This window comes from Acipenser ruthenus, chromosome 1 (genome assembly GCF_902713425.1).
Source record: "Acipenser ruthenus chromosome 1, fAciRut3.2 maternal haplotype, whole genome shotgun sequence".
NCBI lineage: Eukaryota > Metazoa > Chordata > Actinopteri > Acipenseriformes > Acipenseridae > Acipenser > Acipenser ruthenus.
The window spans coordinates 13,881,190-14,004,885 of NC_081189.1; the positions used below are offsets into that span (position 1 = coordinate 13,881,190).

The window sequence follows — 123,696 nt, forward strand, 5'->3', positions numbered from 1 at the left end:
AATTTCATCACTTTTCAGGAGGAATGAAGCATTATTTCAATTAGCTGTAAGGGTACCAACAAATTTCAGCACGTCTGTATATGATTAGAAAATACATAAATATAAATATATGATTCGAAAATGCAGCGAAAAATCTTTTCAGTACATATCGATTGCTGAAATTAATTATCTATCAATTAATTTCATGGGACAAGTTCAGCATGGAAGAGGCGGTCTTGGTCACAGTTCAGCTCCTCTTACATGGCACAATGCAGCCCCAGCTCAACGGAGGAAGCTGGTAGTCAACGAGGTGCAAAAGCAGGAGGAGAGGATGAGGTGCGTAAAGGCAGTTTTCCAGGCCATGCAATGAGAATGGATGAGATGAGAGAGTGTGGAACAACACAAGATCGGCTGGCAAGACCTATGGACAATGGAACAGAGCAGGATCAGTTTCCTCATCAGGTCAACATATGATGTTCTCCCATCACCATAGAACCTAAACCTCTGGCCCCTTTATCTAATCTCCATTTGTGACCCCTGGTCCTTGTTTCTTTCAGGTCGAAAAAGTCCCCTGGGTCGACATTGTCAATACCTTTTAGAATTTTGAATGCTTGAATCAGATCACCGCTTGGTCTGATTCAATCATTGAAAATTCTAAAAGGCATACAGGCAAGCTTTTTTATAACATTTGTTCAGTTTTCTTAATTCAAATTGTTGTTCTGCTCATAATTTTCCACAATAGTATTTCTACTAGTTGTATATTCTGTAAAACACAGTACAATTATTACAATATACGTGTCAGTTAGTACTGAACTTCTCTCATTTTTAACTGTAATATGTTCTTTCAACAATAATAATTTTATTTGTATAACTGTTTAACTTTAAATGATTTTATAACATGTATTTCTAATTCAGGTACTTAAATATAGCAGTCTCTTTGATAAATTGTAATTTTATTTTACTTCACTGATATACACAGAAGGCAAGAGGTTAATTTTTAATTAGGCTCCTGCTTGGCAGCAAATGCAACCCTGAATATTAAAACTTAGGACTGCCATACTTTAATACAGACTAACAGCTTCATGCATTTACTAAAGTTATTATATTAAGTTTCTATTTAAATACTTTTGTTTTTTCTTACTATAGTAGAAACACAAACCTATTCTAGTTCAATTGTTCCTAGCATATTATCTGTGCTCCAACTGTTCTCACTGGATTAAAATGTTTGAGGCTCTGAGTCTAATTAAAAAAGATGCTTTTGCCTGATAAGGGAGGTTTGGTACATTCAGCAGGTCGGCCTGACCTTACACATTCACTAATCATATTGTTCTACTGTTATACTAGAATAAACAGGAATATGGAATCCTACAGTATTCTCATAGACTAATACATACAGAGTACTTTAAAAGCCTGATACCTGCAAAAACTTAAGTCTTGTTAACAGGGCTTCCATCTCTACATTCCCATTCCCATCATCAGTGGGAAGACTTCAAATAAAGTAAACTGTTTCTATCAAAGGGATATCTATCTCTGCCGCATACACCTTTCACTCAAAAAAGGTGATTGCACCTTGTACAAAGGAAGACAGGTTTTAGATTCATTCGTAACAGCGTTATAGTCCAATGCTTGGAAATTTGTGAGGCGACATTCCTTATTATTTATTTATTAGCAGACACCCTTATCCAGGGCGACTTACAATTGTTACAAGATATCACATTATTTTTTTACATACAATTACCCATTTAAGCAGTTGGGTTTTTACTGGAGCAATCTAGGTAAAGTACCTTGCTCAAAGGTACAGCAACAGTGTCCCCCACCGGGGACTGAACCCACAACCCTCTGGTCAAGAGTCCAGAGCCCCGAACCACTACTCCACACTGCTGCTTATAATCATTTTTTTTGGTGGAGGTGGCACATTTTTGTGAATACCAGATACATTTAACATTATGACCTTCAGGGTAATAATTCACGTAATAAATACAGCCACTGAACAAAGACTATTTTTCTTTTATCAGCAAATGAGCTACAATCGCGATGGGACTATTGACTTTCATGCAACAGTATTCTCCGAGTAGACAGTAGATTCTGTACTGACAGTTTTTTTGTATTCGTCTTGAAAAGCAATTTGAATTATGTATATTTTTGAAATGCGTGTTTAATCCCATTAAATTATTCAGAATGAAATAGATAAAATAGGGAAGAATAGGTCTAGTTCATTACACTTTAAAGTGGGTATATCTATTTAATTTCGCTAGAATAACCTCAGCATATGAATCGTAATTATGAGTTTGGTTTATAGTAAAATAGCTCTGGAAATCACATGACGGAGGTGTCTTTTGAGAAATAATAGGCTTTGTGAAAACCCTGACGTGTCAACAATACAGTATATAACTGTGGGCAAAAGTAAGATAATTCTATACACAGTATATTTTATGTTACTAAATGTCCAAATGCATTGCCATTTTGTAAAACAAAAATCATCATAAGTTTCAGCATGCTTTACACTGCACAGGTTTTTGAGAAATTGCACGTTTGTATAGATGTTTGCTGACCCTAAACTTGTAGCATGACTTGTGTGATGACAAGGATAAGCTTACAGAAATGCACGAATGGGTTGTGAAACATGGCTTGAAGGAGGACGTTAAGAAAGGCTACACTATTTCCAGAGCTATGATTTTGATATCTGTCTCAGTAAATTTGGAGTGAAAAAAGATGTATACAAGAACTGCCCAAGGAACCTAGAGGAACTTTTCTGAAGCAAGTTTTCCAAAGTTATTGGAAAGTCTATACTTTGCTGCCAGCTAGAAGCAAGAAAGGCAACCAGTTTTATTAAACATAAGCAATACAGCATTATAAGACATGACTTTGGTCATGAAATACATTTGTCATGTTTTAAGGTCTTTTTATATGTGACATTTATATCTAAACAGCCCTCTAGCCACCATCACTAATAGCATAAGGTGAAGTGAGGTACATCAAACTGTACATAGCTATATACCACAGAGATTTTATAATTAGTATACATGCAGCATGTGAACAACATTAAATAAAAAATAAACACATGTTATAGCATTCGCTTGAACCTCACTGCATTCCTGAAAATCCTTACTCAGTAGTTGACAAGAAATGGTTTAGTAACATCTATTAGCAGATTCTACCCGATGGTGAAAAGCAGGGGAAGGGGTTAGTTGTGTCGATCACTGTTGAAGATTTAATTAACTACAGTTAAACAGTTCAGACATATCTCACTACTAAATGATGAGAAGGAACCCTGATTCTCTTGGTAGCTGGAATATTCTTGCAGTAGTCATGCTATTTCCAGGATCTAAAAATACATTGTTTAACTGATTATGTCTGTTTTTTTTTTTAAATTGCTAATACATGGCAACAACTTATCACTGGGGATTTTAATTGCAGCCTGTGACAGGACAGCGTCATTGGTACGGCAGTTGTTTACCAAGACTGAGACTGAGATACAGAAGGTACAGTGAAGCGCTAATGCACACTTTAATAATAATAAATAAATAAATAAATAAACAAAACACGAAAAACACACAAACAAAAACACATTAACAAAATAACAGGCATAAGGGCCAAAACAAAAGGTCTATACAAAACTCTCACAGGCATAAATAACACAGGACGGGGCAGCACGGGGCAGCACGGAACACGGAACAAGGAACACGGAATACGCATCTCTAACTCCTCTAACACCAACATCAATCCCAATCAACCTACTAACACTCGTGATCACCCTATTTATACACCATTCCCAAGTGTTTTTGCAGGGAGGATTTTAACGAAAGAGAAAGAGCTGAGCTGTGACTGAGTTTAAATAGGGAGTCAATGATGATAGACAAGTGAAATTAGGAAGTAGTGAAGCCCTGGTTCACCCCCCCCCCCCCCCCCACCCCCAATTTCACCAAAATTAACATAGATTGTTCATTAACCAATGTAAATTACCCAGGTATAATGAAGATCAGCAGAACGTAGTGGAGTATCCTCCAATGGTAATGACATCTCTGATCAAATGGTTTGTAAGAATGAAGTAAAACAGAAATGTCTTTATTGCATGGCATGAAAAATCAAAAGTGTCAGAGAGACTCATAGAAACTGTGAAGTCATTATCTGAAAGCAGTGGTCTGTATCATTCATGAGATTTCCATGCAAGTTTTTTGTTTTTAACTGAAGACATTTACACAAGAAAAATGTCTCGTGTAAAATGCTTTTTTGGGTTTCCGTTCGCTCAGTTTATTTTACGAGTAAACCAGGCTTTTCATCCGACGTCATGCAAATGAATGGGAAAGGTGGGGGTTGATAGGTAAATTAGCTATGTGTAAAGAACTCGTGCTGTTTTTGAAGATTACTAGTGAATTTTTGTGAAAATGTGGTTTCCGTGCACAGAGAACTGGTACACGAGTGAATATAAGCTGCTGTAATAAAGCAAAATACCTCATGCCTGGTTGGTTAATAATGTGTTTTACGGCTATATTAGTGTGGTGTCATATCATTAGTAGTGAATACTTTTCAACTAATTTATCTTACGACTCATTAAATTTAAAAATGAACTCGGAGTATAAAATGAAACTGACCAACAGGTATTGCAGATCACCATGGCTGAAAACCAATCCTTTCATTCAAGCAATACAGCATATAGGGGATCAGGTGATGCTCTGTATACTACCCTAGCTTAGAAACCCTACTCGTCCGGACGGCTGGCAGCTGCTGAGGAAGCATTCAATGCCACGCTTGGGCAAATATGGCTAATGGTACTTGAAAGCGAGGTGGCAGATACTGATGAAATGGACTGAAGTGCATTAGTTTGTTCCCAAAATTGCCACTGCCTGCTGTATCCTGCACAAACTCTTAACAAAATGAGGTGTTCAGGAATCAGGCTCCCTGTGAGACACATGGGGAAGGTTACCAGTTACCAAGACTCATGAGACAAAAAAGAGCCACTGCCTTTCTAAACAAGCACAACCTATGTTACTATGGGTGGTTATGCAAAATCCAACCAGCGACTCTCAAAAACAAGCCCAGTCCCGCTTATTATAACATGCCAAACTGGGAGTGGATTTTCCCGTGTGTTTCGTCATTTACACGAGTAAATGAGATTTATTCTATCCCTCTCTTTGGCCATTTTTTACGGCCACAAACCTGATTTCATGTGTAAATTGACCTGCATGGAAACCCCATTATTGATATGGCCAGCGGAACAGTAGCATTGAAAAGGTTATAGACCGTTAGGTTATATACAATAACCCTGGTTCCCTGAAATAGAAATGTTATCCATTACAGATTTGGGATATACCAAAGTAGTATAGTTCAGCATGCACAGTAAATCCAAAATGGATTTAGGTTAAAACCGATAAATAATATCCATTTAGATTTTGTTCTGTTTAAATCAAAAAATGCATTTTTGTCTGGCAGTGTTTGGACAGTGAATGTTTTTGGTTATTACAGTAAATTATGTTTACAAATATTATAAAAAGGTGACAGTGGCACTGACTCATGTGTTATCCAGCCCACCAACATTTTAGACAGTGCTCTGGCCAGTGACAGGAGAAGTAAATTAGTTCACAATACCATGGGAAGAGGTTCTGGACAAGTCCCATTAATCTGGTGCTAGAATATTGGACAGGACTGTAGAGGTGCACTGAACTAAAGTTAAAACCTCACACAAAAGAGACACCTTTGAAGTTTTGTTAAAATTTTATTGCTATGTGCTCCCCAATACAACAAACAGCATCAGTAGTGTACACTTAAAACAGAAAAAAATGACTTGGTACAAAAGGAGCAAAACAGTAAAAAATAATAAAAAGAATCTCTGCATTCATATTTTTACATTTGGGGAGTACTGGGGATACATACATAATATATCCTATATCTGTTCGAGGCTCAGGGATTGTCAATATAAAATCTATAAAATACTAGCTTCTCTTTGACCATAGAAAGCCTTGCATAAAAGTAGCAGCAATTCTTTAGAGGCAACGAGTCAAGGGGTTACATTACAAGCAAGACAACAAAAAGACTTCCATAGTGTAGCACTATGTGCTTCAATACTGTTAGTTGCCGACTACACTTACTGTATATATTTTTCTTCAACTACCCCAAATTATCATGGAGATAATTTCACAATCATGTCCTCAAATAATTTTGCCGATTTTGTTTTTAAAAAATAAACAACAATAATAATAAAAAAAAGAATATTAATGTTTCTTTAGTTCTACATTTGCTGTGATAAAAAAAACAGCTTTGTCTGGGGAAACTTTACAAATATTATAATTGCACGTCAATTTTTTTAGTAAACTATGAAATCCTAAAATGCTTGTCAAAACCGTTGTCATATCTTTGTTAATTTAAAAATGGTCCTTAGAGTTAAACTTTTTTTTTTTATTTAGTTTTGTCAGTCATGGTCGTTGTTACATGCATTTGACATGTACCATATGTAGTTAGCATCATTTTTCCTTCTATGATATGTTGGCAAATAGTTATTCACTGCTTTTTTATCATATTTATTACTACATAAAATGCTGTAAGAACATCAATATTTAATAAATATTTTAGGTTCTCATCCTATATACAAGTACTATACAGCAACACACAGGAGAGTATGACTGTCTGAACTGTGAAAAAATGACTGATAAAACTGATATAAATTACTCATATTGCTATTGCAGTCAGGTGCGTTGTGCAAGTGAGGTGATACCTGTTGAAATAAATAGCTCTCATCCATGTATTTACTTCTTTTAATTACAGATTAGCTTAAAGGCAACATGTGTACTGTATAAATGGTATTTAAAAGGTCCCCTACAAAAAAAATGACCTTGAAAGCGTGTCTGCCTTTTGGAACGTACAATGAGTATGAATGGCATCTGTAAATGAAAACGTTCTTTTGCATTACTCACCTATCAATCCATCAGTTCTATTATTTTGTAAGGACACAGTACCTAGAATACAGATTTTTTTTTTTACAAATTACAGCACTGTAATTTCAAGCCAGCACCATTCAAACTATTAAAAGAAAAATGAAGTGGTATAGAGTGTATCTTTTGACATAGAAGCAGAGCATGCTTTTATTTTTGAGTTTTTTTTTGCCTATGCTATATATATTTTTAGAAACAAACTGAAACTGAAATTTGATCACATGAACCTATTGTCTTTCAGCTCATTTACAATGAATTGTTACACTGTATTTCTATAAACATTAAGTTAAGGAATGGCAGGCACCCAATGTCCAGGTAACATATGTAAAAAAGAATGAATCAGTACAACTTGCCTTCTTTAAAAATAATACTGATGTTTTGCATAATACATTATTTACACAACAGCTGCAATTGCTTATAAATATCTAATATTTAACAAAAACAGGCAAATTAGTAAAAACAACAAATTTGCTGGAGTCCGGTATATTCTATATAACTTATCTTTTTTTTATTTTTTATATTTTATAGCTTCAGCTGAAGTGCAAAACTTCCTTGACTTTTATTAGAGGAACAGCCAAAGTAATCCACCCTTTTTGAGCATATCTTTGGTGTGTTTCCAGTCACTACAGACAAATTACTGATTTACTGGTAGAGGAAGCCAATAACACACAAGTGAACCAGCACTTTTACTATTTTTTGATCTCTATAAATGTTGAGGATTTGAAAAGGATTTTTTTGCAGGATGCACCATTATGTCCACATTGGTTTTACAAATAGTTCTTGTTATCCTGGTGCCCACCTTCATCTCTTCACAGCAGAAGACCTGGTGGGCCACCTCCTGTCCACATGTCTCTCAGTCTTCCTTGTAAATGCCTCTGGTGACAGAGGGACTGATGAACTGCTGTTACTTTCAGGTGGTGGATTATTGACTACCAATGCAGAGGAATTACTGGCGGTTTTGCTTGAATGAGGCTGGTATTGCATTGCTACCAACCTGTAAGTCTTACTGCCTGCATATTTTGACTTCTCGTCAGCTGCAGAAACAACCTGATCACCTTCTGTGGCTGGTCTACGGCTTTGAGGGCCTTTTCTGTTGGAAACAGAGACTGAAGGATATTGTGTGGAGGTTGGTATGGTTACGAGTCCAGGAATCTGAACAGATTCAAAACTGATTTCTTCTTCGGTGTTAGCTGCTTCAGACAGGAATGAAGGAGGGAGAGTGCTATTGTGCTTGCTGCAGGACTCGCAACAAAGCTTACTGTAACCTGGGATAGAGCAGTATCTTGCGAGCGCCTCCATCTGACAAAATATGGACTTGTCTCCTGTACATGGTTCATCTGCAAAAAAAAAAAAAAAAGATTATGCTTAGAACATTGAAAAGCTAGTTCATTGAAAAGTAAAAAAAAAAAAAATTTTAAAGGCCACACTATTCTTGCAGCGTTTCAGAACCCACGTGCGTCCTTAATTTTAGATTTAATCTTCCCCATTTAATCTATGTCATTATAGTCTTTAGGGTATAGAATTAAATATGAAGACAATTGATCAGAAAATAGCAGGTACGATTTTAGACCGGAGTCTTTCCTTTCTACAGTTTGTCTAATTAAGCTCAATTGTGAACAATTAGGCTTAGAGTAAAACTTGGAATGAGATTAATTAACAGGCGGGCAGCTTCATTTAAAAACAAATCATTGCCTTTATCAGTCTCACCACAACAAGCATCTAACAGTACAACAGAGAAGAAATAACAAATTCAGAACAAAGACATGGACATTCAGAACTGAATCTGAATGAGGTTCAGACAAATTATACAACTATTTGTGTATTATTATTATTATTATTATTATTATTATTATTTTTTTTTTTTATTTTTATTTTTTTTTTAAAGAGCAAGAAAATGAAAATACAGAATTTGGAAGTACTTCTGGTCTAGTGTTCATAGGAAGCACAACATTGCCACTTAGTGCTTCTGTTTTTAAAGCCTGGTAAAACACGAACCTCCTGTGGAACTTTGTTTAAATAAAAAAAGTTAGTAATGTAGTAGTATCATTGTTTTAATCAACAGTCCAAAGCCTTTTCACACTGGCTTGCTCTACCCGGGTCGCGACCTGGTGGCATGCGGGTCGGCTGTGTGATTTCACACTGATTTTTTTCGACCTGGGTGACAGAAGCAAGTACACAATGTGTGTATGCAATGCCCAGGAAGCAGCAACGTTCACATGACCACCCTTTCATCTGTTCAGGCTTTCAAGATGGCGCGCTTGTTACGGATGCTTCCCTCCAAACTTCTCTGGATTAAATCGTTGTCCCAAATGTTGATTAGAGCAAATGTTTCTTCATCTCTGCTGCAATCTGGCTCAGGGTGTGTCTCAACGAACAGAAATGTGGCTAAACAGAATAACATGAAGTGGCTCGCAAGTTCCTTGCAGAAGTGAAACCTTCACGCAGGCGTGGCTCTGATAATGATAATATAGACTTTAAAAAATTCAGTAATTAATTAAGTGCCAAATACAAAACTATCATGTAAAAATGTACTTCAGTAAAAATGAAACACACAACAGCATGTCTGATTACACAGTGCCAAGATGTATGGATGCTTTGTGAAGTCTGTGCATCTCAGCATAATCTGAAACTGTCCGGATGAGCCGAGATACCCGGAAAGCATACACATCTTTTGATTCAATCAAATTCTGTTTAAATACGAACATTTACATACCATTGCAAGGAGCAAGCTTGCATATTCTGGCAGATTCTGGTTTCTCTCCATCACAGTGATCCCCAGTGCGACATGTGACAGATCTGCGCTCAGTTCCTTCTCCACATGTTACAGAGCACTGTAAGCATAAACAGAGGGAAATAACCACAGTCATTTCTCATTAATATGAATTTCTAGGGACCAGCAAAAAAAGGTCTTATCAGAAATTCTAATTAACAATGAAAAGTATTATACATTTAAAAGTACTGTGTGTTTAAATACTCTCAAAAAGTATACATTGCAAAAGAACTGCACTTAAAACCGGCATGTTCCATTCTGATCGTAACATTTTTAAACCACAAAAGCATGGCGTCCTCAAAGTCAGGGTAAATCAGAAACATAAGCCTGTACTGTGTAGCTCGTTTTTTTACAATGGTTGACAAAGTGCTCATGGGAATGTTGAAATCTGTAACATCTTTCTGTTTCTTGTACGCAAGGATAGTGCATGTTTTTGCGTGAGAAAGTAATGCATCATAGGCTCTGTAGTCCCCAGACAGCACTAAAATACAGTGAAGAAGCACTAATCTGGATGCAAGTTAATACACTTCCCAATATCCTTTACACTCAGCTGTTCAAACTAGGGTGCTTAGTTTTATTTATATTTTTCTTCCCTGGGAGGGCTCCAAAATAATTCGTACTAACAGGACATTCGTGTTAAGTGAATTTGTATTATAAGAAGTAATTTACAATAAGCAACTGCTAAATTTAGCCGAGACCTTGTAGAAAATTCTTACTATCAGGAAATCCGTCTAATCTGAGTTTGTTTTAACGAGAATTGACTGTATACAATTAACTGCACCTACACATTAACGTTACAGAATGCAGCCTGCTAGCCTGGGTCTTTAAAAGTATTTCACTTTACTGCAGATACCAGCTTTGTCATCTCAAGTCTTTAACATATAATCATATTTAGATATTCCTTTGTCATTACACAAAACTGTGTTATCACCATAAATAAACTGAAAATATTCTTAATATGCAGATGAATACCAAAGCCCAAGAAAAAAAACAAAACAAAGTCTGAACACTATTATTCACAAGCATATTAGAGAAGTACAATCCTAAACATATTGATGGGAAATTATTTCTAAAAGAGCTTGTGACGGGGGACTGCCCCGTCTTTATGAACATGGTTGGGACTGGCAGGGAGGGGGTTAAAATTCCTCCCTGCCAGGGAAACATGTGAGAATGTGGCTGGAGCCCTAATTGAATAATTAGCAATTATTGATTAATTGGGCTCCAGCCACAGGGGATAAAAGCGAGGGGAGAGCCCTGGCTGGAGGAGAGTTCTGGAAGAAGAGAAGGAGTGTTTTGTTTGTGCTGCGTTTTCTGTTTTTGGTAATCCAGTGAAGGCAACGCCCAGCCTGGAAAGCTTATTTTGTAAGTTTTGCTTTGTGTTTATTTTATGTTTAAAACCTTTTTGTTTGGCCCTTGTGCCTATTTATTTGGTATTTTTGTTTATTAAAAAGCTTTATTTTGAACTTTAAAACTGTCTCCGAGTCTCAAACCTCGGCCAATCCTGTCACAGAGCTATGTCAGTATTACAATTAAATCATTGATTAAATCATGTGGGTAATTCTTGTATTGTTTCACGATGATAAATGCAGGAGGAGAATAGCTGTCCACCTGGCAGCGTACAAATGAGATATAGCAATGGCAAGCTCATTTATCAAGCCATAGCCTACGGTTTCTAAGTTTAATGTTCATGGATCTGTATGGCCCACATTGCAGCATTCTGTCAATGTCTCTATTTCCATGCTGTGATTTATGCACGGTTTGTTTAAAAGCAGATAATGTGTAAAGTATTTAAAGTATGTTATATTCCTGAAGTAATACAGCAACTGTATGTGTACCTATACAATTGATCTGCAGTCTAAGCCGTGGTATTTGGCAAGAGTGAAAAATGATTTTGAAAATGTTTAACTACATGTATTGATTCCTGATTGAATATAGAAAGTTTAAAAACATTTGTGATACATTAGGTCATTTTATAATGTTTACAAAGGGAGGTTCATTGTGAAAGACATAGGTACATATACGACACAAAGACACTGATGGTCTGCAGGTTTGGAGTGAAGATGGCGAGATGTTGCTCCCACATGGCTTCTGTCCCGTGGTAGTTGGTATTTGGGGTATATGTCAAGTCTGGTTACCTGTGCTGAAGCACATGGAGACCCTGTTCTTGGTGCTGGCCATGATGCTGGTGGGACTAAGATGATCAGCCAGATCAAGATGGTTGTAACCCACCTGCTAGTTGTGCTCCTCAGTCCACAGCATCATGGTTAGGAACATTCATCGTCTTGGACTGGTTCACAGGTGAGGTAATTCATTTTATTTTCCTTCAGAGTGCACGTGACTCTGTATGTCTGCAAAGTTTCCTTGATATCGGGAATGTGCAAGAAACGCCTTAACGCCATGTTTTCTCTATTAGATATGAATGCAACATGACCTTAATTTGTTTGACCAAATTCCAACATTTTTCTCTATTATGGAACACTGGCAGTTAAGATTTTACTAGAGAGGTTTCTTTTAGGTGGAAGATTTTAATTATTTTGTCATTTTATGATTAAAGCAAAGATACATCCCTTAAGCCAGTGGTTTCTGAAAACGTGTCCTGTCCTGGGGAGAATGAAATTATGAGCCATACAATAATGTATTATTTTTGTTGCATAAATTTCAGTATAATCTGTATGCTTTTTCATGTGATAAAAATTAAGTGGTGGTACAGCCTACCGTGATACATTGTATTTATTTTTTAAATCTGTTCTTAAATTCAAAGAAATAATAAACAAGCTGTACTTCAAAAAAAAAAGTTGCTCTATAATCCTTTATAATTAACAGAGCCCTTTTCAGAACCAACAGTGGCAGTATGTTTTATCTAGTAAGCTTAAAGGCTAAATAATAGAATGAAAAGATGAACACTACCCATAAAGAGACTTATCCTCAGTAATTATTCATTTTTCATTATTCTAAAAAAAAAAAAAAAGTTTGCTACCGGTCTTATCGAGGAAACCATGGTTGGTAGACCACTGTTCATGTTGGACTTTGTTTTATTGGGCCCATGGGATTCTGATTAGAACTCATACATATGTAACAGAGATCTGATCTCCCCATGCATGCAGAGGCTGCCCATAAAATCTGGTAGCAGTTTGCACAGTTCACTCATTAAATTGTCAACATTTCTTATCTGGCTCAATGTTTATAGTTGACAAACTGGCATTCTGTCATTCAAAGGCAAGCTCATTAAGGTTTATCGTTGATTAGCCCAGGCAATATTGATTTTTGGCCTTTGGTTCTTTGCTTATATTTAATACGTTATTGTGGACTATAGAGATATTTCAAAGACAATGTTATATTAAATTGGGTTCTGCATATTGGTTCTAAATACTAAGTACTGTAGTTCAGTTTTACTTCAGCTGTTGAGCTGTAAAAGCTCTGTATTTGAAAACATTGTGTATCCAAAATAAAAGTACAAAAACAACCAATGAATCCAGAGATCTTTATCACCAAATGCGGGGGGGAACAAAAAATAAAAAGAGGTAAGAAATGTGATTTGGCGCTGATAAACATACAGTATATTCCAGTATAAACTCCTGTGAGCTATTGATTATACAGTGAATGGGATTTAACAATCTTCCTTTAACAACAAACAGTCTATACCAACCTCTGACCACGATCCAGTTTTCCACTGTGCAGGACATGGAGCTCGATTGCAGGACCTTCGACTTTCAGGCTTTTCCCCACTACAGTATTTACTGTGAACTGAGCGGTTTGTTCCATCATTAAGGACTTGCATGCAACGCACTGTACGAATTTGATACCCAGAACTTCCACAGGTTTTAGTGCAGTGTTCCCACTCGTCCGTGATCCAACTAAGAAGGAAACGATGACATTAAAATCCTCAAAGCAACAGACAATGAACCAAAACATATCCCTTTAAGCATCAGTTGTGATGATAAAGTGCATATTTTTGGAAACAATCCTTCAGTTGAAACTTATTTATTTATTAAAACATTACAGCTATGGCCACATTTTTGCATCACCTACAATTTTAGGATTGAGACATTAAAAAAATAAAAAAACTATATAAAATAATTTATTTTCCTTAAATCATGTAATCGTATAAAACTACAACATTATATTGCAAAAGTCTACCGGAAGCCATAATAGTGGTACAGCATTTCATGTTAGATATTGAAATGTCACATTTTTTAATTTGTGTTAGTTTTTCGTTAAGTACATGGGAAAACTACAAAGCAGTATGTAATTCGATATGTTAACGCAACATTCAGCAGGTTTCGTTTGACTTTATGAAGCAAAACTAGTTGATTCTTTTGGGTGATTAATTATTCATATCTTGCCATGGCTTAGTGACCACATTTCTGTATTATCCCCAGCCAGTTCTCTCTTAAATTAATGCTTCATCTAATAGTGTTTGATTTGATGGTTTAACAAGTTTTGTTGTTGTTAAAGGTTTTCATGTTTTTTGTGTAAATCACTACCATACGGGACACAATTATATTTTTATAGAAATGGAGACTGTCACGAGTGAACCTAAAACTCGTCTTCCCTTGTACTTTTTGAGTGAAAGGTGATCTTTGGGATACAAATTGAACATTTGTGAAAATGCAACAAATATTGGAATGACTGTAATGTATTTTAAAAGAATATAGTCAGCAGAGATATTAAACACATTGTTAAAAAACACTATTCAGAAAAAGAATGTTATAATGTACTATGTATTAGTCTATGAGAATATTGTAGGATTCCATATTCCTGTTTATTCTAGTATAACAGTAGAAAACTATTATTAGTGAATGTGTAAGGTCAGGCCGACCTGCTGAATGTACCAACCCTCCCTTATCAGGCAAAAGCAAAAGACCACAGTGTTGCATTTATTTAAGTTTTACTGTAGTAATAAACAAATGCATTTATTTACAGGGAAACTATAGTTTAAAAGTGAAAGAATTAAAAGTTTGTCTCAGACACACAGTATAATTCTGGAACGGCACCGCAAAGCAGGATTCGGTGTTTGCCAACTTTGAATGATAACCAAAGGAAGGTGCTTTAAGAAATACAGGAATATGTACCTCATTATTATTATTATAAGAAAATAATGAGAGCTTAGTTATAAAAAATTAGGATGTAAGCATTTTTCTTATCCTAAAAGATACTGGTTTGAGGCTTTCTTGAATCCGGCCAAAAATGACTTCATGCGGTGAATTTGGAAAAGCGCTTGCAGTAGAGTTTCATATTAATTAAAAAACTAGCCTTGCTGTAAACAGGGTGTCTGAAAGCTGCTTGCGCAGGGGATTCTTAGAAACGGAGAGAGGTCAGGCTTGGTCCAAGCATGGTACAGTTAGACTATTATGTTTAACGTGCTCATTATAGCCTGAATTTAAATGAAAATAACTGAACTGGCTCCTTTATGCTTAGCGGTTTTATTCAAAGGCTTATGATAAACCCCTACAGTCTTTGTCCAATAATTTGTTAACACACATTTGTATATGAAGTTAAAGTGGCCCACTGAGGACACACTGAAAAGGTAACATAGTATGCTGTTAAGAGGGACATATATTTTTGACCCAGGTTAATATAATTAAATAGAGCTGGTGTTACATATAACATCTCTCTCATATATACACATATACTTGTATTGTACCTGGTAGCAAGGACCCTGTGAACTCCAGTTCACCTAAATTTTAGGGAAAGGAGGGGTGGAAGATAGTGAAAAATGAGCTCATATTCAATTGATTTTGAAAAGGGTGTTACCAGTATTTTTTTGATATATTGTTCACTTAAAGATAGGATCTGTCAAAACAGAGCAAATAATTAGATTTAATTGGGTCTTCTGACGTATTAAATGGAGAACAAACTCTATAAAACCCGAGGTAAAACTCCAGTCAAGTGTCACTCAACTTGATCTTACAAGTTGCGTGGCTGACGATCTCTGAAAAAGCTGTTTGTTGTTTGGTCATATTCAGAAGTCTGCCTTTAAAGACAACTCTTATTTTTATGTTGTATTCTACAACTACACTTTCATATAGTGGAAGGGAAGAACAATTTTGAATTTATATTGATGCATTGCTATAAGGTATAGGATTTACATTTTAGCTTTGGAGAGTGATATAGTGGATGTTTTAGGATTTAGCGGTGGGCACTTTAGTGGTTTGCATGTCTAGCCTAAGGGCTGGGTATGTGATAACCATACCTGTATTACTGTGTTGAAGTATTAATGCTGTTAAACCTGTAAAGGCACTGGAATCACCCAGGCCTATTAGCAAGATTCCAAAGTGGCTTGCAAGCACTCGATCCTTTATTAAGCATTTAATAAACAGAAGGAGCACTATTACTGCTCTGATTCATTAAAACTTCAAATTAAATGAGTCTGTGTGATTTTCTTGATTATAAAAAGCTGTCTGGATATGTTCCAAGCCCAGTGCACAAACACTCTACTACAGGAGTCCTCCTTAAAACGAGTTTAAGTGTGTGCTCAGGGAAATATAAGAAGAACGTGCGAAATCTGACAAAACTCCCTAACTTAACATTTTTGAAAGAACATGTTAATGAACAAAAACAATAAAGTCTTATTAGTTCCATAAATTCAGATATATCTAGAGAAAATAAATGAGGTAACACTGGCTGAGGAAGATGAGACGGAGTGTGAGGGTCAGTGATTCTGTTCTCATTTAATTATATCTTGTTATCAGCACACAAAACATACTAAATATTTATTATTTAGTCAGTCATTCATAATAAATGAAGGATTTTGTTTATAAATCGTAATACATTCTACACTTACATAGGCTGAGTGCACTCCTGAAGGTTACACATCCTGCGAATGGGCTTTGGCTTTTTGCTTGCATCACAATAACTGCGATGAACCATCTTGTTGTCACTCTTTCTCCGGCATCCATATTTAGTGTACTGTAAACCTATGAATGAAAAGCAGAGCCACGTCTATCTTCGACTATAATATGAAAGGGCTGTCAAGCTTATCGATTGGTCAAAAAAGGTCAGCTGCTTTCTTTTCAGGTCCACTGTGCTTCATTTTTTAAATGTAAGAAACCACACAGGACTTACATATTACTCCCTTCAAGCAGAGTTACACAGTTCTCCCTTCATTAGTTAAAAGCTTGTATGAAGCTACTTCAAATTCCTCACAACAAAAGAATGATTCCTTCAGTAGCATATTGAATGATTTCCCTTCTGCATATGTAATATTTATTAAGAGGCACATCATAATCTACAAAATCTTACAGTTACCCTTTCCTCCTCATAGAAGACTATCCACAGACTGTTGCAAGAATTTGTCTAATCTAATAATACTTTCTCACAACATGGTAAGAATCTTATCTTTTATTCAGTGGCAACAGCAAAGTTTACGACTATTCATGTTTAAATGACACTGGTAATTAATGAAATGAAAAAGCATACAAACATGCTTTTATAAACACAATTTCTGACACTCACATCCAGCTTTATATTCTGCTATTAGATTTGAATTTGTAGGACTTTGCAATATAATAAACGTAACAGTAAATCATGGAAATGAAGAGAGTGTTACCTCCTGCACAAGGTTTTGAGCACTGTGACCAGCTCTTCAATGCCCACTCAAATAAGTCTGCGTTTTCCTGTAGTACATTGTTGTTACCCGTACTAATTGTGGGTACGGAGTCCTCATGAATGATATATTTGTATGTCAAACTTGATCTTGTGTCATTGTCTTGAGGTATAATCTGAAAAAAAGTAAATGACAAACAGTGGTAGAGTTTTCTTGTTAAACATTTAGTTCAATTCCTACAAACATTTGCAAGACATTATTTTTAATAGATTTATCCATCAAAATCTACACTCTACAGTTCTTCTATAAAGGAGTAACATGAGATCTATGGATGGACTGTAATGCCTTACTAAATTATGTTCAGTGGCAAAGCATTACTTCTGTGCTCTTGGCAACAGGAGCAGCTAAAGCAGTTAAAATAAGCTATTGGTGGAATGGTACACAGTGGTAATTTTCTATATTTTGACCTGCCAATTTATTACAATAGTATAAAGCAATACCCAGTGAAAATCCATGGCATTACCATGGTACCATCTCTGTAGCAATGTGTTACCATATCAGGATCTATTCCAAATCTACAGCGTTGCCATATTATTATAATGAAAATGATGCGGTCTACGAGACAGGTATCGACTCAATCACATTGTTTTACATGTTGGAGGAGGTTAATAAATCAATAATGAAGAAAAGGCTGGTCACATTTTGTTTTATTTCTTATGAACAAATTTAAAAAAAGCAAAAACCCTACAACCAGCTAGCAGTGTCCTTCATACTAACTGCATTTGTATCTCTGCATGGAATACAGTAACCACTGCATGGCTGATGAAAGGGCCAATCACCATCTACTGACTTCTCTGATATGACTGAGGAATTTACAAATTGGCTATTAATAGGCTTGTTTGAGCATCATTAAATAAGTAAGCACTAAGGGACAGTCTGGACTATGTGAAAAGTGTTGAATTTAAACCAAGGGAAGTAATGTTAAAACTTTACAATGTATTAGTAAAACCTCATCTAGAATATTGTGTTCCGTTCTGGTCACCTTGCTACAAAAAGGATATTGCTGCTCTAGAAAGAGTGCAAAGAAGAGCGACCAGAATTATCCCGGGTATAAAAAGGCATGTCATATGCAGACAGGCTAAAAAAAATGGAATTTTTCAGTCTTGAACAAAGAAGACCACGTGGCAATCTGATTCAAGCATTCAAAATTCTAAAAGGTAATGTCGACCCAGGGGACCTTTTTGACCTCAAAAAAGTAACAAGGACCAGGGGTCACAAATGGAGATTAGATAAAGGGGCATTCAGAACAGAACATAGGAGGCACTTTTTTACACAGAGAATTGTGGGAGTCTGGAACCAACTCCCCAGTAATGTTGTTGAAGCTGACACCCTGGGATCCTTCAAGAGGCTGCTTAATGAGATTCTGGGATCAATAAGCTGCTAACGACCAAACGAGCAAGATGGGCCGAATGGCCTCCTCTCGTTTGTAAACTTTCTTATGTTCTTATGTATGTTATGTCTAGAGCAGAGATACTTAAATAATGAAGACATGGCTTGTCACAGTGGGAGAAACCAATTCATTGGGTTATTTAGCAGTGGCGTGTGCTCTTGTCAATAAAAAAAATTGAACTGCAGTCACTACATAGTTGTAACGCACCAACGATGGCATGCACAGACAGTGAAAACCCCTGACCAGGATAAGCATATCCGTCTCCATTATCTGAGATATTCAATTCGTCCCTATTCTATATGATGGTGCCTGCAGACCATTGTTCTAGGAATTCATCCAAGCAAGAACTTTTGTATCACTTTGGTGCAAACTATAACATTCATCATAGGCGGGCTGTTTTTACAAAAGTCAGGTCAGTGCTATCAAAGAGTGTCAAATCAATTTCTGCAACACTTCGGTAATGGACTGTGGATGTAGCAGAACAACACACTGTCTGGATTCTCAGCCTGGCATTGTTAAACTGTACTATGAAAGTGACCTTCTACTTTCACATTTCCTGCACATTAACACTGTTTTGTAGGATGGCACGGAGAACAGGACATCTGCCCTGTTCTTGACTGCTGAGTGGCATGTCATTTTGAGTTGATGTGATCGAGCATTTGTAGCAGAGCGTTAAAAAGGAAGTTCACCAAAATTTTACGTTCTTACTTTATGACCGTGGGGTGTTATTCTTGGGAACAGGTTGATTATTACCACAGAGAGACGTTATATATTATTTTTCCAGTTTTGCATCTTGGGAGGCACTAAACCTGAAGAAAGTGTTTTAGAAGTCTGTATCTTGTGTTTGTTTGTTGTTTTTTTCCCTACTGCTAAAATGTAAAATGTCTGATTATTTGAAAATGTTGGTGAATTCAAGAGGGGGTGAATGTAGCAGAGTGTTAATTTAAGCTTACTAAAGTTTACTAAAATGTTAAGGTCTTGCATTATGACTGTGGGATGCTATTCTTGGGAAAAGAGAGACCCCTAGTGGCTGAAACTGACAACTCAGCATCAGCAGGGTACACTTTTTCAACATCAAAATTCCATACTTTTTCCAGACTTCCATTTGTTTTTCCCATACTTGTGTTTTAGTTAGTTCCTACTAGTTTTTCGATAGTTATCCACATAGGCGGGCAGCCGCAGAGCATTATAGCTTTTTGATCCAGAGCAGAAGTTGCACCTGGTTTTCTAAAAGTATTTGTCAGAATCTGGAGGTGCATATCTAGCAAGAGACAATGCAGGTGTGCAAAAGAGAAGTAAGATACAACCCAAGAAATGTCCAATATTTGAGAACTATGTTGCATTATTTACAAAGAGAATATAAAAAGTTGTATACTGCAAGTATACGTGTGCCAAAATAGGATAGTATAATGGTACCAATAGTATACTAAAACCAGACAATTTTGGCACAAGTATACTTGCAGTATATTACTTTTTTGTAAGGGATGATATTGAATTCTGATCCAAACTTCTTTATACCCTCTGTTAAATGTTGAACACTATGGGAGGTGAAAATTAACAAAAATGAAACAAATGTGCACGCATTATATATTAAAATGGGCAAGTGTCGTATATTAAACATACAAGTCAAATACAAAATACAGTACACCCTGTTTGGGTCCAAAGCCTTTTGTTCGCTATAGTAAAAGGACAATCCAAAACGAACAATATAAGCTGCTGGAGTAAGTTAAGGAAGTCACCTTGGATAAAGGCATGAGCTATATTATTAATAATATTAGTAGTTTTTATTCTTTGATTTTCTTTATTATTACAGTATTTGTCACTACTACCACTAATTGTGAATAAAAGTAGAATTACAAGTACAGTACCTATTTGAGGCGCAATTTGAGGCGCGCTGCATCCAGTATTCTGGCTATATCCTAGTCGTTCAAGAACACAGTACAACCACATTCACATTAAAGAAATGACAAGGCGATGTTAACATGCTACGTTATACACACCATAGGGTCTATAGAAAGCTTTTTTTTTTTTTTTTTAATCCGAATGATAATAACTATCGTATTTTTTTTATTGGTTGGGAAATCACGTTAACGATTTAATAAAGGTAACAACAAGATAACAAAATGTGAATCTTGGTGAGCAGAGTACAGTATTTTGTAATTCCAGTCTGTAACTTTGTTTGAAAAATCATAGCCTTCAATATAAATGTATTTTGTCGTTTCCATTTTACCCTTCGTTTCACTGGAGCAGACAGAGTCATGTGACATATACCAGTGCGCTGACTGGATAGAATTGCTTGCGTTGTCAGGACGTTGTCAGGGGTGTTACACGAGGCAATCCTTGCAGGATTTGGTCACAATATAGTTGCTACTAGTAAATTGCTTAGACAGTTGCCACTAGAACTACTGACCTGCTTTCGAAATGAATTATTAATAATAAAAAATAATCGCAGAATTATTTTCATTCTCTTATGATACTAGTAAAATTCCAGACTTTTTCAAGACTTCATAATGGAGACCTGGTTTTTCAAGCATTTTCAAGCCCTGGAAATCAGTTTGGCATTTTTCCATACTTTTCCCAGACTTCCAGACTAGCGTACGAACCCTGATCAGTGAGTGTGTAGCTTGCTTTACGGCTTCAAAGCTTGCTCCTGCCGTAGAAGGTGGGTTAATTTTTCTACGCTCCGAAAATACTGTTCGTAATATCTCAAAACCAGTCACTAGAATAGTTTGTGCAATGTTATTTTCTTATTCAGAAAATAACCCAAAACTACACGCTCACACAATACTGTGCTGGAGCATGGCTAGTACTCGGTAATGTATCTCGATGTGTTAGTTAGAAGCTTGCTACACCTGTAGAAGGAGAGAGAGAATACTGCTGTGTGAACCTGCCTGTTCCAACCGCAGTCTTGTTTATTTGTCAGGAATAAATAAGCTGCACAAACCTCCCTACCTCCTGATTCCTTCGAGGATAGCAAGGCAGAGTGCTGAACAGCTAACAGGATTGCATAGGTCACACAAGCAATTCAAATGTGACAACTGCACGCTAAGGGGAGATGACAGCATCGCTAACTGAATACTTGGAAACTTCAGAAATATACAGGCTAATATACAGCATACAAGTGTTTTCAATATTAGACCAAATGCAGAAAGTGCAGCAACTTGTCCTTGTTATGTCTGTTCAGGGTGGAGACACATTTCAGTTCTATATGTATAAAAATGATGACATAGAACAAAAAAAAATAAACAAATCTGACAATACATACTGTACATATGTTTGATAAAGTGAGATGCTGAATGTTAAAATTCTGTTCTGTTCAGTTTTTGTGTCTATTGTACGTTCGTTGGTATAGGCCTGAAATAGCAAGAGAAACATGTTGGTTTTTTTTTTGTTTGTTTGTTTGTTTTAATTAAAGTGCAAAACTTACCAAGACAACAACTGCATCATGTAACGGTCCAGTGGTGTGAAGGGTCTCTATGTCTTCCTCGATGATGTAATCCCACTCCACTCCCAGGTCAATAAAGTTCCGAGATTTTGCTTCCTCTCCTTTGCCATTGAGAATATAATGTCCTGTGGCTTGATTCTTGATGGCTGAAGTTAAGTTTCAGGGTACGTGAAAAATAAAAACCAATCACCATTCCATTGAAAAACATCCGAAACACAAGAGAGAGTAATTCTACTGTACTTAATGATTTAAACACCACACGACATGTTACTATTTTACAGCATTACAAATACAATTTACACAAGCATTTAAACAAATCTTATATAAACAAAGCGGTTTTCAAAAGTGAAAGTTGTTGCTTATAAAGGATTCTCATTACTCATATCATATGGTACAGACGTTGCTTACTGCTAAAAACATGTTCTAAAATCAATACTCACATGAAGATCGAAACTGTAGTTACACTTAAAAAACAACAACACATGGCTGATATTTAAACCACAGTTTAGGAAAAGAGCATATCTAAAAGACATATCTACATTGTTAAACATAAGAAGCTACTAGAATGTCAGGAGCATACAAAAGAAGCAGCACTATGTTGTTTACAGACAGAAGGGATTAACTGGGTCTGCTCTCATGGACAACACCAAACAGAAGTTTGACACTGTGTGATTTAGCTGTTGGATTAACTTCCTCTTCTACTTTAGACTGTCAAAGGGATACGGTGCCCTCTACATCCAGTTTGCTAAAGAATTTATTTTAGGAATTAGACAAAATGTAATCTTGTTTTTTTTTGTAACACTTACTGTAAAGTAATAAGTATCTATGTAAAAATGTCTAAATGTGATGAAAGCATTTCTGTTTAGGTCATATTCTGCAAATTAGGTTTCATACTGCTATTATTATTATTATTATTATTATTATTATTATTATTATTATTATTATTATTATTATTATTATTTATTACTACTTGTAGTTTTTAAGAACTTATGAATTAGTTGGCATCATTTATACACAGATGATAGTGATTTAGACACAGTTCTGTAAGGTATGACACATACAGTAGTTGTGCATGGTATAACTTGCAATATGAAAAGCTGATGGGATTAAGACTGTAGATAGCAGGTATACTTCACTACAATTGCAGAGTGTAACAATCCAGTTGAACAGCTGTTTAAATTAGCTTATAGTGCAATTGGCTTTGTAATATTTAATTGCAGCTACAGTGTAGTTATAGAGCAGCTAAATTGCAATTAATCTACTGTTTCTCCACTGTGCAATTATATGTCATTTTGTGCTTTTAATGCAGCCAAGAGTCTGCTTTTTATAGTCCTGTATAACTCAAGGACACTGAAGAAAAGTATGACACCAATACTGTCACTTACTGGTGAATGCTATACAACAAGTATGGATTTAGTTATCCAATCCTCAACAGGGAACAGTTTAGATAATAGCTAGGGGATGACTCAGCATTAAAATGTAAAATTATTTCACACTGATAGAGAAGTGACAAACGTGGGACTGGGAGTTTGGGAGTTTCTTGGTCCCAAAGTACAGAAGTACACAGTTACACTTAAAATAAAACAATGACTACATAGAAGATACTTTATTATTCTGCCTCAATGTCATAGACATGGAAAATACGGTGAGTGCTGAAGGGGACATCAGTAGGGGACACAATGCCTCTGGTCCGGAGCATAAGAAATGCACCAGCATGGTGTTAGGAGGCACTGTGCTCTACAGGGTGTCGTTATCATGCCACTCTTAACACTACAGGTTAAAGAGTAATTACTTTCAAATGACAAAACACTCAGTTTGTTTGTGCTGTTGTGACAGAAATACAATGATTCTTGGTTGTAAATCTCCCTCCCGACTTGTGAGGGCGCTAAGCAGCGAGAACAGAGTTCCTTGGACGGACTGGCCTGACAGTTCTTTCCCAGGGTCCAAGGGGAGTTGGCCAGCGAGAAAGGGGGCAGCTACTCAGAGAGGTTCTAATTTCAAACAAATAAGGAGTCTGTCTGAAGGTGGTGATTTTGAGTTCAAGAGCTGCTCTTTGGTTTTAGTTGCCTGCCACTGACCTATGTAATGTAGGCTTGATCAGCCAAAGTGTCTTTATATATTAGTAAGCACCAGCACCATCACCATCTAGTACAGTGTATTGCCAGCAAAACAAAGATTCATAAAGACACTTTAAATAATCTAATCTCTGTTACACTATAAACATACTGTACACAGCCATCCTATACATCCTACACTTATTATACCATAATTACAGGTAACAGATTAGGAACATTTTAGTAAACTTCAACCACTACTTAATAAAACACAAAAAAAGCTAAATACGCAATTTCTAGTATTTAAAAAAAAAAAATGTATTCGTTCCATTCATGACAAAAGTATTGGCACCCGCTTTAGTATTTCATGTGTCGTCCTTTTGCTTTTATTACGGTATTTAGACATTTATGATCATTCTTGTTGGTGAAATCTGGGCCCATTCTGTTTTGCACATTTCCTTCAGCTCAGACTGATTGGATAAACTTGGCTACATATTTTTTCAGATCAGTCCAAAGCATTTATATTGGATTGACATCTGGTAATAAACTGTCTGCCAATCAGCCTACGAGCAGATGGTATTATTGTACTTTGCAGAATGTTTTGATACGTGGCTGCATTAATTCGATCTTCAATGACATGTCTCCAGTCCCTGAACTGCTAAAACCTCCCATATCGTGATCAAACCATCTCCATGTTTAACTGTAGGTACTTCATTGAAGACTTTCCCTTTTTTCCCTCCAAACATGCAGTGGTCCCTTTTTGGGAAAAACATATATTTTAGTCTCAGTGGACCAGAGCATTTTGTTCAATAACACTATGTAACACAATTTTTGTTCCTGGGTAGTGTTATTTCCTAATTGCTTATGCCTCAAAAGTATAGAAAATGGCTATTATTCCCCACAAACTTTGCTTTTGTGACCAGGACAGTGATATTTTGAAATTTACCTATTTCCAATGAGAAAACGGGCGAATTTGTGTCTTTTCATTCACATAAAGTCAGAAAAAAACAACATATGAATCCAAATTAACATGTATTTATACTAAAGTAATACATAAATGACTACAAAAGATTTAGAAGTGAGTAGTTTTTCGAGATTTACGATTATACTGTAAATCACTTTCACGAATCTCCCATCATGTTCTCGTTATACTGTCCTTGGTAGCGGCGTTCAAAGTCCAGTATATCCTGGTGGAAGCGCTCGTCTTGCTCCTCCGAGTACGCTCCCATGTTCTCCTTGAATTTATCAAGATGAACATCAAGGACATGGACTTTGAGGGACATCCTACAGCCCATTGTGCCGTAGTTCTTCACCAGAGTCTCAACCAGCTCCACATAGTTTTCGGCCTTGTGATTGCCCAGGAAGCCCCGAACCACTGCGACAAAGCTGTTCCAAGCCGCTTTCTCCTTACTAGTGAGCTTCTTGGGGAATTCATTGCACTCCAGGATCTTCTTCATCTGTGGTCCGACGAAGACACCGGCTTTGACCTTTGCCTCAGACAGCTTAGGGAAGAAGTCTTGAAGGTACTTGAAGGCTGCCGACTCCTTATCTAGAGCTCTGACAAATTGTTTCATAAGGCCCAATTTGATGTGCAGTGGTGGCATCAGCACCTTCCGGGGGTCCACCAGTGGCTTCCATTTGACGTTGTTCCTCCCCACAGAGAACTCGGTCCGCTGTGGCCAGTCCCGCCTGTGGTAGTGCGCCTTGGTGTCCCTGCTGTCCCAAAGGCAAAGATAGCAGGGAAACTTGGTAAAACCGCCTTGGAGACCCATCAGGAATGCCACCATTTTGAAGTCTCCTATGACCTCCCAGCCGTACTCATCATACTTCAAGGCGTCCAGCAAGGTCTTGATGCTGTTGTAATCCTCTTTGAGGTGCACCGAGTGAGCCAGGGGAAGAGACGGGTACTTGTTACCATTATGGAGCAGCACGGCTTTGAGGCTCCTGGATGAGCTGTCAATGAAGAGGCGCCACTCATTCTGGTTACAGGCGATTCTGATTGCCTCGAACAGACTGGTCACATTGTGGCAGAAGCAGAGCCCATCTTGACGGGTGAAGAAGCTGGAAAAAGGTCGGTGACGCTTCCTCTGATCTGCGACTTGCACACTTTCATCCAACAAGTTCCACTGCTTGAGCCTAGATGTCAAAAGCTCGGCATTGGACTTGGTGAGACCAAGATCTCTAATCAAGTCGTTGAGGTCTTTTTGGTTGGGGTAATATGGGTTTCTCTCCTCAGCTCCACCTCTGAAATTGTCATCTGGATCTACAACGTCTTCCTCGCTCTCTAACTTGCTGCTCTCTTCTAAAGACGGTTGCTCTCTCTCCGGAGGAGTGGGTACGGGGGCGATGGATGAAGGAAGGTGCGGATACGTGATGGCAGGTGCATTCTTGCCAGTCCGACGTTTGGAAGGGTCCACCATGCAGAAGTAGCAGTTGCTTGAGTGGTCAGTGGGTTCCCGCCAAATTCTTGGGATAGCGAACTTCATGGCTCTCTTTTCCCCTCTGTACCATCCTACAAAAATACATTTATTTCACCCATGACTAATGTGTAAGAGATTCTCGCAACATTTTTCATATATATTTTTTCAATAACATTGAAAATTGTAAAACATTTTGAAATTAAAAACTTTTACAATTTTAAAAATTTTAACAAATTTTATAACATAAAATTCCGAGCAACAATTGTCCATCTTACCTTCCAGAGTTTTTTTGCAATGCTCGCAGGTGAAATGAGGTGCCCAGGGTTTGTCTTGATCCCCGACAGGCATGCCGAAATATGCCTTGTAGGCCTCACACATCTTAGCAGATGCTTCCACGGAGTACTTTTTCGCTCTTGTCTTGATAAATTGGCCGCAGACATAGCAAAATGCGTCTGCCGGATGCTTGCAGCCTCTTGATGCCATTTCAGAAAAATGCAGATATGTATCCACTTAGGCAGCTGGAACTAAACTGAACTGGTGGGCTTAAGGCCCCTGTATTTATACTACTATTTATATTACTGGAAAGTTCTAGAAGTTACTCCAAGTTTACTCAGCACTGAATCTATCTGGAATGTTCTGGAAAATAGGTAAATTTCAAAATATCACTGTCCTGGTCACAAAAGCAAAGTTTGTGGGGAATAATAGCCATTTTCTATACTTTTGAGGCATAAGCAATTAGGAAATAACACTTACTACCCAGGAACAAAAAAAAAAAAAAAAAAATTGTTACACGGTGTAATGCTTCAGATTCCTGTTCATATTTCTTGGCAAATATTAATTTTCTTTAAAAGTGATTTGCAGTCAGATCTATGCGCATACAGATCAGCTGTGTTCAGCTGACTGTCTGATGTTTGTAAATCTTTCTTTAAAGTCCTTGGCTGTTAATCTTGGATTTTAATTTAGTTGCTCAGACGATTCTCTGATGTAAATGATACTGATCTGTAGCCATTGCACGAGTGTTTTTCTCAAACATGAATCCAGCTGCTTTGTCTTGACCATCATCTGCTGGGTTGCAAAAAGGTTCTTCTTCAACAGATGTTGGAAATAATGACCTCTTTGTCTGGCAATTGACTTTATAATGCAGCTAACTTACTGTGCAATGGTTTGTAAATGGGGGTTGGATATTTCATCTACCGAGCAGAAATTAAAAATAACTAAATCTGTATTATTATTGAATTACACATACATTTGAAATGTTCCCATCAGTTCTGAAGTTTATTCCCGCAGCATTAATCCTCCACAAAAAAGTAATCCCATTTTTTTTTTTCCTGACAGGTAATCACGAGAGTAAAGAACTGTACACAGTATTATCATTTAAATGAAATCGTTTTAAAACTGTGCCATCAGAAGTTTTAAATGTAGAAACTAATATTTTGCTTAAAAAAAATTGATGTTATGTCCACGAGGTTGCATCCAGCTAATGTTTCTTTTCGACCAAGCTACTGTATTTTAGGTGTATAAGGAGTTTTGATGTTGTCAATCCATATAGTGGGTAAAATGCACTCAATTTAGACATAAACTGCAAACACCTTTTAAATCTGCAGGACTGCACATTCTAATGTTAGAAGCCACTTACCAAGAATGTGAGGAGAAGCCTCGTCTTCTTGGATGAACACATGTCTGGCACCAGGTGGGATGTCAAACATCTTAAGGTAACCTTTGCATGTGTTTTGATCAGTGATGAAAGAAAATATTAAAAAAGACAAAGCAGTGGTTAGTAGAGCTATGAACGCTAACTTTTCTTGCAGAAGCGGACATCCCATTACTATGAAGGCAGTTTACACTAAATGCTACTGGTTGAAGACACACTACTATACCTTATGCAATGTTATGCAAGCCTGAAAAAAAGATTTCAGCTATGCTCTTTGGGCAAAAGATTCACTGTCTTATTTTAACTTAGAGGGTCCTATTTTGAAGCAAGTGAAAAAACACACTTTCAGAGAGAAATACAATTATTTTACTAGTATAGAACTAGCAAGACACCACCAGAATAATAACGTAACTACTCCTGCAAATGATTGGTTTCTTGCTAGTTGTATACAATTAGAATAGTGTTATCCCTATGCCTTTGTACTTTAATATAAGCACCAGACTATAGAAATGCTGGTGATATATTTCTAATTAAAACAAACTTTAGTAGTTAACGGTAACGTTACAAACCTGGCAACAGTGGGATATTAGTTGAAAAAGAAGTAAATGAAACCCCTAGGGCTTCCTCTCAGCTTTTTGATCTCTGTGTGTTTTTTTTTTTTTTGCTGCTACTTCTTTATTATTATTTGGCTTTGATTTACTATCTGAATAACTTTTAAATACAGCATCTGTTGAATATATAAATCCTTAAAAAAAAAAAAATTAAAACATACAGATTGTACAAAAAAGCTTTTGCCAATAAGCCAGTAAACGTGTGTATTTCAGTACACAGATCACAAATTGGATTGAAATAAACAGTGAATCTTTTGCCCAGTTTGTAAAGCTGATAAGTAAACTCTACATTGCTGCAAAATAGCCTTCTCTACACTAAGGATGCCCTTTCTTCTGCAAATTGATATGACTTACCAAGTGTATTTTTAGAATCCTTTGTTTCAATGAGATGCACATTGCGTGCTCCTTTAGGTAATAAGAATGCGCCTCTCGTCTTCCCTTAAATTAAAATTGGTTTGTTAGTTTTGGATAATGAATTCTTTTTCATTGACTATTAAATTGTTGTTTTATATATATATTTATATACAGTGGTTTGCAGAAGTATTCACCCTCTACCAATAATGTCACATTTTGTTGAATTATAAATAATGTATGCACAGTTTTTCTGTTATATGAGGAGGAGGTTAAATGTCAGCAAAACTTGCAAAGAAAATGTACAAAATTAAATTTACTGGTTGCATAAGTATTCAGCCCCTTAAGTCAGCACTTGGTAGAAGCACCTTTTGCAGAAATTACTGTTTTGAGTCTTTTTGGCTAGGTCTCTACTAGCTTTGCACAGTAGGATGGTGAAACTTTTGCCCATTCTTCACGGGAAAATTGCTCCAGTTCTGATAAGTTTGTTGGGGATTGTCGATGGACTGCAATCTTCAAGTCTCGCCATTCATTTTTGATTGGATTCAAGTCAGGACTTTGACTGGACCACTCAAGAACTAATTCTCTTCTTGTTCAACCACTCCTGTATGGCTTTGGCTTTGTGCTTCGGGTCATTGTCCTGCTGAAATGTGAATTTCCTCCTCAGTTTCAGAGTCTTGGCTGACTCAAACAGGTTTTCCTCAAGGATTTGCCTGTACTTTGCACCATCCATTCCACCCTCTGACAAGCTTACCAGCCCCTGCTGAAGAGAAGCATCCCCATAACATGATGCTGCCACCACAATGCTTGACAGTTGGGACGGTGTTGACTGGGTGATGTGCAGTGTTGGGCTTACGCCAAACGTAACGCTTGGAATTTAGACCAAAAAGTTCAATTTTTGTCTCGTGATGAGGCTTTTTGAGTAATGGCTTCTTTCTTGCCAGACGTCCGTACAGGCCAGCTTTGTGTAGGGACTGGCTTATTGTTGATGTGTGAACACTGACTCCCATCTCAGACACAAAACTTTGCAAGTCCATTGTTGGCTTCAGAGTGACACCCCGAACCAGTTCCCTGCTTGCCCGGCTGCTCAGTTTGGGAGGGCAACCTGATCTGGGTAGTGTCTGGGTGGTATGATGCGTCTTCCACTTCTTAATGATGGACTTCACTGTGCTGAGAGGGATAATCAGCACCTTTGAAATTTTCTTGTACCCTTCTCATGCTCTGTGCCTCTCTACCACTTTATCCCTGACTTGTTTCGAAAGCTCCTTGGTCATCATGGTTGCTTTGTTGGATCACTATGTGAGTTGCAGCTTGAAAGTTTTTATATACCTGTGGGAAATTATCTACAAGTTAAATCACTTTGAGTATACACAGGCTGAAACCATTTCACAAATTTTGTGACCTTTCAAACAAATCATTTTCACCTGAGCTGATTTAGGGCTGCAGTAGCAAATGGGTTGAACACTTATGCAACTGAGATTAATCTATTTTTCTCTTTAGATCTTTCTTATTTTTAACTATCAATGTGGAGTAGTTTGTGTAGATTCTACACGTAAAGTCTAATTTGAAAGCGTCTTGGAGTATGCTCAGGTGCCAAAAAAAGGTGAAAACTTTGCAGAGGGGTGAATACTTCTGCAAACCACTGTGTGTGTGTGTGTGTGTGTGTATATATATATATATATATATATATATATATATATATATTCGCTTAATTTCTTTTGCTTTTTACATCACAGAAAAGTAAAATATTCAAGTTATGTTGCAATTGAGTTAAAAAAAATATGTGCCTTATTCACAAAAAGAAATTAATTAAGAAAATAGCATTTGCATACTGGTATATAAACAACTAAATTAAATCTCCTGCCATGGCTGTTAATATAAAATGAGAGGAAGTATTTTTAAAATAAGTTATGTCATTATCTATTTAAATATTTTTCCCTTTTGTGACAGGGTGAGGTCTGTGCTGGCTGTCTGGCGCATGCATGATTTTGTAGGAAGAGGGCAGCAGCCCTGGAGGATCTGCCTGTCAATAATGGCAGTGGCATGGGGAGGCTGGGAGAGGGTGTGTTGTCTCTCCCTCTCTCTGAGTAGTTGGGATGCGGGTCTTGGAGGGGTCAGTTGGCCTATAAAAATAACACTCTGTTGATCCCTCGCCCACCCATCTAGGAAGAACGACAGCGGGAGCGATGTTTGAAAACTTGGATGGCAGACCATAACAAGAACGTCAGCGTCTGGAGAAAGAGAGAGGGGCAAGCAAGCCCGGCTGTGAAAGACAGCCGATACTTATTATTTTATTACATACCCGATTGGGGCTTGGTCAGTTTAGCTGGGGAATATTGGGCAACCCGAGTGTTAGTGAGGGATCAACAGAGTATCTCTGAAACCCGAGCCGTACCGGAGAGCGGAGGTTGTGGGACGCTGCAAGGAGCAGTACCTTTTATTTGTAGTTTTGTTACTGTGTTTTATTTTCCCTTTTTGTTTTCGCCTTCTGGTTTTGGGTTATTATTTTCAGCACCTGCGAGTGCAATCGGGACTGTGAAACACAATATACTATTGCTGGTAATCACTGCGTGCCACCCCATTTACCGTTGTCGGTATTTGGGACCGCAGCATAACAGCGCCATCTACTGTACCAAATAAATCAATGCACCTCAGCTGTGTTTCAAAAGAATTTCTGTCTCCTGTGTCAGTAAATTTTCCCACCCTTCCACACCTGTACATTTGTGAATTTGCTTTGTGTTTGCAATACATTTTTACATATCCTATGAAACAATATGTCATCTGATTACAATGACTAAGCAAATCTGGACAAACTTGCAAAAGTATTAACATGATGTATAGTCAATGAAAAAGAATGTCATTTTAATTGGGAACAAAAGTTGGTTAGATAATACTGGATACTTGCAGGTTTTGTTTTCCAACAAATGGATTTCTTTTTGGCATCTCTTGCTTAATTGCTTTCCTGTTAAAAAGAGGATTCATTAATATTTATATATATATATATTTTTAAAGAAAATAAACAGCCAAAAAAAGATAATTGCAGACATATTACTAAAGTAAGTGTATTTGTCCTGCAAGTTGTAACTTTCTGACTATAATAGATTCTGTAACTTCTACATTTACAATTGATTTATAACCCCATTCAACACCCAAGGGAGGGGTGAAGACCACCTTCCTTATGCATACACAACTGACACACAAGACACAAACAGAAGTCACCTCATTTACATAAAATTGGTTTATTTAAACTGCAGTCCTCATCTCCTGGGACTTTTACTGTATCCTGGCCTTAAATATCCTTTAACAGATATATCTGCTTGGATCTTGCACTAATTTGTAAACCCACATTGATGCAGTAATCTCATCAAGAGCATACCTATAGACAAAATGCTCTCATTGTCTTGACAGCGTTGCTTGAATCATGTCTTAAAAATACCTGGGCCTATATTTATCATTCGTGCGTGAATAAATGATTTGTTTGTATGTATGAAGTTTGGAATTGTCACACACATAATTAAATCCACATTTCTAAGTAATAGGTATTCATAAATCTCAATATCACGAAAGTTGTATGTATTTGCATTTAAAACACATAGCCATACATGGTAAATGTAGCTGTCTGTCAGTGCTCTGTTTTCTAGGCGAGTGCCCACACTGCTGTTTTGAAGAATAAATGAATTGTGGGTTCCACCTGGTCATTTAGTCACAACATTTAGTAGACAGAGACGGGCATCAGATATAGGAGACGGGCATCAGATATAACCTGTACATTAATTGAATGGTAATGTCTTCAGTAATTACCAGTGCGCAACTGAAACAAGGGAGTCGCAAAACATTACCTTCTGCTTAGTAAGTAATAATCATGGTGGTGGTAACAAAACATGTATGTCATATTAGTATTAATAACAGCATATTTGGTATATAACGGCAATAATTTATAAAATAATTATATGTGACAAACATTTCAGCAATACTTGCATCAATAACTAAAACTGAATGAGAAAGTTATTATTTTACATATTGCACTGATAACGGATCTTTAGCCGATTTAATCGGAGTTTGATCTTGTGTTCCAGTGCTGTTATTTTCATTTTTAAACATTGAAATCCAAAGCATCAGAGAAGGTGATTTGCTTGATAGGTTGTTTGTACTCCTGCTTTGTTTATATTTCATGTGTGTTTCTGAGAGAACTTGATTCAAAAGGTTTTACAGATTTTTAGATATTGTGGGCTTTTTTTTGCTTTGGAGGATTGTTCACATATATATCAGTTTTCGCTGCCAGTTATCTTGTATGAATAATGACAATGAACTAAAAATGGTTTCCATTCAGAGCAGTGAATAGCAGTTAACATCCTTACCAGGTTTCTTTGGCGTTCTGGTAAAAGTTCCTTTAACAGTTCTGCAGTGCGAGTTATCCCCTCCACAAACTCCACACTTATCTTCAACTTTGTTTGACCCAATCTCTCTGTCACAACCTACTTTCTGTGGAACGAGAACAGAAGGATACAACAGGGATTTGCAGTCTAGGAGAAATAAGCTCACTATGGTCTGTATGCACATTTGGGAACAACTTCTTCAGGGCGGAGATGTATTCAATCTATACATGTACAAAGGATCTTTAAAACTTCTCATTTAGACAAGCACACCATCTAAGGTACAGTTATTCTAGCAACATACATGTTAATGCCTTTATTGCAAGGTTTACATTCGCCTTCTTAATTCTTAAATTACAGCCTCTTTAAACAAGTTCCTCTTCAATATGATTGCTTCAGTGATCATTTATTCGGTTTGAAAAGGTGAAAATGTAAAAACATTACAAGATTGCTTTTAGGCAATATTATACAAATATGGACTGGAGTTGAGGGAATATATTGGCAAAGGCTGAAGGCTTCTGAAATGCTCAATAACTTGTGCTAAGTTGTACCAAGTTTCATTACAATTGTATAGAATGTTCTCTAGATATATGTAAAACTGTAAGACAGACAAAAGGACAAATAAAAGGCCAACTCCATAGCCCCAGATTCTAATACTTTCAATAACTTGTGCTAGAATATCTTTGGCAAACCTAATTGGAAAAGCAGTTCAAGATATATATACACATTTATAAATTAAGACGTAAACAGCCTCCCTGTGGATACAGTAGAGAGGTGGAGAGCATAATAGACTGGAGCTCAACAAGAAGGAATTGGAGAAAGCAAACTGCCAGTGATTTAGGGTTTCAAATAAAGCAAGAGGACAGTGTTTCATTTTAATGCATTTCAAATCGTAATTGGCAGTTTTATAAATTTGTCTTTCATTCTAAAGTTTGCGCGGCTAACCTGCAGGTCTCCATACCGACAACATGTCAGGCTGCAAGTTTCCACTGACTCATCTCTACATTTTTTTTTTCTTTTTATTCTGATGTTATTACTTTTCACAGCAGCAGTTCTGTCTGTTTAATACATTTTACAATTACATCTAGGATATGTCTTAACATTTAAGTAGAAAACAATGACATTCTTTTTTTAAGTACGCATTGATAAGTATTGTCTGTAACAGTGTCAATTTGAGTAGTAGCATTTTCAGTATTGTTTTTTCAGCTTGTGAAATTGTTAATGTGAGCTTGTTCACTCACCACGCATTCACCACGCACACAGATGCTGTAGGGATCCTTGTAAGAACAACGTGTTCCATCATGGACTAACTGTTTCATATAGGCCACATCTCCTGTTTCCTTTGATTGGCAGTAAAGATGGCACCTTTTAATGGCTGTGAAAGACAAAACGGGTTCAGTTGAGACACCAAAAACTACTCCAATCATTTTTGTTTTGTTATCAAACTCTCCTGAAACCACAGAGCTTAGCAGTGGCTGTTTAACGAGATATTCTGTAAATACAGATCTTACTCCATATGGTTAACAATAATGTACATGTGTTTTAAGAGCAGTTGAACATACCTGTATATATCTAAAAAATAGGTTATTAAAGATATAACACATCTGGGAAAGTGTTAAGATACTGCAACTGGTCCTCAGTAGTAACCCTGTGGTACACCCTTTACACCTTATAACTAAGCTGTATTGCTGAAGATAATGTAATTTAAATGCTTTTAAATAGTATTACAAAATATGTTTTACATCAAATCACATGCAAGAAAAGAGATGGGTCCAAACACGAAATGCGGTAAAGGATAAATATGAGCTCCATCTCTCTACATCGTTTTAGCTATAAACAGGGTGTTATATATCTAAAAATTGAATATTGTAGGTTATATTCAAAATAAAAACATGTATTGTAAAAGGCGGTTCTAGTGTTAATGAAATATAACTTTTAGATGTTCCACAAACACACAGACAAATATAAATTCTAAGTAGTAAAACTTGTAGAAAATATATTTTATATCATTTGGTGTGTGCGTGCGTCCGTGTGTGTGTGTGTTTGTGTGTGTGTTGGAAAGATAACCAGACAAACAAGTAGCTAATGCGTGGTGTAATTCAGAATGTGCCCGGCAACACGTGAATTCATTTTTCTTGTTAAATGTTTTTATCTTCATGGCAACGCATGAAGCTCTCCTCACGATATTCAGAGTCATTCTTTTTCTACTTAATAAGCAGACACAGACATTTACATATCCCCTCCCCTAAATGACTATGAACGGAGTAATCTGCATTGGCGCGGCCGATTTTTTTTTCCTAAATCAGAACTGCATAGCAACGCGTTTCCTGAAAAAGTACGGCAAACAGGTCGTGAGGAAAACTGTCATGACTTGTGCATGAAAACGCCGTCAATGAGTCACCAATGAAAGCAAAGCTGCACACATTCAAAAATGCAAAAGATTCTACCCTTACTGTACATGTAATAATAATTAAAAAGTAACATATTTTGACTTACAGTCTGGATGTTCATGGGGGAGCCAATGATGCTTTGCACTCTGGAACTCGAAGTACGAATTGCGCTGCTGACACTGCTGTGCTCTGAAGTCTTCAAACTGCTTTGGACATTCATCTGTGTTACACAGCTGGTATTCATAGTTTATACCAGGGCAATCCTGACCTCCATTTGAAGGCCTGGCATGTAAAAGAATTGAGTTTATTATTTTGCAATGGACGAAACATTTGTGTTGTTGCACACTACTACACATTAAAGCTCATTTTATATAGCCGTACCAAAATTATCCTGAAACACTAGGCTTATACATTGTATTCAAGTTTTTTGTATCTACAATACCCACTTAAAACAAATTGCAAGTTAGGCAGTCCCTGGAGACAGACAGCATGGTTTTTCAACAGCAGAATGACAAAGAGTGGACATAACAGGTAGTCGAGAACTTAATATGAGTTTGTTTGAAAAAGCTGCATGGCACAGGTGCTTTTTAGTCATTCACAGTTCAAATGTACTGATATGGGGAACATATCAGTACATTTGAAGCACTAAAAAAGCGACACTGGATCAAGCATGTAAATGTGTATATAAATGGCTTTCAGAGCTGTCAACTTACGTGGGGTTGTTGCACTGACGAGTTCTAAACCGAACACCAGTTCCACAGGTTCGTGAACAGGAACCAAACTTTGCCCAGGATCCCCAGCTACCGTCCTGTTTCAGCTGGTTGGCGTTCTTCCACATGCAGTGACCCTTATAGCACCACTGTGTATTAAAAACACAGCAGTCAATACAGCAGGCATTTGTTTTGATGAGTGGTATGTATATACAGTACTTGTGGAGGGAGTCCCAGTGAATATAAAACTTACTTTTCCTGGTGCACACTCTGTTCCATCTAGTGGGGGCCCCTTCTTGGTTTTGCAGAAGTAAGGGTTGTCAGGGTGGCTACACCAAAGTTGCTTGCATGGGTCAAACGTCCGAAACTAAAACATAACATTTTTTATTTATATATATATATATATATATATATATATATATATATATATATATATATATATATATATATATATATATATATTTTAACCCTGTAACACAATATTTCAGTCAAGTTAAATTCCCCATTAAGTCTAAGGCCAAGAATACATGTCACTATGACAAACTGCACCCTCTTTCATCACTTGATCTATTAAAAATTTAAAAAGGCTAACGTGGGACATTCCAGGTGATATTGATTAGTTATTCTTTAATTATTTAAGAAAATCAGTAAGAAATATTCATGAACCAAGAAAAATGTTTTGTGTTGTTAGGTTTGGCTGATTGGAACTGAAGTGACGTATCATGGATGAATAAAGAATGCTAACGAATGAGTCTGTTCAGTTTGTCCCCAAGCTTAATGCACCATGCCAATTTAAACAGTATTGTGATTTGTAATGAAACTTCAGACATAAAATGCAGCTCTGTGCAGCATGTATAACGAAAAATGTAAATTGTGCACTTTTGTAACGAGAAGACACTGCCTAGCTTCAATTTTAATAACCAGAGCATATTGTTATATTCCGTTGGGTGGGCAACATGTTATGCTATATAATGTAGGTCTATATATTATATAAACTCGTATATTCTTGATAAATAAATACATAAACAAACAAACAAACAAACAAACAAACATACTGCTGTGCACATCTTGTATCCAACTCCAAAGTCAAAACGACATTGTTCATCCATTGAATAATTAATTCCTGGCAGTTCTGGAAGTTTGGGCCAATCATGCTCAAAGGGGTCATCCAAAAGACAGTCATACGAGCTATTGGAGAGATTAAAAAATGTTTCAGATAATATTAGTCGGATAGTATTTTATTATAAATCTGTGCATGCTATCTATACGAAGTAAAATCAACAAAGCCGACATGCGAGTCCTATATAAAATGTGTTATACAAGTATGGGATGCTATAAAACAAAATATAGAAGTAAAACAAAACCTACTTAATATATCGCTTGAGTTCTTGGCCACTACACCGAGACCAGTGGTAGCGGTGAAATGCAGCCTGAACTAAAGGAGCCATAACACTGCCCATTGCTGTTTCATCGCCACAACGATTGCCTTGGCCATCATGCTCCATTCCGAGTCTGAAACACCAATGAAGTCAACAGAAATAAACACACTGCAAAGAAGCACATATTTTCACTTTGTACTGATAAGTTTATCTCTTTGTAGCTGTCTTTCTTATTCATCTTTACTAAGCCATACTTCTTGCGGTAAGTGCACAGATTTGCCTTAGCCGTTTAACTCTCTTATTTCTGTGCAATTTTCCCCTTTGTCAGTGAGCTATTTCAGCATTCAGAGATTTTAGACAAATGCTTTAGGGAACATTGCATATCAAATCATAAACAAGTGTTCAGTTATCCCACATGTGGTGTGCAATGACATGATAATGAAGCTAAGACCCTGTTCCCAGTCCATATGGAATGACTTAATTAATATGTGTTGCCTGTTGCGCTGATCCCATACAAATATCGTCAAAAATAAAATTGAAATCTAATGCACAAGGTACATTACTATGCGCAGGTCATCATCCAAAAACTGTTCAACAAACAAAAAAAAAAACATTCCCTAAATAAAACAAACAAATTGTATTATCTTAGTTCTATTTATACTAAAATGAGGTTACTGTAAATGACTTGGAAGATGAATGTAACCCATAGTAACCCCAGGCACTCCTGACATTACTGTAAATAAACTACCTTTGTTTCAAACAATTCAATGCTTAACAATTCATCACAACAGGTATTATGATAAATACCTGTTGTGAATGAAAGCTCTAAATAGGTATCCTGGGGACCAGTGTTCTGAACTTAATAAATACAGGAAACATAATAGGTTGTCCGGAGGAATTTCACATCAAATGAATTATGAGTGGAGGACCTTAAACTGACCTTGGCTTTCCATCACTTATACTACCAGGTTGCAGTGTGATATCTAACACTACATAGCTCACAGTGTTGCGTGTTTTTGATTACTTTTTAGTTTACAGTGCAGTGCCATTTACTATATATATGATATCCATTACTGGAAATATATGAAGAAATATAAGCCACATTCTATGTGTGTCTGTCACAAAGACGGCCAGAGTGGGTGGCGTCAGACCAGACAGGAATACACAGACAGAGACGGTGGTGATGATGAGCTGAGTGCAATGGCTGCACTCAGCGTTTATTAACAAATAAAAGGTTTTAAACGGTACACAAAACACAGGACACGGCACTTCACGCCAAAATAAAGAGACAAACAAAACGGACTATACAGTAAACAGACAGTGCACGGACAGACACACAAACAAACACGGTGAGTTTTAAATAAACAAGTATCGTGCTGGTCCTACCAGCACGTAATAGCAATTGATATTTAAATGTATTTCCCCTTCTCTCTCACCCGTTCTCCACTCTCTGAACACCTAACCCTGAGTGAAAGAAATGTGCGTCTATATATACTATTGTGCTGGGATTCAATTACTAATTAATTATTCACTTGAATCCCAGCACGTGAATTAATTCTGTGCAACCCCGTGCTCACATATTACATTTAACCAGCACGTGAAGTGATTTGTGCTCTCCTCGTGCCTAAATACAAATCTACACTTTTTAAATATACGTGAAACACAGACCCGTTTATATCCCATGTACCAATGACTATACACCAACATTAACACACGCACGCAACATACAAATGCACACAGGGACGGGGCACATTGCCACAGTGTCACTGCTGCTGCTGATGAAAAAACAAACAAAAAACCTCACATTATCCTGATAATCGCAGTCACATTTACATGCGTGAGCTGAACATTAAGTTATATAAGGCAGTCTGACATTTGTTTAAGACACTTACACATGTCCTGTCTCGTGAGCCACAACAAATGCCACATATACCCCCCCTTGTGCGCAGCACACATGGCCTCAACGGCCACCTCCCCCCTTAAAAATCCAGCAGTCCAGGACAAAGTCTCGGGCTGGGAAGGGAGGCTTCAGTGGGCCCATGGCTGGCCATGCTGTCAGCACCCCTGCCGGTAGTGGCACGGCTGACAGCCTGTTGGTCCCGTCCTGCAGCGAAAAAGCTGCGGGGGCAGGTGGTCCCCCGACCTCCCCCTTCTTCGTAGCCGGCAGCTCCCTCCTGTGGGGCTCCGGCCACAAGAACTCCTGCAGCGAAACTGCTGCTGGGGAAAGTGGTCTCCAGACCTCGTCCCCCTTCTTTGTAGCCGGTAGCTCCCTTTGGTGGGGCTCCGACCACATTACTGCCGGCAGCGAAACTGCTGCAGTGGGAGCAGGTCTCCTGACCTCCCCCACGATCTCCGGCAGCGAAACTGCTGCTGGGGTTGGTGGTCTCCAGACCTCCTCCCCCTTCTTCGTGGCCGGCAGCTCCCCTTTCTGGGGCTCCGGCCACCGTACTCCCTGCGGAGGTACGGGCAGCAGAGGCAGCTCCTGCTCCTCTGCTCCGGGCGGTGGCTGAGGCAGAGGCAGCTCCAGCTTCTCTGCTCCTGGTGGTGGTGGAGGCAGAGGTAGCTCCAGCCCCTCTGCTCCTGGCGGTGGTGGAGGCAGAGGCAGCTCCAGCTCCTCTGCTCCTGGCGGTGGTGGAGGCAGAGGCAGCTCCAGCTCCTCTGCTCCTGGCGGTGGTGGAACCAGCAGGTATTCACCCTCTGCTGGTGGAGGTGGGAGGGGCCAGCAGTCCTCCCACTGCGGTGAAGGTGGAACCAGCAGGTATTCACCCTCTGCTGGTGGAGGTGGGAGGGGCAAGCAGTCCTCCCACTGCGGTGGAGGTGGAACCAGCAGGCATTCACCCTCTGCTGGTGGAGGTGGGACCAGCAGGTATTCACCCTCTGCTGGCAGCTTGGGTCCTAGGGCTGTGGAAGCCCCGACTTCCCTCTCTTCGGGCTGTGGACGCACCGACTCCTCCCTTTTGGGCTGTGGACGCCCCGACTCCTCCCTGTTGGGCTGTGGACGCACCGACTCCTCCCTGTTGGGCTGTGGACGCACCGACTCCTCCCTGTTGGGCTGTGGACGCACCGACTCCTCCCTTTTGGGCTGTGGACGTTCGGGCTCCTCCCACTCAGGCGTAGGACGTTCGGGCTCCTCCCACTCAGGCGTAGGACGTTCGGGCTCCTCCCACTCAGGCGTAGGACGTTCGGGCTCCTCCCGCTTGGGCTGTGGAGGCAAAACCAGCAGGCATTCTTCCTCTGCTGGTGGAGACGGGGACAGCAGGCATTCTTCCTCTGCTGGTGGACCTGCTACCTGGGCTGCTGTTCCACTTATAACTGCCTCCAGGTAGCTGAGGACCAACCCCACACCTTCCTCCCAGGTGCTTACGGTCTGTTCCCTCGCATAAGCCTCCCATCGTTCCCTATCCATAAACTCCAGGAACTGGACGACTACTGGGATAGACTGGGCCTCCAGCCCAGCATTTTCCAGCATCCAGTCCCGCACTTTGATCGCGTCTTCTGCCATTTTTCCTTTTTTTTTTTTTTTTTTTAAAGAATGCTGTTCCTGCTCTGGCCTGAGTCCTGGAGGCGCTGTCGATCCCACTTCTGACACCACGTGTCACAAAGACGGCCAGAGTGGGTGGCGTCAGACCAGACAGGAATACACAGACAGAGACGGTGGTGATGATGAGCTGAGTGCAATGGCTGCACTCAGCGTTTATTAACAAATAAAAGGTTTTAAACGGTACACAAAACACAGGACACGGCACTTCACGCCAAAATAAAGAGACAAACAAAACGGACTATACAGTAAACAGACAGTGCACGGACAGACACACAAACAAACACGGTGAGTTTTAAATAAACAAGTATCGTGCTGGTCCTACCAGCACGTAATAGCAATTGATATTTAAATGTATTTCCCCTTCTCTCTCACCCGTTCTCCACTCTCTGAACACCTAACCCTGAGTGAAAGAAATGTGCGTCTATATATACTATTGTGCTGGGATTCAATTACTAATTAATTATTCACTTGAATCCCAGCACGTGAATTAATTCTGTGCAACCCCGTGCTCACATATTACATTTAACCAGCACGTGAAGTGATTTGTGCTCTCCTCGTGCCTAAATACAAATCTACACTTTTTAAATATACGTGAAACACAGACCCGTTTATATCCCGTGTACCAATGACTATACACCAACATTAACACATGCACGCAACATACAAATGCACACAGGGACGGGGCACATTGCCACAGTGTCACTGCTGCTGCTGATGAAAAAACAAACAAAAAACCTCACATTATCCTGATAATCGCAGTCACATTTACATGCGTGAGCTGAACATTAAGTTATATAAGGCAGTCTGACATTTGTTTAAGACACTTACACATGTCCTGTCTCGTGAGCCACAACAAATGCTGAAGAAAATCCATCTTCATGGTTCAGAGTACAGCTCCTCACAGGATGACACATGCCTGTTACAGGCGCATAGCCTAAAAAAGGAGAAATGGGATTCAATAATGTGTGCATCTATTTTTATCCTCTTATTTGCTAGGCTTTCTCCATGAAGGCGATCATTAACTGTATTATGTATTATGTATTATATGTAGGGCTGTTTTTCATTTTTTTAAATTAATTTCATTTCTCTGTGCTTATTTTTAGCTATTTTTGTGATACCCCAAAATGTTTTTTTTTTTCTGGTCCTTCGCTTTTTATATACTGTACTTTACTTTCCAAACGCTTGGACGTTTTCATCTGTCACAGTTTGTATAGTAACTGGACAGTACTTGCACACTTAAGTTGTACCTTCTTTCCTGTGCTGTTTTCTTACGGTCAGGGGCACATTCTTCTGGGGTTTTGTGTGGTTTTTACATTTCAACACACTTTGCAATTTTGTTTTAAATCCTCCCTATATAACTCTAATATAGCTTTAAATCCTGCAAACACTTCTCCGTTCCTAAATGTAATCTCGTTTTAAATCTCGCAAGCAGAGTCTCCAATAGAAATGTAGAAATTTGCTGCCACTCAGCAGTTGAGATGGGTTTAAAGTATTCAGATACTTTAGATACAAGTCAGGAAGGAGGGACATTGCCCAACTGCACTGTGAAAGGTAGTTTGTTTCTGTTTTTTTGTAGTGGATTTTTTTTTTAATGGGAAAGGAGTGAAGTCAACGTGAATACTGGTGTTTATTGGCTATACAACGATTTCATTTTTTTTTTTTTTTTTGTATCTGGTGTGTTTTTATTGGTTAAAACTGAAAATCAGAAGCCCTAATTTGTAATTTAATCATGGCAGCCTTTTAGTAGCAACTACATTATAAATGCTTTAATAGTATAATCATATGAACTAAAACATAAATAAAGATAACATAGTCAAACTTGCTTAATATCACTCCAGTTAATGTCACCCTAAGCTTAACTATCAGAATACAATAGGATTCAATTAGGCCAGACTTCTGAGAATGTCACTTTTGCTATCTCACTCCAGATACTGTAACATTCATCACATGTATCAGTCATACAACTGAATTACATTACACTTATTATCAACTTGGGGAAAAATATACCTTTATAAAAATTTAGTGCATGTTAAGCTTTCTAATGTTTTTAATAACCTGGGAGTTGCTTGTGTGCACTATTGTCTGTTGCACAACATCATTAAACACCAAATATTTTCAGTTTGCAACTCAATCCTACATGAATTTAGACTGAAACATAAGGCCAGACACAGACAGAAGAGCAGAATGAAAAGACAAAAAAGCACAACCAAAAAATACGTGCGAAAGCTGCTGTGATTTTACTATACCTTGCATGCCAGCAGGTCCAAAATCTTGCCTGGTTAGAAAAATAGCATGGTCATGGTGCTCTGAATGATCTGGATCGGACTTCTGCTGTGAGAATGCCCAGCGGCAGACACTCTCCAAGCTCCTTGATGGGTTTCCTCTTTCAATTAGGCTAATGGACTGATAGAATGAACACATCAGGCCTGTAGCACTTTAATATGCAGTTATTACAGATTCCTTTCCAAATCGTTCAATTTGGATTTATGTACATGTTTAAAAAATCTGTATCACATTACTTATCAATGTTCTTGTACGTTTTGTACACGTGTAAATTCGATTTTTTTTTTTTTTTTTTTAAAGCACACCCTCAGAGATTTGTAATTTTTTTCAGTTTTAATCCTTAAAGTATCAGAAGAATGAATGACACACATTACATTGTCAGTATTTTTTTTTTTTTGCTTGAAAGGTCTTACCTTTGCATACCCAAGCATAATCATTCGCACCAGCACTACGTTTATATGTGCGCCAAGGGATTCATCATGGTAAATCTCATTGACCTAAAAATAAAGAGAAAGAAACTTACACACAGAACTTTCAAAAATAAGAATACAAACTTATAATCTTACAAGAGAAATACATTGTTTAAATTATGTCAAATTTCAGGGTCATGTATCTGTTATACCATATATGATTAACAATATTTGAATAATCTAATCAACTGCACATATAAATATAGTCACTCTTTAACTATATTTATCCAGCTGGGGTTAATACATTTAAAGAATCTGACAATGGACCAAATATCAGATCACCATCTGAAGATGCCTGCACCATTAGACAAACTACATTTTGAAACGCTGCAAAGAGATTAAAAGGTTTAGTTTTTTTTAACCAAACACGTTTTGAAAAAAAAAAACACTTAATCAATAAAATATTGTCAGTTGATATTTCTTCTTTGACAAAAGATGTTATCATGTCTGTCTCACTGTCCATTGCTGACACTTAAAGGGGGTATACCAGAGGAAATGAACAGTTCAATACAATACTCTCTGAATCTGAAAAAGAGATTAGTGAAGGATCTACAGAAGCATTGAAATTGGATAGCATTGATGGATTATGTCAAGTATAGACAGCAGATTTTAAAAGAACAACAATAACTGCAGTTACCTTGACAACTATCTGTGGAAAGAACTTGAAGTACACAATTAAGCACTGCTGCGTATGGGCAATCCACACAGAGGCACTGGTTTCAAGCAAGTGGAAACTCATTACAAAAGTAACAATGAAGTCTGTATAAAAGCCTTCCTTGACATTTAGCTGGCTATTCAGTTTAGTTGTAGATTTAATCAGTTCTGGAAAAAGAAAAAGGCACAAGAGTAACTTTTAACAGAAACGTACCCCTATAAACGGCCATATACAATTTGTGAATGCAGGACTGTCAGAGAAATGAATCACTAGCAGGATGCCTCAGTGAAAAGAGTTGAGCATTGAAACAAACTATAATGAATCTTAGGGAAGAGTCACAGTTATTGCATGTGGCAGTGGGGCATTGTAAAAAGCAGCAACCACACAAATAAGGAAAAGGATCATTAGACAGAAAATGTCGTGTTTGCCACCTCAACCTTTCTTTTAGAAAAGCAGCTTAATTTGAGAGCACCGCTGGTATTTCTGTTTTGCAATGCGTCTGAGGTAGTTTATTTTTCACACATTTTGATTTTCAGAATGCAGAGTAGCATTTGAAAGTTGGCCATTTCAGCCAAAGTTTTAATTATTACAGCTACAAAACTATTACAAATTGGATGACACATTTGCCATGAATAAATAAAGTAATTAAATGTGTGAATTAATTGTGAATTAATTCTAAAAAGAGGCAGATGGAAATCCAAATAGGGCTCTCTCCCTAGTGTATAGTACATTCACCAGCACTAAATATCCACAATGAAGTAATAAACCAGACACATACAAATACATACTGTATTTTAAATTGTATCAGTGTTTCGAGCAACTGAATAGACCCCAAAGTGTTTAAACTACAATCTAGAAGAAGTAGGTCACACGAGGGCCGGGGGAAGAATCAGGCCTCTCACAACACTGATACGCCTCTCATTCATTAACTCCTTTGCACTCTACATATCAGACACACTTCCATCAAATAAGATAAAATCCTGTTGACTGTGAAAGCAATGGGATACGACGCTTTGATCACAATAGGAGTTTATTACAGTGCACATAAGCCACGTTGAATGGTTTCCATTGATCGGTCTGTAGCGTTTAATGTGATTTGTTTTTCAGGTATGAAAATCAAATAGCAAATAACTTTTCTATTGATAAATGAAGATTGACAACCCTGATGTAGAACTACTACCATTGTAGGCCATGTCATACAGACTGTCATGGGTGAATGGTGACACATAACTACTGTGTATGTATTTTTAAAACACCACGTGAAAGCACAAGAACACTAGGATATGAATCTGGTAGAAGCTTCCTTGGAGAACTTAGGTTCTCGGGTGATTAGCTGCCTAATTAAGCAGACAATTCTACATTTGGGAAGGCAGCTACAGGCCAAAATAAATCATCTACATGATGCAGAAATTGGAATCACATTTCTTGAGTTCCCCAGTAAACTGATAAAAGTTATAATATTACTGTATTATCCATTTGCATATTCGTTCAAGATTTAGCTATTCATTCGGATATTCGTTGTTTAAATTAGAAAAATATCCCAGGAGTAAGAATACTTCTTACTTTACCCCCTAAAGAGAGTTGGACCATGGCAGAGGGACATCCGGGGTCAAGTTTTAAGAGATGGGTGTCATCAGCATAGAAGTGAAACATGAGGCTGTGTTGGCGGATGAGGTAACCCAAGGGAAGCATGTAGATGTTGAAGAGAAGAGGCCCAAGAATAGACCCTTGAGGGACACCACTGCATCCAGCATAGAAAACAGACTGCATGCTTCCAGACAAGTAAGAGGACATCCAGGAGACAGGTTCCAGAGATCCCAGCATACTTCTGAAGGTGGTCAAGAAGAATGCTATGATCTATGGTGTCAAAAGCAGCTGTGAGGTCAAGGAAGACAAGCACAGAGGGAGCAGCAGCATCAGCATTAAGCAGATCATTCACAATCCGGAGCAGAGCAGTTTCAGTACTGTGATGCGGCCGGAAGCCAGACTGCAGAGATTCAAGCAGATTGTTATTCGTGAGATGTTTAATCAGCTGACTGGCTACAGCCCTTTCGAGAGTTTTGAAGAGAAAAGGGAGATTGGAGATAGGACAGAAATTAGATAAGACAGCCGGGTCAAGGGAGAGTTTGAGTACTGGCGTAACTTGGGCAAGCTTGAGGGCAGCAGGAACTGAGCCTGAATTCAGGAACAGGTTGAAAGTGTGCATAATGGAAAAAGCAAGATCAGAAGCACAGAGACAGATATGATTAGTTGGCCAGGGGTCCAAGGGGCACGTGGCAGTAGTTGATTTAAACAGTAGGCCGTAGACATTAGTAATGGAGAGAGGAGAGAAGGAGGAGAGAGTAGGAGGGGCAACCAGAGGCGAGTCAAGGTGGTCAAGTAGTAAACTGTGTTTGTGGTAGGAGAGCGTAGAACAGATGTTGTCAATTTTGTTCCGAAAGAAAGAGGAGAAATCATGACAGGTAAGACAGGAAGATGAACGGGAGATGGATATATCGGTGGCTGGATGTTGGACATGGTCAATGGTCTTAAAGAGAACATTGAGTTTAACGTGTCCCATAGTTATGATTTCAGAGAAGCAATTCACCCTGTGAGCGGCGAGCCCACGCCTGTAGCTACTGAGATGGTCGGTCCAGATCTTTCTGTGAACCGTTAGTCCAGACGACCTCCACTTGCGCTCAAACTTGCGACAGGCAGACTTAAACAATCGAAGTTCGAGGGTGTACCATGGGCAGTTGCGGTGTTTCTTGACCGTTCTGGTTGTAAGCGGGGTAACGGTGTTGATGATCCGAGTAAGGGTGGTGTTGTAGAGGGTCACCACATTATCAACCAAAGACGGGAGAGTACCAGTTAGACGGAATGAACAGACACATCCCGAGAGTATCAGAGGATTCAGCAGATTCTTGGAACGGAAGAAAATAACAGTATCAGTAGCAGAGGAAGGAGCAGGAAGATTAACATTAGCAGTGATTAAGAAATGGTCAGAGAGAGAGATATCTGAGACGAAGAGATTGGAGAGGTCAAGACCCCCGGTGTTGAGCAAGGTGTTAATATCATGGTAAAGTAGATCAACATGCCTGTTTTACAGTATGTGAAATTATTTCTTGTGTTCACATCTAAAAATATAAGTGTGACAGACAGATGTACAGTACAGACAGACGGATGTACAGTATATACAGACAGACACTTCCACATATACCCCCAATCTGATACTCCCAATAATTTAAGCTAAATAACACTTTTCCAGATGTATGCGAAAATGTAAGTGTGTAAAATATGTAAACAAAAAAAAAAGGTAATGTTATTAATATATAGTACATACAATGACTCTTAACTGATCAATCAATGCCTTTCTTTATACCAGTCTCACTGTCTCAGACACACTGGAAACCGTTGCTATCCTCCATAAGAGCTGTGTGAATCTCTGATTTAAAACAGAAACACATGCTCGTTAAACAAGCCCAATTTACTGGTTTTAATTTACTCTTGAGAAACAACTTGTGTAAAAAGAAATTCCATCTCATTAAAAAAAGGAATGAATATTTTAAATATTTGTCAGAATTTTTAAAATATATTAAAAACATAAAATAATACATACATATCCCCCAGCACTTTTTTACCCAAGAACAGAAACACCTACAGACACAAATACACTTTTAAAAGCTGTATAACAGAGCTCAAAGGTGTTATTCAATTCTATCTCAGGGATCTGAAGTATGACACATAAAATAAAAAAAATAATAAAAAATAATTTATTTGTAATTTTCTTTTAACACAAAGATAACTGAGTATCTATCTCGTAAAGATGCCTCTCTCTGGTATGGTGTGTAGTAATTGGCTCTTGAGTATTAGTTCACTTTGAGATTGGATTCAATCATCCCTTGAGGTTTATAATTATAATGATTACTGAAAATCAGTTTTGATTATTAAATACTGAATAATCCTTTATTTCACTTCCAGGCTCCTGCACAGAATGACTTGATCTACTGTACAAAAAGACAAATGAGTTACGGATATAGCCAGAAATAACTATTTTGTATTTAAATACAATGTTGCATAATGCAGTGTTTTTGTGTAAATGTATGTAGCTCATTACTAAACAGATTATTATTATTATTGTTGTTGTTGCTGTTGATGCAAACGTATTGCACCAATATGGCATTGTTTTCCCGTCTGCTCTTCAGAAAACAGAAATAATGACGCTATAATAATCATAGTATTTCACTGGACATGCGGTAAAGCCATTAACTACATTCCGTTGCTGTCTGCAGGCCTAAAACTGCGTCCTGAAAGTAGCTGTCATACTGTTGCTAGCTGTGGAACGCCTGTTTTTTTTTTTTTTTATTGTAATCAGAATGTGGTCACTGAACCCAGAAATATTGTTTATTGGCATAACTATATTTTTTAGGAGTTTAAGCATTTGTGGGCTTAAACAATTATTTAGTGTTATATTTGCCTGAAACAATAATGGATAATTGAATTACGATGCTTTTTATGTTTGGTTTTATATTAATTTTCATTGCATTTTGTATTAAAATTCACTCCCTTGTTATCATCGTAGCTGCAAGAACTGAATACTGTACTTACTGCACTGTACAGTTAAACAGAGGATAATAGATTCCTTAGAATCCACTGAAGACTGAAGGCCAAGGGATTCAAGGACCCAGAGCTCATTAACAGGAACCATGCACATTTTTACTCTTTGAAAGTTTTATAAGGGTTACAAGTTATTTTTTTAACATGTACAATGCATACTAAAATGATAATATTACAGATTTGGAATATAAATCTAAGGGAATTATACAAAGCAGTCAACAAAGGAAACCAGAGGGTTGGTATACATTATAATACATGTATTATATTTCATGATGATGTCTGCATTGCCTGCAGATGCAATCACTCATGTGTATGCTGTGATATATCTCACAAACGTTCAAGCTTATTGTTCTTCTATTTCCACAGTCTAACAGTGACACCTGCTGGTAGAGATAGGACTGCATAACTGTGTGTCTCGAGGCTCAATTGTCCTATACTAATTGGAATATCTGGTATCACTTAATGCAAGAGCAAACAATAACGCCTCATTAAATTCACATTTAAATAACACATTTGAAACAATCTTCCATTAAGTGAAGATGAAAGGGGATGCTGAAGGACAAAAAATGAGTGTAACCTTGTTAAAAGAGAGTTCTTTATTTGGGGAATAATTCTGTGATTCTGGATTCATGTTCCACTAAGTGCTTTATCATCTAGTACATTTTCTTTCAGACTGCCCCCACACTCTGCCAAAAACAGCTTAGAAAAATGTTACTTATAATATCAACTGTGGCACTTGTTCAACAAAATTATGGGTCTGCCTCACTTTTACACGCCTCCGAGTGGGCACTGATTCAGCTCTCTAATACATTTGCAAAGAAACACAATTGCAGGCTGCACGCAATTTCCATTTCTGTAACAAACAGATGCTTATACAATGATGCACACTGTGATAGCCGGGACTTGGGACCAACATGTGGCTGGGCAAATAATGCATGCATTTCTTTAGAAATAAACAAAGTTAGATTGCTAACTTCAAATATATACTCCATATGCATACTGTACTGTATAGACAAATCATCAGACCATTAAATGTATTACATTTTTCAGGTGCCTTTTTTCCAATTTAAAAAGCCTTTCTTTGTAAATGTTACCTCTGTCCACACACACTACCATACATAGAAACAAAATAGTTGATCCAGAGCTGGACTTGGTGCAATAAAAACTACTTTTGTAATTATTTATGAAAAGTACTAGATTGTTAGTACTGGAGACTGAAGCGATTTCTATGTATTCACTGGGATAGCACAACTAATGGCAATGTTAGCTTCCCCATAATACCCCTTGAACTGTTACAGGCCTCTCACACTTATGAGATGAGAGAGCAGATTGTTCAACCAGGATGAGAACCCATTGAGATCTGCATCTCTGTTCCAAGGGTGAAAGTACAAATAATGGCAATTGCAGTGTACAGTAAATACTGTAATGACCACTCAATCATGTGATGTATGAGGCAGGCTACAGCCCACTAAAACCACGTTGAGACAACCAGAATCATTTCACTTGTGACCTAAGCAGGATTCAGATCCTGGGTTTTCAGCTAGTGCTCACCACAATATTAAAATGTACAAGAGACTGTAAATATGCAGTTCTTGATGAGCAGTTTTTTTTGTGAGTGTCAGGTAGAGGACAATAGAGAATAAAGGATGACAAGACGATAAACCTGTTACTGTATATCACACAACAATAGTGTTGTATTTCCCTTGGTTTTTCTGAAAGGAGAATCCGCCCCTTAATCAAATACGTAATCATCGAACCATATATATATATATTATACACAGTGGTTTGCAGAAGTATTCACCCCCTACCAATAATACAATAATGTCACATTTTGTTGAATTACAAATAATGTATGCACAGTTTTTCAAATGAACTTTTTTTTATTCAAAGCTGTAATGGTTAAACCGAACACTGTTATATGAGGAGGAGGTTAAATGTCAGCAAAACTTGCAAAGAAAATATATAAAATTAAATTTACTGGTTGCATAAGTATTCAGCCCCTTAAGTCAGTACTTGGTAGAAGCACCTTTTGCAGCAATTACTGCTATGAGTCTTTTTGGATAGGTCTCTACTGGCTTTGCACAGTAGGATGGTGAAATGTTTGCCCGTTCTTCATGGGAAAATGTCTCCAGTTCTGATAAGTTTGTTGGGGATCGTCGTTGGACTGAAATCTTCAAGTCTCGCCATTCATTTTCGATTGGATTCAAGTCAGGACTTTGACTGGACCACTCAAGAATATTAATTCTCTTCTTGTTCAACCACTCCAGTGTGGCTTTGGCTTTGTGCTTTGGGTAATTGTCCTGCTGAAATGTGAATTTCTTGGCTGACTCAAACAGGTTTTCGTCAAGGATTCACCTGTACTTTGCACCATCCATTCTCCCCTCTATCCTGACAAGTTTCCCAGTCCCTGCTGAAGAGAACCATCCCCATAACATGATGCTGCCACCACCATGCTTGACAGTTGGGATGGTGTTGACTGGGTGATGTGCAGTGTTGGGCTTGCACCAGACGTAACGCTTGGAATTTAGACCGAAAACCTTTTTCCACATGTCTGCAGTATCATCTACATGCTTTTTCACAAGCTCCATACGTTCTTTAAGATGAGGCTTTTTGAGTAATGGCTTCTTTCTTGCCACCCGTCCATACAGGCCAGCTTTGTGTAGGGACCGGCTTATTGTTGATGTGTGAACACTGACTCCCATCTCAGACACAGAACTTTGCAGATCTCTCAAGGTCATTGTTGTCTTCAGAGTGATATCCAGAACCAATTTCCTGCTTGCCCGGCTGCTCAGTTTGGGAGGGCGACCTCATCTGGGTAGTATGATGCATCTTCCACTTCTTAATGATGGACTTCACTGTGCTGAGAGGGATAGTCACCGCCTTTGAAATTTTCTTGTAATGTTCTCCTGCTCTGTGCCTCTCTACCACTTTATCCCTGACTTCTTTCGAAAGCTCCTTGGTCTTCATGGTTGCTTTGTTGGATCACTATGTGAGTTGCAGCTTGAAAGTCTTTATATACCTGAGGGAAATTATCTACAAGTTAAACCACTTTTAGTACACACAGGCTGAAACCATTTCACTAATTTTGTGACCTTTCAAACAAATCATTTGCACCTGAGCTGATTTACGGCTGCAGTAGCAAAGGGGTTGCAACTGAGATTAATCTGTTGCGTAGATTCTACATGTAAAGTCTAATTTGAAAGCGTCGTGGAGTACGCTCAGGTGCCAACAAAATGTGAAAACTTTGCAGGGGGGTGAATACTTCTGCAAACCACTATATATACCAACTTTATCAACGGCCCTTGTCGTTGGTCATTTGTTTGGTTATTAAAAGACGAGTGGATATGGGCAGATTTATTTTTTATTTTTTTCATTATTTTTGATAATAATTGAATTATATTGCACTTAACATACTGTTGTCCTTTTTCTGCTTTTCTAGTTACCTATCGATGATTCTATAAGATCCCCTTCTTTTTTTGTATTTATTTATTTTTTCACCCAGAGGGAACAATGGTCTCCAGGACTTGATTAATTATATTATATTTATATCCTATTATCTTCTACGGGCTTGATTTACTACATGCTGGATTTCCTTCCAGCAACTACCCTTGAAATTTCTTCAGAATAGACGCTGCTGCTTCACCAGATTACAGAGCGTTCTTCACATTTAATCAAGGCATCAGGGAAATGAGCCTCAGCAGCTTACGAACTGTGTATCCGAAAACGTCAATGACACTGTAACTGCGCAAAAATATTAGTGTTAATTGTAAAAGATCATTTCAGTGGTTTGATTTTTGGGGCCTGGAGGAAGGGATACCCTTGGCCATATTTTCCCTAAGGTTTCCTCCTGTCACCTTGTGGGTGCACAAGGGGGTTTTCCTTACCTGAGCGCGGGGTGGTTTAGTTCTGTGAGGTGAAGTGTCACTTGTCCTGCTCGCTGGATAGTTTTCCTCTATAGTTAGTTGATTATAGTTTTGCAAGCGTAGGGGTGGCTATCGCGCTCCAATGGGCCAAATTCAAATAACAAATCATTTACAGGCATGCTGATCTGTCAGTTCAATAAATCATTAATTTCATTCCAATGGTGGGTTGTCTCCTTTCTGAATAGTGTTTATCAGTGCAATGGTTTTTAAAAATCAACATTTCCTAAGCAGTGTATTTTAAAAGTCTATAAAGGAGGAATGCTTTCTACTAAAAAAGTTAAAAAAGGATAAAAAAAAAGTAGAAATTGCTTTAATCTAAAAATAACATATTATTAAACACTCATATAGGGTTAAACTTATAAAAGACCACATCTGGCTGCATAGTTCCAAGTTAGAACCATGAAAAGAAATTTTAGGTTGCAGTTTAAAAACAGTGACTGTCTGACAAGATAATACATAAAAACATTAAAGATACTGGTTCATACATGTCATCACATTTACTGGAATTACAAAAGGAAAGAAACTGACAATTCTAACTTGTTTTTACATTCATAGTAACGTTTTGTATCTGTTGCCTGACAAAGGACAGCCCTGTAAACAATATGTTATCTTTCAAGTGTGTACAAATACATCCTTAATACATTTCATACTCGTTTTTAAATACAGGTTTGTTGTTTTTGTGTGTATGTGGGGGGGTTTCCACCAAATGGCCCAAAAGACAAGAAAAGAGATGCCTATAACCTAAATATACCTTTACCTTAAATTATGTTTCTGAAAACTAAAATTACTTTCTATACATACGATTATGTTTTATAACCATGTACATACGGTACTATTATGTTTTACAACCTTCTACACTGAAGGTTATTATGCCACGATCTTCTCACCCTGAACCTTTAACTAAAATACCCCACTTTGGTCAAAACACATTTCCAGGTGTCAACCATACTGATTTACAGCTGTCAAATTCTGTCTTAGATAGCTATGTTATTTGTTTTCACCTAATTTTTCATACTATTTAAATGGAAGGAAATATATTACAATAAACATTTTTATCACTATCACAAATGTAACCCCTGTTCCTTGAAATGTGCACAGCCACAGTGCAGCAAGTGGCTCATGTACATATCATCTCCATGAAAATTTGAACTGCGGCTGTCAGTCGCTGATATCCCTTGTCAGCAAAGGAAACACAGGCAGATACAAGATAAAAAAATAAGGTCTTGGAGAAAAGAGGAAGAAAGGAGAAAGAATTCAGTCCTGGGTAATGCCTGCAGGGTTCACATGTATATCTTTGCATATAGTATATTTATATATTTCTTCTAATATACACTATATTAAATCTTCTAGGGCCCAATGTTAATCACTAACGCTAAGGCAGAGACTGTTAGTGGCTTATTAAAGGGCACTCGGTGGGAGCAGTCGGACTTTGCGCTGGGAAGTGATTTTGCTGCCATGTTTTTATTTTTTTTACGCCAGCACTAACACCTCATGTCAGCATAAAAATTTGGGGCGTGGCCTCATTATGATGCTCACATGAGCAGTTTTGAATACGGGTCACATGTTTCTACATGTACAGTAAGACATTTCTCCTGATTGGCTAATCTTTTTTGCCTCCCACTTATCAAGGATTGGCCAGCGCTAAACCAATCGTGCCATGGTCCAGCGTTTGGGATATGGCAGAGGATACAACGCAAGCGCTGTTGAGTTAGCACATCTGTTTTTGTAGCGTTTATTAAAATTGGGCCCCTAGTCAAGTGATTGAAGGGATACAATCATTGCATTTGATGATAATGTTTGGAAAGTAAAACTTTAAATACATGGACAGGGAAAACACATCTCAAAAGTGTAAATGACTTGCTGTATTTGCCAGTTTATCCAACATTCAGAAAAGTCATTTTAAACTATCCAGGCTTGTCAAAAAGAAACAAATTACACACCTGTTGTCTAAAGTTGAATATATTCACTATATTTCATTTTTTTAATTTGCTAGTTCTGTACTGTTATCATTTTTTTTCTCTCTCTCAATGGTACAAACTTGACATGCTGTGTGAATGTGGTCCAATATGTTTACAAAGTTAAACTGCTACTCACTATGTTCATAAGTGTGAGGAGGTAGTTCTGAACATGTTCCTTTCCATGGAATCGCACAACAGAGTCATCGACCCCCAAGAGGACCTCAATGTTGTAGTCATCATCCCCTGCATGTCTGCGCCTCCTGAGGGTCTCATTCAGCTGTTCTGAGATGTGATCAAGCGATGCGGTAACATCAAGTTCAGGCTCTGATAAAGAAACAAAAAACATACAGCCTTCAACAAAATGCCTTATAGACAGTAATGTCTTACACAACTAGGTCTACTCAGAATCCATCATAGAAATAAAACGCACACGGTAACAGTTTCAGAAGAAGTACAGCAGCATCGGTAAATATCACCTTCATTACTAACAACTATGTTAGAACTTGATTACAATCAGTAATCAGTCTAACCTCAATGACTTGTAATGGAAAGAGCTGTACTACCATAGATAAAGCATAGAAATGTTTAATAAAGCATAGTGAAAGCATGATAAAACATGGGTAACCATAGGTGAGTATAGGCGAGTATTGAAAAACCCAGAAACCAATATTAATAAAACCATGCAAACCATGGTATAACCACAGGGAAAGTATGGGGAAACTGCTCAATTACCATGCAAATGCACCCTGTTAAACTTCCATAAGGGGTGATATGATGTAAATGAACAAGATCCAGTTTGATGTCACGTTAACCAATAGATTTTCTGAAACCATAATGAAAATCTCGTCTCTGAATCATCAGCCTGGTATTCTTGTTAACCACAGCATCACATAAATAACATCTTTCATATCCCACATCAAAAGAGCAGGGTTTCCCTGAAGCTGCTAAAAAATCTCTAAAATTCACTGTGTGCTACCCAGGAGCTAGACTCAAGCACCACACCTCAACCACACAGACTTCAGTTTATGAATAGCAAAGTTAACATAGCACACTAGTGGGAAATGCATGGACCAGCTCCACTTCTAAAAACTCCATACACTGGCAAAGGCAACACGTTTCATCTCCAGTGGAACTCTACCAATGATGTCATCTCTACAAGCCATACCATTTTTTTAGAATCTGAAAACAATCAAGTAAAATATTTTTTTTCCACAATACAGTACTTTAATGGATTGCTTCTGACAGTATTGTATATTGTCAATCTGATGAAACTGGAAGTTGTGACTTGCATGCATCCCCACACTTATCCTCTAGACATGTTTTTATCAGGTATCAGGACTCTGGGCAATCCATGACCTCTGCTGCATTCCTTTCTTTGCGTTCTAGAGCAGACAACTAATACATCACACATAATGAGTTCTGCATTAGACGTCTTGACTGTACCCCCCATCGTCTACATAATGAATACAGTCCTGTAATGCATTATCATTTCAGCATTGTAATAGCTGCATTCTAATTACTGTTAAATGGGGCACATCACATAGTCAACAATTGCTGGCACCACAGGCACCTACTGTATAAATAATGGAGATGAAAAGGGTTTTCTTGTATGAAAAAAGTAATTGCAGCAACTCTTGATCTTTTAGGCTGCAATGGTTAGTAATAGGGGCATAAGGATTAATTGTGCATCGATGAATCACAATACTTTTTTTACATGATATATCTTATTGCAACAGAATTATGTATCGTGATACAAGACCAAAAGCACAACATCGCTCATTGTAGATCACCAAATTTTCTCATTAAATGTCTTTTAACAAAATGGTCCATCATTAAATGACCATCTTGTTATGCATCATACAAGTAGCCAATCAGGATAATCACACGCATCGTGATTCATATCGTGACATGTATCATATCGTGAGATTAGTCATTACATCCCTATTTAGTAAACAAAAAATGTATTTTTGTGTTAACAACAAGCCAAGCAACAACAAAAAAATAACGGCACTCCCCAAAAAAGTACTTCCAACTTTTACTGTGGATATTTCAGCATCAGGGAATGCCTGGAATGGTGGCTCTGTTACATCCTCAGTATTATTCTTTTTGGGGCCCTGCAGTTCCAAAATATTTATACTAAAACAGACTCAAATGAAAAAAGCTGTTCTGTATTGTTTATTGTGGACATTGCAAAGATAATTTTAAAGCAGTATAGGAAACATAAGGAAACATAAGGAATGCCACTTAAAGGTCAGATATCTCACACACTAGATCTATTTTAAATAGTGATCTTAATTCCATCGCCCTGAAACTAGTGCACTGGGTTTGTGCTAATCGTCTCTTTTAAAAAGCTATTTTTTAATTTATATATATATATATATATATATATATATATATATATATATATACACAGTACTGTGCAAAAGTTTTAGGCAGGTGTGAGAAAATGCTGTAAAGTAAGAATGCTTTTAAAAATAGACATGTTAATAGTTTATATTTATCAATTAACAAAATGCAAAGTGAGTGAACAGAAGAAAAATCTACATCAAATCAATATTTGGTGTGACCACCCTTTGCCTTCAAAACAGCATCAATTCTTCTAGGTACACTTGCACACAGTTTTTGAAGGAACTCGGCAGGTAGGTTGGCCCAAACATCTTGGAGAACCAACCACAGTTCTTCTGTGGATTTAGGCAGCCTCAGTTGCTTATCTCTCTTCATGTAATCCCAGACAGACGCGATGATGTTGAGATCAGGGCTCTGTGGGGGATATACCATCACTTCCAGGACTCCTTGTTCTTCTTTACGCTGAAGATAGTTCTTAATGACTTTCGCTGTATGTTTGGGGTCGTTGTCATGCTGCAGAATAAATTTGGGGCCAATCAGATGCCTCCCTGATGGTATTGCATGATGGATAAGTATCTGCCTGTACTTCTCAGCATTGAGGAGACCATTAATTCTGACCAAATCCCCAACTCCATTTGTAGAAATGCAGCCCCAAACTTGCAAGGAACCTCCACCATGCTTCACTGTTGCCTGCAGACACTCATTCGTGTACCGCTCTCCAGCCCTTTGGCGAACAAACTGCCTTCTGCTACAGCCAAATATTTCAAATTTTGACTCATCAGTCCAGAGCACCTGCTGCCATTTTTCTGCACCCCAGTTCCTGTGTTTTCGTGCATAGTTGAGTCGCTTGGCCTTGTTTCCACGTCGGAGGTATGGCTTTTTGGCCGCAAGTCTTCCATGAAGGCCACTTCTGACCAGACTTCTCCAGACAGTAGATGGGTGTACCAGGGTCCCACTGTTTTCTGCCAATTCTGAGCTGATGGCACTGCTGGACATCTTCCGATTGTGAAGGGAAGTAAGCATGATGTGTCTTTCATCTGCTGCAGTAAGTTTCCTTGGCCGACCACTGTGTCTACGGTCCTCAACATTGCCTGTTTCTTTGTGCTTCTTCAAAAGAGCTTGGACGGCACATCTGGAAACCCCTGTCTGCCTTGAAATTTCTGCCTGGGAGAGACCTTGCTGATGCAGTATAAATACCTTGTGTCTTGTTGCTGTGCTCAGTCTTGCCATGGTGTATGACTTTTGACAGTAAACTGTCTTCAGCAACCTCACCTTGTTAGCTGAGTTTGGCTGTTCCTCACCCAGTTTTATTCCTCCTACACAGCTGTTTCTGTTTCAGTTAATGATTGTGTTTCAACCTACATATTGAATTGATGATCATTAGCACCTGTTTGGTATAATTGTTTAATCATACACCTGACTATATGCCTACAAAATCCCTGACTTTGTGCAAGTGTACCTAGAAGAATTGATGCTGTTTTGAAGGCAAAGGGTGGTCACACCAAATATGGATTTGATTTAGATTTTTCTTCTGTTCACTCACTTTGCATTTAGTTAATTGATAAATATAATCTATTAACATGTCTATTTTTGAAAGCATTCTTACTTTACAGCATTTTTTCACACCTGCCTAAAACTTTTGCACAGTACTGTATATATATATATATATATATATATATATATATATATATATATATATATATATATATATATATATATATATTCAAATAAATCATGTTGTAAGGCCAATACAACACCTTAGGCTGGGTTAAGTTTATCATTTGAAAGAGGACATGCCATATTAGACACTTTCACAAACAGCAGAAAAGCTATGAAGTTGCAGCTCACCCATAGAAACCTGTGCTGTAGGGGGTATCTTTATAACACAAATAAACTCACATACAGTACACAGTAGCAACAGTGAAACAAATAATAAGTACCTGTAAGAAATCAGTACATTATTTTAAAGTTCCAACACTTATTTTCTTTGAACAACAAACAGCACAGTGTTCGTTCCACATGCACTGTTGGAAAGTGGGTCACGTTGACAGATGTTCATTTACAACCTGTTGGCCTCAGAGGCTTTTATTGCTTGACATTCTTTGAAAAATTCTGACGCACACACTTGGCTTTCCCATAGACTGCTGGGCATGTCCTATAAAATAAAGCAGTGTAGACTAAATGAAATGTTAGGCATGTGTACGTTTAAACCTAGGGGGTTGACCTTTGTTGTTTTCACTTGCGTCCATCACACACCTGTTCCTGCTGCCTCCGATTAAGGATTGCTGTGGATTCATCTTCCCTGCTGGTGTGAGCGGCAGCATGCGTGGCAATCGTGTAAGAGCATCGGGAAAGGACACGGGCTGTTCTGGGCTCTTCTGGGGTGGTGCTGTATTACGTTGTGTTATTTTATTGTATTACTTAAATGTGGATTTTAAATGTTTCTAATTCTTCATTTGCTTTTATATGTCTGCTCTCTCTTTAAAAAAATGTTTTTATATTTTTATATTTTGTTTAATTTCTGTAAGTTGCTTTGGATAAAAGCATCTGCTAAATAAATAAATAAATAAATAAATAAATAAATAAAAATAAATTTTTATATATATATATATATATATATATATATATATATATATATATATATATATATACAGATTCCTTATGCTTATCTGAATAAAGAGTATGTGAGAATTAACAAGTCACCAAGTAATATACATCTCCCACCATGGCTGTGAAGTAACACAATGTAAATCACTGATCTGCATGTAATTGTGCAATGCAGACAGGCAGAAAGACAATTCCTTCCAGGTTGTTATTCTCTTAATAAAACTTGTTAATCCAAATTACATCACAATTGGTTGCCGAGGCAGAAATAATAATAATAAAAAAAAAACCCTAGCACCATTAATAAACCAAACAAGACAGGTTTCCAGCATAAAAGGTTTCCAGATTCCAATAAATAGTTATAATATCTATACTGTTCATCGATCAGTGCCAGAAGAGGGAAATCTATTAAAAAAAAAAAACATATCTTCTCTTCTGTTGACAAAATATATATTTGTGCCCAGTGAGATCCAGACATCAAGAAAATGTCATTTATTTTTTACCAAATGATTTGTGTAAAAGTGTACTGGTAAATTAAACCCTATAAATAATGTATTTTAATGAGTTCTCAAATAATATTGAGAAAAAAAAAATGCCCTTTTAAAATCCTCTTCTACATATTCACAGGGATGTAAGGGTTGTCAGTAGCCATCTACAGGGTTCTGTTTATTAATCTGCTAAAATGGTTAAAGTAACATAATGACACGATTGTTTAATGATTGCTCATTACATGGCTTACTGTGGAGGCTATAGTGACACCTTGGGGCTGTAGGACTAAATTACAAGTCATGAAAAACTCATAAGGCTAGCCTTCCCTGCCACCGACATGCAGTAAAACACTTTAGTATTTACGCAATCTAGAAATTCCTTCAGTACATTTCAAGACTTGTTAAATGCAAACAGCTGTTGCTGTACCAAAGAAACAGCAAAGCGATAATCTTAAACTCCAAACCTTTTCAATGAACCAGGTGTATGTGAGTTGGTGGTACTTTATAAAAACACTGAAGGCAGCTGTAGTGATGTGTAATATATTTAATTGTTTATCTGATAATCGCATACAATTCTGAAGTACATTTCTTTTGAAAATGTATGTACCTTATTCTGGTTAAAAGCATAAAACTGTGAGGCACACGTGAGACGCATTTCACAGGAATCTACTGCATGTGCATTTTCATAGGAAATGTGCTTCACTTTTTTAAAAAGTTAACAGGGATATATGCAAGTATCATGTATGCAATTCATTGGAATGCACTGTACTTGTATAATTCTTAAACTTTAAACCTACAGTAATAATATATTGGCACACCATGGCAACATTCTAACAAAAAAATCTGTAAATGTAGTTTTTTCTTAATTTTCCAGAATATATATTCACTCTCTGACACAACACTTAAAAACTGCTCTTACAACTAAATTAATTTCCTCTGCAACACGTATTAGGCCCCCACCTGTGGCTCTCACTCAAATTCTATGCAGCACAGACTATGTGTGCCTAGCAGCCCCAATACTTGCTGCACATGAAGTGATCTTACAATGTGGCAGTCAAATCTAACACCTGGAGAAATTCTATATAAAATCAGTGGTCGCAGCTACCAACTGGCACCTGCCATCTTAGTGAAGGAAGGACTTGCACATTATGAAAAATTATTAGGGAACAAAATGTTTTCAGACAGAAAAAAAAACCTTTTGAAAATCCTCTAAAATTAAAAATGTACCTTTAAAAAAAACCTCTGACCATTCCTTACCTCCAGATTGCCCTGAGCAGAAACATAAAACCTCTGATCTGGCAACACTGGGAGTAGCACACGCCGTTTTTCATGGCAACTTTACTTTGATAGTTTTTGTACAGTGCTTGTTTTGGTTTTTGTACGTCGGGCCGTATGTCCCACATGAGCTGCCATTGTTGGTAGCGTCATGTGGGTTTCCTCTCTGTGTCTGTAAATAAACCTGCACATCTGCAGGGAGTGTCAATCCCAACCTTCTGTCTCCATCTCCTGCCAATCCAGCAGCGAACACGCATGCACGGTATCCAGAGAATTCATTTGCAAGTACTCCTTACATCACAGGTAGCAAGACTCCTGTTACAGCATCACATAATGTATTTCCACTATGCCTATATGGTTACAATGACAGATGTTTAATTTGTGCAATTGAATTTGGGTCCTCATCTCCTTTCACAAACACTTCTTCATAACACGGATAAAGACATTTGCGTAAAAAGTACCACATTTATGATTTAATGTTTAAAGTTATGGAGAAAGAGGAAATAAGTTCACTTTTTTTTTAGTTCTAATTGTGATTGTGAGTGTTAATCTAGTATTTGAAACATTTACCTAATTTAATAACTGTCTCAGTTTAGTTCTATTGAATATCATTATAACACCTTAAACATCAACTAGGTATAACAGTTCTTTTGTCCAGATTCAGTGTACCACTTTCTGTTTCAAATATACTTGTAACATGCTGGTGACTCCAGTGGCCTCAAAATAGCTTTAAGAATTAGGTCATAAAATATAAAATACAAAGTAAATCTAAATAACAAGAAAAGATAACTCTGATATTTCCCCCCCATACCCAGTTGCTCTGTATAACCAGGGCTTCTGATTTTCGGTTTTAACTGGTAAAAAAAAACAAAAAAACAATAAAACACCCCTTACTGAGTGGCAGCACATTTCTATTTTTCTATACGAGACTCTGCTTGCGAGATTTAAAACGAGATTCCAATTAGGAATGGAGGCTTGTTCACGGGATTTAAAGCTGTATTACAGTTCAAATATATAACTGCAAATTGTGGCGAAATGTAAAAAAACTTCTACACAAAAAAACCCTAGAAGAATGTGCCCGTGACCATAAAGATTTAGTTGTGGAAGACAGCAAAGGAAAGAAAGCACAAGTTAAGTGTGCAAGTACTGTTGAGTTACTACTGTACATATTTTGACAGAAAAAAAAACACCCAAGCATTTTGGAAAGTAACCGAAAACAATAATTTCATACATTATATAAAAAGCAAAAGCCCCGGGGAAAAGAAAAAAAAAACTATTTAGATAAAATTGCTAAAAATAAACACTGAAAAATGAAATGAATAAAAAACATGAGTAACCAGCTCATGTTTAACCAGTTCCCTACTCAATTCGGTCACCTGTGCTACTGTAAACGTTTTTCTTTTTCTTTCATGCAAGTTTATAAAAGGTCTGACAATGACATCAACCTATGCTGAAATTCCAAAGAAATGTTTTACTTGGAGTACATTTCCAAGCTGCATGTGTATTGTTGAGCCAAAGCTTTTCCTGTTAATCACTGACATCAGATAAGTGATTCACTCCCCCAAAAATATATATTTAAAAGTTAAACGGAAATGTTTATGGTAAACATGACGTCAGTTGTTCAGGTTTTCCTCATTTAGGCAATGCCAGGAAGTACAATCACAATCACAAACAGCTTTAATGAATGGAAACTGTTATTAACCTCGCTACTATATCTACATTTAAAGTAAAAGTGCTTTTCAAATTTAAGATGGTCTATTCTGGGCATGTGCCAACTTGTTTACCAGCCAAGGTAAACCAGCATGTTTACAAGCATATATCACCCTAGTTCCTGTGATGCTGTATTACTTAATGTATGCTGCTGATTTTATTAAATTATCAATAAATGTAATTTTACTTTATCATCCAAACGTATTTCTCCACCCCTTGCAATACACAGTATGACAGGATTACTGGCAGTTAGAGAAGAACAAAAACAGAGAAACACATGCTGAAATGACTGCCATGTTTTGATGGAAAAACTTGGTTGTATTTCTGGAAGGAGAATCCGCCCACTAATCAACACGTCATATCCAAGTGCCATAAATAACTCTGCTTGCATTCATGTCGCTTCTTTTTGTTTGGCCTCTCAGTCACGCGCAGCAAGGTCAAACAGGCAGACGGACATCTTTAGAGCCTGGAGGAAGGGCTACCTTCAGCCATGGATTCCCTAAGGTTTCCTCCTACCAGCGAGTAGGGTTTTTTTCCTTACCCGAGTCCCGAGCGGTTCGTATTTAGTTTCTGCAGGGTGCGTGGCAGGCCAGAGAGGCCGGGTTCTCCCTCAGTGCATTTCATGCACGGGGGGCGGGCCCGTGTTTCAGCGGCTTACTTTTCATTCATCCATTTCCTATTTTTGGGGGTAGGTGGCAGGGTGCCACTGCAGTTGTTGCATTAACCATTCATCTTTTTCTTTTTCAGCTTGGTTTGGCGGCTTTGTCTTTTGGGGGAAGGTGGCCCAGTGAGCCACTTCCTATCTACGGCACGAGACTACATTGTGGATCCACATTGTGGATTCTCTGTGCTGAATTACACCAGGCTCACCGCTAGTCTGCCCATGTCTACTCTCTGAATAGTAAATTATCCTGGAAGAAATTGAAATGCTGACAAAACAACTTCAAAAATGACAGGTTGTCAGAATATCTTTCTAATGTTTTTTTTTTTTGTTTTTTTTTGTTTTTTTTTAATTATCTGTCATCCTCTAATATGGACTACATCTTGTGTTAGAAATCTATTTAAATTGATATGATATACACTATATTACCGTATTGGGACAGTAAGGACATATACAAGGTCATAAATTCACAACTGTTTATTCAACTTCTAATCATCTGTAATATAGCACCATTCCCTTAGAAAAGTTTAGCATGGTAAGTTTTACCATCTTTTTCCCATGGTGATACTCTGCATTTTCCATAGTTTAGTTTATTAATATACTTTAACATACATTATTGTTCTTTGCAATGCTTTACCTTGCTTTTACTATGCTGTATTCAATTATGCTATGCTTTTACTATGGTTAACATTTGGATTCCTCCATCCCAGTGAGTGCCAGTTCAGTAATAGATTGTGGTCTGTTGACTCTAGCCCTCAGGCAGCGCTCCAAGACGTCCCAGATATTCTGTCAACCTGCCAATTTTGAAGTTGTTTTGTCAGCAATTCAATTTCTTCCACGATAATTTACAATTCAGAAGAGAGACCCTGGACATGGGCAGATTAGCCGTGAGCCTGGTGTAATAAAAACTTGGCAGTTATTTCATTGTGTTTCTCTGTTTTTGTTCTACTCTCACTGCCAGTAATCTCATCAAACTGTATATTGCAAGGGGTAGATAAATAATTCTGGATGGTAAAGTTGAATGACATGTATTGGTCATTAATAAAAACAGAGACTAGCAACAGCCTCTTTGTCCTTCTTTACTGCTCTCCAACACTGACGACCTCCTATGAATTCTGTGCTATTCAAATTATTATTATTATTATTTATTATTATTACTATAAATACGGCTACAGGTTCAGAAAATGTATACCAATGTGTGTAGTTTTCATCTGGGTTGTTTCGCTTTTTATGTCGTACAATGCAAGAATGTCTTCATCCAAATGTCTTTGCATGTCTTGTGAGGAAACCAAGTTGAGTCACCTCTCCAGTTCCATCTGTACCTTGTTAAACTGTATCTTGACAAACTGTGTGAAGATGGGGAACACTTTTATACCTATAGTCATGTTTGAAATAATACAAATGCTAACAATAATTTGAATAGTACAGTACTTATAGTGAATTCACAGGATGTGTTCAATGATGGAGAGCAGTTATGAAGGACAAAGAGGCTGTTGCTATTGCACTTGTTTCCAGGGCTACTGTAGCCTTTGACCTCTCTTAACTCACTGCATGACATGGGTACATGGGATAGAAATACAAATATGGCTGCACCATCTTGATCTACAATGTGATAAAAATTACTTTTCAGATGGGAATTACAAATCCCAAATACAAGATACTGTGATTGTGCGTTAAAAAGACATCTTTCACCATACGTGTTCTACAGGAGAACTCATATCCTTGACACAAATGAGGACATATTCAATATTTACAATACATTTAGTACAGGAAACTTGTGTGATTTACTCTAGTACTGTAAGAATAAGATATGAAATGTATTTGCTAAAATGATAGATTACAGTGGATTACGTTTGGAGGACCAATCACGTCATCATGGGGTGTCCACTAGCCAGCACATCTGGAGCACAGCAAACATAGCCTTTCAAATCATTGTCTCTTAAAACAGTAGGGATATATTTATATTGTTTAATATTGCATTATTATAAATAATGTCAACATTGTGGAAGGTTGATAGTTTTTGAGGATTCCACAATCCAATTGCGTGTCTTCTGTTGACCTTGATAATGAGTGAGGCACAAATGGCAATAGAGAAATACAAAGACACATAAAAGGGTATTAATCAGATAAGAAATTAAATATTTAGAATATTAGAAGGTGTAAAGCATCCATTTAAACTGTATACGGATACTGAACTTTAATGGCTTTGCAAAGGCCATACTTTACTTTATGTCCCATTGCTGTCTGTGTCTAATGTCTTGAAAGAGGAGATTGTTCCTCTGAGGCACAGATGTTTCAAGGTGTTAAAAATGTCCATCTGTTTTTCTACGCTGTAAAGCACCATACCTCTCTGAGCCCAGTTATTTTATAACCCTATATTATAAAGTGTTGGCTCCAACTTTTCTTTCAGAAATATGTCCAATCTGCAGCTACAGCATTTTTACTGCAGAGATTTAAAAACATGCAAAGAAAAACAAGACAAGGCTGACAATAACTGTACAGCCTTTACAATTTCTCTTATAAAATGTACAGACTAATCAATGGAAAGACTGCAGACATAAATGACCTTAACCACTAAGGTACACTGTGATAATCTGTCGTGGGAAGAGGGACAATTCTAATTCAGTCATATATTGTAGAAGGTAAAACAAAGCATTTCAGACAGAATGTGGGAAAATATGTATGTCAACCTCTTTATCAAAGCAACAGAGTAACTTCAAATGCCCCTTCATTGATACCATGACTCACAAGTTGGCCTTGTGTTCACAATGGCTCATTTCCTTCCAATGTGTCACCATTGTGTTGATCATTAATGTGCGAGAATGCATTATTGTCCTTAATTGTTCAGTTGTCACTAAGTGGATTCCAACCCTCTTACATTCCAGCGTTTAACAGATGTTTTGGGCCAATGAACTGTGGATGTCCTCCCTGCACCTGCTTTTACACACTGTTTTGCCAGCTCTGTCAACCAATATCAGAAACCAGCTTTGAGATAAAAGTTATTGTAGGCAAATAGGGTTATAATTAGGGCTTCAGTGCTTTGCCCTGGCTTTTCTCCTCTCCTTTAAGAATTCAGTTGATACCTGTTAAGTCATTCATGTATCTCAATCACAACTGAGAAATGTGTTAATAGTAAAATTGATTTAATTTAGTGTTTTTTTTTTGTTTGTTTTTTCTGTGAAACAACTACATTGGCTTTTAAATTGGCCAAGCCTTCATTTTTGATTAACAAGCAGAATGTACAATAAAGCTATAATGAGTATTTTATAGCTTACACACTTTATTACAATTGTTCTGCACTGCATATTTACATTAATAAAGAGGAGTCGCTTCTGCTTTGAAATTAAAAAGTAAGACTTAAGATTTAAAAGACAATTTAGTTGTTTCACAGGAAAGTCCTGTAAATTAAATCAATTTTACTAATAACACGTTTCTCAGTTGTGACCATGATACACGAAAGGCTTAACATGTATCAACTGAATTTTTAAAGGAGAGTAGAAAAGTCGCCGGAAAACACCAAAAATCAGAAATACCGAAACAGTCTTAAGTCTGAAGCAGTTAAGACTATCAAAGATAATCAATGTCTTCCTTAAACCCAACAGCTAGACGTATTAAACAATAAACAACAACAACAAAATCTGTTGTTGAATCTGTCAAATCGGATCCTTTAAGATATGATACCCTCTATTTACCAATGGACCTCTGGCATTCACACATTCTGCTATCAACTGAACAGTACTGATAGAAACTGATCAATGTACATGGGAATTCAATTTCACTTTCTACATGCTGTCACGTCACGTAACTGCCCAGTTTAACCATGTTAAATAAAAGAAAACTGTACCGTTAAGTTTAAACAAGATTTTTTTTGCCGATCTTCAGTCAGTTTGGGTTTGTGTGAGTGCTTTCTTATTGTTGCTTCTGTCTTGGGTTAAAATGCTCGATGCAAAAAAAAAAAACTAAAAAAAAAAACTGTTGGATTATTTTGTCATAGACTGAGAAAGCATGGCCAGAACTGTTTTTGGAATGCTGTTTTTGGAATGCTGCTTTTGGAATGGACAAATTCTGCATTACAGTGCTTTGTTTTACAATAACTTGCAATCATTTTCACTGATTTTCTTTGTACAGCATACGTGCAGCACTGTACTTTGGTATTTTAGATACAAGATGTACCTGACATTGTAAATTTAAAATGCCCCGACATTAATACAATGTAATAGAACGACTCTTTCGGAGATACAATATTTTGACATATCCGATGGAGCCCTGGAACCAATTAAATGGGATATGACAGTTTATACTGTACTATATAACTACAGTACATAAAGGGGGGGATGTAAGTATAGGTGCAGTGCAAATAATTGCGAATGCAAAATTCAAATTGCATTGCGGCCAGGCAATTATTTTGCACTGTGCCCTAGGTAAGCTTAAGAGCAATGTAAATTACTCAACACACACAAATAATGATCCGCAATTATGATTATGTGGGTCTCAATGAGCGCATTGTCTATTTAGCGGTCGCTCTTGCAGAGTTAGGAGTACAGAGAGCAGTACTCCCTATATGACATTTGCAGAGCACAAAAATACAAACCAAAAAAAAAAAATGTCAGAGAAATGGCAGCAAAGTCTTCTTGGCGCACAGAGTTTTCCAAGGAGGAGCTGAGAGTCTTTAAGCCTCAGCCAACATCAGTTATGCTAGTATCCTTAGGAAATTATATGTATTGGCCTGCCCGTTTTAGCATGACATCCAGAACTTTGCCAAGCACTCTAAAAAACGTGGATTGGGCTATCCCTCCAGACATTCCAATTGTGGTCTGAAAGGAACCAGAGGCTCCTGTAGTGCAGAGAACACAGCACTTTCACATGTGCAGGGATAGTGATCCCTAGATTGACGCGGGGGTCTAGCTCATCCCTCAATTCAGCTATTAGGTCTAGGATGACCTGTGGAGTGAGACCATAACGCTTTAGCACCACATCCTCCGGCATCCCAAACAAAGTGACCCTGGGATTGAATATGCAGGGTGTTCTTGTCTTGCCCTTCTCCTCCGAACGTGTTCCTGCCTCTCCTCAACAAGAGCCAAGTGTCGCAGCATCAGGAAGTATACCACAGCAGCCATCCTGAAGCCAATGACAGGTCTCTGCAGGTCTGTGCTTTTATACAGCGCTTAGTTACTCGTTTCTACAATGGTTTGCACCTTGTAAGAAGAGGTGTAAAGTTTTTGCAGGGTCAGCAATTTCCTAAGTGCAAGGCAAAATCCTGACACCACATTATATTAATTGCGCCCGTTTAGTATCCCACCCAGTTCCGTGCTCTTTTCTTCATTTGAATGCATTTCAATGTCATTTTAATGGATTAATGATTGCAAAGTGCAAATCTGATAGCGGGTGCAGAACGCCAGGTGAACACCATTCTTTACATACGCCGCATTTTTAGCGACTGGTAAAATCAGACTTTACAGCTGCTAAACACAGGAAGCACTTTGCATGTATCCTTACAGAGTGTTAGTTAATCAGGATTCTATACTTCTAACGTACTTCTGAAGAACATTTTCAAAACCGTATTTCTTAATAAATAAAAATCAGGTGAGACACAAAATGAATGATACTGTAGTATTTTTATTAGTCAATACCTATTATAAAACTAGCCTGAGGAAATCATACAACGCCGCTACATATCAATTTTGTCAGTATGTAAATACATACATTATGCACTGAATGTATTTAAAAAAAAAAAAAAAGGTCCCACTTGTTTTATTTTCTTTGAATATACAATTTTTAGAAACCACAATAATCTGCACATTACACTGTAAAATATATTTGTACGTACTACTGTATAATTAAAGAGCCTAATACATGATTAGATATAAAATGGTTTACATTTTTTTGTGTGATATTTCTTTTGACTCTTTTTTGTCAAATTATTATATTATTTTTTTTTTGTTTTGCTTCCCTGCCAGCTCACCAGATTCCTACCAGTGAGCCGGCCAGGACTGAGCCTCACACAGATGTGTTATGAATATAAATCACGCTTTCACACAAGAGATTTTTATCTTTCTTTTTTAGCACGCTGAGCACAGTAATAAATTCTCACATAGGATCTCCACCTTTTCCTGGCCTGAAAGAAAGTAACCTGCTCTGATATAAATGTAGACTTATTGCAAAAACAGATCATATGTATGAATTGCTAGAGAAACTCAATACAGCATGTTCACTGTTTACAGCTGACACGTTTTAAAATTGAAATATTATGAACATACTCAGTGAATCATAAATGACTGGTAAAAACACTCTGTTGAAAGGTTTGTCTGCTCTACTAAGATATGTTTTATCATTTTCAGATTTTAATTGACAAAGATAAAAATTGTGTGATGGTGGAGTCAATGCAGTTTTACAATTTAAAACATTACTTGTACAAAGCTGGGTATCCTACCAGGGACAAAAATATACAAGTGCTGATACATAAAATCAGATGATTTGTTTCTGTGTATATTTTCAATGCAACAAATGTATGCTTGTATAATTAAAAAAAAAAAAAAAAAAAGCCTTTTCTGAGGAGAAATGCAGGGAATAAAATGTCTAAATTTATTGATGTAAGTCAGCACAGGATGCACATACTGTACTGTTTCTTTGGTTTTGTTTTTTGTGTGACCAGTTTAGTCTCTGCTAAAAGTGCATACAGATAAATTACATCACACTGAGGTAACACTTTTTTTTTACAAATCTGTTCATAACCTCAGTGACAACATTGCTTTACTAATTAAGCACATACCGCTTGCCCCAGATCAAACAGACAACACCCTTGAATGAAAGCTATTTGGTGTGATACCATGCTACAGGTCAGACACTTTAACCCACACTTGGTTCAACCAGTTCCCTCTAGTGGATTGCCGGTGAATTGAACTACAGTAATACTGCTAACATTTGTGATATTGGTGGAGCTGACATGCAGTGTTACTGACTCGTAAAGTAATGATGCGCGTGCACGTTTGGGTCAAAAACTCGGTACACAAGGCACAAGCCACAGCTGTACAGCTTAATTTGAACAAAATGTCACATGACAACCATGGATTCCATGATGCAAGTTTCTCGAGTATTGTTCTCTGTGCGTGTAAACCAGCCTTTCTGGCATTTTCCTGTGAAAACAGCACGAGTACTGTACGCATGGCTAATTTGCATATGAACTCCATTCTTTCCCCTTCATTTGCATGATGTCGGGTTAACAGCTGCTCTTCCCGAGTGCAGTAAACTAAGACCATGTAAACCCCGAGAGGGAGAGGCTCATTTCGTCTTTGGCTTGAACTGTTACTGTAGTTGAGATCACACCTTGCTGTAACCAATCAAAATGGTCAAAATATGAAGCACAATTAGGTCTTTGTGCAATTAATCCTTCCCAGTTGGAGGATACAGATTTAAAAAAAAGGGCTCCACTTGTATGTATATGTTTTGCCAAAGATAGTGGATATATTACTAACCTAATTTCATACAAAAGTATTTATAAGGTCACATCATACCTACTGTACCTAGCAGAGACGGGTTGCCCTCCCCCTATTTGCTTGTAGATTTTAGATACAGAGATGCATATTTTGGATACTAACACTATGTAAAGTTGGCAACTGACAGCCAGTGACGGGAACTCCCGATAAAAGGGGTCCAACACAGTTATAAATTAACTACCACAACAACAGTGGCGTTTTCACAGTGGAATTTCGGAACAAGCTAATCCTTCTGTTTGCCAAGAAGTTTTAGTGAACTTGTTTCAATGGAATAATGAAAAAAGTATGAAAGACATAACTGTCCATGACATTAATCAGAAAAGAAAGTCTCCTAGTCATCTTCAGAAGAACGGGGTGTTCTATTCAGCCATCTGCTGATGCAATCGGTTTAACAGCACAGCCATAATAACTCATTTACTATTTTAAACAAAAACCAAAAGAAAAATGGCCAGAGCATCCATTTGAAATTCATTTTACAACTGTGTTAAAAAGTAAAACGAGCACAGGTTCATTTTTACACGGACCTTCAAAGCTAACATATTCTTGGTAAAGCTACAAAGGGAGATCATACCTCAGATTATGTAGTCCAATACAAGGCAACATTTACAGGTTAAAACTAATATTTAAACAATCCTGAATTGGAAAGGAATTTAGCACTGTCCTGGTGGATCAGTGACACTTTTTTTTGTATCAAAACATTCTTTAGCTGTTTCAACCTTTAGTTGTAATAGCCAATGATTCTGGCAGATTAAAACTGTAAAACTGAATTTTACATCATGAAGTTCAAGCCAACTATGCAGCTGGCCCAATATCCAAGTCAAAGAGAGAAAATACTTTAACAGTAGCTCCCTTCTTATTTGTCTTACAATTCAAGCTAACATTCTGATACCAATAATGCTACCCATTATGCATGAGCTGACTAACCAACCCCAGCTGACTTTTGCTCTTCAGCCTGTGGGAGCGCTATAGCAGTGCATGGCTCCTTATGGGCCATCAGCCATGACCAGCAACTCTACGTGACTGGGAATTTACCCTGCAGGCTCCTGATCTAATGACACCGTGTTTCACCAGGCAATGCCTTTACAAGCTGAGCCAATGGGGGTAAATGCAATATTATACATTTATTATCAGTTAAGAATCTTTTTTTTTGTTGTTGTTGTTGAATGGTAAAGTATATCAATCCAAAATGGTCACCTTGCTACAAACCTTTCAGGGAGTGGGCTGACGCAGCTGGAAAATGGATTCATAAAATAAAAGCAATGAACCTTGACTTAACGGTTTCTGCCTTCTTCATCATTTCAGTGCAAAACAATTTAAATAATTCATAAAAAGAACAGAATTTCCAATTAAAGGGAGGAATTTATTCGGATATTTTGCAAATATGTTATAATTTAGAATCATCCTGGAGGAAAATTAAATCTTTTTATTCCTTCTAAATGCAAATGAACAGGCAAATTCTTCTACCTGTGGTCAAAGACCTTACCTCTTTATTTCAGCACCCATTTTCCCACAGGAAAGAGCAGATTCAGCAGCAGCGGATTGGCAAGCAAGAGGTCTCAAAGACTGACCTGAGCTGCATGGAAAGCATTCAAGTAACACAGTGTCGTGAATTGCTCTAAAAACCAAGCTACAGCATAACCAGCCTCTCGAAAAGCCTCATTCATAGGTCTATTCACAAACCCAGCCAGTTACAGGGAATTCAATTAGGCTCACTGGTTCAGCATGCACAGCATTGAAAGGTATCTTGGGTACTTAACATCTGTTTGGTTGCAAGTGCTGAGTTCATGCTACCAGCTTAACTCAATGTATACAGTTATGCATTCAGTTTACGCACAACTTTCATAAGACAATGACTGAGTATTAATGTTATTCGAACAGTTCAAAAAGTCTTCAATTGAAATATCATTAGGAAAATAGCTTAAAATGTTATTTTTTGGGGGTAAGGAATCAGCATTCTTGTACTTTCTATTATTAGAATCGAATTTCGATCAATTGGTTTAAAATTCCTACAGCATCAAGATTAAACTGTCTAAACTAACAGAAAAATAAATAAAATTGACTATGCATCTCCTATTTAATACTGTAAGGTGAAAATTCAGAATCCACAACGTACCAGTAGTCTCACACTGTAATTGGTGTAACTGGAGGTCAATGGCACATCTAGCTTTTCTTTGTGCTATAAATCTCTCTATTTCTTGTTCATTGTTAACCCAAACTAATCTAAAAAAGGCAGAAACTTCTTGACTTGCCATAGACCTCTTACTAATTTAGAATACCCATGTGTTTCATGAAATAGTACCCAAAAGATTAGTTAAGGTTTCTGTGGGCTAGATTCTCAAAGCTATTTACCGCAAACGTCTTTAAGAAACAACTTAAGACTACTGAATTAAATATGTGAGTTGCTTACTGTTTTGTTTATATTATTTGGTTTGTTTTCCTTTTTTGAAAAGTGTGTTCTAATGGCAATTTGGTATAAACAGCATGTAGAATCTTGCCCAGTATTTTTAATTCCTATTAATATTTTTTGGAGAGTTGTTTAGGTTTTGGAGCAGTTCAGAGCCATACAAAGCATCTAATTTTTTTTTTTTTTTTTTTTTATGCTCTCTATCAATGTTTTATTCTTTCTGGCCAACACACTTTTAAGACAGATGGATGCAGAGTCTAGCCATCACTATTTGTGCTGTAGTTCTATGATATGCATAGCGATTAAGTCAAACCTAATTATAATATTTAAGAAATGCTTCTGCAAGCAACTGCACACGGTTTTTATGTGTCTGCTACTTATACACTTTATACACTTGTGGAAGTCAAATACGTAATTCAGCATTAATAATTCAACATGTGGAATGTTATTAAAAAAATCAACTTCATTTAGAAACGAGCCAGAAAACCCCAACAGATACATGTATGGTCACAGACAATGTTAGGATGTCTGGGAAATCTTTGGGGTCTCATAAGTGGACAGCAGTTATCTCATTATCCTGGCCCATGTTTTTTGGCCTACATTTCCTAGCAACCAGGAGCAACTCCCAAATCATTCCCCACTCCTGCATGTTTCCCACCTGGGACAAAGACACTCTAACAGATTGTCATGGCAACTACAACAACCACACAAGAACTTGGCTCTTTAGGGAAAGTGAAAAAGAAAATCTTGAAAGGAAGCTGTAAGATAAAGGCCCTGCTATCCCAAGTTTCCCACTGTTAGAATGTAATTACAAAATTACTTGGACACAAAGCGCTTTCTAAATGAATGTGCTGCACTGAATGGGGAGTTTTGTCATTGAGAATTTGGTGCTGAACTGCAAAGGGGCAAACAAAATCTAGTAAAACCATAATTCACAATGAATGATATATTGGAAATGGCCACCAACACTGTTCAAACAGTTGGCAATGCATTTCTGAAACATCCACTTTTGGAATTACCCTAATTGTTAACCATAAGCACATTTTTCGTTAATTTAAGATTAAGAAAAGCTTAAAATAAAAAAAGTTATCATTCAAAACGTGAATAGCTTTGTTAACCATCACTTTGATCCCTGCAAGAAAACAAATATTACATGAAGTACAGCATATTGTACACAGTATAATCCAATAATATGAATGATTTCGGGTTTTTTAAGAAAAATCAAAACAATTCCTGGATATTGTGGTTTTATTATTGAGATACTATTATTAAATATGAAACATGAATACATGAAAGCTGAGAGGGTTTACCTAGCTAGGAAGCAACTGATAAATTGCTTCAACAAGTATTACAGTCTTACCAACCATCACATAAATATATTTGTCAATGGCTGAACAAGATTCTTCAGCAAATCATGTTGATATCAGAAAGTAAAAAAGTGTCTAAAAATGCACGGTTCTAAGACATAAAAGAAGATAATGGAAGTTTCCAAGTCACAAAATGTTTCATGCATGAATACAAGAGGCTATGTTAGTAATATACATACCCTTTACCAGGGATATTAAAATACATTACTGATGCAAAAATGGGTCACAAAGAACATACTGTACTTTAACTCGTACAAGGAATGCCCACAATAACCCATTTACAAGTTTACCATAGTAAAAGCATAGCAAAGCATAATAAAGCATAGTGAAAGCATGGTAAAGCATAGGAAAGCAATGTAAAGAACAGTGAGGTATGGTAAAGCATATTAATAAACATGGTAAACCAGGGTAAATTATGGTTAATACATGGTATTACCATGGAAAAAGCATGGGTAAAGTGCAAAAATACTGTGCAAAAATACCATGGTAAACTTGTATAAGGGAAGATTCATCATAATTGGATGAGCAGTTCTCAAGGTTTAGTTAAAATGTAATGTGCCACCACAGTGTATGGCCTTTGCTAGGAACATTCATCAGAGATGTCATTTACTGTCAAGAACTTGTGATCATGGCAACTCAGGGTGAACTGTGCAGAAGCTGGTGTGAGGTGTTGTGGTGGCCAGTCCATCACATTTACCCAGTGGTATTTTGTACCAATGGCAATCACTGTACAAGCATCCAAACATCTTCTGTACTGCACTCCTATAAGTCTGGATTTTAGTAAACGTTTCCATTAGCAGGGCCCTGGATTTATAGATATATCAAGATTCATTCTTGTTGACATTTAGGGGTCTATTCAGTGGCGTATCTAAATACTGCCAACATTTAAATGATTAAAATAGGATCTTCGCTGACATTTTACATATTTTTACAGACAATAACACACCAAGAACTGTGATGCATTTTTTAAGTGGTCCCATACTATTTAATGTTTGATGTTTCCTATCTGCAGTCTGAGTTATGGTGCTTTGACCTACAACTTAAGTTCTAGCTGCCAGTAAAGTTTTTTTTTTTTTTTATAAACAAACCACATGCAGTAAACTGAATGGCACTAATTAACCGCTTCAAAATGTGCTTCTGTCATGGCGTGAGCATTCTGAAAACCAGGTCTAGTTTGAATACAATGCAATGCTAAGCACATAACAACTGCTGCTTTTACTTTCAACAGAATCATCCGACATTCTTGGAATGAACATTATTATTATTATTATTATTATTATTATTTATTTCTTAGCAGACGCCCTTATCCAGGGCGACTTACAATTGTTACAAGATATCACATTATTTTTACATACAATTACCCATTTATACAGTTGGGTTTTTACTGGAGCAATCTAGGTAAAGTACCTTGCTCAAGGGTACAGCAGCAGTGTCCCCTACCAGGGATTGAACCCACGACCCTCCGGTCAAGAGTCCAGAGCCCTAACCACTACTCCACGTTGCTGCCCTACACGCTGCTGAACATGTGACTTACACAAGCAAACCAACAATACAAAAAAACAAAAAACTACAGTCAAGCACACAATTGTCATTTTAAAACAGCAGCTGCTAATTGAACTCTGCTTACCTAACATCTCCTATTCCAATTACAAGCAAGAAACAATCAAATCATATTGACACTGTACACGCAAACCTCGGAGTACCCAGCTTGTGCATTGTGGGGGCTGTAGTTCCTTGGCAGAGGCTTGCACACATGCTGTTGAAATATCAGTACTTGCACGATTTCACTAACATTAGTTGGATTCAGTGCTTTTGCATTACAGGCAACAGGGTAGCAGTTGTTTATAGTTAGACAAGAAATGTACCGTCCAGAAAATTTAAAAAAAATGGAATTAATCTGTAGAAAAAAGTAGTGTTAAAATCCTGAGAGATTATTTTAACATAAAAACATACCTGCAATTTGGAAGTCAGTGGATATGTCAGGGGATGCCTGCTGGACAGCTGACCTTCGGTACACGACATGAACTCTCCCTTTATCTTCATTTCTCTGCATCCCCTGTTGCAGTGGTTCAATGAAGTATTCATCAGAACCTGTTCGAATCATCCCAGCCTAGAAACAGAAGGTAAACCTAAATGTTATTCATTCAATTGTTGAAATTTAGCACACACATTATTATTATTATTATTATTATTATTATTATTATTATTATTATTATTATTCAAATAATGCATCATATTTTCTACTTCTAAATACTATAAAAAAAACTTTCAGATAAACCTAATTATAAAGTAAACTCCCATTTTTGACTGCATTTGATACAGGATTCTGAATTATTGCTCTTGAAGCAAACATTTTTTTTGTGCTAGCAAAAGGCCTGGTTGGTGGAAAACCAGATTTAACTACAGTACTCATAGTACCAATTTAGAGGACATAGTGCCTTTCTGTCCATGGCATACTGGTACTCTTGGCAAACTGTATAAGCAATAAATACACCTCTCCATGTGGTTATCATCAATTAATTAGCAAGCTAGTCCACCTCAGCATCTACAGTATAACAGCTTGAGTCATCCTGACGGGAGTCTACATAAAGCTGGAATGTTTCTTGAAGAATAGGGGAACAGTATTCTTCAAAAGCCTCAAACACTGTGAATTGTAGGTTGGGGTCAAGAGTCATGTTCATGCATTCGGGACTGTGATCCCAGTACTGTAAAAATGAAGTTATGCCTGGAAGGCATCTTCTCAAACAGAAATGGGAATACCAAATTAGCAATGTCAGTATTAGTCAGGTTTGAATCCAATCCACGATCTCAATCCAACTGAGACTCATTGGGATGCAGGATAGTGTACCTGATGTCTAAAGTTACTTTATTCAAATATATTTTATGAACAGATTATAAGAAATGAAAATTGAAATATTTGACTGCTTTTGGGCTAGATTATCAAAGCTCTTTACTCCAAAATGTCAATCAGCATGATATTTTCACAAAGTAATAACACGCCCAATAAAGTTACCACACCAGAAATAAACATCTCAGACATTCGATGCTGGGGCTTGCTTTTGAGGAAATAATCCCAAGCCAGTTTGCACATGTTTTAAGCTATCTTAAATGCATCCTTCTATATGCAAATAGTGATTACATATATAAGAAAGTCACCAAGTCACTATGAAAATATCAGTTTTACGGTGTCTAACGTGAACGTTATCAAAACACCATTTACATTTTGCTTTCGAAGATGTAATTTAAATCCGACTGTAGTATAATGTTGCAATAATAGTCCAGATAGCACCATACGTTGGCACAGTGTAATTATAATTGGTGTTTTTTTCCTTTGAGACAAAGCACATGCAATATTATCAAACATTTTTCAAGAAGGAATGAGGCTTCTGTTATCAAACTGGTCTCTTAACTGCAACAACAAAAAACAGATGGCATATTAAAATGAATTGCATTTATATGAAGATAAAGAAAGGGGTAAAACCTGCCAACAAGCCGTTCTTCTCTTTTTTGTATTCCAATATTTGTTGAATAAGATTATTAATATTAACATTCTTCAATGAATTGAACAGAATGTATTAAAAAAAAAAAGACTGACAGACATATATCTCCAAACGCTGTTTTAGTAATAAAGAAATTGCTAAAAACACCAGACATGACATCACATTGTTTTTCATTCAACAGTCGTTTTACATCCGTTTAATATTGGAAAGTAGTTAGGATGTCCCGCTGACTTTTTTTGTTTTTAATATAATTAGGTCATTAATTATATTATTGGCTGCAAAACCAAGGCAGAAACTCCACTGCACCTATTTTAGACAGGGTAGGGAATGCTGTGCTGTCTCCTTATACCTTTACTAAATTAAATGGATGAGTATCAAATCCTGAGGCAAACAGCTCAACTCGGCCCCAGTTCAGGCCTCATGTACACAGTCTACTTCCACAGTCAGGTTGGAATGTGGTCGAAATGTAATTTCCCATTCCTCATCATACCTCAAGCTGGCCTCATCAGCGAGATCCTACAGTATGTGTGTATTGCAAATCTGAACAAATTTCAGAAAAGACTTAACTCTGATTAACATACACAGTCTAATTTTACCAGCTCCACTCATTCTTAATTTGCCACACTGGATTATCTGTCAAGATAACTGGGTTAGGTTGTTGATGTGTACAGCAAGTCTACCACAGACCGTCAAAACAATCAATTACTGTGAACTACTGCATGTAAATTGAAAGCAAAAAAAAAAAAAAAAAAACATAGTTTGGTCCTGTTTTAAAACATTAAAACATTAAAACTCCATACTAGTGCCTCACTAGGACTCAATATAATAGTGGTCTGTAATATATTTTTTGTTCAGAACAAAGTAAGACTCTTAGTAAGCTTATTGGAAATCTTTAGGAAAAGGACCAGGATTAAACCAAATGAATTAAGGATACAGTTGCACAGAACTGTTTAAAATAGGCTCACTGTGTTGTTTAAGGGATAATGGCATTAGGAACACACCACAGCAATGCTATTGTCACTTCTATACTGCTACCTTTTAAAGTTATGTATTTATTTACCTCAGTTTGTCGGAAACAATCATTGTAATTCACTGAAAGAGTTGACTTCTGGGAGAGCAGGGCTCGAACTTCCCTGTGAAGCATTTCATCAGTAAGCAGGGGTTTCATAAACAAGTGTTGTTAATTAACAGATCAGACCTGCGCAGAAAACAATGAGAGAGCAGTGTATGGCTGTTCTGTTATACCCCTGTGAAAAACAGAGATCCACTTTTAGAATGGGCACATACAGTACCCAGAGTTTGTTGTGCCTTTGCCAAGCTCAGCTGTACTCCCTATATTCAGGAGAAGTAGAGCGGTGCTTGTTAAATCAGCATTATGATGCAAGCCTGCAGACACTTATTTGCATGCAAATAACTTGGCTCTTTAAAGTCTATTTTGTCACGATTAAGAATGCACCTTCGGTTGCTAAGTTACAGCAGAAAGTCCTCATCTTGACAAGCTTTATAGCTGGAAAAAACTATGTTTCAACAAGGTCATTAGCCTTAAGCTGAAAAATAATCTTTGAATCAAATTGCGGTGTGGGGCCCAAAAAGAGCTATGGTAACGCTGCTATTTGTTAATATGCAGTTCTTTGTTCAAAGTGACTTTAAAACTACCCGGTGTGATAAGAAAGAAATGAACATTAGTATACTTTTATTTTCGGTCTCCAAAGCATACAAAGTTAAGTTAGCCCGTCAACTAACAAAAACAGAGCTCTAGAGCAAATATGCCTCAATACATTTAATACAGTCAACCACTCAAGCACTAAAAGCTCACAGTTCATTCAAAAATGCAATGCACTCAGTAAACCGTCGTGGTGTCTTCTGTTTAAACTACAGAGTTAACAGCGTTCAAACTGTAGAAAATCAAGATTTTATACAGTGGTCTCCAAGTGCACTCTGTGCATTCCCTAGTTATAGCGATTATATTAACAAAGTGTTTTGTTCTTTCCATACCTGGATCTTCTTCAAGTCTGACTTGAACCAAATCAGTCATTCAGTTGAGCAACAGGCTGCTGTCACTATGTTGTCAATGGAACCTTTCGTTACATTAGATTCATCCAAGCTGTGGATTGTGTTATCGCAGAATAACAGGAATCTCAATGGAAGTGAATGGCAAACAGGTTTCACTTGTTTAATTTATGTACCCGTACACCAGTAGTAACACAAATGAAAAACACGATGGCATGTCCTCATGTTTAATTTTATTGGACCGACGGAGAAGAGAAGAATAAAAATAGATTAAATTAAGTGCTCGAGCAATGATTTTTGTTTCGAGTACTCAAGTGCTCTACTCAAATAAGCATGATTCGCACGGGACTAAAAAAAGTGGTCCTCGGAGTTGATCAAAAGCAGAGGACGTCTAGAAACCTCCCAGACGTAGGTTAGTTTTCATCAAGAAAAGTGGGTAATTTCAATTTTATGCATGATTTATAAACAGTGAACCGGGTGCAAATAGCTAATTTAATTTTACCTTCTTTTCCAAAGACTAGAATAATAATTTTGTCTCTTGAGTGATATGTATTACCATATCTTCAAAATGCACCATTCAAACATCTTTTAACACATTTTTTAATAGTCGGCAATTATGTTTTGCATTTTCACCTGATTCCCAATTTGGTTATGCTCAATCGATGCGTTTTACTTAAGTGTAGAATTTCGAGGGGGCTCCCGAGTGGCGCATCCAGTAAAGGCGCTCCTCGCAGGATGTGCCCTATAGCCTGGAGATCGCAGGTTCGAATCCAGGCTATGTCACAGCTGACCGTGACCGAGAGTTCCTAGGGGGCGGCGCACAATTGGCTGAGCGCTGCCCGGGTAGGGAGGGCTTAGGTCGGCAGGGGAATCCACGGCTCACCGCGCATCAGCGACCCCTGTGGCCGATAGGGCGCCTGTGGCTCTGCAGCGGAGCCGCCAGATCTGTGTTGTCCTCCGGCACTATAGGTCTGGTGGCATTGCTGTGGATCTGCAGTGCGAAAAATGACGGCTTGGAAGGAGCATGTTTCGGAGGACGCGTGTTCCAGCCTCTGTTTCCCGAGTCGGCGGGGGGGTTGCGAGCGGTGAGCCGGGGATACAGATAATAATTGGGCATGCTAAATTGGGGTGAAAACCGGGGTAAAAATAATTGGCGACGACTAAATTAAAAAAAAATAAAAAGTGTAGAATTTCGGCACAGATCGTATCAACTGTAATATAAGGACAGAGCAGAGGAAGCAGAAACGAGCTGTTAGTGGGACAGTAGGGAGCAGAGAGAGCCTGGACTTAGGACAGAGAAGTGGGCTTCTAGCCCGGACTTAGGAGCAGGCTTATACGGCCTGGACTTGGAAATTAGAATAGAAAAGAGATCCCCGACTGGGGAGCCGTCCTGCTCGGAGGAGAGGGTGGTTAGATGGGATGAGAACCAGTGTCGACATATGATTGTGCGGGAGAAATCGATGAACAGCGGATCTGATGGGAGAATGGGCTTCGGAAGGGCATACTGGAGAATCGATTTTTGATTGTTGAATAAAGTGTCCTCGATGAAATGGGTCGGTTTTGGAGGTGCGGAGCCAGATGTGGAAGTGTGAGTCCGGAAACAGGAAAAGGTCGCAGTTACGGATGCCTGATGCAGGAAAGCTGGAAGCTGATGAGACCGTGAACTCTGAGCATCTGAGAAATCTGAAGAATGCTGTTAAGCACATAACTTCAATGACCAGGTCATCGAAGGGAGAAAAACAGCCTTTCTGGAGAATGTCTGTTGATATAGGTAGGTGAGAGGATGAAGCGGGGGGGGGGCTCTTGAGGATAACATATTACGGGTTATTGTATCAATTCTAACATAACACTGACATGGTCGATTCGCATGGAAGTAAAAAGACATACAACACTTGAGTTTGAAATCATACAGAAGGTCCCGATGTCCTGTAAAAAAAATCAGGAGCACTGCTGAGAAAATTATCTGGGATAAAAATTATTGGATGGTTCGCACGGGACTAAATTTCGTAAAAATTCTGAAACCACCTGTTTATGTGAGGATTTTTAGTCCCGTGCGAATCAGGCTTTACATATCACTGTATTTTATATTTTGCATTTTCCAGTGAAACACATGGCACCTTTACTTATTTGGGGTCAACTTTCTGGAATCATATCTTTCATTGCGTTTCAATGAGAAATGACTTAAGTTAGTTTCCAGTCTTTTCCATCTGATTTAATAAATGAAAAACAACTTGTTTGTTTTTGAAGTCTGTAATTGTACAATGCACACTGGCACCCACAATGATCTGATATCACAGTTTCCATTACAGAAAAACAACTTTATTGGTACTAACAAACTTCCAAAGATTTCAGTGATGAAAAACAATATGTAAAAATGTATGCAAATATAAAAGTCACATAGCTGAAGTTTAACAAACTCCACATTGTTGTTGTTTACTAAATGTATATTTAACACTATTGTTAATGTTATTTTACAAAAAAAAACATTATAGGAGAATGAAAATGAAAAGGTTCAGCCAAAAATCTGGACAAAAGCTGTGAAGAAGTATACAATGCCAAACTTGAATTGCCAGAAGGGATTACTCAAACAGAGCTAAAAGTTTCTGCCTTAAGAATCCAAAACAACTTAACATGTAAAAATTAAACAACTGAATATAACTTTTAACAAGTTGTTTTTTTTTATAACCTACATTTTCTGAGACATCTGTAAATACAAAAATACAAGAATCAGTATCAGGAAAAAGTAGATCTATATCCTCCCTATCCCTAGACTCCCAACAGTGGAAAAGTTTTATCACATTTGGGGCAGTTCTCAAAAAAGTTAAAATGTAAGCATGAAATATGAACTCAGTTAAAGACAGATGTTGTATCCTCTAGTAACTTATAGTTAGTGCAAGTGACAAATATCCTGGTCTTTCCATGCCCTTGATTTTCATTATTTATTTATTTTATTTTTTTTTAAAGAGAGTCAATTATCTTATGCTTTCTCGCTGAGTCCGACCCTTCGACAGGACCTTGTGGCTTACAAATACAGATTCTGACACTCTCAATAACTCCTGAATAATCTGCTGACCAAGATTGGATTGGAGAACAGTTATATGCGGCTCTCCAGAAATATGTAAAACTCAAAAGGGTGTTATACCTACAGTACACTACAAACTCCAATATATCCCTGTCACACCAGCAGGGAATAATAAGTAAATAATTGATTTGGTTACCTGCCCATATAAACAGCATGTTAAACAGGCAGTAAGTAATGGCAGTGTAAGTGCAGACCAAACATCTCTACAATACAGTGCTTCAGTTTAGGCTTAACAGGACTTTTGAAGAGTAAGTATGAAAACAAAGAATGAAAATATCAGCCACATAAAGATGTGAAAATTAGTGGTATGAGCTCCTATAGGGTTAACCCTACAGTATCAGCCCTATGAGCAGCTATCACATATATCCGAGTTGGGCAAGAGTTTCAAAAGATGCAGATTTAAATCCTTGTCAAGATTGAACTAAAATGCAGATAAAGAAATCTCCTCAAGACTAACAGCAGAGTGAATGTTTACAATCTGTCATTTGTTTCTTTATTACCAGTAATAGGTCAGGGAACAACCTGAAACCTCGGTTAACAACAGAAATTAAAGATAGTGGAGCTAGACAGTAACCAGGTTCCTGGATGGAAGTTCATGTTGCAGACCCTTGAGTTGAAGTCAGATAAAACAGATTTTTTTACTTTAATAATAACAATATATTTATTTTTATATAGCACCTTCCATAGTGGACCACCATCACAAAGCACTTTACAGAGGTAGGCTGTGAACTGTGCATTATATGCAGAGTCACTTACAATAGGACATCTCATCCACAGGACGGAGCACAAGGAGGTTAAGTGACTTGCTCAGGGTCACAGTGGGATTTGAATCAGTGACCTTCTGGTTACAAGCCCTGGACTTTAACCACTAGACTACACTGCCTCCTACATTAAGCATTGAGTTTTCATTAGAAATCTAGTTGCAAGAATGGCTCATGTTTATGAAATTGTAATTAGTGTGAGTAAATATAGATAGTGCAACTAAATAATACGCAACTGAAACTTTACAGGCATCTAATGCCCATGTTCCAAGAGGCAACTTTCTGGCAACTTTTTCTGGAACTAGTTGTAGGCAACTTTTTTTATATATAATAAAATTAAGACAATATATAGTAGCTTGAATTATTGACACAGTGAAAATTGTTTAAAAAAGTGTCACCTATGACAAGTTTTTTCGTAAACTGCCACAAACATGTACCTGAAAGCGTTTCGTGGGCTTTAAGTATGAGTCTGTGGCAAGGTGCCCGTCCCTTTTATTATTATTTGTGTTATATTTTTATCATTGTTGTTATTATTAGTATTAGTAGTATTGTTGTTATTATATGTATTTGTATGCAGGCAGACAAAGCCGTCCGTCCTTATCATTATTATTGTGTTTATGTGCATGCGGTCGAGCACCGTCCATCTTTTATTGTTTACTGTTTGAGACCGACGGAAAATCCGGTCTTGTAATGTGTAGTCGTGGGGATGGGGTTAAAACTCCTTCCCTAGAACCCTCGTGGGAATGTGGCTGGAGCCTTAAGGTAATTATTGTATTAACGGGTAATTAAGGCTCAACCGCTCGTTAGATACAAAGGGCCCGATTTTGATGAAAGTGTTTTACACTTGAGGAGGCAAAAAGGGCTTCAAGATCAGGAGCAACTGACATTTCCTTTAAGAAAACTGTAGCCCTAGCAAAAATGGTCTTTGCTGTGACTTTGATGAAGAAACTGTTGATGTTTTTTTGCCATAGCAAACAGAGCAAATGTGCATCTGTTACTGCAGTGTTTCATTATATTCATAAACATCAAATGTTTTATACATGCTTCCAGCCTTTTAAAGGTGTTCTGCATTTTCGGTTTTTATCTTGAAAAAAATTCCCGGCAATTTTTCTGACTTTATTTTACAAATATTAAAAGAAGGATAAAATTGGTAAAAAAAAAAAAAAAAAAAAAAAAAATTGTTTTTAATTGAAACATCGTAAAAAATTGGGGGAAAAATTTCTCAGTCTACACACTTTACATGTGGAATATGATGCGTAGCAGTTCTGGTTTCTAAATAATAATGTCCCTGGCATGTATGATGAAGCAGAATCTGTGCAAGTCGAGGCCACATTTTTCCAGGTTCGCTGGTTCTTTGCGAATGTTTGGGCGATCGTTGTGTCTATTAAGGTATGAGTTTAAATCCAAAGAAAGAAGAAACGGAAAATAAATTCAGAGTGCCGCTTTTTTAACAAAAAGTGGAGTGACAAATATTGTGTTCAGAATAAAGACAAAAAACTATGTTTGACTTGCAAAGAGAGCATTGCCATTTTTAAAGAGTACAGTGTTAGGAGGCGCTAGGAGACACAACACAAAGACACATACTGTGACTATCCAAATGTCACCCAGTTTGCTCACACTTATTTATGTGAGCAAACATCAAAGTTGCGTTCAAGAATGCCAGACGATCACCTCCATGCAGTGCATAGGATAGGAGTTTCTTATCTCCATCCAGACATCGGAAAATGGGTCAGGGGTCACACTAACATCGACTTGCTCTACTGGCCTCCAAAGGCGAGTCCGTTTTTTTAATATGACCCCTGCTATAGACCATGCGTGACAGTATCTGAAACATTTAGCGAGCGCATTTTTGTTTGAAAGTGAATGCCTGTAAACTGTAAATATACAGGTATGTCTGGGCTCGCTTTTGTGTTCAGTCTACAAAGTTGTTTTTTGTTGTCAGCGATTTACTGTAAAACATTATACATGTATATAAAATTGCCATTAAAAAAGAAGTTATTTCACATTTCTACCATTTCAGATCGGTATTGTTATGAAATAAGAAAATTTAATGCTTATTTGTATGGCTTTTTTAACCTTCATAATTAAGACACTAGAACTGCATTTCTGTGATTTTTCATGCTTTGGTCATAACTCTCACCGCGATTTATGTATTGTATTTCGATGGGAACACTAAAAATAACAGAGGAAGCTTGGCCCCCCCAATCGTAAAACACTTCCGCTGCCACTGATGGTAACCGAGATGTGGAAGGTGGCTTCATTAACTTTAGTGCTGCTCTGAAAAATATAGATTCATCTGAAACATTTTTTTAAATCCCTAAATGCCATGTTTAAAAAGGATTGCAAAAAGAGAATGTGTCCAAAGCTACAGATTACAGAAGTGTACATGGCTGACCAAATCCAAAGCACCAAGCTAGACCAGTTTTTTGTTTTTTTTTAATCTATTCAGGCTCTAAATAGTTATGAGTATTGTATTTGTTGCATGATGCATATACAGCCAATTGTGTAAAATGTCGTGTCTGTGAGTGCTGTCTTTTGTGTGCACTGAAAACTAATGAAATATGGGATCTACAAATTCTATTAAACAGGTCTGCCCAGTTTCTCAAAAAGTGGATTACATGCTGATACTTCTTGGTTTACAAAATAATATCGGTTATAAAACTTTCTGACAGTGCTTCCTAATGAAAAAACGTGTTTAATGGCAGTAGTTTGAGTATCACTTTTTAAAATTACGGTCTAAAATTAGATATGACAACAAATAGAATTATTCATTGACAAGCTGGAATGGGGCCCCAATATCAACTATTTCTGCAAAGATATGTGCAATGTTTGTAGCCAGCTATTACATGTAGTCTGCTCGCTATTATTATTATTATTATTATTATTATTATTTCAGATTTTTTTGTTTTTACTCTAAACTAGTTATCCATTTTTACTATCTTGGTAGGTAATTTGAGTGTCAGTTTTGAGTCTGGGCATGTTTGCTTCATTTTAAAATGATTAACTAGGGCCAGCAGAACACCAAACCTTCAAAATGGTTCAATCAATTGCTTGAACTGGAAGTCTCTCACTTCTGGACACCCACCTAATGTAATTGCTGTTCAGTATCCATTACTCAATTGTTGTTGTCTGAGGTTTTCTCAACATTCAATACTTCCTCTGTTAAGATGTGAATGAGTTCATTCAAGGCTAGCACATAGGTGCACTGACATTATGTATAGGTCAATTATGTCCTGTTAAACAAAGTTAACATCTATAATTGTATCACAAGATGCTGTAATTCATAGCTGTATGAGCCTTCGTCCTCAAATATTTGGTGTAAGTTCCACTCACTGCTGCAACTGTTGCAATGTACTGTTAAAAATGTATCTGCATTACAGACCCCAAGTTGATTAAATGTACAAATAAACAGCCTTGTAGCAGTGAATGAAAACATTGACTATGGGATATTCTAATGCACTTTGTGTGTCCACTACAGACCTAGACATTTTCCATTACAAATGATAGCCAAGCTGATACGGTATGTTGCAGTCATTGCTGGTATGAGCCTCCTTTGCAGTACTAGTATGCTGCCTGTCTCCAAGTACTTTTATACCAAAGACAATTGCAGGTGGCTGACACAGCACTAGCCTGCTGTTACCTAAATAGAAGCCCTCTGAAAGGGATCAAGAGCTCTGTGTTCCATCAATTTAATATCCCAGCATCAGCGCCAGCCAAGCAGACACTGCCTCTCTGCCAAGACAAACATATGGGATTCAGCTGAAGGGGTCCAGTTTTCTGAGTCTGCCCTCCAGTCTAAACTTCTTAAGGAGCCGGTATGAACGTGCTTTATTTAAAGGTGCTGCCGCTTTAAAAAACACTGATTCAGCTGAAACACTGGTACCTTTCACCTTCAGTTTTGTTTAAAAAGGGGTGTTCAGCTTAGAAATGCGTGCTAACCTCCGTCATCATTACCGGCTGTGCATTTATTCTGGTGAAAAGGAACTTCAAAGATCAGCACACTGGTTGATTTATATAACTTTTTATTTCAAATAAAAATCAGAAAGTGGAAGTAATCTTCCTTGGTAGATAGAATTGTTCTTTACCTCTTTTAGGAATGTCCTAGGATATTCAACGTTTTGACCGTGCTTACTAATGAAACAAAATGTTACACGGGTATCAGTACTAGCGGATCTGTTTTTGTCCAGTGCCCTGATGTACCACCACCTTTTCCTTTTCACATAACTCTGTAAGGTATGGCACTTTCAATATTTAGGTTTTATTTAGCTAGCCACAAATTGTGAAAATGAGAGAACTATGTGGCTATACAGTATACAGTGCAGGGTGACGTTAAAGTTGGAAAACCATTCGCCAACAGAACAATGGAAGCTGTCAGGTAGAAATCGCTAGACAGTCACTAGTCTAGATTGTTGGTCAAGCAGGACAGTTCACTCTAAGCTCCATGTTTGTGCAGTTTCTACAGAAAAGCACAGAGTAAACTATTTGAATATCTTTCTTTCTTTTATTTGATATGGTTCATGGTGATACAGTGGGTTTTTAGTCATATGCTAGTATTTAGGAAAGAAAGGGGATCCTTTTCTCTGGAGCAAATCCCAATATTTCTTCTTAGCAGAATTTAAAGAAATACTTTTCCTCTGCTATTCATCACACAGAACCCTTCATGCACCTCAAACCATATACCAAAACATCTCTGGGGTCAATCTTTAGAAACAGGCAAGTACTGAACTGAATAAACAGGGAACATCAAAAGCTTATAGTGAATACAAGTGTTGTATCTGAGCTCAGTACTAACTTTGCTAGCAGAAGAGACTTAAATAGCATGTGCAGACCTTTTTACACAGATACTAATGTTTAAAGCCGCTACATTTTTTTTTTTTTTAAATTTAGTAGTCGCAAATTGATTTTTAACCTAATTTTTCTCCCAATTTGAAATAGCCAATTCTATTATCTTAGACTCAGCTCACCGCTACTACCCCCGTGCTGACTCGGAAGCGGCAAAAACGAACACACACTGTCCTCCAAAACGTGTGCCGTCAGCCGACCACTTTTTTTCACTCTGTCCGCCACGCAGCCACCGCAGAGCGACAGCGTTGGAGGTCTGGGTAGCTTACAGGCAAGCCCGCAGACGCCCAGCCAGTCTACAGGGGTCACTGGTGCGCTGTGAGCCGAGGAAACCTTGGCCGATTTAAGCCCTCCCCACCCAGGCGACGCTTGGCCAGTTGTGTGCTGCCCCTTGGGAGCTCTCGTCCACGGTCAGCAGTGGAACAGCCTGGACTCGAACCGGCGACCTCCAGGCTATAGAGTATCCTGCTCTCCACACGGAGCACCTTTACCGGATGCGCCACTCGGGAGACCCCACTACACAATTCTTAAGCCTGGGACAGACAAGTGCGGCGCGACACCGCTAGTCTGCACCCGGACACATAGGCGCGGTATGCACTACGCGACTGACTTTTCTTACAATAAAGAAAAACTGAATGGTACAGTACATTAGTTGTCAGTACCACACCGTAGGCTATGTACTTGAATATAATTTACATTTTGACCAAAAGTTTTGCATCACCTAGTAGAATATTAGGATGCAGACATAATTTTTAAAAAAAACTATATGAATACATGTGGCAAAGTGGTAATTAGTGCGCAGGTGTAGAGCAGGTGCAGTAATCCAACAATGAAAGACAGATAAAGTACAGGTGAAATGTTTCTGTTTTATTTTGTAACTCCAAACGGTCTGATGACCAAACAGTAAACAAAAAGAGTGCTGGCAGTACCCAGCGATGTGTACTGCGCAGTGAATAATTATGGGTTGCAGTCCCGTAAATAATAAACAATAATCCAGTACATACACACAAAACACAAACACGGTCACAAGTCCAAAGTGAGTGCTGTAGTGCTCCAGGTGACGTACATGTTATCCATGATACAATGTGCAGTGTTGTCCGGGTTTAGTGCTGGCCATAAGCGACAGCTCCGGATCGTGTTAGCCGTCTAATCTAATAACAAACAAACAGTTATATTAAAGACGAGACAGACAAAACAAACAAAACACTCACGGTACTTTTCACTATACAGATCTTTTTGGTTTAGCATGACCATCAGAAGGAACATATCACCTCGTTACATCCCCTTATATACCATCAACCATGACCCCTTGGTTAACGAGTGCAACCACTCCTCCAATCCGCAGCTGCCACATCGTTTCCCTTCCGGGTCGATGATTTAGTGCACCGTAGCTCCTCCCCCTTTCTAGATGGCCGACTTCCACCTAACCCTGGTTATGAATGTTGGACCATCCAGTCCAGGATACTCTGTTCCCTTTACACAGCGCCCTCACAGGTCGGGAGAGAGATTTACCACCAAGAATCATTCCATCTCACAAAACAATTTCCATATTTTATTTAACATCATGAAATCTAAGAAACTACAAATGGTAACTACATTAGCAGTACAGTATTTCATGTTAGATTTAGAAATGTCACATTTCTACAAAGCGAAATGGAATTTCAATATGTCAACGTAACATTATTAATTCTATAGGCCATAGCTGTAATGCCCCCCATATAATCTACTAAATAAAAACACTGGTTTGTTTTTCAAAGTTGTTTTTCTGTCATCTATGTGCAGGTTATGAAATGAGCCATCAGATTAGCAAAGAAACATACAGTACATTGCTGACAGCAAGTAACCTACTACTAGTGTAGAAAATATATCATTTTACAGCCAGTTATTTAGTAAAAAAAACAGTAGTGACAGACATACTAGAAAAAAGACAAAGCGTGATAACAATATCAAATTGGCTACAGGAAGGATGCTTATTAGGGGCGATGTATAAAATACTGACTTTGCTGTCCTTGTATGAAATATGGGAGGGATGAAACACTTCAGGGTACTTGGACACCTCTGTAGACAACAGTTTCAATCATGATTTTTCCTGGCAAGCATGTGTTGTCAGGCTGTGATTGGTTAATCAATTTTAACCATTTTGGGTCAGAATGTATCTAGAAATTACTTACCAATGAAGTTTCTTAAATAGTGGTTTAGGTTCTGCTTCTCATACATTAATTTTATTTACAAGAAAGGAACCACTTCCTTTCAAGCAAGGACATTGGTTGTTGTTATGACAACATAATAAGAACATTAGAGGACAAAAGGTAGATCACTGACCCCAGAAGCGCATACAGGCGACATGAAGGACCCCAATGAACCTGCAGCAACAACTTGGCTTGGCAAACCATTCCATACACCACCACTCTCTGGGACAAATTATGTTGACCTGTTTAAAAGGGCCAGTACACAAGACTTTGAAACAACAACTGGACAAAACACCATATTTTGACTTCATGGTATACTAAATTTTGTTTTTAAAATAAAAACATGTTTTAAAAGATCATGTTACCATTTAATATAATTTATAATCAATTTTAAGTAGCCTATATTTACAAATCTACAGTATGCAGTATTCATTCATTCTTTCCTTCTTTGACTACTTGTAAAGAAGACATCTACAAAAACAATAAGGATGCAAACTGACAGACGAGTCATTTTTTCACTTTTTCATATTAATATTTTGCTTTATAATTTCAAATGCTGTTTTTTGTACACAATAGTGTAATTTAAAACCACAAGTGCGGAGATTTTATTTTTTATTTTGTTGCTGGCACTAAACCTGCATCTTTCCATAAATGTACTGCAGATTGATACAGGGCCTGTAAAATGTCACAGATCCAATAATACATCACAGATAATCTAGTATATTGTTAATTTCAACACTATAGTCTTTGTTCAACATGACTGGAATGTGAGGCATGAAACAAGGGTAAAAAAAGTTTCTCTCAAGGCCTTTCAGGGTCAGGGCCGGTTCAAATAAATGTGGAAACAGAACAAGAAATGGTATTTGGCAGTAAAAACACAAAGTAAAATAACTCCTTATATCATTAACTGCATTAATCCAAAAACAAAGGTCAACAGGATTAACTATGGAAGCTGTGCCAAGTGTTTCTATGAAGCAATGCCAACGATCCTATTATACACAACCAGCAGTGATCAATAAAATAATGCCTGGTCCAATCCATGTCATAAGTAATTTATGAATAATGCTTAGATAAATAATGCATTCATGTATTTTCATTTATGTTTAAACATATTTAAACCATCTTTTTAAATTATCATATTCATTTTACTTTTGAATGTGTTTCAAATGTCGCATTGATCTTCACATGCAGTATTCAATTACAGTGGTTCATAATATATCAAGCTAGTACAAATTATGATTTTTTTTTTTTTTATTTATTTTTTTTACACAAAACAGTACATTTTGGGTTTAATGTTTAGTAAAACACTATGCCATTTAGGATTTTTTTTTAACCTGCCTGAACATTTAAAATCATTACAGCCTTATTCTCTGCAGGGTTAGAAACTAACAATATTGTGCTTAGATTTTATTTCACCCTGCCGACCACGAAGCGTCGCCTGACATTGACACCAATAACACAAATACAATGTTTATTTTATTGTTCATTACATGTGTTGCTATTTACAAAAATGCTGGCTAGTTTGTGGAGTTGGGGGTTACAGCCTGTGAGTGATTAAATAACTATAAATTACTGCCTGCAATAATTAATGTACTCACATACACACTAAAGTCCCAATTTATAGACAGTACATTTCACTGCAGTTCTCGGGATGAAATTGTTAGCTAGGTGACAATTTTTTTTTTTTTTAAATTAGCAGTGGGAGAAAAACGCTTCAGCAAGTAAAGTAGAATCTGCCAGAACTGCTGGATGCTGAATCTATTAGGTTGGCTACTAATGAGAGCATAAAGCTGGGAGACTTCCTATAAATGGATTTGAATGTGTGAAGGATTGCCTTCCGGTTTGTCAGAACCCCCAGTGAATGTTTTACTTTTTAAACAGTGCAATTACAGTTCTGATTGCAAAGCACCTACACTATAATTTGACAGAACAGGTGATTTATTTGCTGTATGCGGGACCTTGGTTTTCCCCCATTGGTGCTTGAGCCCCGGAGCACTCACAGAATCACCGCCTCTGCACCTATTATCAGTGATTAAAGCCTGGTTTTCAAACTAACTAATTGTTGCTTTGCCAGTACTGTATTGTTATAAGAAAAGTGTGTTTCAAAAAAGTAGTTTCAGCTTCCAGTCACTTAAAATATGCTGATATAATGTAAACACCAAGCTACAGACAGCGAGTCTCAAACTTTAAAAGTGTAACTGTTGTTTACAGGCAAGAACTCAACTCTATTATGAATATATTAGTGCTGGGACAAATATCTGAATATTCAAACTTTTTTGACATGTATTCGGATAAAAAATCAGATGTTCGTATTCGCTATAAATGACAAAAATACCTTGAACTTATTTACCGTCTCACCAGACTTTGCGCGTCAGTGTCAAAAATGGCAAATGAAAAAGAGCTCTGTATGATATGTGAGATGAAAATATATATATATAAAACTTTTGTTCAGAGTTTGTCAACCCTAGTCATCAAGAACCCACAACTGTGAGGTTTTTTTTTTCAACCAGTAATTAAACATTTATGTTCAACACACATTGTTTTCCAGTGTAAATAAGCTTACAGACAGCTTTTGAAACAGCTTGTAGCTACAGGTATTGCTTTAGACTCGATGTTCCTCATCATCATAATGTTATACAGCAAAAACCAAACAAAACCAAAATAAAAAAAAATAAATAAATGGTTGAACCAAAACACTAGATCATTAAAAATACTTGAAGACCAGGGTTTAAAAAAACCTCTGGTACAGATAATGGCAAACCAAAATGGTCAGATGAGGATTTACAATGAGTTGAAACCACCAGCAAGTTTCAAATCAGTTCTGGTGCCACCAAAATGAGAACAGAGTACTGCCAAGTCAACAGCTCTACTTGCTCTGGTCAAAATGTGTTCTACAAAATGATTGCAGACAGAAGTAAACTTATCCTATGACTCTCCTCAAGGTGATGGCATGGCCTAACCTTTCAATTTAATCAAGTGATCATGCAGACTAAAAGTCAACTGGCTTTATCAAAATCAGACACTAAGGTGCCAAGACAGCATAAACCTTACAAGTAATTGCTTCCTCAGCTATCCTCCCACTGATGTAAGTAGTTAATCTGTTCTGTACTGTACATCCCACTAAGATTTCTCTGAAGCAAAAAGACATCTGCTTTTAAGTATTAATTCTGATTTTCAGATTGCGAGACTAAACATTTCTATAAAACGGCAGCCATCAGCAAAATAGAAATAAAACAAAAATTGACAAGCCTGACAAAACACGCACAGACAGACAATACAGAGCCTGATACAAAACACATCTGTTTTTCAAGGAATAGTATGGTGTACTGTTTGATGCATGCTTGCATGTAACAGGCCTGTAAATGCAACAAGTGGAATTGTGCAGTGCAGGAAGCAAATGTTCATGTTCCATCTGGAGACCAAGGACTGGCAAACTATCCCACATATTGTGCTGTTTACCATTGTAAAGGCATTCTAAAGTACAGTATAGTAAATCACAGTAAAAAAAAAAAAATAGAGAAACACATAAAAGCACAAACATGCCTGGTAAATCTAAAGGACATTCTTTAAAAGCCAAGAAAATCAAATTTTATCAGTTGTCTCCGATGCTAAATTTCAGTCACATTGAAAGGGTACGACAGCAGTTCACATTTATTCAAAAACATTCACTAGGCAGAATGAGGTCTAGAGCTTTGGTTGGAACAGTTCTGAGGACACTGTGGAGCACTGTGGGCTACAGAGCATCAAGGATAGTATCAGCACTGGCTGCAGAAGTGAGAGAGGTACTGTAAATTAGAATTTGAACTGGCACGTCCAACTGACATACGAGTCAGTGTTTTAGAAGTTAACAAACTGGCTGTAAAGAACCGCAGACCTGTCTTGCTGTTTTTACACTTGACTGAAAAATGAAATGTAGGCCTATAAATTTCATATGTGTTCCAAGCATCCTCACAGATTGGATCAGGGCCAGATTAACCTATACGCAAATTACTCTATCGCGTAGGGCCCCCAGCAGAATTGGGGCCCACGAGAGGTCGACGTTTTTGGGAAATTGCAGTGGGCAGCCAGGCCCACACACATAGGAAGAGAGGCGCACAGAAACTTGCTTTCGGTTCATTTTTTTTTTATTTTATGATGGCTAGGCATTCCTTCTCAATTACAGCATAACTGCTCTAAGTCTCTCACACAAGCAGCTTCCTGCTAATGTATAATACTAAATGCTCCAGACCTTCTACCTCCTGGGAGAGATCCATCCCTTGTCCTACATCAGAGGCATCAGTCTGTGCAGGATAAAATGTATGAATCAGGTTCAATTTAGGCACTCATTTATTTCAGTTTTAGGGCAAATTTAAAAACCTGTCCTGTCTCAAATGTGCACAGTATGCCTCTTTACATTTTAGAAACGATCCTTTCTTAATAAGGGGATTTAAGTCCATAGCATTTGTTTCTCTCCCTATACTGCGTGGAAATCGTGAAATTAGCCCAATACCGTGATTTATTCAATATTCTTAAGAAATAAAAATACATTTTCATATTAACCAAACTGTACAGCTCTGCAGTGTGCCTGTGTGTAATATTGCTGTGCAGTGATTATGTCATGTGACTACAGTATATGCAATCTAGGCAGGAAAGTCAAACTATACACTGTAAACAAGAAAATGGATGTCTCTAAAAATGTGTCTGCAGCAGATCGCGTAACATCACATCCAGCAGCAGTTTTACACAGCGATGGAGGTAAGCTCTTCTGTACGTCCTGCAACGTTACTGTATATCACTACCGAAAATCGTCCGTTGACAAGCATTTAGATTCAAGTATTCACCGAAAGAGAAAGGCAGGAATCCAAAGCAGTACCGCGACTGCTTTACTTGCAAAGAAACACAAAACGGTGACTTCCATGTTCCAAAAGTCAGCTGAAACGCGTGAAGCACGAAACGCATTACAGACCTGACAGAGGCGTTTGTTTGCGCAATATCCCTTTCGAAAAATTGGACAACCGAAAGTTAGCAATTCCTTCATCAGCCCAGCTGAGATGGGGATACTTGCCTAACGTTGCGAGTATCACAAGCAGGAGATTATGGAATTGGTCAAACAGTCCGGTTGCTTGTCAGTGGTCACTTACGGTGAACATGCATCTGACGTAGACATGAAAGCTGGCCTTGCAGATACACTTTACCTACAGGCTGTTAATTACAACACCGTTTCACAAGCTATTGTGCATAGGCCCCCCATAATATGGGTTAGCATAGGGTCCCCGCGTCCTTTAATCCGGCCATGGATTGGATGCTACCACCTACACCACAGAAACCATGCTGTCTGCAGCTGATTGCACCCCTTTAAATAGGTAACAAAATGATTTGTTTTAGCTATCTGACATTTTGAGATACCTACAGATTTTTCTATATAATAAATCAATGCAGGTTTTCCTTTAATTATAAACATAAATGAAGCAGAGGAAATGCTTGTAAGATACAGCTGATTAAATTATAAATTTGGCCCGGGGGGAGGGAGGGGTGGGGTCTCCCTCATTCCCAGTTGGGACATGCCTTCAGAGGCTTGGCCCGAGAGTGGAAGTCTCTGTGGGGTGCTGGTGAGTAAAAAATATAAGATTTGACAGAAGGGACACCACCAAAGTAATTTTGTTGGACAAACAATAATAATAAAGAGAATCTGTGTCTACTGTATATGAAAAGTTCAAACAAAGCATTGTTATTGTTCCTGTACTCTCACTGGTCCTATCATTCACAAGTTCAGCAGTCAGTCACTGTGCCAATGACCTCAAGTGGTACCCTTAGATAAATCACAGCAGCAGAAATACAAATGAAAAAAACGCTTCAAAATATGCTTCGAATTTCTTACTTTAATTGCTACAAAATATTACTTCTAAAGAAGCAAACACCTGTGTACCAATAACCAGGATGTGTAAGCATTTTAGACTTATGCACAGTACTGCAGTGACTGAAGGCAAGACTTAATGACTTATTGTTTATGTGACTTAAAAAGGATTTGAAATGCTATACTGCAAAGTGTGGGAAGTTATTTGTTTTAGGGTTCAAATGAAGCTCCTCAGAGTGTTTCAATGCAGGTACAATTCAATAATACAACCCCAGTACTTCGAACTAGTCTTAAATCCTGCCTAATCTGGATCAGTGTAATACAATTTTCAAGTTTAAATTATCTAACAAATGCACTCTTAAACTGTAAATAACTGTGACAAATTTAAATTAACTACTTATCTGAATAAGTAACAAAACTATTCTTAAGCATACAGTATAACAAAGTACTTGCATGACACTTCACATTTGTGTTGTTTTCTTAAACTACCATTTATTTCATATAGACCAATTTTACGATCTAGCCAGAGTCATATTGCTGCTCCACACACGTGTCAGATGGGATGTAGTGTACAATATGTTCCCTCAGCAAATTGAATCAATCTTAAAATATATATATATATATATATATATATATATATATATATATATATATATATATATACACAGAGCATTTTTCACAATGTACTTAATGGACTTTCTAGTGTATGTACACACACACACGCACACATTTTAAATGCATTACAGTTAAGAAAAAACACCTACCAGTCCATCACAGTTGCTAATAGCAACTGTCGCACCTGGGATGTCTGTTATGTCTCCAATGTAAGCACAGTCTGTTCTGAGCACCTCTTTCTTCACTATCCTTTCTGTGCTGTAGAGAGTGTGGTTTCCATTCCCCACACCGGTTCCCTTCTCAGATTCCCCACCCTCTTCATGCCACTCTACCACAGCTCCTGGAGCAACCAGCCTGCTGTTGAGGTGAAGGCGCAGATGAAACTCCCTCCCAAAAGCAGTGACATTGAAAAAGAGCTTCTTATTTTCATGGTCAGCATCTTTAGATAGATCCCTTTTGATTCGTTGCTTGTGACTAGCTGAAAGGAGATTTGATAAGTAGTGTCCTTCTGAGTCAGTACTAATTGGAGTTACCAGCCCGTACTCTCTCAGGCTCTTTTTTAGGAAATCTTAAAAAAAAAAAAAAAAAAAATTAAACATTATTTCAGCCAAGAACACCACTATACTTTAATATGTATTTTTTAATAAGGTTCACAAGTCCTTGTAATATACTTAAAACATATGTTAATATAGAGATTCAATATATGAATGAAAAAAATAAGTGAATCTACTGTGACTAATTATCCTGTGTTTAACATGCTCTGTAATGTACACTGAGATCCTTATTCAACTTCAAATGTGTGGTCAAGTTAGCAGTGAAAGGAACGTCATAACCCTGAAACAGTCTTTTCATTTTAAAGTAATTTTCTCACTTGGTTAGACATATGAAAGATGGCTTGCTAACAGGTATGTATCAAACACACATAATGTATAAACCTTTGAACAAGTAGCATAGGTCCGTTTCCATCACATTCTTAGCAATACTGTTCACTGACACGAACTTCCAAACTAACAACAAACTTAGGAAAAACAAACCAAACACTGTTAGTAGAGATGTGGTGTGATAATACTGCTTGATTCACACATACTGCAAGCATGGGAGTGCTACTTGCCAAAAGCCCAGAAGCACCATACCCGTTAATCTTACCTGTTTTATCATCTATGTTGCCAGCCTGCAAATAAACAGAGAAATACAAAGTAAAAAAGAAGCGAGTTAAAGCTGAAATAAAACTCATTCAATAAGAATTACTCTTCAATTTAGAATCATCTAGGGAGGAAAGGGCTTCTGATAGACCTGGAATAAATTCAAAATGTTAACTTTCGCTTTCACGTGTTCCACAGTCACACGAGAGAGTGTGCAACATTTAAAATCGAAATTAGATTATTATAAAGGCTTCTAGATGACCAAATAATTGCGATAAAAATATGGGAGACAATAACCCCAGTCCCTATCTGAATGTAATACTAGCTACATTGTGTATCTAGCAGGTTGTAACTACGGCGCTAAAAGCAAACTGTCTACAATTAGTTACATAATGTGGGAAGGAAGGAAGCAATTTTATTAATTGTTAATTGTATTAAACATGCCAGAAAAAAAACAAACAAAACATACATTTCGTCTAATATTACAAATACTACATTTGGTAAAATAAGTGACCATGTCCCATGTTTCACCTTGACAATATTAATCAGAAGTACACTGCATTAGTGTCAAGTCAAAGAATAACGTTACTTACAGTGTTTTTGAGGAAAACCCGTATATGTATCTATCTTCCAAATGTTTAATCAATACAGTGTAAACAATATCGTAAACAAAAAAGTACATCCGTATAAAAATTTAAATGACTATTTTACCTTATCAGCTGAAGTCAAATTCACTACTATAGTTCCAGCTACAACAAACCATAGTGACAGGAGAACCATCACGAGTCGATTTCACTTAAAAGAAACAAAATCCTACAAAAGCTCCAAAATGTGTTTATCTCTTCAGCAATAATGCGTTAAATCCTTTTCTTAATCAATGTTTTACAGTTCAGTGTATCTGCAACGGGCCTTTTCCGCTGTTGCAGCACTTGGGTCAGGATATTCTATTTCTTAAACTCTGGAAGTTGTTAGTAAAAGATCCCTAGAAGATTGTTAGTTTTAGCCCTGCTGCTTCAGAGCTGCGTCTGCACTTCACTGAAGTCAGATCGCTCTCCGTCTAATAAACCACAGACCAGCCCCCGCTGTGACGTCACACTCCCTTCCAGGCACTCACAAAGCAGCATTTTTAATCCAGCAGGGCAGAATGACCTGAGCTCTGAAGGCAGTCACCCCAGACGCGAATAATAAAGTTTACACAATTTGATTTTCCGTATTAGAGGATCAATTTATCAGAACACTGCAGTATAACGAGATACCCACAGGGGGTAGGAAGGAGCCACCAAAAGAGAGGCCTTTTGATGTAGCCTTGCAGTAGATTATACATCTGGAATTATGCAGTAAATACTGGTATGGTTTTGTAGGCATTTCCTTCTCCCTTATTTACATTTTGCTATTATTATTATTATTATTATTATTATTATTATTATTATTATTATTATTATTATTATTATTATTGACAAGCACTATTGTTGGGATTTACCCGAAGAAGCCAGACAGACACCAGAGTTAGCACTTAGCTCTTTATTAAAAGCAGATGAACCACCAGCTAGCTGAGCAGTAAAGTACAAGGACACACTTTCACTCACAGCCCCAGCTAGCCACTTCCTCCACAGATTAGCACTGTACTGAAAGTCAAGGTGGCACACGCAAAACACAAGTAAACAAGAAGACCAAGCTAACAATTTCTGAATTACATAACATCATAACAATACAATAAATGCGATAACTAATAACAATTATAAACAGCCAGATAACTGTGATAATTGACCTTTCCCCAAAACCCCATTGTCCCAGCGTATTTACATAATTTGCATGTTCCTCGCAGGATTCCCCCGGGAGTTGCCTGCTAGTGCAGTGTCCTGAGCTTCCTCTAGCAGGCAGCAGGTAACAGGTTATCAGTGCTTGTTACATTGCCCCCACCTTAGGGCTAAACATCCCATTGGTCCACGGTCTGTAACAAAGTCCAAGAGTCTTTGAGGCGACTGACGGGAGCGCCGTTGTGCTGCAGTGAGGGCTGTGGTAGCTGGGGATCAACCCTGTCCTGGGTCCCAATGTCCAAATCCCCAGTCAGTGGGTCTGGCACTGGTGCCAAGGGAAGCGAGTTCCAGAGCTGCTTCAGTCCAGCTCCCCGGATGCACTCGAACACAGTCTGCAGGTTAGCCAGTGCGTCTGAGGAACATAGCAGTGTGCACCATAATGTCATTCAGGTATGCGACTCCGGCAGTCTGCAGGACTCCGGGTAACACCTGCTCCATCAGTCGCTCGAACGTCGCTGGGACATAGCACAGTCCTAAGGGCATGACCGTGAATTGCCACATACCCTGACGAATGGAGAATGCGGTCTTCAGGCGTGCTTCAGGAGCTTGACCTGCCAGTTGCTGTTCCGCAGGTCGAGGGAGCCAACAAGAGCCTGCTATACTGTCCAGGGCCTCGATGACTCTGGGGAGAGGGTACGAGTTTTTGAGGGTTGCTGGGTTAATTTTCCTATAGTCCACACAAAACCGTAGCTCCCGATCCTGCGCTGCACGTCCTCCTCGAGTGCGACCTCGACCCTTTCGGCGTGGGCGAAGGCCTGCTCTAGGGAGCTGGACCTGTTGTCAGAGCAAGGTGGAGGTCAGGCCACGGATGAAGGGATACCCCCGCCGTGCCAAGTACAGCATGTCCGCAGCCAGATTGTCCGCATTCAGCTTCTCCTCGCCTACTCTTTTCCGGGTGGCCAGACACTCTCTGCCTGCTTTGGTCTTCATGCTGCCCTCCTCTGGGTGTATTTGGCGGCCCTTCCTCTGAGTCTCTGAGCCTTCCCCCAGTATGAGGGTAAGCAGGTGCACTGTCTCCATCCAACACACACACACCAGTGTAGCACTGACAAGAACTATTGTTGAGATTTACCTGAAGGAGGCAAGCGTACACCAGAGTTAGCTTTTAGCTCTTTATTAAAAGCAGCCGAACCACCAGCCAGCCAAGCAGTTAAGTATCACTCCACACTTCCACTCACAGCCCCAGCAAGTCACTCCCCTCCCCCCCCCCACCCCCACCCCACCCCCCACAGATCAGCACTGTACAGGCTCTCAGAGCGGCACACGCAAAACACAAGTAAACAACAGAACTCTGAATAACATAACGTCGTAACAAGACAATAAATGCAGTAACGAATAACAATTACAGACAGACCCTTTTGGATTGATTTGATTCTGAAACCAACACCTGCTGTACTGAAGAATTGCTGATCCAATGGGGCATATTGTTAACCCTTTTTACTACAGTCTTGTAACTCCTAACTTTTTAAAGGATGAAATACCATGTTTAAGTTACAAAAAAATAACTTGCGAGTACCTTGACTTATATTACAGTACAGTCGATCTTTTTGTCTAATAACCATTTTATTTTTAACAGGTCAAAGCTAGACGCTTTCAGTAGTTTTTGATCTTGTAATGTGTCCTTGTTGCTTGGTGTGGGTCAATTATCTAGAAATTCAGATAACAGTTGCTTGATGTTCTACTGTAATTAGCTTTTTGGTTCTACTTTTGCAAACTGATGGCAGTTAAATTACTTCTTTAAACATGCTTTAAATTTATCAGAAGAATCCTAGAAAAATATAATAATTCAGTATTGCAGAAACATAACCCAGAATCACTGTGATTGAAAAAAACATCAAAATAGTATTTAGTAAACAGTAACAAAAGGAAAACTGCTTCCTGGAATCTAGAAATACTCCTTTTAAAATGTATAGAGGACCCAGAAATTGTTTAATGTGCAACTTTGGGATTGACTGTGAACAAACAAGTCGTTTTGTACAGAACTACATGGAGAATTGCATATCATCATCAGATGTGTTTGGCACATGACATATTTCACATACAGTAGTAATTCTAAAAAAAAACTGCAAAACAGCTAGATGGTAATAATGGCTGAAGCAGAGTGAGAGTTCTAAGATCTTGTGCAATGTTCTTCATACATCACACAATAAAGCACAGAACAGTAAGAAATTGTGGTTACTTCATATATAATTATTATAATAATAATAAGACCCTCCACCCTCCACCCTCCGCCCTGCACCCTGCAATAGGACACTATTGCTCTAGTTCTAGTATCTCTGTTGAAGTCTCTGTTGAAGCTGTTTAGGTTCTTTGCTTCAATTTGCAATATACATAATACATAAGATGAAAAGTTGCTTTCTTGTACCTAATCCCTTCATGTGTTGCAGTTCAAACTTGCTCCAATGGGCTTCTAGAAATCAGACCATGTGACCTACAGCAAAGGTACCAGGAAACAGTAGATCAAAAAAGAGCCAAATAATTTTAGTGTAATAAGAAAGGGGATCAGTAATAATGTTAACAAATTTAATAAGAAGTAAGAACACTGATTTTATAGTACTGATTATCACTTCTTTAATTACTGCTTCAGCAGTGAAAAGTGACACATTTAGGACTCGATTTACAAAGACCCCTGGTTATGCCGGTGGGTAGAGTCACCTGGGTGTGTTTTGGACTGAAACACATGGTTTGCATCCCACTTTTTTTAGATGCTCTGCTTCACTCAATTAATACTGAGGTACACCTGGTACAGGCCTGCAACCCTTACACTCTTTTTGTTAATGTCGACTGTGTGTGTTAGCAGGGGTTTATTACAGGAATACAGGAATTGATATCAAATCCAAGCTCTGCATCTTTTACTTCAGGGAACAAAGGTGTGTTACGCTTTGTAAATTGAGCCCTTAGTATATTTCAATGGGTTTAGTGATCTTAAAGAATTGATTTATAACAACACAGGGCTGTTATATGTTTAACCAACTCATTTTGGCAGTTTTAATATAGAAATGAGCTATCTATGAAGTTCTATGAAGTTCATAGTTTTCCTCCATTAGTTTTTTCATAAATAAAAATATTTTAATTTTTATGTTGCCAAAGACTTTTTTTCCACAAAATAGACAAACATCTGGTTTGTGTTAAACAGCTATGTCTTTGTTCTGGTCAAAGGTACACGTCATCTGGTAATAATTCCTTTTACAGATCTACAGACAGGAACAACGCAGACCAAACGGTAACACTCAAAGCATATGAGGTACCATACATTTTATTCAAACAGCTTTTTTATTGCTGTTGTAATGGCTTGGGATCTCAGCCCATTGAATTAAAGGTCTGGATGTGAATCGCTAACCCCACAGTTCAAAGCCAAAGAGAAAACTCTGTAGTCAAGAGGTACTTACATGTCTTCTGCTAATGTCACTATTACTAACTCATCAGCCGTTAGGAGGATCTATTACATTCTCACCCAGCTTAATGAAAACTCATCCTTGAGCTCACCCACTCACCCAGGATTAGGGAGTTTCAACATGGGCTCGTCACCGCGATGAAAGGCAAGGTCAGTTATCTACAGGTTATGACTGATGTGGCGAATATTAATGCAATTGTAAACTGAAAATGTGTTTTTTGTGTGAGGAGGTTATATTGTGGTCTGGATCTCGTAGGCTGCTTGAAATGTAAGTTGCTGTTTAAAACAGGTTTACGATTGTAAAGGCCTGTGAGAATTTAGAGGGCATACTGTTGGGTAATGATCGTTCTGCTAGAAATCTCATCGGCTGAGACGATCCTTGAGGTTTATAATGTCTGATAGCAACTTTTAACAACACTTACAAGTGATTTTCTTTCAGGTTTAAAAAAAAAGCAATTTATTTTAATGTCCTTATTTTTATCACAACGAAACCAAAACAGTAGGAAATAATATTCTACATTGTATTACAGTGTTTATTATTATTATTATTATTATTATTATTATTATTATTATTATTAATCATCCATCTTATGATACAGATAAGTATTTTAAGTTCATCCATAAATAAAGCTACCAACCTTCCCAATTTTCCTGAGTATCTTTTTTAGGTAGCACGTCCTGGTGTCCCCGCAAGTTTCGTAAAATCTTACTGTTGTCCTGCTTTTTGCTAGTTGTCCTGTTTTTTCATGAATGTCTGTGTTTGGCCATAGCTCAGTGGTAATTAAGCACCACCCTGATGGACCTGATGGACTTAGGTAAATCTAAAGATACCAACTGCCCCATAATCCCTGAGACAGGTTGATTAAAGATGGACGTCATTGCAGTGGCTGCTGCAGCTGTCTGTGAGGTTTTAAATGGAGAAAAAAATTCTAGAAATATCTGACAGAAGATTCTATGATGAAAGCTGTGACTATATATAGCTGCTTCATTAAACATGTTGCATTATGTTTATTTGTACAATATGTTACTATGTCTCAATCCTAAAATTGCTGAAATAATTAAGTGTAGACTATTTCTTGTAACTTTTTTCCTCACAAAAGGAAAACTTTTGCTCCAAAAGATTTTTCCTACAATTCTGTGTTTGAGAAAAAAAAAAAAAAAACTTTTTAAATCTGATGGATGTGTCTGGCATCAGACTGTAGATTTGGGGCCTGCTTCTGTTGGCATGGAATGAATTATAGGGCAATGGGCAACATGTGTATATGAAAATGCTGATTTATTATAAAACTGTGTTTATTGTCCTTAAATCAAACAAACCACACATAATTCTACAGATGCCAATTAGCATAAATTTTACCTTAGTCGAAGATTAGCACTGATCAGGGTCTGTGAAACAAGTTGTTAGAAATACTCAAGGGAAAATCCTTTTGCTGCTTATATTAGTATATTACATTGCAAAAACACATCTAAATTTAAATGACTTGTGTTTTAATTTATTATGTCTTGCACCAGCACCAACATTTTATCTTAAAACTGAACAACCCAAAGTGCAGATTCTATTAAGGTGTCATATTGGTTTATTACTTCATATTAATATTGTTAGTGCTGTTGGTTCTGCTTATAGAAGTTAGTTTAGAGAAGGTCGTTCTCTAATTTCTCTGTGGATAATCTTATAATCATTTTAACCTCTTAAATGTCATCTCATTTATTTTTACCAGTGAATAATGCTTCCCATGTATTGATGATGCTGTTTTATATTACGATATGTATTTGCGAAGTGTTTGTTTTATAATTTTGTCTTTTCTTGTTATTAGGAACCTTGGTTTGTTTCTGAGCAGTTTTGGAGATGTGAGTATTGTGGTGGGATTCCAGGCTTTCTATTCGTAGCCTAATTTGGATGCAGCTTCTTGTCTATAAATAAGTGAATGCTGTCACCAGGATTACTCACTATTCTGGCCTTATCTCATCAGGACTAGTGATTCCTTGAAATCAGTTCCATGTGGTCAATCTTATCTTCCATCCACATTGAACATTTGTATAAATGGGTAATCATGCTTTGATTATACACCTATTTAACTTGTCCTTTTAGACATGATTTTAGAGTGAATGTTTTTATCTTAGCTTGAGTTTTAGAGTGTTATTTTCCCCAATTTACAATGTCCAATTATGCTTCCTAACCACAGCCATTCCCCACAAGAGCTGAGGAGAACTGAAGGTCAGTGGGCATCCTCTGATCCCAGGACCAAGCCAATTGCCTCTTTGCACTCAGGAGCTCAAGAGCAGATGTTGGCGAGCTACCTGACCCTAGAGTACAAAAGCCAGTCCTGGCAGGTGTACACTTGAGCTTACCAGGCGCTTGGCCAGTAGAACCAACTGCAGCCTGATGAGGAGAAATCAGTCCTTGCTTTCCTCAAGACAGTCTTGAGCCTTTTACAGTCTATCTCATCCCTCTTAGCGAGATTATTTGTTTACATGGAATCTCATTTTATCTGTATGCTGATAATACCCAGCTCTATTTAAAACCCGTTTTACAGTGAATCATCACTCTGAAGGACTTAGGTGATATAATTTACTCAATGCTGTCCTTTTTACCCGGCATTTGATAAGCACTCTTATAGAATACCACCTGAATTTTTGTTCGAGCTCAGAATTCTGGGCCTGGCCAGGACTATGATGGGAGACCCTCAAGGAACTGCAACAGGAAGTAAGAGGAGCTACGGTATCCTACCTGTGCTGAACTCAAAAGCACCTGTATTTCTGTACTGGTTAGAAGAACCTTGGTTCATTTGTGAGATCACAGCAATTAGAAATTGAGTGTCTTTTTTAAGCTTTGACTCCAGATTTTAATTGACTACTATATTTTGACAGGACACAATTCCAGCAATATGTTGTTTAGATCAATTGAATTGACCCCCTTGAATTATATTAGTTGTTCGCTTTGGAATTAGCAGGTATTATGCCACATAAAAAAAAAAAAAAAACTAAGAGCAGTTTAAAGCTTTAAAAACATGGCACACATGCTCTTACACAAATACACAGAAAGGTAAAAACCACTGACTTTTTCAAGCCTAGCCATAATAGTGGTAGAGACTTGGGTTCTGCCTGACATGTTGCCTGGGTAACACCAGTAACACCAGAGGAATTCTGTCCTAGAAAACTCTTTCAAACACAGTGCAATTGTCAAATGAAACACTTCCACATAGTCCCAGATTGGCGAAGGTTGCCAGATTTTTTTTTGCTTGTGAAATCCTACCTTGCTACATCTGCAATTACTATTAAAGGAGCAAACCTTTTACATCTTACTTCTCATTTGTGCATGGTATCTTATCACAGCCCCCCCCCCCCCCCCCCCTGCATTGTTGTTATTACTTTACAATTTATTTTTAATTTACTTACTGGTGCCTAATTAGTTTGTAGTATCTAGATACTTTGTGTAGTCTATACAGCAGTTAGTGATTAGGTACCAGGAAGCAGCAGAAACATTTAACTTTTGAAATATCCGAATATCTGAATGGGCAGCAGTGTGAAGCAGTGGTTAGGGCTCTGGACTCTTGACCGGAGGGTTATGGGTTCAATCCCCGGTGTGGAACACTGCTGCTGTACCCTTGAGCAAGGTACTTTACCTAGATTGCTCCAGTAAAAACCCAACTGTATAAATGGGTAATTGTATGTAAAAATAATGTGATATCTTGTAACAATTGTAAGTCGCCCTAGATAAGGGCATCTGCTAAGAAATTAATAATAATAATGAGAAAAGTGATAATGTTGCTAGTGCTAGTAAGTTAAGAAGTAAGTAAAAGTCTTAATGCAGAAGGAATCACTATGTTATCACAAAACATCGGCACTTGTTTTCTTTGGTCTTTCTGCTATTACCCAAGCATGGGTGCCCATAAATGACCCTTGTGATGTAAACGAGGATGGCTGTGTGTGGAGTAGTTTGTATAGAAACAACTCAACAATTTATTGATTCAGATTCCCAAAAGGGTTGTTTCCCACAACCACACAGAACTATGTTACCTTTAGTGTCAAGAGAGTGAATGGCCTTTGTGTGTCGTGGGATTGTAATTGTCAGGTAGGAACACTCACTGAGATGCAAATACAATGCCATTGTATTTGCAACTACAAGGTTTTTCAGAAATGTTTCTATGGCCAGATGCATTGCCAGCACAGAGTTCCTTTTTAGTTGCACGGCAACAGAAGGGCAATTACAACTATTGTAATCATTCAAATCATTCAGCGAAAGCAAAACACTTGGGTGGCAAACACTTGCATAATGCTATGGTGTTCCAATGAAATTATTATTTTTTCATTTGGGTTAATATAGTTTTTCTTTTTTGCTGTTCATTTTGCTGTTTTCAGCAATTCACAGGTCATTTACTACATGCTATTTAGGACCTGCATTCCTGTTTTCCCTGTTTTTAGCTGATGTACGCACTTTTGAGCAGGGTGAATGAAGTGATTCAGCAAGTATCAAAAATGAAAAACTGGGGAATCAAGACCCATGTGCTTTTAAATACAATATACATATAAATATGTTGCCTTCGTTATAACACTCTGTGACCAGGTCTTACGTCACTTGCGTGGATAGCCGCTGTTTACAAACTACAGAGAGACAACTGGGGGTGGAGTTGAAATCCTGGCACAGGCGCGCAGGATTTATTAACACAAACAGAAAAGAAAGTAAAGGTGGTCATGTGATGTTACCAGCCACGGTAACGCACAGAGGACACATACAGCAAGCTGTTCAAAAGGCAAAATAAAACACAGTACAAAAACTACAAATAATAGGTGCCCCAGAGGGCGAGCGCTAGCCTTAAAACGAGGTGTCCTGCTCCCATCTGGCATGGCGTTACAGTCGCCTCGAACCATCTCCCGCGGATGCTTTTGAACTGACGGACACTCGATCAAGACCCGCCCACCCGCTGATTGAGGTCCAGCACAGCCAATCACTTGCTGCCCTTCCTCTCAACCAAACCTAGCAGGCAACAAGTCTCAATCGAGCGCCCGTCTGTAAAACAATAATTCAATTAAACAAATCAACTCCAAAACGACACACAATAAACAAAATTTCCCCATACAAATGATACCAACACTAAATACACACGTGCAGGGCAATCGCCCTGCTACACACTCATTATTGTGATTATTCTTGTTTTGTTTTTTTTATTAAATCTGGTTTATGTCCCTGAGGGCGTTTACAGGAGTGGTTCTGTTGTACATCTCTTAATTGTCAAAATAAACAACACTTCTTAAAATGTAGCTGTTGTGACCTTTGATGGGGAGTGCAGAAAACAAATCACAAAAAAGTGCACTTCACTGTGTGCTGTTTTTACCTGGGTTGTGGTGAACTCTCATTTGTACTTCCTGTTGTGTCCCTCTTGCTGCAGTTTCCTTGGAATCTCTCTCCTGTCACAGGCTACTCAACCTAACTTACAAAGGCATCTCCCCATTATTTATACCCAACAAGGGAATGTTCCAGACGGTTAACCTTTCGCACAGAAGATTATAGGAGGTTTGCCCAGTTTCCATAATATAATTGTTACATTAAAGCCAAGAACATTCTTGATATGGCCAACTAAGTGCTATTTGCAAGTTTTCTTTTCTAGCAATACCTGCATCTAGATAAAATTATGCTGTGTTTGGTCTTAGTTACTAGCAGGTGCTCCATCTTATGCCCAGAACTATTTTGTTGGAATCGTGTCAATTTAAGGTCATTTGATACACACTACCTAGAAATAAGTAGGCAGGCAAGTTTTTTTTCTTTCAGAGCCTTAGGTTACTGACTTTCCTTTTATGTCATGTACATTGAAACCACACTTTTAAATGAGAATTGTTATTGTTTTAAGTAGTCAAGTGCTTTTATCTGTAACATTAAGGATATTTTTGTAATAGATTTATTATACCTTATTGTAATATTATATATTTTAATTTGTGGATGAATTATACTTGCACAAACAAACTCGAATTCATGTGGTGTCTCATAGGGATATCCAGGAAAATAATGTACAATTCATTTACTGCAATTATCGTGAGATGTGTGTACAGTATACATATGTGAATGTTTCAGTTTGAACTTGATCTGCATATCATGGATTATACGTTATACATTATAGATTGTCAAACTGTTTCTCATGAACTACTTAAGCGCGTCTTGGGCATTTAACAGCACGGGTCAGGCCTTACCAGACGGTAAAGCCCTCTTATTCAGATTCTATTGATTAATTATTCACAGAACAAGAGCAAGGGCTGAGAGGAATAAGCCCTGGAACTTGAAATAGGAATTATGTGCTTGTGACTTTAGGAAGAGGACATGCTTTCCCCTTGGCTCGCAGAGAGCCGCCCTCACGGAGGTGACCAAGCCGATCAGCCAAAGGGGAAATGAAATTAAGAATAGAGGATACATCTGAGAAGACTAGAAGTCGCCTCGACTAACAAAGAACGCCCACGCTTCGGGAGAGCATGTATGCTGCCCCCAAGGGGATGCTGGAATGATAGAGGGATTGTTAAGATAGGTTTGCCCAGGGGTCCCCTCTGGCTCAGAGAGCCTTCCTCTTGGAGGTCGAGGTTGGGAAGTGACTTCACTTGCCCCAAAAAGAGGACCACCGGCTCCCTGCATCTGTGCCACCATTGCAAAACGGGCTAATAAGAAAATATAGCTTTATTATTGACAATCAATACTAAAACTTTGCTTTATTTTTATTTTTTTATATAAGGACAAAGCTCAGCGGAGAGGAGCCCCCCATCCTTGATTAGGAGGAAACCTCTGGTGGTCCCGGCAGAGAGATGGCCCCCGCTCCAGGCATACCAGCAATACTCTGTTGGGCTGAATAAATATCAGGAAGTGAAGAACGAATGTAAGATTCCACTGTGGTGGAAGACCAGCTGCCCATTTTTTTGATAAGGAACTGACTAACATTAACTTTAGCTGCTGAGGTTACGGCCCCTATATGAAAGGAATGAGGGGAATACAATTGAGGTGGCAGACCAGCTTTAGAAATGAGGGGGAAAAGATGAGTAGAAAAACTGTTTTGTTTTATGATATCGTGATTAGTATTGATGAAGAGAGGATCAGAAGGGTTGGAGGGGTTGCGGAATAAGGACAAAGATGAGAGTTGAGTTTACAGAGGAACACAAATTGAACCTGGCGTAGCTGGTCTGTTGGAAGTATGAAGAAAGAGGAGATAGAGTGGATGGGGGACTAGAGAGAAGTTGCAGGAATGAAGGCCCAGGGAAGGAAAACTGAAAGGAGAGGGGACAACAAATTCAGAACAGAGGAGAAAACCAAAGAAGGCAGAACGACAAAGAGATTCCATGACTATATCATCAAAAGGAGAAAAACAGCCTTGACGAAGGATTGAGATTAGATGCAAGAGGATATCAGTAGTGATGGGGGGATGGGAAGAAGAAGGAGGAGGGGCACTCATCGCCCTCCCCTTAAGGAGAAGGCGAACAGGAGGGATAGATGAGAGAAAAGTCACTGTTTCTACCAGGAAGACTCAAACACAAGAAAGCTGCAAGTTTAAACGCAAATACGTACTTTTAATTATAAACAATAAAACAAAAAAACACAGATTCACAAACTCCCCTACACCCCAACGATATTTATTTATATATTTACTCACAGCACATCACACAAAACCCTCACCCTCACCAACACCAACATAAACTCTCCAAACTAAATCTAAATTAGCACATGTGAATAACCGAGGCTAGAGACTTAATTAATCATTTCAACTTTTATTCAATTGACGGCTCCAGCCACATTCCCAGCTTTCACCCTGCCATGCTGCCACATACCTACACTAATGATACACACAATACACCGAAACAATAACAATAAAAATACCAACAATACAGAAACTAATACAAATATACACAGTGTCGGGGACACCCTGGCACAGGAGGTTAATTAATAGATTGGCTTGATTAACTAGGGAGGAGCCCCTGCACCTGCTCCCCAAACAACACCCAATGGTTACAAGCAAATGACTGTTAAAAATATATATATATAGTTTTCTTTTTTTCATGATCGTATTCAGTACTAGTTTTTGTTGCTAATGAATACAAACGTTTTCCATCATATTCCATAATGCGGTTTGCTCAGAATTCCATACATGGTCTGGTAGCCTTCAGGCTTCAGTATCCCAGCGGTGGACGATGTCGCGTTGTGGGAATTTCCAATAGCCTAAATAATAACTCAATAAAAAAAAGTCCTCTACTTACATGGAGCTATTCTTCAGTTCAGGCCCCTAGTACACAAACGAGAAATATGGTTTGTGAACTGCTTGTTTTAATCTACATCTTAAATAACTTCATATTTGAATTAGGAGTTGAGTGCATATTCATGTATTTGTGTTAGTTTAAGTATTGAAGTTACCATTAGGAGCTAAAATGTATTAGTGAAAGTAAAAAACAACGACTGGAGTTATGCGTCCTGAGCGAGGCTGCTAACGAAATCAAGGTCAACCATCTGCTGAGAAAGGTTTTAGGAAAATAGTCATGACAATGTCCACAAAGGATCACATACATAATTAGAGGAGAAAAAACTTCATTAAACAAAGAACTTTTTTTCCTGTTAGAGTTGTTTACAGTTTATCTGGACAGTGCCAGATATCTGTATAGAGCAGTAACATTACTTAATTGTCCGGGTCCCGGTTTGTTGTGGAAATGTGCTGAGCTCCAGCTGAGCTGACAGGCTGTGATTGGCTGATTTGGCAGTTGCGGGTACAGGACTGGTTGCTTCCGTTGGTGCAAAGTATTGACTGGCTGGTTTTGGTGGATAATGCATTACATGTTTACCAATTGTATCTTTGTTTAGTATTTGCTGTCCAATAGATTTATATTTTGAGTCACAGTTGGTGCTACAGTCTACTGTCTGAGAGAAGTCTGTTAAAGCTGGAAGCTGATTGTCTGATGGTACTGAATATCATCCAATATATTAAGATTTCAAAAACGTAAGAAATGTAAATTTGTAAACAATTCTCAAACACCTGTTTTATATATACAAAACAATAATGACTGGAGTATTAATTCAATCTTTATTACAATATGTTCTTATGCCTTAATTTGATTAAATCTGCACTGAACTATGAGGTTAGAGAAATAAATCTGACCACTACTTTTAGAATGGATCCCTATATGTATAACTGGCTCACAAATCATTTCAATATAGTCACTTGGGAAAATGTGCTATTTTCAAACAAATTATCACATATTGCAGCCAGACAGTGTATCCAAAAACAAAGTCCCCAAACAGTAGTTCTTATGGTAGCCAGTAAATGTTGCACTTCATTTATAAAGATACATTAATTGACATACCCAGTTCTGTCTCCAGCCCTCATTTTGTCCTGCTGTCCCCAAATTACTGTGTTTCTTCCTCATTTTATATATTATATATATAAAAAGTAGTCCATCTGTCCGTAAATAAAATCCTAGTTCAGTTTTTTCATATACATGGTGGATTACTTTTTCAAGGTACTCATTTTATATTTTCAGCTTTGGCAGGGAATTTATGTAACTAATATGTTTGTTTATACTGTATCATATATGATAACAAGTGAACTGCTTGAAATTGAAAATTGAAAATGTCTTCATGATTTAGTGAAGCTGTAGGTTCTGGAATATTCCACTGGGGGGCGGGGGTGGGTGTTGTTAGTATCCACGGTTAGATCTTTTAAACGCTTGTAATGAACAACAGGTGAAAAGACCAATTCTGATACACATTAAATCATCATATAAGGTAGATTTGCAACAAAACAATAAAACTATACTTTTTCTTGTTATGGTATGACCATTGCTGTGCTAGATTCCAGTGAGCCGCATCCTTTAAGCTAAACTCTTGAGATAAATGTTTTATAAAATACAGGAAATAGTGGCCTCTTGAAAACAGTGTCTACGTCTATACACAGCTGTTATTTGGTGACTATTTAGTTATTTTGCAAATGGCTAAGTGCCATATTTAACATTCCAGCATACAAAAAATGAGTGGCTGTACAGAAAGATTGCATTTAACATTACAGAAAACTAGTGTCACAAAAACTGACTATAGAGTATGTTAAATACACTGTAGCAATACAGTTCTGAAGACCATTATTTTTTTTTTCTTATGCACAAATAAGGAACTAATTTTGAAGTTATGAACAGGAATAAATACACTGATTAGAGCCTCACATTGACTTTTTCCCCACATACAGCATTTATAATATACCTAAGCGATACATGCTTTATAAAACTGTATTTAAAGCATTATAAGAAAACATACTTTGAGTAATACATGTACTTGTCTGTTTATTTGCTTGTACACTCAACCAGTTTACATACACTTTTATTAATATTATTCAGTGCAAATATCATGTTTATGGATCCTTTTATTAAAGAAACTTAAGCCCCTTTCACACTGGCATGCTCTACCCGGGTCAGAACCTACCCGGGCAGGACCCGGTGTCATGCGGGTCAGGTACACAATTTCACGCTGCTTTTGATAAAGCAGGGTTGACCTGGGTGACAGAGGTAAGCAAGCAAGCAATACGCGTATCAGTGCCCTGGAAGCAGCTTGTTACAGACGCTTCCATCCAAGCTTCTCTGGATTGAACCGTCAGACCAAATTTTGATAAGAGCAAATGTTTCTTCATCCCTGCTGCAATCTGGCTCATCCTGTGTCTCAATCAACACAAATCTGGCTAAACAGAATAAACAGAAATGTTCCTTGCAGAACTGAATCCTTCTTGCAGACGTGGCTGTTTGTTATTGCGTGGGCTCACGAACGTCTGTCAAGCGTTTTGTCTCGCTCAGCCCGGGTCAAAGCATGTCAACCCACATCCTGGGTGGCTGGGACCCGGGTCAATTTTCTACGACAAGCACAAACTTCCAACTGTATTTGTAAATCCTACCTAAAAACAAATATTTTTTTTAAAGCGTTTTTGGTAAATAAGAGCAATGTTGTTGTAGGACAGTGAATGCCTGTTTGTTTACCCTTGGGTATAATTTTGTTATTTGTATTTAAGTATTGTGAACGTTCATTTATGATTAGAAAGAAATGGCTATGTTTACAATGATTGTTGGCATCCAGAGTGTAACATTCTTTTTCTAGATGTTTTATGTCATCATACCCTTATTATACTATGCTTTTCTAGATTTTGGAAATGTGCATTCCAAGCATGGAAAAGCCAACCAGGGAAAAAATGTCAACCAGAGCTACAGCAATGTTTCAGAACAGCTTGATCTGTTTATACTGAACATTTTTTTTAGAAATATGAATTACAAACACATGTACAATGTATTGAGATATACACACCTCCAGACTGTTGCTGCTAAACCACTGAAATCTCAGCAGCAGGCAAAACTCTACATGTAGCTCTTTAAGATCATTACATCAAATCCAGCTGTTGAAAAGTATTTTAATACAAAGGTACTTATTTTGTTATAATTATCATAGTTGTAACCTCTCTTTGAAAGTGTAATTTGTTTGGAGTTAAGAATCGTCTGTCTCTTAGTAGACTGTTTTAACTTGAAATTCATATGTGAGCCTCTTGATACTGATGGTCGCATTGCTGAGTGTGGAAGGGTAACCACACAAAACACATACAAATAGAGCTTAGTCAAAAAAATAAACTTCAATGGAATTATACCAATCCAAATGGCCATGATTAGGTAAGTGAAATTGAAGAATTTCTGTAATACCATTCTAAATCAAAGTTTTTAATACAGTGTATGTTTAATTAATGATATGGTTTTAATGATTTATGCCATCCAAAATATTAGCATAGACCCGCCTTAATTAACATAAATGATACCCACTGGAGTGGCACTTAAATGCCTGTTGTAAACCTGTGTCAAAATAAAAAAGGAGAGGGTCAAGTGGATTTGTTCTCTATTTTTGTTGTAAACATTGCCAATGTTGCAGAACAGTATGTTGTTTGTACTCTATAAACTCATCACTGACTGTTACATCCTTGATCAGTCTTATTTTTGTATTAAAATATTACCTGATGGGTATTAGCATATTAATATTGTGTAACAATAACCAGCACAGCTGCAGTACAGAGCTCAATGGGGATTCCCTGTGATCTCTCTGAGGTTGCCCAGCATACTGTACGTTTTCAAGAAGTCAGCATGTTTACATTCCTATAACCTCTAGTCTTCTACACAGAGAGATGTATGTGATCAAGGTACAGAATATCTAGAAAATCTATGCTCTGTAATCCCTGTGCTAACTGGGAAGTCCTCACTAAACTTCATTCTCTTGCTATTCAAAGTGTATGCCATAACATCACAGACACAAGAAATATATTGAGTATGACTTAAAAATACTTAACTACCACTTAAAAATATAGATAAAATCTATTCTGTTTGATTCTTCGAAGGAAGAACTATTATGTCATGTACCAGTTGTATAATTCTTAATTGTATTATTTTACAGCACACACACTAGATTTGATACTACTGAAGTCAATTGCCAGGCTACTCAAGTTTGCAACAGGACAGCACTGTAGCTATGGTAGCATTAACTAGAGCTATGATTGATCCACCAACACGTATGTACAAACTGCTGCTATTGCCTAAGCGTTCACAGCTGATGTATTCTATGGAAGCTCAATCTGCTGTAGAAGTTGAGGTTGAGTCAGCAAGAATGCACAAATGCAGTGCACTGAAATGACAACAGTGGTGACTTCAAAGAGTGCTAAAGCAATTTTGTTGGGTGAAGATTACCTTCAAGCACCAATTGAGCAATCAGTGGTCTGTGAACTGGAAAGTTACTTCAAGGAAACATGCATTCCACAATCCACAAGTGCAAACCACTGGAGTGGTGGAAGGCCAATTAACAGCACATTCCTACTGCAGGACGACAGAAATCGTTGGTCCCAGCAAAAAATTATTTTTTTTGCTGCTGTGCTTTGTTGAAATTGCTTGAGCACAGGACTAACGCAAGTTATAACTACTCAAAAAAATAAGGGAGCAACATTTAAAACTTGAATATTCCCAAATACAATTAACAAAATTAACCAAATTTGAATATTTCAATGGAGCACTCTTTACACACTGAAATGAACAGATACATGAATTTTATTATGTCCGTAACATAAGTGACACCTATCTGAACACAAGACCCAATGAAATTAAAATGCCTATAGGCTTGGTCTCTGGCGATCAGTTTTTTATCCAGATTGAAAATGGTCCATATGGATGTCTCTGTATCGAGTTTGGGCTCTTCCTGTGTTTATGCAATCTCTACATTGATGAGACCTGATTCTAATCAGAGGGAAGATCACATTTTGGGGGATCCTGTGCCATTCTTCAGTCAGTACACCAAGCTCTCTGATGTCACATGGAATGTTACAACAATGATGAACACAATGTCCTAGAAGGCCCCAAAGGTGATCAAAATAATCCATGACAATCCTGGCAGTATGACAACAGGTATTATCTTGCATCTGAACAAACTACTATTTACTACAGGGTCTAAGACTGACTGTACCATAGAGTTGTAAAACCACCCCTTGGATGCACAATAAGATCCATGCAACCTCTGATGCAGATGCCTATCCACTGCAAAAGTGAGTCCCCACCAAAACAGTCCTAGTCAACAATGTTGAATTTAGTAAATTGTTCTCCGCAGGATCTCCATACTCTAACACATCGATCATTAAAGGACATCATGATTTATCAGTGAACAAAATAGATGTCCAGTGATGGAGCCACCAGTTCTGGTGAACAAGGCAGTAAGTGAGTGGCCGTAGCTGGTCCTTTTGACCCCATATCAGAGTCATGCAATCTAGTTCTCAAATTGGTCGCTTATGGTGACTCAAGTGGCTGTCATGCAGTGGATATTGAGGCTATGTACAGAGGACTAGCAGTTGCTCAGTGCCATATAGTCCAAATATGGACCATTGCATGGTTGACCTCCTACACCCTTGTCCAGGATGTCTAGTGTTCAAACCTGTGGTAGTTTCTTTTTATTTTGCTTGAAAATGGCACATATTTCCTGAACATTGGGAAACTGCAAGAAAACTTCTGTGATTTGTATTCCGTAGTAGAACTTTTAAGTTTTAGATGTAAAAAGAGAGAGCAGGCTTCAGGGAGAAGGTAAGAGGGCAACATTTCTACAACAAAGGATTGTTTCTTCTGAAAAGTGGTTATTTTCACACTGCTGTTCCTTCTTTTGTATTTACAATTGTACCACCATGTGTATGTCAACAGTGGAAAATGTTATGTTACCACTATGGTACCATTCTACTTCTGGTTCCTACAAGTTTCCTAAAATATATTAGCGAATTTTACTAATTAAAATAGTATACATGTGTTAATGCTGATCGTGCTGTTTGTTCAGTAACTTGTGCACAGTGCGTTTGTAACATTTATTCAAAGCCTCCTTCCTGGCTTTGTTTGTTAGACAAGAGAGCACCATCTTGTGTTGTTACTGTGATATGCTGAATAGCGTTGCTGAAAGCAATCAGACTGCATCTAGTTGATTGATTTCTTCAACTCGTCATTCAAACTGGACACTAGTTGCTATTGTGGTTACTGCATTGCTGCTGACAGGAAAAACTGTTCTCTCTATTTTTTAAACTTTATTTGCTATACTAAATTTAAATAGATAGATTTATAGAAGGTATAGGACTGCGAGGAAGCAGACTTAGTCGACATTAACAGACAACATTCAGAGGGCGTGTACTAGAACAGAGATTTTCTTTCATCAAGCAGAAAAAGGTAAAATACGTTAATATTTTATGCACACATTTTCGGGCGGATTGATTTGGAACAGTGATTAAACATAGTTTAAACGATAACATTCAAAGTCCTTTACCAGAGTAAGGACCTCCTATTGACCAGTCAGGTTACAGGAAATCTTCAATCCATGTTCTAATACTAGTTTAATGTAACTATACTTCAGGGCCAATATTAAATGTATGGGGAAATTCAGTCTGACTCTACCATATAGGACAGGTTGGGGTTTTAATGCCCAGGATATTTTCTCTTCACAAACATATGCCATCTCAGCAGTTCACCACAGACTAGACAGAAACGAACTCCACACCATCTCAGTGTTGATGTTGGCTGTTGAGTTGTCATGAAACCAGCTCCACAGGAAAGTCTAATATTTGAACTTTTCACTCTTATTTCATGTCATTATCCAACACTGGTTAGCTTTGTAATGAAGCTGAACAGCAGACTCCAGAAAACACAATTAGACCAATACCTAGTATGGGTTGCACCATTACAAAATACATTATTGTAAATAAATGGTTGTAATGGTTTTATTTTAACAATGGGATACTGTATTTGTGTACTGATACTTTACAAGTTGTTAAATCATTCAACAGCTGGAAAGAAATAAGATATTTTATTTCTATAAAAAGGCTATAAAACCCTGTGAATTCCCTTTCAATGTGCATTCTGTGAAAAGCAATAAAAAAACACTTGAAAAAAACATTCAATGAAAACTGCAAAGTAAAACAGTTGACATTGAAATGTTTTTTGGCTGCAAAATGGATGAACATAATCTTTCAACTGAATATACTGAAGTGAAAGGTTTTCTGCTGCTGGACGTGTATTCTACTTTACTGAAATCACTTAGGAAGATACAAATAAAACATTTTTTGTAATGTGGAGGGCAGGTTGCTATGGGATTAAACATATGCAGATTTAATTTAACTTGGGCGTCATGCTATTCATTTCATCAATGCATACAAATGTTGATATATGTTTCAGGAGCTCGCGTTCAGGCTGTAATATAAGACTTTTTTTTTTAGTAACACTCAAGGACACATAAGTGTTAATCCAATCCAGTACAATGTTTTAATATGTTTTTTAATGTAATTATTATTTCTGTACAGTGTCTTCTTGCTGTATCATGAGCATTCTCTTATTTGACCTAACCCTGTTCAAGCTGCAAAACAACAGAACTGTTGAAGCAACAAAGAGATATTTTCAAGCAAAAATGTACAGCGTTCTTGATTTGGGAAAGTACTTGAAAAGCTGCCTAGAGCGTCTTTAATTATGTTCTGTTTGTTTTGTTTGTATCACTGAAATACATGAAGGACCCTATTTAACTTAAATTGGTATGGAATTGCATTTTTTTGGATGCTAACATTCCACTCCTTTTCCAGGAAGACAGGCGTTAACTTATCTGTCCAAGCCAGCGTGTCAACATCCCTTTTTATACTTTATGTGTATGGTCACATGCCCACTGCCAATTTTTCTCCCTTATACAACTGAGCCCATTTTTTTTGCCCAAAAGGCTTGGCGGTGTTTTAAATATCCAGTACCCTCAGAGCTATGCATGCATGAGGCACCTCTGGGCATTCTTCTTGTCTTTTGAGTTTGAAAACATTCTAGCTTCAAATGTGAACAATCCCATTCCCCCTTGATGTTGTTGAAGCTGACACCCTGGGATCCTTCAAGAAGCTGCTTGATGAGATTCTGGGATCAATAAGCTACTAACAACCAAACGAGCAAGATGGGCTGAATGGCTTCCTCTCATTTGTAAACTTTCTTATGTTCTTATGTTCTTGATTTTTAAGAGAGATGGGGTTCTCCGTTATGCACATGAGATCTAAGGATTTCAAATAGTTAAAAAAAATATCATATCTTCGTCGTTTCCTGATCCTAAATGAGACATGAATGGGGTGCACTGTAATCTTTATCGCAGCTGTTTGTTTTAAATGAGTACTTTAAAGCAATGTGGGCTCTGTGGTTCATTAGCACCACTAAAAGAAAGGGTCTACAGGGCTGATGTAAATGTTTGTAATTATGATAATGTATGCATGTGTTAGTGAAGTGTGTAGTAGAGACTTGTTTGTAAAGTGTTGGCTGTAGTATTATAAAGTACTTCATAATTTGTGGTGCAATAACATTTTTTGGAATGTCTCACACATTTTCTTCCAATTGTGGATATACTGCAAGTGCCAACTCTGCTAATTATGATGCCTTTGTTTTAACAGAGCTAGAATTAAAATTCGTTTTGAAACAAACTGGAATCCTAGGCCCTTATAATTCCATTTGAAAACATGTGTACAGTAGTCCAATAAGATGCTATAGGATAGTATTTGTATAGTCGATTATTAAAACCTTTGAGGCAAATAAAGGAAGATGACTGCTCCCAGTTTAAAAATGTAAAGTATAACAAAATATAACCAACACCATATTGAATCAATGTGAGGATGAACTACCCTAGCTGAAGTAAATCACTAAACTACTGTATAGTTGGTATCAATTGTAGTGCTATAAATATAAATATCAGTGATATGTTAGAAGGCTTTGGAAAAACAATTGTTGAGAGGAAACTACAACCCGCAAATGTGTCAGGGTTAGTGCTCAGTAAAAAAAAAACAAAAAAAAAAAACAACAAAAACAGAGCATTAACCTACTGGGCTGAGGAATGTTGCCATCTCGATCATTTTCTTTCATGTAACACACATTAGCTGAAGAAAAGTGAAAGGATTATGAAAATATTTCAGTTAACCCCTGTTATTCCTGAAATAAAGGGAACACATTATAATTGTATTAAATATGAACTTTAGTCAGTTGTGCCATTACTGAAATTCCAAGTTCTGTATTCTTAAAGAATGCTCAGTGTGATCAAACATGGAACAAAAGCAAAGCACGTTTGATTCTCCCAGTAGCAGTATCTTAGTTGTTTTTAAACAGTATTCTCATGGAAGAAATTTAAGAAACAATGTAGCATATTTCTTTTTTAAGAATTTCCTAAATGTATGCCCAGTAAATATCCATACAAAAAAACTGCAAACCAAAGGCAAAATATTTATTGCCACAGAGACAAGCAGAGTCACAAGTCTGTGATTTAAATTATCCAAAGACAATCCAAGCTGTTTTCTCGTTTCATAAAGAAGCAAAATATCTAGTGCTGGACTCCACTGGCAGTCTTGAGCACATTTGTTTGCCTAGTTTTTTTTTTTTTCCTGAGGGTTGTAAATACCATTATTGTATCACTACACTACCTCTTGCACACAACTAGATATTAGCTTGAGAAACACAAATAAACTGCCCTTGAAATGCTACTCTAATCCAAGGTTTTAAAATTCGACAACATAAAACAGTTTCTTCACTCTACTGGTGCCAATCCACAAGAGTTCCCTTTCAGCGTCTGCCAGAGTAAATTTCCCCTGCCTGCAGACTGTCTGAAACCTGTTCTGAGCTGGACTGAAAGGTGTGTGACACACCTACTTTACTCTACATTCTGTCCAATGGTATTAAAGGCCCAGTGCTGTCATTAAATGCATATATCTGATGAATATGTAAACCATATAAACATGTGCATGTTTATATACCATATTTCAGTGGTTTTCAAACTTTTTAGGCCCCGTACCCCTTTCCAAAAAATCTAGTCTACCGCGTACTCCCATCTGAGATAGGGGCATAATATACCTATGAATATTTTCTAATTACTAGGCTTGAAGTACTTATTGATGTTAACTGAAAAAATATATATATATATATATATATATATATATATATATATATATATATTTAAAATGCTTACCTACCAATGTGATTGACTTGCTTGCTTTTTATCACAGATTTCAGTAAAACTACACCCTGATTAGTAAACAATGCAGCCCATACACAATGTTATTCTGTATTTTAAAATTGAACGAATAGGACTTCCAATTACAAAAAAAATGTAAGCGGGTCATTAAAAAAAATAACCAAGTCTCGATTTGCT

At 37.6% G+C, this 123,696-nt stretch overlaps 1 protein-coding gene across 4 annotated transcripts; it reads right to left on the reverse strand.

Moving 5' to 3' along the window:
* Positions 1-5,672: 5,672 nt before the first annotated feature.
* LOC131703069 (A disintegrin and metalloproteinase with thrombospondin motifs 3-like) lies at positions 5,673-100,850 on the reverse strand. 4 transcript variants are annotated; one of them, XM_059005959.1, is made up of 24 exons: positions 100,515-100,850; positions 99,808-99,832; positions 98,811-99,229; positions 77,783-77,939; positions 55,618-55,805; positions 44,293-44,376; positions 43,843-43,999; positions 42,425-42,530; positions 38,045-38,188; positions 37,732-37,864; positions 36,930-37,043; positions 36,680-36,825; positions 36,073-36,248; positions 34,818-34,951; positions 33,562-33,685; positions 32,109-32,165; positions 29,207-29,290; positions 28,227-28,307; positions 22,099-22,262; positions 17,225-17,396; positions 16,460-16,592; positions 13,322-13,529; positions 9,619-9,736; positions 5,673-8,242 (listed from the first exon to the last, which is right to left on the reverse strand). In XM_059005959.1, the coding sequence occupies exons 1-24, from the start codon at positions 100,581-100,583 to the stop codon at positions 7,707-7,709; spliced, it is 3,729 nt and encodes a 1,242-aa protein (XP_058861942.1). In that variant the 5' UTR covers positions 100,584-100,850; the 3' UTR covers positions 5,673-7,706. The 4 variants fall into 4 exon arrangements, with proteins under 4 accessions (XP_058861942.1, XP_058862064.1, XP_058862000.1 ...); XM_059006081.1 differs by lacking the exon at positions 29,207-29,290; XM_059006017.1 differs by lacking the exon at positions 28,227-28,307.
* Between the last annotated feature and the right edge of the window lie 22,846 nt (positions 100,851-123,696).

What these genes read in the sequence shown, in the direction of transcription:
- LOC131703069 (XM_059005959.1), bottom strand. Translation starts at nt 100,583, where the DNA reads ATGGTTCTCCTGTCACTATGGTTTGTTGTAGCTGGAACTATAGTAGTG. An exon ending in GGATTCTAAAAATACACTTG is followed by an intron (nt 28,308 to 29,206) that starts GTAAGTCATATC and finishes ACACATGCAAAG; the next exon opens with GTTACCTTAAGATGTTTGAC. An exon ending in CAGGAGTGCACTCAGCCTAT is followed by an intron (nt 13,530 to 16,459) that starts GTAAGTGTAGAA and finishes TTTCCTTCTTAG; the next exon opens with TTGGATCACGGACGAGTGGG.